Source organism: Rhopalosiphum padi, chromosome 4 (genome assembly GCF_020882245.1).
Source record: "Rhopalosiphum padi isolate XX-2018 chromosome 4, ASM2088224v1, whole genome shotgun sequence".
Lineage (NCBI taxonomy): Eukaryota > Metazoa > Arthropoda > Insecta > Hemiptera > Aphididae > Rhopalosiphum > Rhopalosiphum padi.
In genome coordinates, this window is record NC_083600.1 from 35,508,893 (window position 1) to 35,653,071 (window position 144,179).

The 144,179-nt window shown below is 27.3% G+C and overlaps 2 protein-coding genes across 12 annotated transcripts; one reads left to right on the plus strand and one right to left on the minus strand.

Moving 5' to 3' along the window:
• Positions 1–3,316: 3,316 nt before the first annotated feature.
• On the plus strand, positions 3,317–8,191 carry LOC132928276 (uncharacterized). Of its 5 annotated transcripts, none has more exons than XM_060992834.1 (9): positions 3,320–3,630; positions 3,690–3,873; positions 3,943–4,130; positions 4,246–4,455; positions 4,538–4,612; positions 4,684–4,822; positions 7,142–7,671; positions 7,738–7,903; positions 8,003–8,191. In XM_060992834.1, exons 2-9 carry the CDS (start codon positions 3,768–3,770, stop codon positions 8,110–8,112), a joined length of 1,524 nt encoding a protein of 507 aa, XP_060848817.1. In that variant the 5' UTR covers positions 3,320–3,630; positions 3,690–3,767; the 3' UTR covers positions 8,113–8,191. The 5 variants fall into 5 exon arrangements, with proteins under 5 accessions (XP_060848818.1, XP_060848817.1, XP_060848816.1 ...); XM_060992833.1 differs by having other exon boundaries at positions 3,320–3,587; XM_060992832.1 differs by having other exon boundaries at positions 3,320–3,547.
• A 2,863-nt stretch (positions 8,192–11,054) lies between these two features.
• LOC132929743 (muscarinic acetylcholine receptor M3-like) lies at positions 11,055–95,464 on the minus strand. 7 transcript variants are annotated; one of them, XM_060995300.1, is made up of 7 exons: positions 94,805–95,464; positions 71,872–71,927; positions 38,330–38,360; positions 22,147–22,301; positions 20,393–20,583; positions 18,643–18,956; positions 11,055–14,213 (listed from the first exon to the last, which is right to left on the minus strand). In XM_060995300.1, exons 6-7 carry the CDS (start codon positions 18,947–18,949, stop codon positions 12,169–12,171), a joined length of 2,352 nt encoding a protein of 783 aa, XP_060851283.1. In that variant the 5' UTR covers positions 18,950–18,956; positions 20,393–20,583; positions 22,147–22,301; positions 38,330–38,360; positions 71,872–71,927; positions 94,805–95,464; the 3' UTR covers positions 11,055–12,168. The 7 variants fall into 7 exon arrangements, with proteins under 7 accessions (XP_060851283.1, XP_060851281.1, XP_060851280.1 ...); XM_060995298.1 differs by having other exon boundaries at positions 38,283–38,360; XM_060995297.1 differs by having other exon boundaries at positions 38,274–38,360.
• Positions 95,465–144,179: the final 48,715 nt, after the last annotated feature.

The window sequence follows — 144,179 nt, forward strand, 5'->3', positions numbered from 1 at the left end:
TACTTAGTAAAATGAAAATAGAATGTTTAGAAATGTATTAAAATATTACTAACTAAAAAAATATAATAATTAATAAATTTATTATATATTTTTAAATTTAAGTATAAAATATCAAAATAACTCCCAAGTTTTTTAAATTCTTGTGATTTTATAATTATTTGATATTGTGATATTGTTGTTGGATATATTTGAATAACAATAGCTAGGTATTTGGTTTATAAATATTAATATGCAAGTTGGATCAAATGATTAATTAAAATTTAATATTGAGTGAAAGTAATTACTTACTATACTTAAAAAGTATATAAATATGATGATCCTTATTTTCTTAGATATTTTTTTTAAACTTCTATGGAGTTAATAATATTTAAGTTGGTAAAAAATAATGATTATAAATTAAAATTATTAGAAATGTGTAGTTATTTTTTTTAAATAATTTATTTTGTTATTATTAGTTTTCTAAAAAATTAGCAGGTATTTTTTTTAATGAAATAAATATAGTTTAATAGTTAGTTCAATAATTGCTAAATTAATAGTCGATTATATTTTATATTTGAGTCACTAGCAGGTTACTATTGTTATACATTGAGATTATAGACATTTATACAGTAAGATAGGAAAAAAATTCAATTAACATTTTGAAACATGCAAAATGAAATTTTTTGTATATTAGGAATTAGAGGACAATTTTTTCATTACCTACTATTTATTTTGTTATAACTTTAGTGTATTTTATGTTATGTTTTAGGAATATATTATGTATAATGTATAAAGCATAAACATTATTTACTACATTTTGTTAAACTTTAGGTATATATATTATATACATTTAAAATTGTTTTCTTACTGTTCTAATATTAAAGCCAACACCAGCCTATTTATAAGACGTATATGTATAGATTTCACACTGAGAACTTGAGAAATTTGGTCTTAATTATTATAATATATCAAGAGTAGAGTTGATGGATTAGGATGATTATGATCTTAAAGATTTTAAAAAAAGACATGCAACTTTTTTTTAAACATTTTTTTTTAGATTAAGTTTTTAAAATCTAAGATTTAAAAAAAATAACACGCTACAATACAATAATTATTTATTCACGAGAGAACGTATACGGCAATATAACCGACTATACTCTTTCCAGCGAGAGAACGCGCCGCAAACCGACCAAAATCAGTTTTTCTGCGCCTTCCCCAATGATACCCAGCCATAAGCGTACCAGTTTTGATAGCAGAAGGGATTAGGTTAAAAGGGGTTGCGTAGAATCGGCGCGTTCTCTCACTGGGCAGACTATATTTCTGATAGCGAACGACTCGTTTCGGTTTGAGACTGTTTAGTGGAGGAGGACGCTCGTGCGGGAAAAACAACGAGTTTCGGTCAGCCACCGTATGCGTTCTATTGTGGTACGGAGTATAGCCAAATTTAAAATAAAATATTATACAACTTAATTTTAAGTTATGATAACAACTTCTACGTTATATCAAAGGGGTTTATTGTTTGGCCGGCAATACGCCTAAGTGCACAACTAAAATAATTAATATTTAAGTAATAAACACACGTTCCCAACATTTCTAACCCTAATAATGTATCACAAATCACGATTATATTATATAAAATTTAGAAGCCGGATTTAATATACAATAAAAATCAAAAAATATGCAGATTTATTTTATAAACATGCAAAATAATTAATAAATTATGTATATGATTTTGAATAAAAATATTAGCCTGTACCAAGTAAGAGCGCACCGTTTTGGCGCATCCAAATGAATCGAGGAGCGACGTTGTTACTTGTTAGTCTGCCGTGTTCGCCGCCGCCGTGAATACAGGTTTTCGTGCGTCGCGTGGTACGCTCTTATTTAGTACTGTCGTACACTTTACATTTTTACAGACAAGGATAGGGACACAATTTAAATATATGTATAAAAAAGTTTATTAAAAAAAAATGCAAAATAACATTTTTTAATTACAAAGTGTAAGTATAAATGTGTTATACAATATGTATTATTTATATTAAATTATTATTAAGGCCTATGGGCTATGGGACAACTACGAGTACCAGCAGTATGAAGTGATAAAAATCGATTTTAAGTTTTCGAATGGAAAATTTCTACGATTATCTCAAAGCATAAAAGTCAAATGAAATATTTATCAGTGAATAATGAGATTTTGATAGTTGTCGTTTTTATTATGTTCTGTTTAGATCTAGCGAAATCTATTACTGGTCAAATTTACCACTAGAAAATTTTTTTTCGTCATTAATTGATAAATTATTGATGTAAATTATAACGGGTTATTTACGATTAACAGTAGATATTTATTTGTACAGACGTAAATACGATTATTTTAACGAATAAAAATAGAATAATAATGATTATTATTAGTCGTAGAATATACAATTATCTACAAATATGCAAAAAAAGAAATTAACTATAGAATATACACATAACAAAACGTCGATACTCGATATTTATAATCAAAAGTATTCTACCTAGGTGAATTGTAGAAGAATATGTATTTGCATATAAATCCAGGCCCTACATTAATAATATAAATTATAACTTATTATTATTAGTAGGTAATTAAAATTTTTAGATGCTTTCAAAAAATATTTAAATAAAAAGCGCTTTAAAAATGAGTAAAATTAGGTACTCGAAAGGTAGAATTTTTTGTGCGTTGCATTATATTCGTCCAATGTAGGTATTACATAATATCAAACCGGTTTTCATTCTTTGTCATAAAAAAATAAATGATGCCATCATGAACGCGAGAACGTGGATGACCGGACCACATTATTGTAAATAAAATATAAATATATATTTAATACTATAAAAACGGAAAAATTCATGCAAGTTCTACGCTCCGCTGATAAATGTAAAAATTACAGCATGTATTATACTTACTTTTTCCAATAATTCGGTATGAAATTGAATTGTAATTCTCTTAACAGGTAGTAAAAACGGTTAAACACGCTAAGGCCCTACGTTGTTTGGCAGTACTTGTCAGTACTCAGTAGTCATTCATCGACTGATTCAGCCTCAGTGACTTATTAAGTACCAAAATATAATGACGTGATTCGTGAAACTGGTTTGAACCATAACCATTGCACTTTGGAATTTGGTCTTTCAGTGCAAGTCGCTTTCCTCACGAGCCTATTTTTTTTTTTTAACTGAATGTCAGCATGGGTAACAGTAGCATTTCTCTAAACAGTCATACAAACCTTTCGACACTGTATTTCTCACTTCAAATTTTTTAATCATTTTTTAATTTTTTTTGTTATCACCCGTTCGCTCGTAAACTCGTTAAATGAAAGTGAATAAGTGATAACAACGAATGTTAAAGATTTAAAATTTTCCTTCCTTACGATAATATTATTATTTGTTGTATAATATTTAAAATATATTGTATTACTTAATAATTGTTAATTTATTTTACTCATTATGTTGGATAATTTACAATGATATTTTTTTAACAATGATTTCTTATTAGTTGCAACCTGAGAATCCAAGTCCAAAATTCGTTGAGTTAATTTACAGATTTCAATTCGTCAGTTTATTATTATAATTATAGAGTTATACAGATCGTTGTTAGTTTAAATCTCTGAAACTGTGTATTTAGATTTCAAGATTGTTTGTTTTGCGTGTTATCATATTCAATCAATTATGTACATTTTAATTTATTTTAATAGGTAGCAAGATTCCACTTTATTAGTTACCAATAGGTAAATAGAGTACATTGAGTACAACGCTATTTCGATAACTTAACTATGGATGATTTCTTGCGAATGGTGACTTCAGATTTTGAACGTATAGCATCTAGCACTGGGTTTCGATTCAATCAATATAGTGGATCGGTAGACTGGGAATATTTAGGTAAATTTCATATGATATATATAATATAACATTGTTTTAAACATCTTTTTTGTGAATTGACCTGTGTAGAAGAATTTGTCATTAATGATATAGTTGATAAAGCCGATGTAAAGAGTTTGTCAATGCTTGTAGCCAGTGTTCTTGGTTACAATATTGAGAAAATGAGTGTGTCAAAAAAAATATTTCGTCTTTCACAATTGATAATAGACTTTTTGTTGCATTACAAAAAACATTCGACTTTTAAGTTCAATGACAAAGTATGTATGCTATGCAGACTTAATTTTAAGAAGATTGGTATTAATAACTATTATTGAGTTATTAAAATATGATTCTTAATACTTATAAATACTAAATAAAAACTTAATTATTTAGGTAGATTCAATGGCACTTTGTGAGTTGTGTGGAAAGATGTTCATGGATATTTCTTATTTGAAATATCATTGTTTCCGTCGACATAAACTCAATTCATGCACTTTTACAAGTTTGCCCGAAAATGAAGATGTTGATAGTTTAAAATTAGAAATCCTTCAACTTCAAACTCAATTGAAAGAAATTACATCAACTTTTGAGAATAAATTAAAAGTAAAGTACATTTTGAAATTGCACCTATTCGTTTTAGGTATATGTTTATTTAAGATTGAAGTAATGCATTTTATAATTTCAGAATACTAAAATGTACATCGATGAACATGATCTAAATAACTGTTATTCTGTTCATAAAAATAAATTATCATATCATGTAAGTTACTTATAAGGTTTATAAAATTGGAATATTGAGTCAATAATATTAAATTTGAATTTTATATTTAGTTAATACCTCAACCGGGTGATAACCCTATGCAGATACAAGAAATGTATTGGAAACAAAAATATGAAAGTTTAGAAGAAAATTATAATAGTCTTAAAAATGAATATGAAAAAAGTCAAAATTCTACTAAATCTAAAATTAGTAATTATTCAATTTTTTTAAATTTTATGTATACTTGTTAAATTTGTTTTTCACTATAGTTTTGCTTGTTTCAATCAAAACTATATTTTAGTATGTAGGATATTTGAGATAATGTAGCATATGAAAATTAACCTAAATTGATAGATTGCTTTCTTGAGTGGCGTAACTGGGAAAAAATCTAGGGGGGCAATGTATAATGAATGTAATATATTTATTATTATCAAAACCCTGACACCCCTCCCACAACGGTTAAAATATATACCTTAAGCTTTCAAAAAATTTTCAGGGGGGCAAGTGCCCCCACTTGCCCCTCCACAATTACACCACTGGCTTTCTTTGTATAATATGTTGATACATATTTTTAGATACAGATAATTAGTATAAAATTAAACCATAGGGTTATAAGTGTATCCTTGTATCCTATAATTAATTAATTAATTAATTTTTAAGCAAGTTACGAGCATTTTAAAGTTTTAATATTTTACATAACTATAACTCACTTAAAAATTAAAATATCAATAAAAGCCTTAAAGATGCCCTAGATAATATTATTACCTTTAAGTTTGATAATAGGTAAATTGACTCTAATATTAAAGCTAACAGTATAAAATTGAATCTGCTGAATGCAAATTTACTGTGTCTTACATTTGTAAGACAGAGACAACACATGTGGGTGTGACATCCTCTTAATTATGAAATAGCTAAAGAAAAAGTATAGGGTAAATTATATTTATCGAGCATATGTGTAGAGCGTGATCTTAAATGCGGAGCAGCTGACAAAATATAAAATACAGCTTTAACATTTATCTGATTATAATTGCTATTTTATTTACGGTATCCAATGGCCACTCTTATAAATTAAATAATAAGTGTTTTTCACAAGCCAATAAATCACTATGTGAGCTCCTCTTTAAAATGAAAATTTTGAAAAATTATCTATTAGTTGATTTATAAACTATTTACCTGCCAAATTTTAACTTCATAGGTCAAGTAGTTATTGAGATTTCATTTTTAGTTAGTAAATTCCCGTTACAACGAATACCAATATAACGAAAAATCCCGTTATAACGAAAGTCATAGAAGTCCCCTGCTGAAAAGTAGAGCTTAAAAAGAGCTTATTCGAATTTTCGTTAAAACAAAATTTCTGTTATAACGGAAAAAAAATTTGGTCCCCTGGAGTTTGTTGTAACGGGATTTTACTGTATATATATTATATATAGATTTCAAAAACTATAAAACCAATCAAAAATATAATTGCAAACCACTTTTGAACCGCGACTTTGGTCTTTGCTTTGAAAGCTTATAATTTATATCCTATGCCTAAATACTAAACTAAATGTACCTATTTATAATTTTTTTATGTACAAATAATGTAACCCACATTAATATTAGTTTTTACCTACATTTGTGTTATAATAGATTTTATTTTAAATAATTGTAGTTTGTTATTAGAACAAATGCTGTTTGAAAACAGGTGACTATTACAGTCTATATAATCTATAATGTCATCAAACATAATGAAAATATCAGTCATTTTAACATAAAATCAGTGTCTAAATTATATAAATTATATATATTGAATTGCATATAATAACTGTATAATTGGTTACTAGTGTTCATTAAATATTTTATCGATGTAATTATATACCTTCTTGTATGCTAAAATTAATCATATAAAACATATTATTAAATTTTAAATCTAAACAGTTAAAAATCACCGATTTTTATCACTTGGTAAATTGCAATAGGTATTATTAATTGTAAACTAATTTTAAGTAAAATAATAAGTATTTTTAAGTTATACCTATTTAATTATTAATAATTTTAATTATGAACATAATATTTATGTTTAAATTAATTAATTGATGATACAATGGCTGTCATTTAAAAAATATAACTATAATTTATTTAATTTGGCTGTCGTTATAGATGATACTGACTGTAATTTAAAAAGTATAACTAATTTATTTAATTAACTGATCATTTTATACATGCATCTTATTTCAACAAATTATACTTACAAGTAATGGTTAAGTACTTAAGTCTAAGTTTTAAATAATTCATATTTTAATTATATTTATATATATATTAATTTTATAATTTTAATATATTTTATTATTTTAAGTATAATTCAATACTGATCAATATTTAATATTTTTGACGATAGGGAAAAGGGTGACTTCTGGACCCACTTCATGATGGCTATAGTCTTGCCACTTCTGCCAAAAAGGCCAGAGACGTTTATGAATTATAAATTTATAATTATAATGATATGGTATAATCTAATTATTACATCCAAAATCTAAAATTATGTTTCAGTTTTAGATCATAAATATCAACAGTGTGATTTTTATAAGTCTGAAAAATCCTCAAAATATACACAGACAAATATTTTAATTGAAAATTCAACACCAGTGTGTTCTCCAGAACGACCACCTCGGACAATTGACGCTATACCTATGAATGAGTATAAAGGAATCTGTAATATGGATACTCCAGAAATAGATCAAACAAATTCAGATTGTAATCGATGTAATGGTGATTTAAGTTCAGACAAAGATTTTTACGAGTTAAAGAAACTAAGACTGGAAGCGCGTATGAATATTGATGACAACAATGTTTGTGAAAATTTATCAGAGCCTTTATTGTCTTCTGACTTTGTTGACAGTATAAAAATTGTATTGGTACTTGGTCAGACTCGAGTAAATGAATTATTTAAAAATGCTTCTTTAATGGATTTAATAAAATTTGAAATTAAAGATTTAGTTAACAGAAAGTTGGAAGAGTATTATAGGTTTATGGATGGAATGGATGAGAGTGTAGAACAGGATAATTGTTCACATGAAATGGTATTGATAACTTTTATTACATAATAAAATATTTATGTAATTAATTATTTTTGTTTTCATCAAAAGTTTGAAAATCAAGAGTCTTCTGAAGCTTCCATTTGTGAAGACAATAAAAAAGAACAACAAAGTTTTCTTGAAGTTGATATTAATACGACTTCAGTTAAAAAGAATAAAACAGTTATGTCAAAATTAAAAAAGAAAGCATTGCGCCTAAGCAGTATATTTTCTCCAAGTAATTTATTTATATTTACTATTTCTATAAATAATTTGTATAATAGTAAAATGTAAACATGTATTATATAATATGCATAATATTTTATTAATTTGTTAGGTACAAAAACTAAAATAATAGAAGTACAACCATCCACTAAACAAGACCCTGAAATTTCTCAATCAACTGAACAATTTAATAATGATAATAGTAATGCATTACTTACTTAATGATATGTATGCATTATTATCATAATTGTAAAAAATAATACAATCATGAATCAATAAAATATTTTAAGAAAATCGTTTATATTATGTATTTTTTTTTTTCCAAAAATAAACAATTATATTTTTTGTTATCTAAAGTTTTAGACAACTTTTTTTTTAAAATTTTTATTCATTCAATTAATGTAACTGGTTACAATCAGAAAAATTGCTTACTTTTTGCAAATTTTTGTGATAAAATAAAATAAACTATAATGTTTTGAATAATGTTAATACTACAATATAGTATTTTCTTATAATGACAATTTTAAGGTTTCTATTTTTTTAAATTATATTAATCAGAATATTTTATAACAATGCTGGTTTAAAAATGTATGTAGATTGTTAGTAATAGTCTTAAAAATGAAAAAAAAATCAATACAAAAGTTACATTTTTTTAATTCCTTGAAGTATGAAATGAACTTTGTGCTTGAAAAGCAATGTTTTCGAAAAAAAATGTCCTTTGCATTCGAATCTGTTCCGTAATAATGACCAGCACCGGATCTAGGGGGGGAGCGATCCGGGGACCATACTCTCAGGCGCTGATTATAGATAATCAATCCTCATGGCACTCATAGACCTTACGTATATATTATATTATAGTATAAGGTCTATGATGGCACTACATAATCATTATAATCATAACTAATTCATAAATCATAATTTATTTATTTACTATTGGTTACTTCTTAATAATGATTTATTTTTAATCGTGAGTACGTTATGATTATAGTACGCTTAATACGAATTTATTATACATAATATCATTGATTATAAATACTAGTATTTATAATCAATGATAATATATATTATACATGTATAAATTATACATACCATGTAGACAATTAGACATGCAGTTCTGTATTCACTTCCGCTATACACAGAGATTCAAGTGGTTGAAATGTATTGGAGTATAGGACGTATTAATTGTATTATATTCATAAATAGTGGGAGAAACTATAAATAGTAATTCATTATGTAAAGCTGTATTACGACTATGCAGGACAGGTAGCCAAGAAGGTAACTGAATATTTTTGAATTGATTGAATAAAGGTCGACTTCATTGTAGCTAGTAGTAGTAGAGTACTTGCAAATAAATTAAAATATCTATAATAATTATTTTCATTACTTGTTTTAATACATCGCTCCTATCCAGATTACAGAAAAACACAAACATAATAAAAATGTTAACATTATCATGTTGCCAAAAATGTCAAGCTGTAGAAAGTAAAATTCGTTGAATGTGAACATTGTGAACTAAATACGTTTTATGTAGGTAATGGTTATAATTCCTACTAAAATACAGGCATTTATACCTATAGAGATTAGAAATATATTTTATAATACAATTTACTGTTGGGTGTTTGTTACTTTGCTAGTATGATTCTACGCATCTGACACCCTGGACCCAACCACTGATTTTAATTGAAGCACAGGTTTAAAAAAAACATCCTTCTTAACTTTACGTTATTTAAAATAACAGAGTGATTCAAATATAAGGATAGAATTTTTGCGTAAAACAGTCATATTTAGACCATAATAATATTATTATAAGTATTATTATTAGTATATCTGTATAACTTTAAAATATATTTGTTTACCTCTTTTAAATATGTTATATACCAGGTTTACTTATTAGTTAATAAAGTAATATGGTTTTTTTTATTACTACACTGTAAGTTACTCCTCACTTTTATTTTTTACTGCACATTTGCCATTTGGTATTTGTTGTGGTATATAAATTTGTTTCATGAGAAAAATGATTTTAAACAGAAGTAATTAAAATGTTTTTTCTTATGTAGGTTTATTTTTAATTTATCCAAGAACTAAAAAATGATGTAACTTTGTTTAAAAAGCTATCCTAATTTTAAACAGGTATGCGGTTAATTGAGTATGAATTTCATAAATTTTATCCTGTCGCGAACAATGAAAGTTGTACTAAAAAATAAATAGGTAACTAAAGAAATAATTTTAAAATTCCATTTATAAAGTTGTTAATTTACACACTGTTTTTCGCGTAAAGTTTTAAATTAGAAACAGTTAATGTGCATTTATTTATAATGTCTTATCATTATTCATTGATTATACATGGTTTTATATTATAAACTACCTTTTATTTTATTTTTGTGCAATTATTCATTGTTTACTTTAGTTTACCTTTAGCACTATACGATATGTCGATACGACGATACACCATATGGCCGATGTCCGAATATCTTAAATTACATTATAAATATTCGCATAATACGGAACATAGCGACAAAAGTTATGGAGGTAACTATTAACTTAAGACTTAAGTCTTAAAACTAAGTTATATAAGTTAAGTACTACTTATAATTATAAAATCATCGTAACTTGTATATTATTTGTTTTCAATAAGTTTAAAAGTGCCAACGACTTATTATTTAAATTTTAATTTGTTAGTAAATTTTCCGATAAATTTCATATTGCATATTGTTGGCTTTGAAATTCTGATTGATGTGTGTATAAAATACAAATCTTTAACACCAAATTTCAGTCTTGACTCATATGGCATTGATATGGAAATTTCATCCTCATTAATGTATGCTATCGAACTATTGTACTGAATTAAAGTAGTTGTACCTAAATAATATTATCTTCTGTTTACATAATAATGTGTAGATTTATTGTTTCAGCATTCATCAATTATGATATGGACTGAACGTAAATACGTAATACATGTTATAGAAACAAGACTAAACTAAATTCTAAGTAGGTTCTTATTAATGTATATTATATAAATTGTGTATGCGATAGAATTTCACAATTTTTAATTTTACAATTGGTATTAAGTAATAAGTACCAAAACCGCAATAAAAATTGTTCCTGTTAAGAATATCTGAATATTATATAGATTTATAGGTCAATGAAAGACAACACAGTTGTTATAAATTAAAAATCCCTATTGTTTATTGTAATAAATATGAATAACTAATTTATTTGACGTTACACACAACTATATTAATAAATATTAATATAATATATATAATTATATTATTATCTATACAATGGCTAAAATAAACTAATTACACGATAATTATATGTAAAATACAGCTGATTTGTTTCTAAAATCTAGTGAAAACGAATTCCATTTACAGATTAGGGCTCATTTAATCCGTGAACCGGATTCGTTTTTGATAAGCTTTACAATAATCAAACGAAATATTAATCTACAATGGTAAATATTGTCGCAATGATTCTAATAATTATAAATATCACATTGTTTTATTATACCTTATGTCTTATGTTTTATGTTATAAACTTATATAACTTATAATATACACGAAACAATAGATTTAAGAATAATTAAACATTTTAAAGTACAGTTTTGATGTTACCCTGTTCAAAAACACATAATATTATATTATGAATAATATTTATTTACACGAATAAATCTTTAAGTCATTAATAAAAAGGTCTATAAAAATCTAAGCTAAACTGAATGTGTACTACACATATTTTTATAGTTATTTATTGATTAACGTAAAATAAGCCAATAAATTATGGTGGTTTTTTTCTTTTTTTCTTTTTTTTTTTTTCAAGACACTATAAGAGTATATTTACAACATTTCTATAATCATGTATATAATAATATATAATATATATGTATATATATATTACAGTATATTAATAAATAAAATTATGATTATTGTAAGAATACATGCCGTGTGCTCCCACGAGGTTTATTGGGTTCCCGAAGACTTAGGAGATGTTCATCGACTGACGAAAGTATCGTTTTGATAAAATTATATTATAATGTATACTAAAACTGTTCGGGCTAAAGCGTTAACCGCTTTACCAAACCGACTTTAACAGTCCAGAATATTTCGGTGATCGCGCGTACCCAGGAACACCATTACACATATTATTATAATATTGGCGAGGCGAAACGGAAAACCGAACGGCGGCGCACACTTGGGTCCGGAAACAATAATCATCGTTTTCAGGAACAGGAACGTCGCGGGAACACGCGCGCGGGTGTGTCTCGGCCGACGTCGCGGCCTATGATATATGAAAGTCGCCCTTCATCAGCCTGGTGAGCGTCTTCTTGAACTGGTGATTGGCCAGCGCGTAGCAGAACGGGTTTATCGGGCTGTTGGCGTAGCACAAGAAGTACGAGAACAGGAACAGCCGCTCGTTGGTGCACGGCGGGTTGGAGCAGAAGCCCTCGATGAGCGCCAGTATGTGGTACGGTGTCCAGCAGGCCACGAACGCGCCCAGTATGAACGATATGGTGCGGAACGCCTTCCGGGCCCTGTTCTCGGACTTGGACTTTTGGCGTCCCGACACCTTTGGCCGTTTCACCTTCAGACGCTTGCCGATGGTCCGGACGAAGTCGCCGCGAGAACTGCCCTCGCGCTTTTCCCCGCCGCCGCCACCACCGCCACCGCCACCGCCGCCTCCGCCGCTCTTGGTCGTCTCGGACGACGACTTTTCGCCGGTACCGGTGCCGGCCGCGTCGCCGTCGTCACCGTAATCGTCGCCGTAGTCGTCGTCGTCGTCGTTACCGGCACCGCGGCCGTTGCGTCCGGCCACCACCACGGTCGTGGTGCACGTAGCCGACGCGGAACCGCGTTGGCGGCCGTCAACCACGACTGCCGTGTTTACCTTGGCCACGACGGCGCCGCCCGACTGGCTCATCTGCTGGGCCGCGGCCGCCCGGATGAGTGCGGCCTGCAGCAGCGACGACGAGGCCGCGGCACCGTGGGCCGGAGAACACTGGGCCGAAGACATGGTCTCGTTCATCGAACTAGTGCTGTTGGTCGGACTCTCGAACGTCGGCGACCCGATGACGATCGAACTGTCGTCCATGAAGTGCAGCTCACTCGTGTCCATGCCGACGAGCGCGTCCACCCGGCTGTCGGGCGGCGAAGGCGTGTCGGGCGGCGTCCGGGGCCGCGCTCCCGTCAGCCCGCCGCCGCAACTGACGACGGCCGTGTTGGAATACGACCGGACGATCGGTTGATTACCGCGGTTGCTGCTGCTGTTGTTGTTGTTGTTGTTGTTGGTACCGGACGCACCGGAGTAAGGTATGAGATTGTCGGACGGCGACAGGTGTATGCCGCTGTTGGACCGCTGCACGAGCGCCGACTGGACGATCAGTTCGGCCACCGATTTTTTGCGCGGCCAGTTGATCTGCTGCTGCTGTTTCTCGCCCGTCGTGCTCTCCTCGTCCGACTCGAACGCGGGACTGCTCGACCGCTCCTTGTCCACCACCACCACGGCCGTAGAGTTGCGGTCGTCCGGGCCCGCGTTCTTGCAACCCGCCGCCCCGTTGTCGTCGAAACCGGTCGCCGACCTGTTGCCCCCGGCCGCCCGCTGCAGTTGTTGCTGTTGCTGCTGTTGGTTTTGATGGTGTTGCTGTAGTTGCTGTTGTTGGTTTTGATGGTGTTGCTGTTGCTGTTGCTGTTGCTGCTGCTGCTGTTGCTGTTGCTGCTGCTGCTGCTGGTGGTGGTGCTGTTGCTGCTGTTGCTGCGGTTTGTCCTGCACGAGCAGAGTGCTTTGAGTCTTGGACATGCCGATGCCGGCCGCGTGACCGGCCATACCGGACACGGTGCCCGCACTCAGCGCCACCATCGACTGCATCTTGCGCTGTTTGGCTTCGCTCTTCTTTTGCATCTCGTACGCCACCTTGTAGATGCCGCCGTACAGCACGAACAGCACGATGAGCGTGGTCCAGAAGTAGCCGATGATCAGCGCCGTGTTGAACACGGGATCCTTGAGGAACTGCACGGCGCACTGGCCCGGCAACAGGTCCCGGTAACCGACAAAGTGTTCCCAGCCGAATATGCTGGTGAAGAACAACAGCGCCGGGATGATCCACGTGAGCACCACCATCCACATGACCTTGTCCTTGGTCCGCCAGCCCCGGTACCGGGCGGCGATCTTCACGGAACAGAACCGGTCGACCGTGATCAGCAGCACCGTGTACTGCGACACCAGGCACACGGTGTAGTCGACCGACAGCCACAGGTCGCACAGCAACGGCCCCAGGTCCCAGTAGCCCTGCAGTATGTACACGCAGTAAAACGGCATCGACACCGTACCTGTACGCGGTAAACAGACAAAACACTGATTTATAGTTACGGTTGAATTATAATTTAATACACACGGTAATCAGGCGGTGGACCGTTCGTCTCAACGTATGGTAGATATATATAAATATAACGTATATTATATTTTTTTATTTATTATTAGACATTAATTAGATGTTTTTTATACCGGAAATGTCGGTTTGCCGGGGAATACCTGTTTAGACGATGTTTTGATAGTAACTATTACGATTTACAACACTATTATTATCTGTTTTCGGTTATTTGTTATTGTTTTATGTAACATTTAGAAAATGACGATTCTAAACAAAATCTCAACTGATTATTTGATTAGTTACCTGCGTTAACAACCCATACGGAGAAAGACGTTAATCTATTATTTTCATTTTTCGGTTTTTTTTTGGATATCTGCTATCGTTATTTTTCTTTATTCTCAACGAAGACGGAATTAACTCTACTCTGCCAAAATTGTGGTAAATAAAATCAATTATAAAGTCCTTGTATTGTGTTTACCAGCGAACAAGGGCGTAGGTATCTAGAGTTACGTCCATTTTTAATTGGAAATTACCAACAAAATTATTTTTCGGTAAGTTTATTATATTTTTCCAAAGAAAAAGATGTAACTTGAGTTACGTTAAAACTTTAAACTGCTCTTCTGAAAAACGATAAAAATCGAGTTACGTTATTCTTCGTAGGACGAAGTATTGAGTTATAGACTTCTTTTTAAGAATCAATAAATATTATTGTGATGGTTAATAAATAATAAAGTAATCTAATAGCTTAGGTATGTTGATCGTTTTGAAAGCTAGTGTTGTATGGCGTATTGTTTAAGATAAAATATAGGTACATTATTAGTATGTTGGATAAAAAGTATTTTAAAATTGGCAGTCTTAGTGTTTTTTTTTTATCTTTTTAATGAGTTTAATGTCGATGTCTTTGTTTGGGATTTTATAAACTGTTATGTTTAATAATATTATGATCTTTAACAAAAGATCAAGTGATTTAAAATTTGTCAAGACATTCGATTGGCTTACGAAATTGCATGCTCTTGGTAATCCTTTGCAGAATATGCTGGAGGATGTGTTGCTTTTTTATTTTAAATGTTTTATAACAATTATATAATTTAAACACACTGTACCAAACGTTTACACTTTATTTTGTACATAATCTCTTTAATAATATGTGTTGTTCAAAGTTCATAATAATTAGTAAATAAAGACGGCAGAGTATTAAAGAGTAAATAAAGTACCTATATAATATTAAATATACCTTTAATAATTTCATGGGTAATAAAACACGAAATTGTGGGTACTTAATCATTATGTTTTAGTCGTTACTCATAAAACACATTTCCGAAGCGTGTATATAATACTATAATCTATTCAAATATTAACCTATTTGTTTAATATTGCTGTTGAAAATAATAACGATATACACTGGATTGGATTTAAATATTTGTCACTCCGATATTTAGTTCAATCATTAAATTTGTCAAAATAAATTAAAAAAAATATCGATGGAGTGTGTGTAAAACGAAATAAGAAAGTATTGTTAACGTTTTGTTTAATAAAATAAAATATAAAGGATCAATGAAATTTTTGTGGTGGTGTGATTATAGAAAATTTGTGAGAAATTTTACGTTTGATTGCTCTCTATTAAATTTTAATCCACTCACTGTTATAAAAATACGAACATTCCCTATATTGCTCGCAAGATAGCAAAATATTAGTTGCTAGAATTTATGATAATGTACCAGCATTTATATTTTTGAATTGCTAATGTTATTAATAAGTTCACGTTTATTAGGAAACATTTATTTTTTTCAACCTTGAATTTTATAAAAAAAAATATGTATAATATTTTAAACATTTTGATACGATTACTTGCAAGGATACATTTTTATATTCCGTGTGAGCCGTGAGGCATGCCAATTTATTGTCATTATACTATAGTTATTTTCACGTTAGCACGTGAAAAAAGGTAAATTATTGCGCTGATAACGGGTTTTTAGGAGTTATGTGTATATTGCAGTTGTATATTATTTTGTGTTTTTGCATGTGATTTTTTTTCAACTCACTATATCAATATTTTCTGATCTGAGTTTCTTGAATTATAAAAGGTACCTACTATAATTATTATACATACGCCGAACGGAGTACTTATTAATTATAGTAGGTATTAACGAAAAAAAAAGCAAATTTAAATTATGGTAAAACACTATATACAGTAGGTAGTAAGTTTGTTTGACAAAATATGTACGAAGCTTACCTTTAAAATAAAGTCAACTTATTTATTTTGCTAAAATATAGAATACGTAATTTTTTAATAACACATATTTTATATTAATTGACGATAATTTATGTAGGTAGGTACGCATGTTATATATGTGCTAGAATAATTCTAATAATTCTAAACTAAGTCAATTATGGTTGACTAGTAGGTACAAAAAAATTGTCTGAACAATATTTTATCCATTTATCTTCACCAAATTTATTTTTCAACCACCACAAATGAAATAGAATTTTGTAAGGTTTTCTTTTGTTATTATAATTTCAATTAGATCCTTATATTTTTTTTATATGTCCTTTTATTTATGAACAATAATAAACTTCACCAAGGTTGTCCAAATTTGATCACATTTACATTTTAGTGCATGTGATAACACTGATAACAATCATATTTTATGCAAGTGATAAAATGTCATAGTATATACTTTGAACGCAGGTCAAGGTGAACAAGAGTCAAAATAGAAAGAAAAGTTAATAGTATTTATTTCAATGGTCCCAAAGGAAAAAGCGACTATTGGGACTATGTATGATAAACATTTTATATAGTCTCGTGTTCCGATTCCATGATGCTTTGACACGCGTCGCTTGTACCTGTAATTGTTTCCGAGCCCTCGATGAGTATAAAAGATTTGGATGTATAGCAATATGTATGTCCATTGAAAGATTTCGAACAATATTTTGACACGCGATCAATAGTAATGAAAGTAATTTCATATAACAATCGATCGCAACCGAAAACGTGAAGTCGGAAGCAATTAGTGATTTGTTGGAGTAGGACTTTGGTGAAAGTAATTTTTTTTCCAAACACACAAGCTTTTACCGTTTACATTAAGTACGTTTACAATTAACATGTATAAGTGTCAGATTTTGTTTTACGCGTTGTTCTTTAATGGCTGCTGAACAAAATAATGTGAGATTAGATCAAATGAAAATAAGCGTTTTACTTTTTCTTGAATAATATATTATTTTGCGGAAATTAATTTACTCCAGTTAAGTTATCCAATTAATTTTTTTTTCAAATGTAATCTAATAAAAATGAATTATTTTAATGTTTAGTATTCTTCTTTTTAAACGCGAATGGTCATGAATCACAAATTTTGGTTTACAATAAATTATTAACTTATCACAACAGTTTAAGGTTCAGTAAATTAATTAATGATTTTGACTAAAATAACCGGAATAAAAATATACTTTTTACAATGGTTTAAAAGTTTTAAATTTTTTTTCAGGGTAGATTTTCGATATCAGTTTCAAAACATCGTGAAAGTTTATTATAAGTAAGAAATCTCGTATACAAACTACCACACATTTGTCCATTGGTAATGTATATTTATTTAAATTATTTTATATGCAATTAATAAATAGTGTTTGATGATCAAAAAAATCAAAATCTTAAAAAAATATTGTTTGGCTAGTCGAGAAAATAACACGAAAAGGGGGTCAGTTGAAAATAAAGAAATTCGCGTTTTATTTTATTTTATATCGTTATCATCATGCTGAACGGTTTTCGCTAATTGCTAATAGAACAAATAAACATTAGTGACCAGAGATAAGTCCTATTTCAAATAAAATCTAAAAACAGAACACCGTATAATACTCGTACTAGGTATTATGTATGTCTACATCGACACACATCTCACTCAATAAAGCCGAGCGATTTGCCCATTGAAACGTGTTTGAGAGAAAGGGAATAGAATCGTCGCACGTATTCATCACTGCAGCTGCAGTATATATAATAATATGTACACTTATTACACACGCCTCGCCTTTGCGACGCGATAATATAGGTAAGTTCACTCTCTCCAAATGTAATGTAAACCGTTAGATGAAATCACCGCGTCCCGATTGACACAGTGCAATAACGAGCATGTCACAATCGTACACACGGATATTTGCACTCCCTATACCGCGAAGTAAGATTTTCACAGTCCACACTAGCAGTTACGAGATTTTGGGGCTATTGTTATCCTAGTATTGTAGTATCATCGTCATACGGCAGAGTTGAGGTTAGGTATATTAGTTCTCAATGTCTGCTGTAAATTTTCCCGTAGCCGTGTCGGGCGACGGGCGGGGGGGGGGGTTCTCGTATCATTAATCGTTGACGCGTTTTCGGATTTTTCAGAGCCCACGCTTACCGATTAACATGTCCGTGGCGGCCAGCGATGCGATGAAGTAGTTGCTCGGCTGACGGATAGTCCGGTCCACGATAAACGAAACCAGAACCAGTATGTTGCCGGTGATGGTGAGGACCATGCACACGCCGATGACCAGCACGATGAGGACCTTCTGCCAGGACTCGAACGGCGACAGGACCGGCGTTAGGTCCGCATGCGACACCACCGCTGTGGTCCAGTTAGTGCCAGACACCGATCCCGGAGCGCCGCCGGCAGTGCTGTTGCCGACGGCCACCGCGACCGAACTGTTGACGACAGTTTGATCCATCTGCGAACTGACGTATCGCAGAAATACCTTAGTTATTAATTAAATACAAGTAGTATAAATTATTTATATACGGGTGTATTCCAGATCTAAAAATTGTTATATCCAATCATGACATTTAGCACTTATATTTATATTTCATATAAAACGATATACCTATACCTATAAGTTTTCAAAATATCAATTGTCATATTATTGACTAGCTCTGCGTGAAGTATAGTATTGTACTTGAATTTCGCGACTTTTAAAAAAAATAATAATAGAATCGTATTAAGAATGAAGACGGATAATGAAAAATTTCATAAAATAATCGAATAAAAATTGAAAAAAAGAATTTATTTAACTTATATATTTAGTTTGACTGTAAAAGTAAAATACGACAATAGAAAAAATGCGCGGAATCTGTGATTGATAAATCATACAATTACGAAACGACGATGACATTAATTTCGAGTCAAAAGACAGCTCTGCAGTTCTTTATAAAACTTTAAATATAAGGTAGAATCGTAATATTTCCTGATTTCCAGTTATTAAATCAATATGGATATTTTTGAAAACGTCGACAACGTCATTGAAGTATTTTGTTTTAGATTTACTTAAATTTAAAATAATAAAATATTATTTTTCTTTTACTTTTCCTGTTACTTAAAAATTCAGACTAATTTATGTAAATATTTTAAGGATTGAATTATTAATTTATATTAGGTATTCAAATGGTTATGAAGTTTTGCCGTATAGGTAATATTTATACATAGTAGGCGGAATGATAAACACGATGAGATAGACACACTGTATAATTATTATTTATATATTATACATATAAGTTGGGCACTGGTTCGTGAGTTTAACGAAAGAGTTTTCTAAATTAAACTAAAATGCGTATTTTATTATTATTAGATGATATTGTTCCGAGCGTCCATGACGAGAAACTTTTCAGTAATACCACCGCGCGAATAGTCGTGTTTCATTTACCACGACCACCCCTCAAAGTTTTCTGTCGTTTTCATTATATTTTATGAATAATAATAATTATTACTATAAATATATACGTTAAAGGAATAATTAATTATTATTATATTCATCGAAATTTACAATTTATTTAGAAAAGTGGTCTACAGTATTGCGCATCTATATAGAAACCCAAGTAACAGCAGCAGCGCGGGTACGACAGATTTCTTTTTTCAAGCCCACCTGACGTTTTGTCTTATTTTGATCATTATTTTTCTTCGGTAACAAAAATAATATAATTGTGATTATATTAATTACAAATTATAAATTCGTATATCAAAACAAATTCATATTATAATATGTATTAATATGCATATTGTTAAATAACGAGCCCCTATTTATAGTAATATATAAATGAAATAATATCAAATAAATAATACTAATAAATATATTATTATTATATACAAGTATAAACTATTTAAAATAATATTACTTTACCTAAAATCGTATTCAATCGCATTCAGCTTTAGTATTGCATTAAAACTATAGACATGGCAGAATTGCACTGTTCCTTGTATGTTCTTATTTTATTCTTGTACTGCACTCGATCATATCACAATGCACATTTAATAGAGTGAAAATCGTTGACGTTTGAATTTCACATCCTTAACGGCTACGTGTGAGATATCCTGTAAGCAGTAATCAACGTATATATATATATATATATATATGTTTGAATACAAAGGAAAGTTCGTTAAATGAATAATTTTAGAACAAAAGCTCGTACAAGTAAAATTATGGGTATACTATGATAGCATAATGGCCGTGATGAAATAAGCAAAACATGGATATTGTAAATTGGGCAATTATTTAACTACAGTTTTTTACGTTTGAACGGATAAATATAAATAAATATCATATTAAAACCGATCAGATGGATAATGAATTTATCGAGTAGTACTAAAAAAAAATGTTGGTTTTATAAATATTTTTTTCACTTCAAACTTTAAAGTGGATTTATAATACTATTTTTATCGCAATAAAAACATGTATGAATTGTTATTGATTTTGTACCTATACGATATTCGTTCAATCATATATCTGTATATATTTTATAAGCTCCGGGGACACGTCGGAACTAAATTATTCCAGTTGCCGGACCTGTCATAGCCAATAAAATATGTCCTAAACGGTTTCCGTTATTTGTGACGGTCGCCGCGAACAGATGGATACATGTACGCCAGTCATTTAAAAAAAAATGTGTGTGCTTCACTACCTACACTACGTCACCACACTCCAAACAGAGTTTCCAATTATATATGTATATACAATACAACAACCACCACGTGTTACATATTAGTATTATTATAGTGTGGTATGTGTGTGCGTGCTCGTGGAATTGTTTTATATTATTTATTGTTCGTGATACTAGAATTTAAATATTGTGTAAAATAAAAATGAATTCTGAATGCGTGACGGTGAATATGAAAACGATATTGTTGATCAATGCCCAGCAAAAGTAAACATCTGATGTATAATGGGCCAAATTTTTTTTCCAATTCCCGAAGGCCGCTCACTATCTGTGGTTGAAAGCAGCCGCGTCTGTCGTCTATCATGGCCTTAAATATTTTATTCTTTTGAACAATCCAATTCTAGGGAGTTTCAGTCACAGCTAAATAAAAAGGTCAACGCACGTCAAACTGTTGGCGTAACAATGAAAAAGCTATCACCCTGGCGCCAATATTCACACATACACACACACACACACACACACACACACACACACACACACACACACACACACACACACACACACACACACACACACACACACACACACACACACACACACACACACACACACACACACACACACGCACACACGCACACACACACGCACACATATACTGGTAAATCATTAGGGGGAGATCGGCATAAAGAATCGGACTTCGGTGATCTTTATGAATTTTGTATTCGGCCCGATCGCCACACAAAAATCGTGGCCGCAATATAATATAGGAATATTGAGATTGAGAGATTTTCATTCAAACATCAGCCTGATATGCGGCGTGATATACAATAATATCCGGTTGAAAATCTTGGCAACCCAGGGGGAGGAAATACTCATCTCTGTGTATTGCCGACGATAACAACCCACGTTGAATAATAATAACGATGACAACAGTAATAAATCATATATTATAGTATTCCGATCCCGACGGTCTATTGTCGGCCGGATATTATGTTCATACTTAGTAGCCTCGGTTTTCCACGATGGACACGATTCAGGCCTGGTCAGGTTGTATGGCAGCAGTGTTGGTCGCAGCATTTCTCCGAAAACGAATGTCGTCGGTTCCCGCACCGACGTGACGACCACTGCTCCTCATCGGTTTGATTTGATACCCAGCTGTTTATGGAAATAAGAAATTTTAATAGTTGTATCAGTATATTGCTATTTTGTATAGAGGTGGCGGGGGGGGGGGGATTTCGCAGATTCTTTTAAAATTATAACTATAGTTTGGTCGATGGCCGCAATGCAAGCTGTTTCAAAACGAAATGCAAGCGGTTGAAACATCATCTATTCTATCTCAGACGGGAAAATTATTATAGTATAATATTATAATATTACGTCAGTGAACTTCCTAGGTATATATGTGTATTATTCTGCACGACTGACCCGAGAGTCATTGAGTTCTAAAACGAAACCCAACTCAATTTTTACTAAAAACGACATTCGATATTCAGTAAAACGGATATTGCAACATATAATCATAAAAATATATAATATGCATGGTTTAATACATTAATATACGTATATCATATTAAATGCAGTATAGTGCCGTTTGAAGTTTTTTGTTGGTATTTATTATTGAGTTTAGTGTAGGTTAATACACTATTGATACGATAGATAGATTATATAACACAAGTAGGTATCATCTAAATATCGTTAATAAGTACGAAATAATATTTAAAGTTTTAATATTTTTCAATCCATTTTAAAATATTTGTTAATACCCAACTCATTTTATTATATTTTTTGTACATTATAATTTTATTCTATAGTGAAATTAGTTATCGTTATTTTTTGTTGGGTTGTTTAGTTTTTAAATTTATTTGTATATTCATTTTTTTAGGTTTGATTTAGTTTTCAATATTAATTTATGTAAATTGTTATAAAATCATTTATTATTATTTTTTTTTAGAAATTCAGAATTCTTATTAGAGACAATTAGAACTATGATGATTTTTTATTTAAATTTTTTTATAAAACTAATATAAAAATAAATATTAATTATATTATACTATAATATATACTTAATAATATTTCACTATTAGTATATTGTTAATATCTGTATATCTGTATTCAATTATACATTGTAGTATACAACATTATAACACACCAGTAAATATAAGACTCAGGTAATATAAATAATTTTAAAGTTAACTTTTTATAACAATTTAAGTAAGTAATTAAGTAATTTATAAGACTTAAATGTATTTAAATTTACCCACGCTTTAATAACAAAATCTGATATTATTGAAACAAATGAACTAGGTTTAGTTCAAAATAACGCGGCTAATGTTTTTGTTGTAAGGGAAAAGTTATAATAGTATTATTCGAATTTTATAAGTTTCCACTGTTTCCAGTACAATGCATTTTTTAGTAATTGATCCACGCAATTTTTGGTCCATAAAAAATAAATACGTTTTTAAATTGATACACAAATTAAAATATTAAATCTTATTATAAAATACTAAGGGTATTTATGTCATTATGCACAACTTTTGTTGATAGGTACTGATTTAAGGTAATATAAAATAGGTGTCAACTTTATTATAACGCCAATAAATCTGGGTCGAAAACCCAGTTGTCATCTTGACTTATTTTATGTTTATAAATTGTATTCATGCCTGAGTTGTTTAGTTAAATTTTAATTTTACGTTCTAGTTACTATTATACAATGAGGATCTATGTATATGTTTTTATCAATTATGCTATGGAATTAAAAATAATCAAAATACCTCTATGTAAATTATGTTGTTTTAAAAAATTACAATATAGGTTGTATTTTTTATTATCAAGTAAAACGGATGAATGATTTTTTAGTTACAGTTTATTTTTTTATAATTAGTACGTTACATTAGTTATTTGTAATGTTTAGCGAATGGATTTACCAGAATTTGCATATTTGAAAAAACATCATATCATAGTAAGTTAAAAACATTTTTATAATAGAAATAAGTGAAGTTTTGAAAAATGTTATGATTTTTTGGTTTGAATATAAAATTGTTTTATGAATATAGGTAATAATATAATAAAGGTTAATGAATTCAAATAGGTTCATATTTTATAAGTAAATTTTTTTATTTGTTTGTTTTTTTAAAATGTATACATACGAAAAATAATTTTATTTTTATTATTTATCACATTTAAATTGAGTCATTTACGTTATTGTTTTTTAATAAATTGTTAAAAATTTATTATAGTAATATTTTGTAGACATATTATTTCTACTTTATTTTTATTATTATTTTTAAATTCAATATTTATAACAAATATTTTATACAAAATAGTATGCTTTCTTAATTCATAAAATAATAAATACTCAATATTTTTAACGAAACTCAAACTTAAGTAAACACTTAATAGTCAGTCAATCAATCATGTTTAGCCGTATTTTTTTATTTGTATTGTGCATTTCATGATACATGGTATAGTCTTATTTACACCACCTGCTTACATTTTAAATGTATAGATAATTTTTAAGTGTTTTAAAATCCCATACGAAAAATGACAAATGAGTAATTATAAACGAGTAGTTATTATTACACAATTTGAAACTATGTTTATAAGTTTAGTAAATATTTTTTTTTTTTGAAACGAAATCGGAGAAAAAATGTTGTGTGAGAGTTGCGTGGCTTTACTATCATGGTATATTCATATTATCATTTTCAATGCGTGTTTATTACATTTTAATATATTGTACCTTATTCTTTGCGAGGAATCTAGTACGTAAGATAAATACGAATGTTGCAATTGAGTAACATTGTTAACAAAATTGTTATACCATACTTTAAACGTGAATACTGCTTTAGAATATGTCATTTTAAAAGTTTAAAACGAATTTTTAAATATAGGTATATACATTTTTTCCTCTTTAGTTTCGTTTTAATTGTTTAGGCTAATGGCGTGTTACTTTATATTTATTTATGTTTAATATTCTTTTTGTGTAGGTACCTATACCTTTATGTACACCGTATATTAATAATGTATTATACGAGAATGTTTAGTGGTTTGTCATCTACAGTGTGAGCTATACATAGCGGTTTTCTTTTCTTCTATTTTTTTCCATCTGAATACGTCTTTCCACGGGGCTCTCAGTTGAGTCGATGGTGTCAATAAAGATAATAAATTCCTAACAGTTTAGAGTATGGGGTTAGAAAGGAAAAAAAACGGTAAATTGAGTCTTGAATTAAATATGAATCCCACTCTCGGTGTTTGTTCGCCGGGCATTGATGTTTAATAGCTTTTGGTTTTGTTTGTACACAGACGTGTCTATGTGCGTAGTAGGTAGGAATTGTTGGTTGACAGGATATGCTAAAAGATAATAATAATAACTAATTATTAATTCATAGTGTTCTAAAACCACATATTCATATTTCTTTAATTTAAGACCATCACTTTTCTGCTTGTTTGTAAATATTTTATGCGTTTTTATTAGGTAAATGACGAGAACTGGTAAAAATGTATTGAATTTATTATACGATGTACCTATTTGTTTTAAATATTTTTTTTGTATTCGTGTTTGGATACTTACGGGCCAGGGACCAGGGTTTTAACACATTTAAAAAAGACATATTTAGACAGCATTTATTTGCATTTATTTGGTTTACCACGTATTAAATAAACTGATCTGCATGCTTAAAAATTATTTTCCGACGAGTTTGATTAAAAATAACAAAATTGCATTTCGTATTTACGTATAGGCGGTAGTGTATACGAAATTATATGTATATTTTTAACAAGACATTTTAATAAACCATTAGATAATTATTGTAAGATATTTTTTACTTAATTAACTATATTTAATGGTGTTTAATCTCAAAAATAGTAATTCAGAAGTGAAAATGTTTTACTTTTTTTTTTTACTGTGGCTTTGTATATAATTTATGTTGCGTGTTTCAGCACTAAACAATACAATACTGTGAAACAAAGTATTAAAAAGTATAATTTTAATTACCTATTATTAAATATGGTAAGAGAATTTATTAAAAAAATAAATACATTTTACAAGATTAGGTTAACCAATTTAGTATGTAACAAGTTGATATAAAAAAATGTAAATTAAATTTAAAATTTAGTGAATATTTACAATATATGCCAAAGTACAATATGCAAATTTCAAAGAATAAATATACAATAATTAAAAATGTATATTAAAATATAAACATAATTCATATTTTATGAGAGTAATAATTGGCAGAAATATTAACAAAAAGGGGTGATGTCATTTAACGACAAAATCCTACTTTACTAACAGGAAATTATTAATTATTTAGGTTAATTTTTAAGAGATTACAGCACAAATTGCCTTTTAGATGCCATACTGGTTTTTTTTTATACCTAATATTACTGTTGAGATTCTATTTCACATTAATATGTTTTGGCGAGATCGTAATTTTCTATGAAAATGTATAGAAAATAGTATTTATATTTGATATATTTTAGATTCTGAACGGAGTGATGAATGTATTGATTCTACGATGTGTTTTTTTTTTGTATCTGTCATCACGTTTTGGAGTAGTAATAGTGGTTTGATTTTTATCTTCAGCCCCTTTTTGAAAAGGAAAATTAATCTAGTTGGTATTTTGGGGGTCAAAAGTAAAAAACTTCCAGTAGTTTTCAAAAGCGTCAGGAAAAATACCGAAAAAGTAACGGAAAAATGAGAATCGATTTTTTGATTTTGCTATAACTCAAAAAAAAAAAACCATTATAAATACTTGAAATTTTCATCAATTGTAGGTGAATAAGTAACTGCATACCATGGAAAAATAGAATTATTAAGAACTTTTTAAAATAAAGTTATTTATTAACCTTTTAGCTTATATTTAACTTGCTAATAACCTTATTTAACATTTTGTGTATAAATGACTTAATGATATATATACATAGAATTAATATTAAAAAATGATTGATGTTTCATGTTATGTTGATATGTAAGTTGGCGGGTATATGTTACAAAGTTTTAGTGTTCTATACGAATACTCAAAAAAATTCATAAAACATACTTAATGATTTATAGAAAAAATATTCCTTACTTATTCGTCTATTTAAATTAATATTTTTTAATTTTATTTAATGGATTTAATCTTTTTCGATCAATGTATTAACAATTAGCTGAATGTTATTAAAAAGCTTTTGTTTATTAAATAAATAAATGTATTATTTTGGCAATGTTATGATGTTATGAATATATCTATCATCTAGGTGGTAGATTCAAAGTAGTGCGAACAAACAATTATTTTTTGATGACACAAGCACGTATCGGGGTTTTAATACAGGCGGGGTAGAGGGAGGGCACTGATAAAAATAATGAATACTACAAAAGAGACAAAGCTAGACGTGTACTTGAAAATACATTTTTATGTGGCTGAAATGTTTTATGATTATATCGCGAGGACAATACCACCATGTCATAGTAATGTGCTGTCCAAATTGTTCAGTCAATTCAATTAATAACTATAATAATGCCCTCATACTAACATCCACTTAAAACATAGGAAAACTAAAAACACTAAATTATGTGCTTAACTCAAAAAATGTAATTGTCATTAGTTAAATACTTGATTTGAGATTTATTAGATTATAAATTATTATTTGTTAGTAGGTACAAAATTTATCATTTATGACAAAAGATTGAACAGTTTGAGGGAGTTTATCACCGTTGCTACTACGATAGCAATACAAAATACTGTGGACTGAGTATTATCATAAAACCGTGTGACATAATTATTTACTGTTATTTTACTTCACATTTGCCGCGTCACGCGGATAAAACTGACATTTTATTTTCATAGACATATTAATATTAATAATACAAATATATTTAATTGTTTTATAAGACACAATAGGTATCAAAGTATTATTGCATTATTTTTTAAATTGATTTTTTTACACAGCGATAGGAAGTAAAACAATATATATTATAGTTACTGTATTACACGTTTGATGGTAATACTCATTCTTCAGATTCGTGGGTAATAATATACAGATGTAATTAAAATATGTGAGTTCATAAAAATTTCAAAAATAATAAGATTTTACTTATCAGGTATGTCGACGTTATAATGTCTGTTGGACAAAATAAATTGGATACAGCCCTAGAACCTTCAGCTCAATATGCACTCGTTTATACAATGTGTATTATAAGTGTGTAAATATGTGTGTATTGTGAACTTTTAAACTTTTTATTTAAGAATTGTGGGAACTTCACTATACAATTTAATATGCGTATACAGGTACTATTAAATTACTGAGCTGAGGTGAAAAAAACTGTGTGCACAATTTTCATGAAAACTACTTTTCTCTTATACCACGTATATGTTTATCATACTATTCGTGAACATTAATTTTTTACAATATCGTTTTCATCAAGTATTAATTTTGAACGTTGTTCAATTACCTATGAAAATGATTTTATAAATATTTCACATGTTTCAGTTTGAACAATTTTTACAAAAAATTGAATTTTAAGATTTATTAATTTAAATTTGGTATTATGAACTGGATTAAAAAATGTTTTAATACTTAGTTCAGTGAAGAAAGTGTACATATTTTGGAATCAATTGGTTTTAAGATTTATTTTTACATTACCTATTTATTTATTGTTTTAATACAATATTATTATGTTATATTTTATTTGTATTAATATTGTGAATTAATGATACAAATATATAATTACTTAATCAACGTTCCCATTATTTTATTACAAATGTAAAAAAGTCAATTAAAATACATTTATATTTAATTGTTAAATAAATAATCAATAATACCTACTTATTAATATTTTTTGAACTGTTTAAAACCTAATTTGTAAATAGGTTAGGTTATAGAAAGTGAATGTCATTTTTAGTTTGAAAATTTAACATTTTACGATGGATCGTGTTACTAAATAATAATCAACACCCAAGTAAAAAAATTACGAAATTTACATGACGTATTTGAATTACATTTACGGTTGGATAATGACAACTGATTTTATTTGCATCGTTCTATTATATATTAATTAAGTATTTAATTAGGCAATGTTAGGAATAATTAAACATACATTTATTTTTGTATTCTTATATTTTTATGTTTTGATATTACTAATTTGTTTAATTGTCGATTAAATTACGTTATAGGTATCATAATACAATGGAATAAACTTAATTATAGATAGATAGAAACATTTTAAATTTAGTCATGAATCTAAAAAATAGATATCTAGCTGATTAGAATTTTTGGTATTAATTGATTGGTCTTAATATTTATAATTTGATATTTTTTTAACATAAATAATATTAATATCCTTTAAGAGTAAAGAAAAATTAACTTTTGGTTAGTATATTTATGGACTTATAATAAATTGTAAATATTTTAGAATTAATAAAACAATAAAATATTACGAATATAAGCTTAATTATTAAATTATATTTATAAATATTATTATTTATCAAAACGTATATACTTTTCGGTCCAATATGAAAGGAAAACAAATAAAAATATATATTTTTTAAAAGTATTATTGTATGTTTGACATCAATATAAAAAAACGGTGCTTACCATTTATTGTATTTTATATTACCTACGCTATAAATATAAACATATTGAAACAATGTGTTATTTAAGAATTATTATAAATACCTAATATTATTGTATTACTTATAGTACATAATTGTAAAATAATGCAAACCTTTCTTTTCAAAGGTTTAATGTGAAAATAGGACGAAACGTTAGAACTGTTGAGTGTAGCCGATAATGTTAATAAATAATTTATATTAATCTTTTGGTATTCTAAAAACGCCCTTTAAACTACCTTAATATGCACGGTTAAAATAATTTAAAGTACCATTCAATTACAATGCTAGGCATATATAATATAGTCATAGATAAATAATTCATTGATGGATTACACGATTTCGTTATGTAATGGTGAAGTTTTCGTATATAAATTACTTAAAAAATAAAAACTAGTGGACTAACTGAAATTAAAGAATTTAAATTTAATGGTCTGGAGGAAATCAATTAAATACTTGTACTTAGTTAAAATAATTTTTGACATTCGTGCATTCATGATTTAAGTACGAGTAAAATATAATACAATTAGTTCGTATTTTAAATTTTAATTTGATGGTCACGGGGTTTTTTTATACGTGTTTGTGTGTGTGTTTTTTTTTATCTCAAATAAATGATGTTGTAACAATATTTTATGCACCACGTAACGAGCCGAAAATACTATTGCAGCGATTGATCACTATCTACTGTTTAGTTGGTATTCCTTTACGGAGGTGCCAGAAATAAAAAGATTTTTCATTTTAGAATGGCGCGTAATAGTTTTTTTTGTCGAGTAGTATATGTCTTCTTTTACGGTATGATGTACATATATTATTATTTTACATCATTTTATATGTATATTTTATCTCGAAAAATATTAAAAAATGCAAAGTTTTTTTCACACAATGTTATACATTTTATTTTTTTATAATGTTTTCAAAAATATTATTTTCATATATCATATTGCAACGATATTATAATTTTAGTCGTTATTGCACGTATATTATATCGGTGTGCTGTGGTCCATAATACACCTTCGTCACAGTGAATTTGCAAAGTCTATGTTTGTGTGAAGGTGTGAATGCGTACGTTTATTTTTGGTTTGTAATAGCATATTGTTTTTTGAGGAGGGTGATGACCTAAAGTTTATGGAAAACGAACAGTGCTCAAGGATCCAGTTACGTTTACAAAAATGTGTTTCTCTATCTATCAGGTGACTACATTTTCTTCAAATGTTGTCTGTATTGCATAAAGATAACATGTACCCTAAATCTAATATTTTGTACTCGTCGCTTGTATTGAACTTTGGATGGAAAAATGGAAATATATTGGTGATAAATTCGACGAATAAAAATGATATAATCAAAACAGAAATATTTGACCCGTCCTTGTTTGTCATAATATTTTACCAAAGGGTACGGGAAAACCACAAACAGTTGGATTTCACGACGCAGTACATCGCATTTTTATTCTATAAAATATACGAAATAGACGAGGGTGTTGGTTCACGTGGTATTATCGACGAAAAACCCGAATTGTTGTGCTTATGATTTAGTAACAGTTTGTCGTATACGTCCGCTGTTGGCAGACGGTGGCCAATAAACATGGGCACCTCCAATATATTATGAGCTTTTTGAAAGATATTAACCCTATGGCTAACCCTATGGGCTGCTTCATTGTTTTTTTTTATGCTGAAAACGTCCGCACACTTTTATACGGACGATCACTTGGATTCGTGTTGGATAATATAAATATTACGCACTAGTCGGATCGGGGAAAAAATGACGCGCAAATTAGACATGTCGCCGCGCGAAGAATATCTATAGGGATACCTGCAAAAATATATATCGATAGTGTTTGCTTTGCTTTCCCTACTCTTATTATAATTTCTTGTTCAACATAAGATCTCGTCAACTAATATTGTCGATCGGACAGCTGAGTGCGCATCATTATACATATGCGCCGTACGTGTATATCACGTAAAATGCTTATTATTGCACACCATTATTATAATATTGTATTTAATAAGTTTATTATGTATTTTTTGAGTATGCCATCGAGCCGCGGCTGTGTCGAACGATTTTTCAATCACGTCACAACATAATAAATGCGGATCATCATTTTCTATTTTGGTGTATGTATATAATCCGTATTTATTACCAATGATTTATCTGTTTAATTTTTATTGTTTCTATCGCACTTTTTTATCGCTACAAACTATTAATATTTTGTAACGACCTTAATTTGTTGGAATCTGAATCCATTTATTAAAACAAGGCTAAGCCTGTAAAAATTATAAATACATAAAATATATAATATAAGCTTTCTTACCACGTACAGCTGCAGCCATATAGACAGAAGTTTATGGTACGACTCTAACACATTATGCACGTGCCGTTAAATCGTTAAATTCTAATTTATAAAAAGAAGATTTTTTCTAGAACTCTCTAATTAATATTACCGTTTTCCTCTGGCGCGTGTGTTGCCGCAAAGCACTACAAGTTACAACTACATTTAATTATTATACTCAGTTCACATAGTCACTCTATACTAATACGAAATAGTTTGTCACAAAAGTCGTCACATATTGTGAATTATGATATATATATTATGTACGAATAAGCGTGTACTTGCGATTTTCTCACATGTGCACTCTTACGGTCGTATTTGCATTCTCGACAAAATGATGATTTTACAAAATCTCACGAGACACGAATTATATTATATGATTTGAATAATATAATGATTAGAGAATAAACTTGTACAAATTTAAAAAAAAAACTATTTTATTTAATGGTACATATATTGTATATTTTATCTATTGCCTAATTATTATTTACGACGTGATATTGGAAATATATTTTGACATTTTCAATTAAATTTGCTCGAATGAAACAGAACAATATTATATTGTTACGCGTTAAGTGTTATATATTGTTATTATTTTTTTTTCATAACGACTTGTGAATTATTCAATCTTCAAAGAAGAAAAGCCATTAAGCTATACTTTTACCATAAATGATAAGCAAAAAAAAGCCAATAAAAAGTCCACTGAAAAAAGTTTGAACTAATGGGGAAAAAATCTAGTTTCCAATAATAATCAACTTATTACCATTACTTACTATATAAATCAATTAAAAATGTATACAGTAGTAATTAACTTATTTTGTTGCAATTAAAAATAAATTGAAATTAAGTTTAAATAAAAACCGTATCATTTTCGTATAGTAATTTATTTATAATTTAATACTGTGCTACTATATATTTTTCACTTTAGTTTCCCTTTCAGATGTTTATATGAGTAGCGTATACGGCGTATATATTATAAAGAAAAATGAGTTTTTTTAGTTTTATTGTGTACCTAATATACTAATATTCAATAAAGATACTAAATGTTCGTACAGTGTATTACATAATAATGAAAAGGTCAAAAGGTAAAATTAATTTTTTTGCATATTATCTTTTCCACGAAATTATATTGATTAAATTAAAATATACCGAGGAACACGTGCACAGAATGAATGTGAAGTTAAATATTGTTTTCTCAAACTTCTGGTAGCTGTAGACGAAGTGACTTTACTTCTTTTAAAAACAATTATGGCATATTGTTCCTATATTAATATTTAAATTAAGGATAATATATACACTAATATAATACCATTGAGTATATATAGTACTATATATACTCAATGATAATACACAGCAAGGGGCTTGATGTTTTAACTGAATTTAATCATATACAAATAATAAGTTTTATTATTATTAGCAAAATTATTTACTAAATTATTTTTTTAAATTTCATAAAATCCGCACGCCACCTGCCCATTTTGTGAATACTGAATAATAATAAATAATAATACACGATTATTTCGTTGTATTTTATGAAAACGCGGTACCTTATTTTATCGTTGTATCATAATACTAATGGAGACGTCGATTATTCTATTGTACGCGCTCAAGTAAATACAATATTGCTCTTACAATATAATATGTTATCAATTATCATTCATGGTGGTATTGAGTTGTGATGTAACGGGCATCATATCATTTTGTATCCATTGTGCTAAGAAAATATCTGCAATTGATATAATACCAGAAGAGGTGTTTGACGAAAATAAAAGGAAAGTTTCAGAAATGATATCAAAAGAAAATAATTTGAATAGACTTTATTTATTTATTTATTTTTTATCTTATGGCAGATTTGCCGCACATTTACAGAATGCAATTTAATGTTTGACAAGAATATTTGTAACACAATTATAATTCGACCTCGTACAGTTGTGTACATAATACTTATACATTTCAATCGAAATAGAAAAATATCTTGCTGGGAACGGATTCTTCACTTATGAAAAATAAACAAACGATAGAATGTATGTATTTTAAACTTTCAGGAAATTTATAAATTAATATAATGAATTAATAATGAATAATGATAATTAATGATGTATTAATAACGAATGCACAAAGCATTTTAAAAAATATTATAGGTTTCAATATAATATTTAAGTACAGTTTATGAAACAAAAAAAATTAAATTAAATTAATTTCAATTGAACGATAATATAGTGTAATATAACAATATTTATTATTTTTCATAGAAATACTACTGCGTTAATTCTGATAGAAATAAATAATAATTTTTTGTGTTTGAGTTAAAATTCAATAACCATAATAGCTGGTATAACAATTAATGCGAAACGACTTGTATGCTGCACTCAAAGGATATGCCGCTAAGTAAACACGCACGTCGAACTTATTTGTTTTTGAACAATCATAGATGAGCTGTATGTATATAGTGTATAGTATACTATTTATTTATGTGTGGTACCATTTAAGTGTACAATATTAGTACCACACTGGCTGTATTATATACTAGTGGAGTATAAGAGTAGGATGTGACGAGTGAATCGTTTCCCTTCCTTTTGAAGTTTAGTTTTAGATTTTGTATGCATGTACAATCTTATCTATAGTAGTACTAATATTATTCAATTAAACTAACTAAAAAAAAATGAATATTACTATAGGTTGGGTTAAGTTGGGTTCAGTGGAATCCCACCTCTGCTCCTTACATACTATCAAATATTTCAGATTTTAAGCGAAGTTTAGAATGTACTGGTTAAACTTTTACAGCAATTGAACGTTGTGCTTTTATGTATGTAACTATATCGTGAGCCATGTACCAAAGCCAATTATAAAAAATAATTAATAAAACTCAGAATTCTATTTATCTATCAATATTATTTTACCGAATTTTTGATATTAATTACTAATACAAATTTATTTATATGTTACATCGGAAAAACAATAAAAAAAAAAACAATATTTCGTTTAACTATTTCGTTTTAGAACGAGAGTGAGGTCAAATCTTAGTCAGAAGGTTTTAAGGTCTCATTTCTAGTAATGCCACTGATTCTGAGGAAGAATTGCCTAACGTACCGCAATTTACATGGGACGTATACATTATGAGCAATCAGACACCAGTGTACCGCCTTCTTAGTCCATAGAGAAATATAATTACTTTGATATACTAACTGATAAACGCTTTAGTGTGTGTGTGTGTATGTAGGCATGTATTTGAATCAAGTCGACTCATCGTAACTTATTAAATAAGTACAGCTAACGATCCAAAACGAGCAAAACGTTTGATTCTTAATTGAGCACACATTACTCGTAATGAATCTGACATAGAAATTTCATTCACTCAAGCTGATTTTGTATATTTTACCGGTGTAGTAAGTAATTATTTACGCCATTGATTATGACAAATTATTCGCTTAACGTTAGAATTTCAAATTATTTCAATCCTAAATTTTTCGTACAGGTGCCGTGTAGAAAGCTTAACTACTTAGGATTTTAATTCATCGTTGTTTCTTGGCGAGTACCTAACGGGCAAGATTAGACGTGCGAATTAATAAATCGTTGACGTTTTCTCATACAAGTTGTGTTTTCAGTATTAGTACACGTTTTTAATAAAATGTATTATGTTTGATCAATATGTTTATAAAGTAGTCAAAAAAATTGAATTAAAAAGTTATTTTATATAATGTATAATATAATATAATGTTGCTTATTAAATTTTTTAACAGTCTACTATGTATATATTTATTATATGAAATCAAATTATTGTGTACTGTATTTTAAGCAAAAATTTCTATTATTACTTTTATTTGTAAGCAGAGTTTCAGTTATCTACCCCTTCATACAACTTTTTAAAATGGTAAAAAGGTTTTTTTTAAACGTTCAAACTTGGTAACATACTTAATACAAGAAGTGTCTGATGTAAAACGAATAGAATACCATTTTAAACTACCGGTAGTTCGTAAATGTATTTTACTTCAAATGTATTTCCATGTTCATATAATAATAGCATTTAATAATTTTCTATGCAGTTTTATTGTATTGCAAGTCGTTAGCTTTTCAGGGAATAATAATACCATTGAATCTGAGTACTGATCAACTGATTGTAGTATAATTTGGTACGTAAAAACAATTGGAATACGATTTCTAAATATCAATCTATATTGTATAGTTAATTTTTTAAACTACATACAAAGAAAAACCTCATAAACACAAATCGAACTAAAATAACATACTCGTCGAGAACTCAAGGTATCTATTTGTTAGTAATAATTTTAGTATTATAACATTTGTGTAGCTATCATTATAAAAACGTAAATCAATATTTTTTCCTAATACAGAATGATAATAATATGTTTTTAAATTGTAACCAAATAATATGTGTATAAGGTATATAATATATATTTATATGTAAATATTATGTGGGCTTGATATTCAAAGAAATTTAATGTAATGTAAACCATTACGAAATTCTTTATATTTATAATACCATGTCAACGGTATATAATTAATATTATTCTAACCTTATATTGTTGGGTTATTATTATTTTTGCTTAATTTAACTAAATATCGAGTACATAGAAATTGTATCATATTTTTAAACTGATTATATATTTATATGACTATTAAATATTATGTTGATAATATAATGTCATTCAAATTTCAATAAAATTCCTAAGTATTGACGTTAACAGTTTTAATTTGTTAATATTTGTTTTCAGACCCAATATCTTGCTAGTATTATTTTAAAAGATTATCCTAATTTTCAATATTATAAAATTATGATCAATGTTTATTTAGGTTTTTGTTTATAATGTGAATTATACGAATTATTGTGTAAGATATTCAACTATATTATCCTAAAGATTTCAAACTTTAATTCATTTAAAAGTGGTGGTTTTTTTTATGGAATATGTATTATATACGAAAAAATAATTCAATTTATAATATTAAAAGCTTTTGTTCATATAATACTATATTTTTATGATGTATTTTTTCATATTGATTTATTTTTAATTAGTACAACTGATGATTCTACGTTTAATGTGTAATAATAATACATTTATTTGAGTAATTTTATTAGCTCTAATTAGATAATTTATCTACATTCCATACTGAAAAATGTGTAGTTTTGTAACCTAAAACATATTGGTTAACTAATAACTATTTAATTATTTATGAATTATTATTATTTTAATATTTTTAATTGTCACTGAAATATTTTATTGTTTTTAAAATTTAATATTATCTATGATAGTTAATATTCATTTGTTATATATGTCGTACGTCACATCAATCACTCATTTTTTTTATAATTCTTAAGGTTTTCTGTATAAATGTTAAGACCTATCGTATAAATAAGTACAAGTGAAAATTGATCGATTACATCAAAAACAGAGTTTAATATGCTTAAATAGGTACACAACACAATGTAATATGTATTTATTATTTTAATTTTTAACGGGATTTAGCAGTTGATGCAGAAAATTAAATAATAAACCTAACCAAATAATGGATAATAAATTATACATATAGCGAATTTCTATTATTATTTCCAAAAATTATTTTTTCTCTAGTTTTAATTATATTTTTGTTAAAAATTTTTTTCATTGTACAAAATCATTTATTATTTTAAATTATTAATATTTTGAAATAGAATAACTGACATGTTTATGATTTTTTTTTTTAAAAAGTCATTGATTTATGCCTTTATCAATTTATGAGTTTTGTTTTATTATTATCTGAAGTTACCTCCCTAAAAATAAACACTTGTAAATAGCTTACAGGTACTAGCTGTTTATGAAAAAAAATATGACGTTTTTATTGCTTAACTTAACACTTCTTTTGACGTTGAAGAAGGTTAAGCTAATTTATAAATATAAAACAATAAAATTAATATTAAATCATTAGTTATTAATGAATGACAATACAAAGCATTCTATGAAATGTTTTTACAAGTTACATTGATTGTAGAAACGTAAAAAATATATTTGCCGGTTTGTAATATTTACAATATGCTGATAATCAGTTTTATAGAAATGTTTGAATTTGTTTTTGTTATAGTAAAATATTGAAATTATTACTATTGGTTAAAATATTTTTAATTGATCAATTTGTAATTTATCTTTAGCTAATTATTTCATAATGAATCGTAAATTTATTTATAGAAAGATCTTATAAAAATAAAAAATATATTTTTACTAGCCATACTACGAAGAATTCATTCGTTGAAACAAATTGACTGAATGTGTTATTACTGTTATCCATAACATGACAATTCTTCCATTTCTGAAAAAATAAAATAATAATAATATTATTACATATTTATTATATACCTTGATATATTTAACGTATATTAACGCATTTTAAATTTATTTGTTGTATTGGATTAATCATTTTGATTATATTAAATCAGTTCAAAATTGTATGTATTCATTATTCAATGATACTATCATTGAGGTTATTTTAATTATACTTATTCTAGAATAGTATAAATGCTTCAAAAACTCAATTTCATGATCATAAATATAAAGAACTTTGGTATATAATGTACAATTTATTATTACTGCGAAAATTATTAAGCTGTACAATTTTCCTAATATTTAGTGTTTATTTGGATTAATTTTTAAAGTTCGATGAAAATTTTGTGGTTTGATATTTTAAAGTAAAACTAAATGGCATAGTAAATAAATCATACCGTTATTATGCATTTCAAACGTTAAGGGTCATTTAATGTTTATTAAGTGAACACTTTATTTTATTTTTCATTATCATTTTATTGAGTGTATGAGTCCACAGCCATTTATCAATGTACATCATTGTGCGTTCACTAAATGACCCGGAAGTGCTTTTACATACATGTTTAAAATAATATTACCCGCGCCAGTTCCATTAAACTACCGACGAAAGTTTACTAAATTCCAAACTTTCATTCAAAGGATTTCTCGATTAGGTACCTGTATATTTATAGGTTGGCCTTGAATTAATTTACGATTCATTTATAAACAATACATTATACAAACATTTATAAATATATATGTATATTATATAAACATAATATAGTTGTTGATATAATTATACTAAAATCTATATTATAAAGCGTTATTGAAACGTTGTTTTATACCATCGTACCAAATGTAGTCACACGAGAACCGCACGTGTGTAGATATTGTAAGTATATGTATTCGAGACGTGTAACCAAACAATGTTATTGGCAATTTTCCAGGACAGACTTATGATATAGGAGTGGCTTACATCCGGCACCACATGGAGGATGTATTGTAGTTTATACAGTTATGGTTTTTGTGTTACCTATATGTTCTATATGCTCTATAACGGCTTAGTGTTTTAAATTTTGGCAATTGTAGAAGTCCACACAAATAAAATATACTATTAAGTATTATTTTACCAATGGTATTACGTATATGGCTATGCTATACGAACGTAAAATTGTGTAGGTATAGAAAAACGCATAAAGAATGTTGATTAACTGATCTATTAGTGAATAGATCTCGTACATAATTTTTGAATTAATTAAATTAAAATTAAATTATTTATCGATTTTTATTTAAAATGTATACATACAATTATATAGAACATTTATGTATAATAATATACTGACGATTAAAAATAGTTTTTAGATCAACTTTCTGAATAGCTTGTTTCTGAATAGCCTAATTTCACATAATAGTATGCTGAATTCAAAAGACATTTTTTATATTTCTTAGCTTTTGAATTCAAAAATATGTTGTATTCCACATGTTATTTATTTCGTTGAGTTCAAATATAAGTTACAATTATAGTATAGTTTCAATTATAAGTTTATAATATATTGTTTATTTGGTTACCTTTAATAGTTATTTAGTACTATCTAATATAGTTGGTAGTTATACAGTTTTATAAAAATTATTATTATATTTTACATAACTATGATTTTAGTATCACATTACAAATAAAATCATTTTTCAGATAATGAATTGATTTATAGTGTTGACATTCATTAAAATATAAATGATAAGAAATGTGAAATAGAATTACAAAATTAACGTAAATAAAAAATAAATCTTGAGTATAAGTCGACAATAAATCTGATAATTAAGACCAAATATAAGAGGTCTTAGAATGTATAATTAGTGGTTCATTTGATTTATTAAGTTAAAAGTTCAATTTTTTTCTTGTGAATAAACTTGTGTTAATTATAAATAAAGCTTATAAATATGTGAAACTGTATTATTTAGTTACTTCTCGAATTTAATATTATTTTTTAAATTTGTAAAAACTAATTTATTCGTATAAATACTCGATATCTAATATTGCTATTAAATGGTATTAATATATTATTTTAAGAAGATCCTTTAATATATTATTATTTTAACTCAAATTTAAAATCATACCAAGATTTATTAATATGATAAGTTATAATTAGAGTATTGAAGTTATTGAATAGGCATGTTAATTTTAGATGCTAAAATTCATTGCTAATTGAGCTTAAAATTTATTTTATTTAACTTTAACAGTTTATTTAAATATAATATTGTTTTAATTGCATTGATTAAATTTATAATTTAAAATTATATTATATAATATCGGGAATTTATCTATTTTAGTAAAATTGTAGCTGCTTTTAATCATTATTTTTGTATTATTTTATAAATACAAATTATATAATATTATAAAACAAAAATTAAGTAAATGTTATGAGTATAAATATATCATATACTATTTAAAATATTTATAATAAATATTTCTACAGCGAGACATTTGCGTTTATGTCGTTAAAATCAAAACTTCTTCTTTAATAAACAATATTATCAATTATCGTTAATTGCAAAACAGTTATATTAAGCTTAATGAAAATTTGTTACTTTAAATTTAGTCCCATCTATATAATCATACATAGGGCACTACGCACATTGAGTGTCATAGTATCTGTCGTCGACAGTCACGTTGCAGATTATACACCATATTTGTACCAATATTTAAGACGAAATAAACTGTATAAATCAGTCAAAACACAAACTTTTATCGATACATCGCTACATTAAGATGTATTTTTTTAAAACTGATTTGAACTGCTTGACTGTTTAACAAACAAAATAGAGGTGTAAAAATAACTGTAACTGCATTACATAGATTACAAATTACAACGTTATTGATACATAATTTTATTAAATATAAATTTATTTTTTATGAAATGTATAAGAGTGTCTCGCGATCTTGGACTTGTCGTTTATACCTTACATTATACTCTCCATATTAAAATGTCAATAATTTCTAATTTTTTATCAAGAAGTTAATTATTTCAAACGCATGTGCAACTTAAAAAAAAAAATAACAATAGATTGTTGTGTAGGTTTATAGTGCTACGCAGTTACAGGTTATTCACGCAGCATAATATATCTTTCGTTAAGTATCGTTTCGTTCGCTGCACTACTATTATAGTATACGAACGGACTGAAACACAACTCTGTGTGATTACACTGAGTCTTCATCGCCATCGTTATAGTCTCTATCTTTCTCTCTTTATTTCCCGCGGACGGCCTGGGGAAAAAGTGTTTTGGTCACAGTCGTTGCTATGACTACTACACATTGTTGTATATACACCGTCGGTTGTTGTACCACCCGGCACGGCATATACCCCCGCCACGACATAGGATCCTTGATAAAAATCCGCTTGTCCGGGAGCCTCTTTCACCTCTCCACCGAAACGGCCTTGGCAGAAATTTAACCTTGACTTTGTTCATCGTGTGTTTGCACAGCTAAGTTTGTTTTTATTTGTTTATTCCTTTTTTTTTATTTTACGTTAAGTATTTCTAACCCCGACTCAGACACGTCGACCCCCGCTAGTTCTATTGTCCGAACGGCCGTTCGTTTTGAAACACGAGAATTAATACGTCTGATGTTTACGCGAACCACGTCGAATTACTTATTATAACGTTTACCTCGCGTCATTCGATTAAATTAAATAGTAATTATAATATTATTTAGGTGACGACGTTTATGAAACTGACAACCTAACAATATCGCTTCGTTCAGTATAAACACAAACTTGAAACTTTATATTGAAAACAACTTCGTCATTATATTTTATTTTTAACAGCCGAATTTTGTTTGGTATATTGAAAATAATTTTAGCGTGCTGTTGATAAATAATAGTGAAATGTATTAAAATATTGCATCCCAGGGATACGATATTTTTATAGATGCTGCATAAAATATATCCGCATAAATGGGCAATAATTTTGATGATGAAAATAAGTAATGGCTTGTTATAATGTAAGTTACATATGGAAATTTACAAACCTTATAGCTTATGGGTCGGTAAATACAAACTTTTCAGACACTTAATTTACATAGCATAGGTGTGGACATTTTGCCGGCAGTGTGTTTAAATATAATTATGCACTACAAGCATTGAGTAATTTATGACTATAAATTAGCGTCGCTACATATTCTATGTAAATTGCAACTGAACATTTTTCCACCATTCAATGGAAATTTCAATACGGGTAATATAATTTTAGGAGTACTGGTAATACTAGGTAATAAATATAATTTATATGTAGTATAAAATGAGAATTATGACTTTTATACCGTTTTTAAATAAATAAAATGTAAAATAAATGTTGGATTATATTTAATTGGATATCTAAAACTTCACAAACAAGTACTCAGTTTACAATATTGTCAAATAATATAGTTCGTTCATTAATTTATATTTATTTTATTTTGGAACTAAATTTATATTGTGAGTGAAACAATTTAAAAATATAAATTAAACTTACAAGTTATGTGAAGAAAAACTCAAACATCTGAGTCCACTGTAACTAGAAAATATAAAAGAAAACCACCTTTTGGAGAAGAGATGTTCGTATCTTTAATTAAATTAGACTATTATAAAGTACACACTTCTTGGACAGTTTGACCAGGTTCAAGGTTTCAGTAACATAGTTATTTATATGCAAACATTAATACCAGCCACAGTTGTAGTCAATAACTTTTCGTCGTATATTATTTGAAACGAGAACCCCTATAAACCCTTATAAATCCAAATTATTTAATTATATTGCTTCTATAGGGCTATTATAATTTTGAAGTGATATAATATATTATACTGTATAACAAATTATTTTTAGGATATAGGAAAAAAAATATTAAGCTTTACATATTATAATCATTATATTTTTTTATTACTAAAAAGACGCATTTTGAGAGTAATATATTATAGTATTTTAATAATAAAACTATGTTTATTCATGTGTATAATCTTGTTTGCTATGTTTGCTTCCAATATAAACGATGAGAAATTATACTTGATGGATTAACGTAATTCAAAATATTACCAATCGTTATATAAAAAACAATTTATAAAAAGCTCATTGTAAAACCAATTATACTTTTATTATCCTGTTCAAAATCTTAAGTTTTTACATGTAAGCGAATGCATTCATTGTACGGAAAATAAAATGATTTAATATTTTTGAACGATATTTGATTAGCAATCTTGGTGTATATTATTATTATTATTTATCATATTTAAAATGTATTCTTATCATTATCACACACTCATTGTATTCAAGATAATAATATTAACTTATACAATATTCACATTTTCAAAAATTATTTTTAAACGTTAAAACTGCGTCTTGTTTATTCATATTATACTCGTACATAAAATAAATTGTATCCTTTGACACGATGATGCACCCATAGGTATACATCGTATAAGGGTTACTACATAATGCTATTATATATCTAATATGTTCGTGGTATATTAGTCCATTAGTTTTTGTTCTACTCTTATGCCTGCGTTCTCATATTCATACAGTCGGACACTCTTTTCTATGGAATCCAGGTTTTCTTTTGTTGTGTTATTTTGGGGTAATACGTAAGAATTGTACCTACTATTTTTTTTTTTTTTTTTTTGATTTCACATTACAATAGAACATAGTAATTAAAAAATAGCAACCATTGTTCCGCAAGAACATAGTTATTATGCGTCGTATAAAGTAATACGTTGTTTTTCACCGACAGTGGTTGGAATAAGTATAAAAAAAATAGTAGCAGGGAAGAGGCACCTGTGAATCCAGTCTTAGGAGATAATAAAACGTACCGCCGACATTAGCGCCCATTAAACTTTATTTGACAGATTTAACAAGCTATTCCACCAATCGAAGACCAAAAAATAAAAAAAATATTTTCTGTATTATTGATATAAAATCATGGGGTTTTTATAACTTTTATTTCTGTTTTAGACTCGAACTTTATACAATTGTATTCATTTAAGTGTGTAAAATATAATAACAGAAAAATGCTATGTTAACTTTAATTGCACAGAGTAACAATTATATCACTATAAAAAAAAAAAAAAAATGTTCTCCGATTTCCGAGTCTTCTGATTCACCAGCAAAAACACTAGCAATAATTTTCAAAGAAGCTCGAGGAAAATTTAATTTAATTGAGATTTACATTCAAATTTATCATTAAAATACCAAGTGATGACTACAAAATATATGACTTCATGTATAAAGTTTCATTGAATAAAATTAGTTTTTCGGCTCAATTTTTCCAACGTTTTAATCGGCCGACTGAACATTTTTCACTAGTTCATAAATTCACCGGAAATGTCTTATAATTTTTATTGTAACTAGGTTTCAAAAGCACAAAATCGAGTCAAACGAAAGGCAATATAGATACTATTTAGGTTTAATACAAATATTGGATTATTTTTATTTAAATGTTAAATACATACAATTTTTATCGTTCAATGGTATGAATGACACAAAAAAATGTCTGTTTTTTCTTATTTTTAAATTATAATTTTAACTATAATTGCAAGAAAATTTAAGAGAAACATTGTAGTATGTTTTCAAGTCTTAGGGTATAAAATTCAAAATTTAAAAAAAATTTTCCTACGAAAACTTTAAACGTTTATTAAAAAAATGTCTCTGTATTTTAGATATTTTTATTTGCTGTTATAATATCTTAAAACAAATTTTATATACAATTTTTAACACTTATAAAAATATTTATATATCAATAAAGTTAAAAGTAAACACTATAGCAAGGTAAAACAAAATGAATAATTTGAAAGGTGAACATTTCAAATGTCATGCATAGCTCAGAAGAATCCAAAATATTTTGTAAATTATATTATAAGTATCTAAACAATTTTAATGTTAATATTTGATAAATTTCAATTCCCCATTGTTGTTTGTTATTTTTAAGATTTAGAAAAATAAAAGCAAAGGTTATAAACGTTCTTTTATATACTTTAATTATTATTATTTTATATGACCATTGTTATTGTCCAACTATTATTGCGTAGTCAACTGATTTTTATTTTTACTAATAAATACATTTCGCAACATTTTCAGGTATAAGCTCCTTGACACCATAAGTTTCATTTAATATTTCTAAAACCCATGTTTGATAGCTAACCTAACATTACGTGAGCTAAATTTCAGTATAGATTTTCAAGCGAATAAAATTTATTTAACTATATATTTATGGTTATGAAATATGAACAAAATATCTTTAAATTTTTATCATAAGCTAAAATGTAAACGTAATATAGATTTTAAAATAGTACGAAATAGTTCTAAAATATAATCTTTTTCACCATTACTATAAGTTTTAATAGACGTTGGTCATAATTCCTGCATCATGGATTACGAAGTGCAAGTATATATACACCGTGGCGACACGTTAAAAATATACTCAATACCCTGACAGTGAAAAAAAACCAAATCTTTACAGTTATTAAATTTATTCTCACAACAACAACAAAATTATAATTTTCGATTATTATCAAAAATATTGAACCCGTTTCTACTTTTGACTCCGCGATGTACCAGTAATTAAACTATATTCGATTCTATACTAGCAGAAACGACATTCCAAGTGTGAGTTTGAAGCGTTTTCCTGTTTCGAAACAACACGGGTAAGCCTGAGACAAAAAAAAAAAAGGCTCAGAAATTAAAGAGTGTATTATAAAAGTCGTGTAGGAATGTACGATATTCCGAGGACGGGGTTGAGCTACAACAGCGGACAAGATTTTCGTATACTTTACTGTTTCCGCGGTCACTATAACAACGCAGGCACAGGTACACGATATTATCACACATAAACACAATGTGTTTTCCGGCGCGGTCGGTGAAATTAATCGGACGGACAACAATAATAATATCGCCGCCGAGGATAACGAACGGCATGTCGAGGCCGTCTAATATTTAAATTGACGTCGGACCGGGAATTCGCGTGGTTTTCGACGGCCGTCGCGGTAACGATGCGCCATCCACCGCCGCCGTCGCGGCCTTTGCCGGTCGAGGAGCCGACGGAGGCGGTGGCGGCGCCGCCGGCCGACCCGGGGGGGGGGTGCAGTGGGCGCACGATTTTCGGGGCCGATAATAATGTTATTTTTATTACTATTGCCATTGTACGGGCAAAACGATTTACGGAAAGCCTACTCGGGCCGGTTTGTGCGAGTGAATAATTTACACGTTTTCGCCGCGCATCCGTCTCGGCTGGTCGGTGGACGGTGTGCGGGCGACGGTTGTGCGGACGGGTCGGTCAGGAGGACGCGTGCGGGCGAGCCGGCGGCGGCGGCGGTGGTGGTGGCGGCTCGCAGGTCGCGTACCGGGTGCGGAGCGCGGTGTCGGCGTGAGGGTCGAGCTTCGGTCGCGTACGCGAATCGCGCCATAAAAAGCGGGCGGACGACCGTGTTGAAATATTCACAACGTCGCGGTCGGCGAATGCAACCCCTCACTCGCACCGCTCGCTCACCCTGTATTTTCCAGAGCGCTCGTCGTCGCCGAATGGCGTAATTAATTCGATTACACCGGTGCCGCGTGTCTTCAGCATATTTCCGTACCGTCTATATAATGATAATATTAATAATAATAATAATAATAATAATAATAATAATAATAATGTTATTGTGCCGACCGCTGCGCACCGTAATGGTTATGCGATTTGATATTATTATATACACGGTATATCAATTGGTAGGTAATATAATGCATAATATATAGGAGGGGTTGACGTTGTAATAATGTAGATGCGTATTACGTTTTACTCGCGGTGTAAAAATTATTTTAGCAATAATAATTACCATCGACGTTTGTTGAATTTTCAGATTTACATATTTTTTACGTATATACTAAACTGTTTAATTTTAACTATTATAATATTACTTATTTTTCTTATTTTCTTGCGATTCAAAAACGAATGACCGTAGATACTTAAAATAATAATCGTCACCAAATGTTTATATCATCATTTTATATACATCATGGTTTGATTTTGAAAAATATTCGGGTTTCGACCAAATTGGATATTTAAACGAAACATAATTATTTTAATTATTTAATATTTTGTTCAGAAATATTATTCTTGGTGACTTGAAACTTTTCGTATATAATGATGTTTAATAATTAATTATTAATAATATAATAAATTCAATTTTTTTGAGAAAAATTTTATCATTCTTCTAATAGTAAAATAAATTGCTTTAATAGCAATATCGTTAAATATACTTTGAAATATAAGCTGACAAACCGTCTTTGCTTTGAATCGTTTTACGTATGATTTATCATTGAATTTAAATTGAACACACACATAACAAGTGACTTACTCAATGACGAAGTACACTTGACAGTCGATACTTACTGTACAGAGTAGTTGCCTACTTTAACTTTTTTTTTCGTTGTTTTTCACTGGCGAAAAGACTTGGTGATACTTAAGATACTTTCATATACCATATCATTAAACCTCGTCCACATCTATGAGATGGGGTGGGTGAATGGTGGTAATGGTGCTATATCCATCGTTTTCAAGCGTTTGCGCAGTGTCACGGTTGGTTAGGTGGTCTCAGGTTTCCACTACCATCAAGATATACAATACGTGTGTGTTTATGTACACATATATTATTGAAATCAACCGCGCAGTTACAATTGTTTATATACTTCTATCTGAACCGTTGTAACAACAGCGATAAGCTCTCGCGCAGTCCGATGTAATCAATCGGATTAAATAGCAAATCGTATCAATTTCGTAGTCTTATTAATATTTTCCATAGACTCGAAAATCCTAAATTATCTGTTATGAGGGATTTAGCCTCTCATAATAACAACAAAATATAAGACGGAACAATAACTTTGAATTTGGAAATCAAATAAGGTGAGGTAACCTATATTTAAGAAGGATTTTGGTAAGTGGCACTAAGTCTTTCTATGCCACCACTATGCATCCAAATTTCACACGTCGTCGTGACCTATAATTGAGTGGCTTATTTTTGCAAGCGACTGACGTCTGGGAACGTCATACTATGTATAAATTATTTCGTTGTACGTTCGCGCATTTATACGATGAAGTCCGCGATAAAGATGTGTTGTTATTGTATAATATCCAACAATAACGTGTTGTACTATCATTGTTGTTACTATTATTGTATAATTATGATACGCGAATTTGCTTTATGTTTACAGTAGTGGAATCATGCGGGTATGATATCTATCTAGTGTTTTAAAGATGCATTTCTAGACATGGCTGCGTTCAGTAGTGCAACCAAGGGGAGTTAAGCGGTTGTAACCCGTCCCGAAATTTCTCCGAGGTCTAGTATAATAACCTATGTACTTTTCTTATGTATATTGTATATATATTGTAATAATGTTGTAACCCCTCCCAAAAATTTTCCTTGTTGTTGTGCCACTGGCTGCGTTGTATATAATATTAACTGATTTTATAATACGAACACTTATATATATATATAATTTATATGTTTAGTAAAAATACAATTTAATTTGACTACATTTCGAATGGTTATTATATTTTAGGATTTTAGAAACAAGATATGGTATTTACATTTTATGAATAAGGATAAGCTATTTATTAGCGCTAAAACGTATAAAGGATATAAATACGTGAAAAAAGCAAAATTTCCTATTCAAGTGCGATGAAAGTGAGATTAGTATTTTATTTATTTTGTTCTAATATTATTTTATAAACACGTGTAAATATATTTCAAAATATATTTTGTTATAAATTATATACAATTATCGCTCCGATCAGAATCTAATATTATTATTTAAATTAAAACCATATTAAATATAAAATTATAGTATTGTTTAATATTAAATACATTTATGTAATTACATAATAATATGTAGAATTTAATTTTTTAATTTTTGTCTATGTTTAAAATTTGTTATAAGATTTACTTTAAATTAAAAACTTTACTACAAAAATGATTAGAAACATAATATTAAATAAAAATAGAAAAGTAACATCGATATTTGTATATGATTAAATTAAAAAAAATACACAATTATAAAACACAGCAAAGTCACTTTGCTATATAGTATTAATACATCGTCATTACGCAGGCCACTGTAATTAATGCATTTAATATGAATTCAGTGATAAATTAATGTATACTAAAAACGATTCTGAATAAAAATGGAGTGTGTTAGCTTCTACTTTGAAGAATATTTTATAATATATTTATAATGCTATTAGCAATTTAATTATCTATTATTAATAGGGCAGGTTGAATTAATTTAACTTATATTAACTTAGAAGTCAGTATTGACTTATTGTACAATAAGACGGTGTATTGTGCAAATAGGTCTAAATTAAACAATTTCAAATGTCTTTAAACATCACGAAAGTAAGTGCCAAAATACAAATAATATAGTGTCTTTAAAATGTTAATATACTAGGTTTATACGTTTAATAATATTTGGGGTTTTTCAGTATTCGTATTTTCACCTTAACATATATCATATATATGCATAATACTCCTCTATATATTAAGTCTTATTAACTATTTGAATAATCTATAAACAAATAAATGAACTTTTATACATAAAATTTCATAAATATGTATAATCCCTAAGGGGCTATTTTGGTTTTTTTAAGTAACATAAAAAAAACCAATTATTTTGTTTCATTCAAGTTTAGACAATTACAAAAACTGAAAATTTTTTAAAATTGTATTAAATGTGGGATTTTTACTACAATATAATAATAATATTCTTAAAACTTGCAATTCGAAAATATTTGTAATAAAAATTGTAATAATGAAGACAAAAACGGCGAGATGGCCCGAATAAGAATTTATATTTTTGTGATGTATAAATTACAGCTGTAATAGAAATAAAAACAAATAAAATTCGTATGGTCATAATATTTTATGATCGTTAGAAATAGAAATGCATGGTATTTCATTTAAAGTAAATGTTAAAAATGCATTCCATCCACACCATTTTTATGAATTGTTTATATGCTAACAATAATAATAAATAATAATAATACACAGAAAGTTTTAATATAATTTAACTATTTAAGACTAGATAATGATTTATAATAAATAATTTTGAAACACTCAATGGTTGAAAAAAAAATAATGATACAAATTATAGTTTAATGATGTAGATTGTATAGTGTTATTATTATTAATAATAATATAATAACACAATTTAATTAATTTTGTTAAATAATAACAGTTTACTGTATTACGTTAACATAATTTGAAAGGATTAATTTATAAAATGTGTGAAAAAAATATGTTCTAACCTTTTCTCATAGTTTTGGGCCAACTTAACATGTAAATTAAGGCTTATAATAATTAGGTAGGGTCAGTATAATATTTTTCTTCCTCTATTTTTCAAACACCGAGCTCGTTAATATTTTTTGGTATAATAAGGAATCATTGTGTTGTGATGATGCTTTAATTATGAAAATATGCTTATTGAACAGTGAACGCTTTTATGGGACCCAGTATGTTATAACACCTATTATATGGTTATTTAATATTTAAATGTTATATTAATAAAAGTATTTATCATTCTTTATTTTCTGTAATAAATTGATTTTAAAAGAGAATTTTTACATAATTGTATTTTTTTTTTTTTTAAATTCTGTAAATATGATTCTATCATGTTCATTATTTTCTTTAAACTATACAATGCTATTATATAATGTTTTATAAATTAAAATCATATCAAAATTCAATCAACTTATCGTTCAATAATGCTTACATATCCTCTTAATCTAATCTATGAATACAATATAGAAAATTGTATGAACAGTGAATGCAATAGTTGTCCTTAAATAAAAGTATTATTTACAGTTAAAGTGATATGTTTATTTCACCAAGTACCTAAGGTTGGTCAATAGCCGTGAATAGTAGAATGGAAAATTTGGTACATATTAGAAAGGGATTATTTGAAGTAGGGTGAATTGTCTTACGCAGTACCATTTTGAAAAGCCTATTAGAGGTTTTAGGAATTAATTTTCTATCTAATGAAGAAATAATTATTTAGTAGGATTAGAGAAATTAGATCTAGGCCGTGTAAGTTTAAAGCGTAGTATTTTATGATAAACATAATTTACTTTAAAATGATCATCATTCTTATCTTAATAATAATAAGAATAGCTGAAAAATATTTTTTTTTTAAGTTCAAATTTTTTTAGGTCTATGAAATCTACGATAAATATACCTATACTAAGTTAATAGTTTTAATACATTTTTTTTTGAAAAGCTTAATAGTTTTTAAACATCATAAATCTTTAAAATATTAGTTTTATGGAAATTTTGTTTAATTAATTCAAGTACATGATAAATAGTTTTTTTCGTGACGTCATAATATGTTACTATAATAATATAGTAATAATTCAATATTGGATTGAAATAATTCAATCCACGCATTAGATAAATCTTATCATGGTTATCAATTTTCATTAGCTTTATTGTGAATATGGATCATTTTTTTTAAAAACGTCTGAAGAGTAATTTGACTTACAACAAAAGGTGTAAATTTTCTTGATATTTTTAGAGTAAAAAAAATATAATTGGTATGTTAACATAAATACATTTAGAACATTATTACATATTTTATTAGGAGTTTCTCTTTAAATCGATAAAAAACGAAGAGCTTATCTATCTAGCTGTTATGCGTATATTGTATAATGCGCACCACATTTATAAATTTAAAATTGTAAATTTAGTATTTATCGCACAGCAATGTACCCATTGATTTTTAAATGTAATGGACTACTATTTGCTTGTTTAGTAGTCAATCATTGGAGTCAAATTTTTAACAAATAAATAAGTGGCAAAAGTTATCCTTAGCGCATGTCTGGTTTATTACAATTTGTATTGTAATCATGATTTTGTTATTTAAAATTGAAATATATTACAATTAATATAATAATTATGATTTTTGAGAAACGGGAAAATTGATGCATGACATTGTTGTAGCTAAATTGCCTATTTAGATCGCCGTGTTAGCATAAATGTATTCGAGAACTGGAACTGTTTTGATTTAAAACAATTTGTTCTCAGGGTTAGATAATACCGTACTATAAGAAATTTTTATAATTTTTTAATCAGAAATTGAGTTCATTAAGAAATATTTCAGAAGTTATATATCATTAATATTTTATTTATATTATCTCTAAAAAAACATAATTATACAGATTAATATTTTTTAAAGTTTATTTCGTAATTTTTCAATTTTAAGCACTGTAAGATTTTTAGAAATATACGAAAGAGTCAGATTTATGTTGTATTATAATTATTATAGTAACAGTTTTGACACGGGTATACAGTGCACATAATATAAATGATATTTTTATTAATGATTCATTTTACCAAATTATCTGATCTACTATATAATATTTATCATTTATTTATTCTAAATAGAATTAGAAACAAGAATTTCAATTAAATTTGAAACAGAAAAAGACTAAAGAAATCTGTATAAAATATACCTGTTTAAGTTTCGGTTTCTGAGAATAAATTATAAAACAACCTGGTCCGTTTTTACTTCACATATTTTCAAAAAGTTTTGGTCCAATGCTCGAAATTCGCGATTAAATGATTGACAGTTCTGCGTTCAACTACACATATTACATTCTATAAATTAAATGAGATTTTAAACAACGATAGACGTATTTTTTTATAAATTAAATGGACGAGTGATATTAGGGGACAAAACTTTACCTGGTGTGTGATAATTATTAAATATGTTTTTATTATTCAAACATTGTTCAAAATTTCCACTTATTGTACTTTTCTTTTTTCTTTGTTGTAACTATTTATTTTGGGTTAAATTCATAAAATTTAAAATGTTCGTTGTTGTGTTTATTTAAATTTCATATCATACCACTCGGACTTTTAAATCACAAGATTAATGATTTGTATACTTAACAATTGTTGGATGTTTCATAGCATACTATTTAAAATAATATATCAGTCTTTGTTATAATGAAAAAGTTTTAGATTGTAATAGTGTGGAATGATGGATATTAGATTTATTATCATATATTTTATATTCGTTTGTAATATTACTTTCCTGAAACACGATTAAATTTTTTAAAGGAGTTAAATAATTACATGTTTTAGTTTATTTGATATATAAAATAATATACTATTAAATGTTATTTCTTAGATGTTTTAAAATAATGTATGAAGTTGCAATTTTAAGGTATATACATACTAAGATACAAAAAAAAAATATAAAAATGTACCCATATCAAGTTGAAATGAAAAAAGCTGAATTATTACTTTTTTTATTAGATAGAATAAATCTTTATTTCCTTTTTTAATAACTTTTTTAATGATTATATTTGATTATATTGTTGATCGCTTTGTTAGTTACTTTACTAGGTAATTATGAAAAAAAATATTTGTGTATAATACGCAAATATTTACGTGAATATGTATAAATAAATAAGAAAAAAGTTGTTAAAGCGTTTTTTGCTGAATTATAACGTAACCTTATCTGATATTTCGTACTAGATACAATTAATTTATAAAGTAGGTATATATAAAAATCAACCTAATAGTATAGATGTTTTATTTTTTTTTATAAAATGTGTAATGTGAATATTATGATACACAATATTATTATATATTGTATTAATATTAAAAATATTTATTGTATAAAACTTATTAGTAATATTCTTTAAACATTATATTTCCCACGGGGGTAGGATTCGCTTATTCAGCATACTTATTTTACTGATCCTCTAAAAAAATACGATAAATCGAATTATGATGACAGCAGAAAAATAGTTGTGTTTAAAACAAAAATTGTTGCTTATGACCGAAATACGGGTCAAAAGTTCAACGAATGTGTTTATTTTTCTTATTCAGGTGTATGTCAGTCAAATTTATCTAAACATGAACATGATAATAAACACACTCATGCATTTTAACGGTATACATAAAACTTCCGGAAAGTAATATGTATGAAAAATGTCCTATAACTTTGTTATCCAATTTTCAGTATCATTAAACTGTACTTCAGCCAGCATACTATTTTGGATAAGTATAATCAAACATTTGAGTACATTCTTTTCAGTTTCAGGTTTATTTTGCCTACAATTTAATAAATTGTATCAAAGGAGTAGACAATGTATATGAAATATGATGTGTCCTCATGTTTAAAAATTTACTGTGTAACCCTGAGGTTTGATATCTATTAGTTTTATATTCCTTAAATATCATATAATATATCTTATATTTATCTTAAATATGACATTTATCCTAAAAGTACATTTTTAGTTATAAAAATATAGTTATGTTCGTTTTATATAAGTCAGTTGGTATTTAATACACATTTTTAACTTTTTAAATTTCATTATTTAATATAACAATTAATAATTTATACGTATGCATATTTTATTTTAATATACTAAATAATATATTTATTTTAATGTTTTATTTTTAATCTATAAATTGATCTAGTTATAATAATTTATTTTAATTCATTAGTTTTTGTTGGAAATTGGTTTTAAAAGACAATATTCTACAGCTTTATCCAGTATTTATATTTATTCTTAAGTCTAGACTAAAAATATCAATTTATTTAAATTGTCTGGTTAGGTTAGTGTAGTATTTAATATTTTTTGTTTATACTTCAATACAACTTTTTTTTTTACTGTAATTAACCAAATTGATTTATACCGTTATTACGTTTTATTATTGTCTTTGCCAGCTGATAAAATATAAACTTGCTTCAATAAAGTCATTTGGGATTTAAGCGCTGCGGTAGATAAAGAAGTTTTATTTCTATCTCTTAAAATATTAATAATGATACGTTTTAATTTCGTTTCAATGAATAACGTTTTACATATAAATTTTAGTAAATTTTGTCAATGTTATTAGGATAGTTTTATATAAAAATTATAAATCACTTGCATAGTCTACATTTTTGTATGAAAATTAATTCAATTGTTAATTGTGTTATTTTTTAAAACAATAATTACACTATATGAATTATAGTTTTCCGTACTGATATTCTATTGTATCTGTTAAAAATTTTAATTTAATTTTACAAATAAAACATCACATTTTTTAGTTTACCTATTTACAAAAAAAGTTAATTAAAATTGTTATCTGTCATAAAATCATACACGGGATGTATTAGTAATTTGATATGTTTGTGTAACAAACATTACATTTTATTTGGAGGGGGTGTCATCTGGGAATTGTAAAACAAATCCAGTGATGTAAAATGGTTATAGCTAGCAATAAAATACAATGCGTTTACTTAAATGATATTTTTGTGCTTGATTACAGAAAAGAAGATATAAAAATACATTCAAAGGTTATCTCGTTAGTACGAACACTAAGACAAATTCGATTTAATATCGGAAACGAGAAACGATAGGTGATAAATGTATAGTATAGTTTATACTGGGTTAGTATATATTTACTACCATATAGTATATTTATGATACATTTTTATCAGGCACTTACAATATCAATATGATATGTACTTAATAAACATTTTAAATTATATTAAATGCATATTTTTATGTAGGCGCATTTTAAATAAATATAAATACAATTTACTATCATTTATTGGAAAATATTACATTTTCATATTTTAAAAACAATTTAATATTGAATTCATGCAGCATGTCCATAACATTTGCCACGAGTGAGAAATTCTTCGTTTAATTTTAACCAATAAGGGCTATTAGTTTTCATACGAAATTATTTGAAGTTAAAAATATATAAATGATTATCAAGAAGTTAATGAGCTATTGAAAAAGACTTCACCATCATTCTAAGGATTCTAATTGTAATATTACATATTATTGTTTTGATTATAATAAAACTAAAATTATTTGAAGTATTATTGGAATATTAAAAAATTTGATATTTGTTAGCCAGTGACTTTTATCATTTGATCATCATTAGAAATAATTCGTTTCCATTTAAATAAACGTAGAAAAATCTTAAATATATAAATGTACTGTAAATAAAATTTACGAAACGCTAGCGGTATGGAATTAGTATGAAGATGAATGCCGAAGAATTTCGATTTTTTCCACCTGACTTAAAAGTTAAAAGTGTAGTATTGTCATCATTAATAAAAATCATTACGTCCGATTCAAGAAGTCAGTGCTGATTTGTACACCACGGTACACAAGAACATAACGACTCAACCATGAAATATGTCTTCCTGGAAGAAATATCCGTTAGTGGAAAAAAAAATTTATAGATTTTTAAATATCTTACGGTTCATTACGTGTTTCGACTACTATTGCGATTTATTTTATCTGCACCTATACGGTTTTACCTCAAACTAACATCGCATAGATATATTTATATAATGTCAATGCGTATTTTGACGTGGATTCTAATTCAATTTTGAATATAATATTTATTTGATTCTGTATTTAAAATATAATTTTTATACTTATTTTTTCAAAAAAATTTGTTGGTATTAATATTTTGATAGCTATAACCTATAATATTTTGTTACAACTAAATACATCTGTATAGTATCTAGAAATTCACCAAAAATAATATTTAAGTATATTAATCTCAATCCACAATCATGTGTTTTTTTGTGGAAGAGCTGACAATCACGTTAGAAGTGTTAGATTTAGCTGATAAATCGGAGAAATATGTTTTACTGAGGTCCTTAAATAGATGTGAGTCAAATTACAAAACTTTTGTTAATCATATAGATAAAAAAAACTGGGTAACATGATTTCGTTTAGTACACAATAGCATTTTTGTTTTCACAAAGTTTGTTAAGTATAGTATCTTACGACGAGCTATAAAGGAAAACATTAAAAAACAAAACACACACAAGTTATAATATTATAAATATATACATAAACAGTGTTTGAAAAAATAACTTATTAAAAATTTGGTGTTATTTTTTGGTATTACGTACTACAGCCCAAACAGCGATCGGTAGTCCTGAAGTAAAACAACGTTCAAAGTGGCTAATATCGTGAAAACAATAAAATCCACGAATACGGGAATTTTAAATCATTATTACTAATAAATTGTTTTTAAGAATTTCGCATAGTATACCTATTGAATTATTATAATAATATGATACCCACAATAATAACATTATTGATTATGGTCGTTTGCCTAAACGTAGACGTACATGACTTATACGACTATGGTCTAAAACCACTCGCGAATTTATGAGCTGCGTTTATGATCATTATTCGTTATTATTTACTAACGTGTTCATTTCATTGCGAAACGCTTGCTACTATAATATATTATATTTAAATGCGAAAATTCACGCAGAGAGAATTGTCGAATCGCGATGTGGGTTTTCTTCAAATCTCGTTTGCGCGATACAGAATCATCCTGTGGCATCTGCCCGAGCGCTTTTAGCTTTTCCGAGTAAAGGTCCTCGTGGTTTCCATCACCCGCGATGGTTGCACAATATTATAACGACGACGTTTCTGATGCGATTCCTTATGAGTTTCCTGAGAATGTTCTAATGGGCAGTGTGGTAATTTAATAACTGGTATTTATATTGCATTTAAATGCTTTTGCATATTATTGCATATCATTTTAACGGTAAGTCAAAGAAACAGCTAGTTCATATCAAAATGTATTCCTTAACCTTTCGATTCTTCAATAATATATAAAATTGTACTCAGCATAATGTCATATGGTATTTTGGGTTTTGGGAGCAAAATAAAATTTAGGATTTCATTTGTTTTTAATGCATATTTGATATTTTTTTAAATTATGACATCATTACTAATAACTGAAACAATTAAGTAGATAAAGGATATCATAGTTTGTTTGTCTTTTGGTTAAAAAAACGTAAAATTTTCCGCTATCCGAAGAAATGATATTTTTAATGATCTATCTTTATTGTTTATTGATATAAATTTATAAGTTTTGTTTAAATGTTGAAGTGGATAATTGTATTTAATATGGAGGAAAGCCATTGGGCGGGTTTAGGACTATATTATTATGATATAGCCAGCACCGCCGACAGCTAGCCGGCCGGTAGTCCGTCGTTGTTGATAAACCGTCGCCTGTCCGATTTCCGTTTTTCACCCGTTTATAAGGCACGCCGCGTAGTCATATAACAATAATAATATGTGGTATATTACACAACCGAACTTTGTTTTTTTTTTTTTTTTTTTGGTAGCCTTACTCATTTTTTTCCCCACTACATTTCCAGCAGTGGCACATGTGTTCTAAACGCTGGCCCGGGTTATAGAGGGGTAACTACTATAATTCTAGTGTGTGTTTGTGTGTGAGTGTAGTTTGCAGTCACGTCACTACGATAAAACCTTCCACACGCGTGTGAACGAGCTGTGTGTGTGCGCGCGTACAAAAATAAAAGTATGATTCGGGTCACGGTAGAAGTGGCCGAGTGATATTTTGAATTCGAAACGAGATTTTTTATTTATATCTACGACGTAGGTGTATATATATGGATATGTTTTGGCAAATATTTACGAAACTGTAGGAAAACGTTTGAACGTCGAAACGTTTATAGGTAGGTACGTGTCGAACATTACGTCGAACCTACCTACTGCCGTAATATAAATGCCGTTGTTAAGTTTATTTTTTTCACCTCTCCGTGGACGTTGTCGGATTCGTGTAACAACACGCGTCAGCCAATTATAACTTGATTTGACGAGTTGTCTACTGTAATAACCTCCCGAATCCGATTATAACGATGTACCTAGTACCTACTGCGATTTCGAGTGATTTTCTTGAAACGCGTTATAGAAATTCAATTGTTTATCATTGAAATACTCCGTCTATAATCAAATGTTTAATATAATTATATAAATATGGACCTGATAATTCAACAAACCGAAGAAAATAAAATATTCTATCTATTTAATAAATTGTTGATTGGATAGTTTAAAAGAAATTGAAAAAAAGTAGTACAATATTTTTGTAAATGTTTTTAGAACGTAATATTCATAAAATAAATGTGTATATTTTTTTACATTTTCCGATTTATTTTTTGATTTGTTTAGTTTGGAAATGTTTTATAATTTACAAAAATTCATAACTTATTGGTCTTAAGGTTTTGGTTTATTATTATTACCGATGGAAAATTAATAGGAAAATTTAGTTAAATATTTGTATTTGTAATTAAAAAAATATATGTTATAGATTATTAGAGGATTTGTTTTTTTTGTCTGTGGTAAGAGAAAGATTGAAAACATTATATCTTTACTATTAATAAATAATAATACATTATATATATATATATATTTGTTTAAAACCACTTTTTTGATTTTCAAAATAATGGTTTTTATATTGTGAAAAGCTATATAATATTGTTATGTAGATTATACATGGTTAGTAATAATATTATTATATACGCGTCAAATACATGTTTAATCTATAGGAAATTTCAAATTATAATGCAATAATGAAAACACATTTTCCTTTAGATGGATATTATGTTTGCGGTCATACTAGGGGTTTCAATTAAAATCCTTTTGAAAGTGTTCAAACAAGTTTATTATCAAAATGGTTTGATAAGAATATTGTTCCTTGTTTTAGTAGCTGTGTGATGCAATAATATTAGAATGTTGTCGAAATGCACTTGTGGTTCATTTTATCTTTTTTATAACGAAGTCGAATAAGCAAAAAAAAAAAATCGTAATATGGAGGAATTTGATAAATAGAATTACGTATTCATTAACAACGAAGGTCATAGTTTTTAAAAATATTTCGTTAAACAGAACATTTCGTAAAAAGGAAGTTCGTTATATGGAAGTTTCACTGTCTTTTATTTTATGCAGCACCCTATCAAGGGTATAGAACGTCATTATTGGTTACTATTATATTGTATGTATGTATACTGCGTTTATATTTTAGATGTATGCTTTGGCCACTACTGTGCATATATTGTATTATGTATTATGTAATGATTTTGTATAATTGTATTGTCATTATTGTAAAATAAACTTAGGTGGAAATAATACTTTAGTAGTTACTGTCTCAGTTATGATACAACTTGAAAAAAATATATTTTTATGTATTTATTAAAAACCCTAAATGTATATTGACTATTAAATTACAGTTATTTCTTGATGATAAATTTGATTTAAACTTGAGAAACATGAAATAAATCTGTCTTAATTTTATTGCACTTTCATTGGTTGAATTATTTTTGTTAATGCCTCGTACATGTATTAAATTTGACGTGTACTGTGTAGGTACTAGTTATTCGAAAATTATTTGAAACATTAGTTTTCATAACATTCTTTAATATAATAGTCTTTTTATTTATTTAATTAAATAATAATAAAAAACTGTGTGTGTGTGTGTGTGTATTTGAAAAATAAAGGTACTCTTAAGAATGTCTGTCAGAATTTCGAGAAAAAAATATGAAATAATATATAATAATAAAATAATAATAATAATAATAATAATAATATGATATTAAAAAGGAGAATTGTAGGTATTTCTTTTTTGATTTAAAAAAATCAAGTTTCGGAGTTATTTTTATTATGTACTTGGTTTACGTAAAGTATTATATTGTGGTCCTAAAACCATTGGAGTAGTTATCCTTATTGATCGTAGAAAATAAAAACGAAAATATTTGTTTGAATCCACCGTGTTTGTTAAACGACAAAGGAGCCAGTGTTTTTACTTGATAACGTAGATTTGTTTTATTTTGTTTTATTATAATCCCGTATTATACGTAAAATTGTCATGGTGGCTTTGGTTTGTGTTTACACTCGGAAATACATCGATTGTTCGAGTCTCGACAATATCAAATGTCGGAATATTTATTATTTAGCTTCAAAAAGCATGAACAATGCACATAATAATAATCATATAAAGTAAAATATATGTAGGTATATAAGACTATATCGTTTGACAATTTTTAGGGTATACTGGAAAAATATTGCATTTTCTCCGTTTATAACTCAAGAAATTTAATTAATTCCGTTTATCAAAACTGCCGGTTTAAAAGTAATCATCTCGTAAAACATTGAAAACTCTTGGCGGTGGGACAACAATAAATTAAAGATAACATTAATCTCTTTTTGGCTGCTTTGTTCACTATACGTTGATGTTTTTTATTCATAATTTTTATCTAAAAAAAAAAAAAAAATTAAGGTACATAATGGATTAAAATATTGTTATTAAGCTTGGCTTACGGCATCATTCTTCAGTGACGAATTTCTCCTAAGAAAAGCTCGTTAAACGAATAGTTTAATATATGGACAGGTATTAATTTTAGTAAGAATAAAAAATATTTAATTTGTATTTTCTTTTTAATAGCCGGGTCATAAAAGTTGTAATCGTATATTTTGAATTATTAAAATAAGTTAAAATATTTATGCATTTCATTGGCTCAAGAAATTGTTAAAAAATAAGGTTAAGCTTAGAGCGTTCTATTTTATTGGGTTTTATTTAAAATGCGTACGTACATTATTTAACGACTGGCGATTGTTTTTACATCTAGACACGCTATTACAAAACATTTTTGTTGTTTCAGAATTCTGAAAAAGTCAATTATTCATATTGATTTTAATTTGACATTCAGTGCACTGCAGTGTGTGGTAAAAATAATTGTATTTTTGAAAATACTGAGTAAATTAAAATTTTAAAAATAATAAGAGATCTGTAAAATAATGCGAAGTAAACAAATATTTATATAATGTATATTATAGATACCAGATACACGTATAATATAACATGTTATAATACAGAATTGTGTTGAATTGTTTTTCCAGTCATAATAATATAATATTATTATTGGTTTGGTAAAAAAATATCAGTTGTAACTCGAGTTTTTTTTTAATACTTATCGCTGGTAAATGTTATTATCTAGAATTTTATTTTAACCGATTCTATGCATTATTCACACGATTACCATACCTCCGAATAATATTGATTCGATCGGTTTCATTTCATTTAAATTTACTGTCGACTACAAAAATCGTTTTTCTGTAATATATAACAGTGTGTATGGCTTAAAAAACGGAAAGTGGACATTTGAACGGAAAAACGTCACGCTGTAGACTCAAGTATATGTATGTTTAATTCACCGGTTAATTCCCTAAACGGGGACGAGTTTTTTCTCTCTCATTTAAAATGCCTCCGGCTCTCACTGTTCCAATGTTTATTGTTGGCACACACCATTTAGAGGCTAACTTAACGGAACTTACTTACCCTATATAATATCTGAAAACGGCTATCGTAATTTTAACTAAACACGTTTTGTTTTACTGAGAAGTCTTTGAATAAATGACTGAGGTCCAATTAAAATGTGGTCCATTGAGTCGTAATAATGAATAATAAAGCTAAAAATTTGACTTTTAAAAACAAAAAAAAATACATAATTATGTACGAAAAATTATTTGTCTATGTCTTAATTAAAAATAACAATAGTATACATAATAAATATACGCATTTATTAATTAAATTTACCAATTACAAAACATTTTATTATGAAACGGTCATGAGTGTTACGAGAATTAATCACTATTTACTATATTATTTAGTATTTAATAATAGAGAATGAAGAACATAATTAATTGTAAATGATGAGGACCTATATGATATCATGCCTAAAAGTTTATTAGTATAAGATATTAGGATTTTGGGTAGATACTTTTTATAAATGTTAAGAGCTTATTCACTAAACTTTAGCATTTTTATCTCTACGGTATTGGAAAGTCAAAAGCTTTTAGTACATTAATGAAATTAATGATTATTATAATAGGATATACAATTCTAATTAAAATGTTCGTGTATCAATTATTTTTAAATAGTGTGGCTTAACATATTAAATTACGCAGATCATTTTATTTATCGCTCAAGATTCTATTATAAATGTACTAATTTTTTTTCACAGATAATTTCACACTTTATTATTTCTAATTTATTAGCATTTTTAATCTTAAGCAAAAAAAAATCTTCTTTCATTAGGCTTCATTTCGCGTTTGAATATTCAAGCCACGAAGAACATACATTCCCAAAGATTATTAACTTAGAACACTCGTTAAGGTTGTGGAAAGCGGATGGCCTTGTCTGAAGATACACTACCGTGTATAATAAACACGTGTATCTACGGTAATTACCTCACATCTAAGTTATAATATTCATTATATTATTCCCTTTGGTATATCTACGTCATAAAACATATTATAAGAAACCCGAGTATTGTATAGAAACAATGGGCTTTATGTTTTATACAATTAGACAATAGTGTTAATTTAAAAAAAAAAATTTAATGCATTGCCTAGTGTTTTAATGATTTGAATAAAAATTATGATAAGGACAAATTTTCCCGAAAAAAAATACTGTGATTATAAATACGATGTTAAATTTTACATAGGTACTTACATTTATAAGTACAGTATTATAATTTGTAATAGTATTATTACATAATATTATAGTATTATATAACAAACAACGGACTTGTTTTAAAATTAGGTAAAAATGTTAAAAGTAAAAGGTGATAAACTATATACGAATCCTATGTATGTAAAAATAATAAATTATTTTACGCATAATCTATGTGAAATAAAAAAATAGAAAAAATAATAGTATCTATTTTAACGTAAATGTTGACAAGAGATTTATTTTGCCATTGTATTTTTCTATGTTCTTGTTTGTATAATATTATATACAGTAAATTTTCATTAGCTAACCAAAAAGATAATTTTACGTGGGAAAGTCTCGCAGTAAACATTTGTATTTGATTTAATATCATAATAAATCAAATGTTAGCTTATAGTTTATACGATTGTCAGTACTTTGGATTGGCTAATTGAAAAATGTATAAGTTATTTATATGTTCTATGTGATATACATAATAATTAGTTACGACTAGTTATGAAAAATAATTGTTGTATGTAAATTCTGACATTTAATTAATTAGGAAATATTTAAGTTTTAGAAATATTTATATGTTTAATACGTTAACATATGACACAAAAGAAGAGGCGTTGTACACAATAATATGCCAAGCATCATGTCTTATAACTTAGCTTATTACTGTATAAAAGGATTCATATGTAGCTTTTTTTTTCATATTCTCAAAATATATACTCATATAATAGTTGTATGTTAACTACATTAAATGTAAAAGTTTCTAATCTTCATTATAATTTAGGACATGTTGAATATAGTCCAGGCATACAGTTTTCCTTTATAATAATTAATAGTAAAATGTAATTTTTACGACTGATTGCCTAAGTTTAGATAACGTAATGTATATAAATATGCTGTTATATAATAAAAGTCAATATATTTCCAAAAAAATGTGACTTATAGAAAAATATCAAAGTATATCATTTTACAAAAACTATGTCATACAAATGCTTTTAAATGAACTTTGTAATCGAAAATAATCTGTTTTCCAAATCAAAAGTAAAAAAAAAACAAATAGAAAATATAGAAAACATTTCAAAGCGATATGTTGAAAATATATACTATTTATTATAAGTGAAGCAAATAATTAAGTAATCAATAGTTAAATACATAATTTATTACTGTTTACTATGCTTATTTGTATAATGCTGTCACGCTGAGTATAATCATGATACGTTTTTTAATTTAAATTATGTATTCATATTTATATTATTTTACTTAAGTTATAGAGATAGAGTTAAGACATATTTTTTTAATAGTTATTTTTATTAAAAGATATCAAAATATGAACTCTTTCGTATTTCATACAATAAATTTCAAGTCGTACAAAATTCTATTTTGGACATGTATGTATTATAATTTATAATATTATATTTTGCTATTTGTACCTATGTTATTATTTTATATTGATTGAATTCTAACTATACTATTATTATAGTGATTATAGTGATTAGTTAAGTATTATTGAACTTTTAATTACCCAGTTAGTAATATTTTGTGAAGTTATATTATAAGTCTGATTATTTTTACATTTTAAATAATCATTTATAAAATTAATTTTAATCCCGTAACTATTGATATTTTATCAATAGTCGTTGTTAAAATACTTTGATCAAAACAATCGTTTAATCGAATCGATTTTTCTTTATAGTTTTGTAATTTTCTTGTCTTTTTTATTTCTTAAGAGTTAGGGGTATAATTTGGTACAATTTTATAGTTTAGGTATTCAATATCCATTGTCATGCAGATGTGATTTGGAATTAAATCTGATAAAATCTATTTTCTGTTTAAAATTCTTGAATGTGAATAATACAATTACATCCTGTACAATACGAACAATAATCGCGATAATAATAATAATAATAATAATAATAATAATAATAATAGTATTAATAATTTAAACTATACCGTCTAGTAACGTAACATTTTATTATATAGGTACGTTTTTTCCCCTCGAGTTTCGTTTTCCTACGATAAAATGGGTGTTAAAAATGTATTTTATTTTGTTTGGCTCGAGTAGTATTATTCGAGAATATTCAGTTGTCTTCCTTGGCGTTGTTGGTGTTGCAGCTTGTGGTGGTGATGAAGGGTGGTGGTATTCAGAGCTTAAGTACGTGTCTTATGAAAAGAAGAACGGTGTACAAAAGGCACCACACAAAGTGCCGGGCTCTTCTTTTGTACGCCACGCGATATCGATTGAGCATATACATATACATATATAGGTAATATATATATATATTATATATACACAACTTCCCGAGGGTATTACAATCGAGTTTTAGGCATAGACATGTGTTGGAAATACATGGCAGCGTACACGCACATAGAATTATCCGTGGATTGTCGTGTTGAAAAAATAATAATAATTAAAACGATAGTAAAAACAGCGGAAACAACAACAACAACAACAACAACAACAACAACAAGTAACAACATCAACAACAACAATAACAACAACTACTAGAACCAACAACGACTTCGACTTTACACGAGTTTGGTCTCGTGAAGTATAACAGAAGTCTCGATCGTTTCCCGCGGCGGCTGGAGTATTCGACGATAGTTTCTTTTCGGAGGAGATTGTGGATCGGCCCGGACATCCGGTCGGAAGGAAACGGCGTGACGGTAATTAACAGACTGCATAATATGCGCTCCGTTCAGCAGAGCCGAGGCAATAATTGCGTATGCTCCCCTTCCACAAACCGACATGCACAGCGGAACCGGGGGGACAATAATTATGTTTGCGCGGAGTGCGAAAAAAAATAAACAACGGGTGCTAAACAGTATTCGTCGTGTTCGTCGGACGATGAGGTGGTGATACGGGAAGAGGAGGAAATCGGAGCGCGCGCTATTTGGCGGCCCCGAGAATTCGTGCGGAAATTTTGCGAGAGTCGAGTTTATTTCCTGACATCTGTGAATTCTCTGCCTCTCTGTAACACATACACACATATACAGACTAACACACAGGCACATTCTCTCTCTTTCTCACTGTTTTTCCATAGCTCCGTCGCACTCGGCCCCAGTTGCCGGAACCACGTGTTCCGTGCCGCCACAAAGTGTAATATTCGATTAACCATAGGTACGTACATTATTATTAAGCATATTATTATATGCGCCAACCGTCTCAGCCCTAACCCGATCACCGTCGTCAGCCACATTGGATCGAGTTTGTCGCACCGCCGCCATTGCCAATGCAGAATCAACTGTATAAGTACTTTATCAGCTATACGTATTTTATATTATTATTATTATTATTATTATTACTGCGTCCTTTGTTCGAACAACAATAATAATATAATATATAGGTATGTGCGGCTTATCGCTAACCGAGTTTGTAACATACAACCATGTACACCTATGGGTGTTGGCCGGGAAACGGTCGGAGCAGGGTTCTTACGACGACGACGACGATAATAACAGATATTAATATGTAGGTATGTGTAATATACATTGGTATAAATATGTTTAACATATTCAGGGATACATTTAATGTGGTTTTATACGTTTTGCAACAATTAAAACTTATCTTAAAAGTAAAATAGGCTAGTCACAGACACGGCTCCAGAGGCATTCTCAGGATTTTTTTATTGAGTGGGGGGGGGATATGAAAATGTATTAAAAAGTGAGCCATAGAGACTAGGCCACTACACTTCCTTTCTTATATAAAAACAACATAACATACATTAAGTTATGAGTTATAACATATTATATTTTTGATGAAAAATAGAATTTACAAAATTATATGCATTTTTCTTGATTTTACAAGGTCTGTAACCGTACGTTATCATTGGTTTGTAATCTTGTTATCTGTATACGAATCAAGATGTCACCTTGATACGAATATTGTGAACAATGATAATGAATCAAAACAATGTTTTGATTATATTTATTTATTTGATTATTATCACTAGATATAAATTAAACAGGAATCTCTACATTACCTAAAAAAAATCCATAAAGGGTTTAACTTTCCCCCCCTCGTGAGAACGCCCATGGACAGCACTAATTTGTTCATAAGCTAAAAATTTCAATAATATCAAAGTATTGATGACTGTCTTAAATGTTCGGTATATGAAGGTTAAAAAAAATGTGTTGTTTTAATTTATGGGAATTGACAATAAAGCAATAAATTAAAAGATGAATTTGTTGAGCATAACTCATTTAATTTTTATGCTAATATTTTATATGTATAGATAATAACGTTTTGCTGTTTTCTATTGTAAATGTATATATTATTAAAATAAAGATCAGAGAGAAAGAATGAAGATCGTAAAAATTTTAATTGGTTATTATACTGATTTATGGGGATAATTTGACTTAATCTAATTTTATGCTCTATAATTGAAGTACCAATTTTGATTCTTTAGCTTAATTGTTTAATTGGGAAAAATTATAAACTGACTTAAGTATACGAACTCATTGTTTAGGTAAATAATATTTTCTTATGTGATGAGGCTAAATAGTTTATGATAATATAAAATTTACAATTTAACATTTTCATATTGAAATTTAAATTTATCAATGTGTAGATACGTTTATTACGTTTATTTATGATAGTCAAAATAAATTAATTCAACAATAGGAGTGAAGAGTGAATAATATTTTATTATATCCTGTAAGTAATAAGTATAATACATAAACTGATACCTAATACAATTATTATAATGTATCATTATTATTTAATTTGTGTTTCATTTTCACGAAACTGAAGTTGAATACAATTAATCTTATTATTTAGTTACGATATAGTGTACTTCTCTGTCGTGATTAGAAGCTACTGTAAAATTGATTAAAATTTGTCTAAAGACTTCCACTTACTCAGGTGAAATGATTATGTTGTTAGAGAAGCCATTAATGTATTTTAAAATTAGAATCGAATATTTAATATGTTATTACATACATTTTTTATTACTTATTGATTATTATTATAAATAAATAAGTAATACAAATACTAATTATTTTAAACAGTATGTTATTGTACAGTTGTATCAATCGTAGTTATTTATTATTTATTAATATTCTTAAAAAGTAGGAAAAATAAAAACTTATGTGTCGCATAATTTAGTCAATATATAGTTATATTATAGTTATCTATTTGAGAAATAATAATGCGTATTTGACATTTTTTATTTATATATTTACAACAATAATTCCAATTCTTATAAAATATTCATACATTGTCGTTATTATAATTCATATTGTGGCGCGTGTTAGCAAGTCTCATAAATATTCAGTTTTCAGATTTTTGATTGGCTGTAAAATAAAATATACACCAAATATTTTGTTTTTAAGAAATATAATCGAATGCAATTAAAATTGTTCGAGATTTGCAGTGTAAGATGAAATCTGTGTCTTATGGCCAAGAACAGGACTATTTTTTTTTATGTGAATACAGTGTGATGTATAGACGTTGTACGCGTTTTGGATACGACGAACGGGTAAGAATAATAATGATGCCGTAGCCGAAAGTGTTTATTATATAGACATCGTGGCTTCGGAGAAAAATGTAGGATTAGATAATGAGGTGTTCCGAGCAGAGGGAAGAAAAATAAATGCACGCCCGTAGTTTTGGTGTAATCCGAGGATTAAGGTGGGGAAACATGGACCATCGACTGCCAAGATGCCAATAAAAACGAGTAGGTAGTAAAAAAAAATAAATAAAATAATTTCGGGAAGAGAGAAAATGTATAAAATAGAACGCCATAGAAAATATACAAAGGGTCAGTAATAATAATAACAACAACAATATATCATATTCTAAAATCTCCAGGCGATTCACTCGTTGTGCGTTTTTTTGCGTGTCAAAACAGCGTATTATTCAAATTCATCCCTATAAGAAAAAAAACCGGTGTTTCCGAATTGGTTCCCACGTTTAAAAATATCAGAATTAGTTTCCAATATTTTTATGATAATAATATTATCGTTTGAATTGGTGGTGAGGTTCCGTTGAGTTTGGCAATAACTCGTATCCATTACGTATAAACATTTTTCAGTTGAAAGACATTTTCAAAAACAGTTTGAACAGTTTTCATATTACAAACTTCAGACACAAGTGACAGACGCAGAAATGAAGAATACGTTATAAACAAGAAATGGTTAAAAAAAAAACGTCACTACAAATATCGATGTTTTTAAGATATTTTAAATTTCATGGTTTTAATTCGACAAGTGAGAGAGAGAATAAAGTGTTCAGAGTCTGCGAATAAAATACCAAAGACGGTGTTATTATTCGAAACCGATTCAAACGTATCATACAATTCTTAATTCTTTTAAATAAGTACTGAATGCCAATAGGGATGACGTTTCGATACCAATTCGATGCAAAAAAAAAAGCTACTTCCTTCACATTATTATTCGTCGTTCTTGTCTGTTTCCGCGTCGACGAACCATCGTTCAACAATTCAATCAATCATATAACACAATTTATTATTATAATATTATTATTCTAGTATTCTACACTTTACGCAGCGGAAATGACGTAAGGCGAACGCACGACGAAACGTAAACGTTCGACGTAAACGCCTTTTAGAGTAAAATATTATATATATATATAAGTACCTATGCGTTATTCGTGCTATGAGTGTGTTGATTCACCGCCGTCATTGTCGTCGTCTTCATTATAACAACGCATAATAATAATAATAATATTATTATTATCTTGTGATTTATGAACAACACCCCGCGAGTCCAAATTCATAACGCGTTTACTCGTTACGCACACAACACAATACGAGCGCTCGCTGTTTAGGTCGTCACGTTCTTACCTATAATACGCACGTGTATTATATACCTACTGAATTATTCTACTTCAGGGCATAGTAACTGTGATATTTTGTGAACATCATAAACATTGTGATATAATAAACCAGACAGTTATTTTACGTCGTCGTTACATGCGTCATGCGCACATATATTTTATTTTCTTGTGGCATATCGTCGCATGTGTCTCGACTTAACACATATTTAAACTTAGTCGTCCGACATAGAAAAACCTACTGAATATGCTTTGAAAAACATATTATCACAGCCGATTCCACCGGGCATTGGATTAGCAACGCATATTATTTTAAGTATAACCAAAACGTCCAAAACTTAAATATAATTAATAACTTTTAAAGTTACCTATATCTATAGTATTGTTGATAATATTAGATAATTATATTATCCTATATACTATATAGTAATGTCATCAATCTGTTTGCTTTTGAAGTTCAAAATTACACGTAGGCACGAGTTATTAGCAAATTATTAGTAGTAATTTATATCTGTTACAGAACAAAGAACATTAGCTTCGAGTACTTTTGTTTTCAAGATAGAAAAATATCATAAAAATAAACACAGTAAGTGAAAAAATAAATTAAAACTTAGTAAATTATAAATTAAGCTATTTCAGTTCACTTTAAGTATGAATAAATTTACCAGTACCTTTGAAAATAATCGAATCCAAAAAAATCTGGACTTAATATTTCTTCATTCAATACTTTTTAGTAAAAGTACTTAATATTTTCTCGATTCAATGGAATATATTTTGTATTATTAACAGTTTAGTTTTTATGATATTTTTGATTTAATATTGTTTGAAAATGATTTGATATCCGATTTGTAAACATTAAAATAAAATTTATGTATACATCTGAATCACAATATTATTTGAACGGTGATTTAGATAAATAATATTTTTTATATATATTCAAGTGCGAGCAAATAGAGGAATAATGTTTTACACACATGTATGAAAAATCGATATTTGTTTTTAGGTTTAATATATAGTGTTGATTTAATCTACAAAATGTATAGAAATTATATTTCATACCCTCACGTTATATGTGTTATGGCCGGAAAATGCCAACCTTACTGATATAGTTACTATACTATAAGAGATAATGTTGCTGTTCATTACCATACTCAATGAACCGTTTTATGTTGGCTGAGCATGTTGCAAGAGAACTGTGAAAGGAAGGGAGGACAAGCATTGGGGGTAAATGTAGGTATGTGAAATCAATACGACTGACCAAGTTCGACCTTGTTAACCGCAGTTTCCGTGTTAAAATGTTAACTTTAAGCAAATGAGTTTGATTTATCATGAGAAAAAGCAATCCATGAGCTTACATGCACAAAGTCCATTACTTAAAATAATGTACATACTTATGTCATATAAAGTACTGCCCAAAATTGATTTTGAAATTTATATTGGTTTATATCTATAACAAAAAAAAAAAAAATGAAAAATATTACGTAAGTATAATCACGAAAGTATGTGGTACTATGTTTTATGGTTAACTTATTTCCTGTTATAGCTATTATAATTTAACAATAAGTTTAATTTAAATAAGTAGTTTCAAATATTGTTTATAATATTAAAAAATACAGAATGTTTGTAAATTATAACATTAATAATTGTATCTACACCAAATCGTTCAATTGAAAAAAATGTTAATAAGAATTATGTATAGTAGAAAAATGAATCGCTTGGGGTTTAAAAATAAAAAAATTAAGTAGTTGCTTTTCTAATTATTGAAGAAAACAAAAATGTTTTAAGAAAAACTGATGACAAAATTGATTTTCTTGTTTTATTTTAATATTTATTTATTAGCTTTCTCTATACCTAATATGATTTTCAAAATACTTCTTACTGATGACCAAACAATCTAAAAATCTAATTTCACATATTATTTTGAATTGAAATTTTCAAATATCGACGAAAGTATTTATTTAAAGGAAGAATAAAGAGTTTAGTTGTTTTGTTGTAATTAATTATAAAAAATTTTTTGAAACTCGAAGTCTTTTATTATACATTACTATTTGCAATGATATTTTTTTAATTGATTAATTTTAACTATTGCCTATTTATATTGTATTACTAATAGTAAAATAACCTATTATAATAGCATTATAAATATTAAATATTAAATATACATAGAAATATGAGCTGAGTCTCCACTCAGAAACGTTACTCGTATATAATTATTTATCGATGAATTATAATTATAAACATACATTACAGTGTACTAATCAATGACGAGGTTAGTATAACATTACTTTATTGTGTAGCTAAATTTTGTGAACCTATTTTCGCATTTTTTTAAATCTTATTTTACTAAATCATTTACAACTGAATAAATATAATTATAAGATCTATTGATATTATTCAATACACCTTAATTCTAATAAATAATTAAAAGCCACACAAGTACTTTAAAATAATTTGAATGTAGGAAATTATTTTCTGTATACCAATTTAATTTTTAATTTTTTTATGATCTCGGCTATCCTAGCTATTACTGACTGATAGTAATCAGTAAAAACCATGAATAAATTAAATTATTTTTAAATCATAATAATTAAATTACATAGTATTGCAGTATATAAATATTACATACACAATACACCTGTTTAATAATGCAGTTTTTTGTATATCAAAATTGTCTGAAGTACTCAAGTGCAGCATGTTGAAGTTTAAATATAGATATACCTATTTGTTAACTTCAGACGAGAAAATGGCGTTTCATTAGAATATATTTCAATAATTAGTATTATATATTTAGTACCTAAATTAAAATATGCTCAACTCATTACAATTTTATTGACTATATTATAGAAACACTTGTTAACATTTTGTATACCTACGTTTGTAAAGTATTTTTGATACGTTAATTGGTGAATGCGTGAATAGTAAATTTAACCAATCATAACACACATTAATGTTCGTTAATTTATCAAAGTGGCTTATTCAATTCTCGTATAATTTTAAATACAAACTGAATTAAGTGAAATTATTACTGCAAAATAACGTTATAGGTAATCAGTGTGTTTAGTTCAATTTCTGAAAAATAAAACTCAACACAAAAAGCAAACATAGTTAGTAACGCTAAAACAAGGATTTTATTTATGAATATGATATTATTTTATATCTAATAAAGCGTTAAAAACAGTGTTCTTTGGATTTAAATGATAAGAACCAACATATTGTATGTGTATCGTACCAGTAAGCTTGGGATTTGTATGTGTAATAAAACATTTGAGCAATGAGATAAAATTTAGTTATGTTTATTTTTTTAAATGTATTTATTCAAGTTTTGAAATATTATACAGGGTATCCCATGAGAATTTTCTAATTTAAAAAGTTTGATATAATTATCCCCTTGTTTTATATTAGGTAGTACATTTTTGGAGAAAATTCTATGTAGAGAATATTAAAAAAATAAAATTAGAAGAATTTCTAGTTTTTATATATACAATAATTATATAAAGTGGAAAATAAATTTAAGTACAATTTATATCCAATAACCTTAAACGATTTTAATACATTAATATCGTGTGAGAAAAATATGGTTTGAACATTTTAAACGCACAGATAATTCAATTATAAAACTCGTGGTCTCTCACTGATAATATTATTATAAATTAATCAGTACAAACGCACATGGATATATTCGTGTTTTGATTTATTTATGAAATGTCTGTAATTTATAGCAGTCCATTTTCTTACTAAATGTTTAATATACAACGATTTCTAGAACATACCCATCCTATAAGTCTATATATTATGAATATATATTATATTAATAACCACTTTGGTGCCATAATGTACTCTCTTCGTCCTAACCTAACCGATACCAGAATTTATGTGTGTTCGCCATTTGTTTGAAATTGTACGTGCCCGAAGGTCATATTTACTGCTAAGGGCTGAAGCGTGATATTTAGCTTAGTTGTTAGTTATAGCTATCGTGGAAAATAGGACTACAAGTAAATAGATAAAAATGTTCATTATGTTATGAAAATCTTGATAGAAAATAATACCTATACTACTGTTATTGAGTTATATGTATTGATAAACTAGATTTATTATGATACTATTATACTATAATGTATTGAACTATTATTAATTTTTATGTATTATATCATGTACATTTTTATTAATAACTTGTTTAAATATTTTTAATTATTTACTTAAAAAAAAATTTTTAACTTTAAAAAATCATTAAAAGTTGCATAAAGCTCTTATTTTTATTATTAAATATTGATTAAAATATCGAATATCGAATAGGTAGTTAGTTTTCATCTCTAAATTTTTATAATTAATAAATAAATTTTATATTTATACATATTAAATCAAAAATTAATAATTGAACTCAAACATTTGTAATCTAAGATATTTATCAAGTTAATCAATTATTATGCTATTATGACTAGTTAATAGTTATACATTTATAACACACGTCGAATTGTATCCAATTGTTAATGTCTAGCCATTTCATAGTTTCATAGAGTATATATATTATTACAGTTATAAAAAGGTAAGGGCTTATTTGAAATGTGCTTATAATGGTCATTACAAAGAACATGAAAATATTTCATTGATTTATTTTTATAGAGTACATAGCCTATATAGATTATATAGTATATATTTTTAAAATTATAACATTTCTGTAGTATGTGAGCATAATATAAATTATATTGCTCTCATTACTTTATTTTATATTATTTTAACTTGTAACTGAATCACTTTTTTATATTGTGTAGTTTATTTTATTTTCTTAAGAATATACACTCAAGATATAGTAATATAGAGTTAAAGTTTTGTTCTGTTTTATTTAAAATTTTAACATGTCTAATTATAAATTCACTTATAAAACACGGGTTCAAAATAAAAACAAAGTCTGATGGTATTTACTATTTAAATTTAAATTTCGACAATAACATTTAAAGAACATTTGTTGACATTTAAAATACAAATTGAGCTACACATTTTTTTATTGAATTATTTATTAGTCAAATATTTGTCGTTTGATAAAAAAAAGAAGAAAAAATATTAATATATATATTATATATTATACTTAACATTTAAGGAGTATTAATGTTCAAGAGTAAATTATTTGATAAATATTAACACTTTTTCCACTGAAATTTAAAAAAATTGAAAATGTACTTGTTACTCGCTGATTTCATATATTAGTAAAGCATTTACTTAACTATTTTTTGAAAATTATTGGACTTTAAATGAGGTAAATATACATTTTGATACGCAAAAAAAAGATGAAAAAATGTTTTTAGATAAATAAGTTCAACATTTGTGAAATTCTCTTGGAAAAAAACTTTATAACAAATGTAGGTTAAAAAAAAGTTACTGCCTGGAACTTGTCGCAACTATGTTTCATTAAATTTATTTCTAAAAATAGTTTCCAAAATCAACGTATTTGTGAGAATTAATTTAATACTTTTTTTTGTTTATGATTATATTTAATTTTCTAACAATTTAAATGTACTTAAACTATTTTAAAAATATTTTTAGAAAAAAATTATAAATTGATGAACATTTTAACTATAAGTTGTCTAATAGACTTATATATTTCATATTAATTTATATTAATATTTGTATTTTCGATCATATTATTAGACGCTTTTCATGTATGTAATACATATTATTTTATAATGCTTAAATAATAATAAAACTATACTGAAACATGTATGGGTTGAAATTAAAGTTAGTGAATTTTATGTAATAAAAAATAACATAAAATAATTAAAATACATAGTATTACGTGACTTTAGTAGTTAAGTACTTAATGTATGTTAATATGTAATAAAAAATAAACAAATCAACGATTTTCTTAACTAGATTACTATAAGTACTTGAAGTTTTAATAAGTATATTCTCAAAGGTTAGTTTATATAGCGCATTAAAACATGTAATTAGTAAAATATAAAATATATTTAACTTCTGAGGATACAATATAAAATATGAATTCTAATTTACATAAGTATCAAATAATTATATAAATGGAATATATTTAGAATTTTTAGCTTTATATATATTTAAAAACTTAATAAACTTAATTTTAGATTCTGAGTGGAGGGATGAATGTATTGATTTTATTAGGATGTGTTTTTTTTTGTGGATGGGTAAATGATAAATTGTCGATAAAATGCTTCAATTTTTAAAAATAGGGGTGGTTTTGGATATAAAATTTGGATCTTGATTGTATTTTAAAGAGGTCAAATTTAAAAATTCATAATATTTATTTTTATAATTCTAAAAAACAGACAAAAAATTAAGAATAAATGAGTATTATTATGCAAATTCAATTTTCGACAACATTGATTTTTTTTAAGTAACTTGAAATTTAACTTGAAATCAAATAACTGTAGAAATAGGTACTTGAAATTTTCAATATGTTTTTACGTTATAATTTTAAATTTTTATTAACTTTTTTGGAGTTATTTTATAATTTATAAGCATAAGAAATTTACAATTTTTTTTCTATAAATTTCGAAAAAAAAAAATTATAAATATTATTTGCTAGATAAAAATTCTTGAAAATTTAATTCAAGATCTCACCAAAGTTAATTTTATATCTGTATAGAAATATTTTAATATACAATCATTTTTTTTTTTACATGCAATTGAAATTAGCATTTTGACAAATTTCGCTAAAAACGAAAACAATTGCAAACTTTTTTGCAGTTATAAATTCATAAAAACTTTTGTTTTTGTACCTAAGTTTTGAAAATGGTATACAAGATTCTTCATAAATAGTTCATACTTAAACCACAAAATAAAAAAATAAAAATATATAAAGATTATTTTTTTTATAGACAATTTAAGTTCCAATTGATGAAATTTTTTATTTAAACGATAAATGTAATAACGATAAGTTGATTATTTTTTTATAATTTAAAAACATTATTCGTGGGACCATAAGTTTGTATGTATATCATTATGAATTTTATTATACACAATATCATTTATAGATACTTTAATAAATCAATTTTTATTGTTTTACAATATTTATAGAGAAAGATGTTATTGAGTTTTGTGTTATATAAGTTGATATAATAAAGTATAAATATATATTATTATAGTAATTAAATATTAATAATATAATAAATGCAATCATTTTTGATATAATTATTTCAAGCTAATTACAATACTGAAAATAAAATAAACAATTTTTATAGCTATATTAAAAAAACATATCACTTGGTTCAAAATCATTTTTTGTACACAATGATAAATTATTGAATTCAAATTTAACACACCTATAATAGTGATCCTATCGATACCTTATACACAGCAGAGTTTACATGCCCACTTAACTACATTTTGAATTTTTAACCAGTCTATAAAATCAACTTGTTTTTTGCATATAATACAAATAATTAAGATTTAAGTTTTTAATGTGACCAACCAATATTTTTTGTTATTTTCTGCAGAATATTTACCAAATGATTAAATAAATAGCTCATACTTAATTAATACTTTTTATACTTACTAGATAAATAACTTAAACTATTCATTATTTTAAGGTTTATTCGTATTTTATATGGTTTATCAATAATAATATAAAAAACAATTTTTATACAATATAAGTTTTTTTTCAATTAAAAGTAATTTTTAATATTTTTGTTTTGAAGAAATAATCTAATGAGTTAAGTATAAATTAGGGTTTTACGCCGTTAAAAATTTTAATGTAAAATAAGCAATGGGTAATGTATTAGATATTATAATATACGTAATAATATAAGAAAATGTGTAACCTTTAATGACATTCAAGTATATATTGTTTTCTCAAAAATGATTTGAGAAGTATCATAACTTTATTCTGAATTTTTTTCTTTCAATTTCAGTAACCTAAGAAAATATAAAATATTCAGGAACACGTATTCATGAACTTAATGATATATATTTTTTTTTTTACATACCTCATATTGATATTTAACCATATAATGATGACATGGCTTATATCATTGATGGTTTAATATTTCCAAATTTAGTAATAAATATAAATATTGGACAAGTATATTAAACGACGATACACATTATAATGGTGCACCAAAGTGGATCATTTTTAAACTTGTATCATCGAACTTTTGCTGACTTTTCTTGGGCATAATCTATGTAACGTTGAGACGTTTGCCAACTAAAAGTTTTATAATTTCTTATCTGCGTATTTTAATTTTAATTGACAGTATGATTTATTTGAAAATGAATTATTTTAGTCACGTTGAACGATCATTAAAACTTGCAATAAAATGGTTTTTTCTCGTATATTTGTAATAATGAAAAATGATAAAGAATTTTATTTTGTTATTAAAAACCTATCTCGTGTTAATTCAGTCAATTCCATGTAAATAATATAAATTATGTAATAATTAATTAAAAACTGTAGATTATTATAGGTGTATACTGTATATACTAGCTATATATACTACCTATACACATATATATTTGTCATTTTAAAACTCTAGGATTATAAATATTATCGATATATACTATTAATCATTATCATGTGCCATTCTATCAAATAGTGCTGTTTGATTTTAAATACTTCAAAAAGAAATAATAATATCAATGATATTAAACATTAAATAATATATTTTTGTATATTTTATGTAATTTTTATGATGATGAATTTTTATTTTAAATGTTATAACACAATATTTAAAAAGCACTTGATCAAAGATAATAATATTTTAAGCATACAATTAAAGTGTATGCACAATTATGATTGATATTTTTTATATTTAGTGTTTAAGTGAAATTATTATATACAACAATTAGCAGTAAGTAATTAAATTTAAATGCGAAATTTACCGATTTAAATACAATATTCATTAGGAATTTAAAGTGTACATTCCGTCAATTTATAATATGAGTGATAATTTTTTTTAAATTCTTTATTTTTAAAGGTTTCTATACAAATTAATATATTTATAAGTTTATAATAAATATTATCATAAACATACAGTTATAAATAATTATTATTACGACATAACATGTCCCAATAATGCAATATTAATGCGTTCTTGTGAAAAATCCAAAAACTTTATCATAATATTATGTTGCCATTCAGAACTGAATAAAAATTGTTTAAATATTTTGTAAATGGTTACATTATAAAATAACAAGTTTTAAAAATGTATTTATTTTAAATTAAATCAACGCGTAGATAGTAGTATTTTTTTCGTTAACAGGTGTAAATGATAAAAATTTAAACGTATGTGTCTTAAGTTCTAACATCAGATATTAAGTTGGTAAAAAATTCTAGAATATTACTGAGAATTCTGACCTAGTTTTGCTACGAATATTTTCTAGAGCTTTATTCCTCTCAGCCCGACTTAAGTTTCTTTTTTATCTATGGTTTCTTATCTGTTTTTGAGCCCTACGGGATCATTTTTACTTTATACGAGAAAGGGAAATTTGAAACTTCACCATACGCGTAATTGCCAAAGTTCACGAGACATGAAAATATTCAGGGAGTTGTCCAGAATTATTTATAATGGTATTCATTTTTAAATTGTGTAGTATAGTAATAATTACCTATATACAAAAATGTATATAATTAAAAATTCTGTGTGCATGTCAACAATTGGTTTTGAATTGATCTGTGCTATTGAAAAGAGGTTTTTTTAAAACACATTTTTGAAACAGTATAAATGATTTAAAAGTAAAATAAAAATTGCACCTCCAAGAAAGTATTAGAAACAACGCTTCACCTTTTTTTTTTTTTACATAATATTAAATATTTTTCAGTAATGAATTATCATTTTTTGGGTAATTTAAGCTTTACTAAATTTTTTTTTTTACAATTGTTTACGATATTAATATTGACGAGTAAACTCCAATGAATAATTCGATTTCCATTCAATATATTTTTAAACTGAGGATAAAACAATTTTATAGCTACAAATTATACTTATATAACACTATATTTTTCGTTTGAATTTATTTTGTAAAATATTTATTACACTATTATAAATGCTATTTGTGTATTTATTTGTTGTAACTGAGATATTACTGTCATTATTTTGTATCTGGAGCTGTTGATGATGTTCATGACGACGGTGTCATTAAATACATATACAAGAGCGCAACAGAGTGATTTGGTATTCTCAGTGTCTTATATAATGTACGGACTTGGTGGTAAAACAACTTATGGTACCATAGAATTTCCGAATAAATTATTTTGCAATAGTTCGTGCATTCAAACTATACTGACAGGTATACCGATTTGTTTCCTTGTGCCATAATACATAGGCACCACACTCCTAATGATGGAACGTATTATTAGACATCGCGAAATCCATTAATAATAATATAATAAAAGCTTATAATCACGCTGAAATAGAATTAGTGTAAGTTGTTAGAACCGTAGTCTGTTAAGTTTTTGTTCTTGGTATACGTATACAGTCTATGTTGTATAAGTTAACTAATATTTAAATTGGATTATTTTACCTACGTAACCCACTTGTTAATCACTGAAAGCTTTCTTCTTCATTCAAGTGGGCCGAATTACGAATTGCTCTTAACGCTTTCGTTTGAATAACTTTAATTTCCAAACAAATTATATGTTGAAATATATGCATACCTATATCTATTTGGTTATAATTTACCAATGTTTTTAAACACACATAAACATTAAACAATTTAAACATATGAAACATATTCGTATTTTTTATTTAAAAATAGTAATAATAATAATAATGTAATACTTTTGTTTATATTATAGGTACATAAAAAATATTATGTATTTTCAAAATGCATATATATATAGTTTGAAATAATCAACAGACAATAACTTACTATTGTTTGCGAAAATACAATTCAATTTCGCCGTACAGAAAATAAATCATTTATAACGCTCGAATAAATGTGCGTTTTTGTTTTTATTTTTTTATTTTATTTTTTGTTTTTCGTTTTTTTATTATTTCACCGCAGTTGACGATTGCAACGTGTCTAACCACAAACCGTATGAATGGTTGAAAATTAATTTCGATTGTCGTCGAGAAAACAGTTTGCTGAGAATTTTAATTTGTATTCCAGAGAAAAGCTGCTTTTTTATTGCGGTCGCGTTTTAAATACGGTTCGATTTGGAATATATTATTTACAATTTACATCCAAACCACTTGAACATCCGACGAATTGCTTTTTTACGGACATACTATTCCGCGTGTATACAATGTTACATATACAGATTCGAGAACATTATTCACGTACATTGCAGCAGCTGCGTTTTTATGAAATCGGATTTGACGACGTGTATGCACTAATAATACAACCTATAGGATTTGCACTAATCATTTTTTTTTTTTTTTTATAATAATATGTCGGTACGATGTATAATATTATGTGACGAAAATATAAATTAAAAATATTTCAACCATTTGATATCATTAACGACAATCACGGGCATCGTGATTATTACTATTATTGTTATTAATTTTTTGCGTCTACATTTTTTATATAAGCTTTGTACGGAGCAACTGTGTGTATATATTATAAAATAATACGCGCGCTCCAGAAACAAAGCGGTAAATCGATAAAGCGAGTGTCCAATAACGCTACAACGATTCCTACTTATTCTGTGATGAATAATTTTGATCAGTTACATCAAAGCAGTGGCCGTCGGCACCACAATATTGTTATTATTATTCCGACGCCGTGGTAGGTTCTACACGGGGCCGCAGGGCGTTATGTGCGCATTCGTTTATTCAGGTATTATACACTTCGCGATACTTTGCGGCGGCGCGACGTAAAAATACTTCGGAAAATTAATGAAAATTTTAAAAGCGAATAAAGAGATAATAAAAACTCGCAGGTACCGCGTATGGACGTTTTGAATGAGAAGTCGGAGAAAGGAAAATCGAACTTTTTGTATTTTCGACTGCGATCCTGGTCGGGTTATAATAGACCGCAAAATATGTATATTACCACGGGCACGTTTAATTTCTTTATCCCACTTTACCATATAAAAAAATCCATGTAATGGAATCGAGTTTTGAATAAGCCTTACACTATAAACAGTTTTATAAACGTATGATAAAAAAAAAAAAAAAAACCGTCGTCTAAGGTAGGTAATTTTTTATAACACACGTCGTTTATTAAAACGTAGAACTGCAAAAATACGTATTATTAAGGTTCGTCTTCATTTTCATTTATTTGATGTAGAAGTTAGTATTTGTGACATGCCGGTGTACTACTGTTTGAATACGAGTTCACCGATTTAATTATGTCAAATTTGATATGATAATATAGCTGGCGTCTGGCTTATGGGTATGATAATAATAATTATTATTGGTGGTATTCTGCGACAGACTCATGAATAATTACGCACAGAAACTTGACTGAACCGAACCAATGTCTTACTTTAAAAACTTCTACATACATAGAATAATAATTTAAATGTATCTTAATTGATTTCGTAAAGACAGTAGTTGGTTAATGGTTTATTTGATTCAGCACCGAACGCTATAACTAATAGCGTACAAATGGTTAATGATTTTTATCGTAATATTTAAATATAATATGTTACGGGGAGCGAAACAAGTAAAATATAAATATTGAAAAAAAAAAATGGGTAGCAAACAAGACGTTACGGAGCAAAAGAATAAGCAAATCTAATTGTTGACTGTCATATACACTACGTAATGCGTTTGTAGTTGCACGATTTGTTTTTTTTGCCATACAAATTTCTTTTATTCCTGAGTCGTAGTATCTTTGTACCGCCGTCATTCGCATGTCTCCGAGGATGCGTGTACTTCTTTATAATGCCGGACACGTCTTTGTCGAATACGAAAATGCGGTTGAGAAAGTTGGTCAAAAGAAGAAGTAATAGAAGCAGAAGAAAATGAAAAAAAAAAAGTATATCTACAACGTGTAATCCAAGATTCCATTGGTCTAACGTATATGTGAAGTGTTTACTCGATGTTCGCGTACTCCTAAAAATATAATTCTTCAACACAATTCTGTCATTTAAACGTTTATACCATGGTTGTATTATTTATAGGTTTTCATAATGTTGTAAGCAAAGTTAACAAGTAAACGTTACCCCTTTCTATCAAACTATATGTTTTCGTACGTCACATGCCTATATTATTTAAATCTTTTATAAATTACGAATACGTCAGTTTCAATAACATTTGTATTTTAAATATTTATTGGAACAGCAACCTTATTCTAATCTATTATTTATTTATACACGTTAAACTGTGATGACTGATGACTGGTTGTTTGTTTTTACTAAGTTAAGAATATTACATCAACTCAAACTACATCAAAATTTAAAACTATAATGCCTAATACTTATATAATATTATATGACGTCTTGCTTGATATTATCTTATATTTAAATATATTTAATATTGTTTTACGACATAATAAAATAATTTTACTCTTAATATTATATATAAATATTGTTTTACTCTCAGGTTCAACGATAATCATTAATTATGAATGTAAAACTTCTTCTGGGGATCGTTATACCATATCTTAATATTTTAGTATTGTACAAACATTTAATGCTGTATTACCCTTTTCGAGGAAAAATATAATAGTTACTAAACATAATTAATCTAATTTGGAAATATGATTCTTCTAGTTATCCATATTTCTATTGAGATATTTCATAATTTTTTTATTATTATTTTATTGTATATATTTGGGATCATTATTGGAATTCAAAGTTGTTGAGTTATGATATACCTTCTTTTTAAATAAATTGAAGAACTTTTTTTTTTCATTATCCTACGTAGTAGAATGCATTGAATAAATTAAAATAGATTTGATTTTAAGTTATTTATTGCATTTTAAGGTAATATCAGGCATTTTTATCTTTTATAAAAATGTATCATTTAAAAATATTAATTGTCTTAATATATTGTATATTAAGAAATACTTTGCAGTCTTCTATCTTCTTTAGTTAAAAAACAAAATATTATTTTCAATTATTGTTGTAATTTTTTTATCATCACATAAAAAAATCATTATTTTAAGTCCATTCAAATTTTATATTTCTATAGCAAGTTATGATTATGTTATAATTACGTTTTGTCGATAAAATAACATAATTCTATTGAATTATAAATAATATGTAACAGGGTTTCTTTTTAAAAACAAAGTTGACGTAAGTATTGAAAATTGTGGATGATGTATTTTTATTCCGCTTTCCAAGCGTAAATTAATAAATATTATATAATCAAATTATTACAGTGTAACATTTAAACCATTGTTCGATACAGGGTATTATTAATGGTGGAAATATAAAGTAATAATAATTTAACTACTTTAAGTGAAGCAATTGTTATTCAATTCTTTATTTTAGATTTTCAATAAGCCGAAAAACTACGAAAACAGGTGTAGACTTTGTCTCATTTAGTTCTTGTTTAGTCTACACTGGTGTTATTATATGTTTACATCGGGAGTTTTTATGGGTCGCATTATGTTCGAATGGTGCCGAGTCGCGTTTTATTTTATTTTTATTTTCGGTAGAGAAAACCGCCACGGTGTTCGGAAACGGAAAAGTTTCTGAAATCGTTATTGCCTTTGAATAAAAGAAAACAGCACCGCTACTCGCCGCATTATTCGGCGCTCTACGAAACAAATACACAGTGACGGACCGCGGTGACGCAAATGTAATTTCATTCGAGTAAAATCCTTTGTCTAATTACCGGTCGTGATCGGCGCGGCGTTCCAAACCATAGTTCCACTCCCGAGGCGACTCGTCTGAGATAACGGTCTCCATGCAAAGTATGAAAGTATAGAGATTTCGCTTAAAATGTTAATTGATAACGATAGGCACTATGTTAACGGCTAGCTGCGGCGTTGAGCCCAGATGATAAGGTTTATTTTTATTTGTCAATAATACAAATTGTTTTATGGTATAACAGTATACAATTTTGCATTATAATATAATATCATGATACATAATAATATGTACCTAGTAAAGTATTTGTGTTCATCTATAATCGTTTACAAACAAATAATTCGTATTCAGTCGTCTCCTACTGAAATATTATATTCTACGAACTACTGAATTCCGAATTACACACATTTATTGTTTATATAATAATTATTTATTGACTCATAATATGTATTATGTATTTTATATTATTGTTCATAACTATCGATGACATATTATTATATTTATCCAGACTCATATTTTATTAACATTTTTCTCTCTAATCATAATTAGTCAAATACTAATTTATTATAAAACTGACTATGAATAATTAAATATGTTTTATATTTATTTATATGAGTTCATTAATTATACATTTTATGTTAAACGGATGGGTAAGAATAATTTGCTATTTAGATATAACAGCCGAAGTATTGTCATTGGTCAGATCTCTTCACTTGTATATATTATATTAAAGCCACTTAATTATAATACTACACTTAGATTTAAAAAACTTTATAAAAACATTTATATGAAACATGATGTAATTTATCTAACTATGTTGAATTCATGATATTTTTTAAATTTTGTTGTTTAATTTATCTAGACATTTTTATTATTCAAGAGATGAACAATTTTTTCAAAATTAAAATAAAATATATATTTAGATCAAACTATCGAAACATAATATTTTTAATCTATAATTATGACTAATTGACAAGTTATTTGTAGAATAATAATAATACTTATAATATTTATTTGACGTGAGGAATTATTGGTAACGAGGATTGTCGAAAGGAAATAAAATGCTAAAAATTAATGATAGGTTAAAGATCCAGCCACTAAGTTGGCACCCGTATAATACACGCTATAATGATGAATACACATTAATAACTATAATACAGGTAGTACCCCGTAAAAGCGTGATCAGCACTTATCGTGAATGGGTGGGTTGATTTATGGAATAAATGGGCCACCAAAATTCTAGATTAGAGTTTGTCAGTTAATTATAATATTATTAGGATATGGGAAGTCGATCAAAATTTATTTTGTCATTAATCATTATCATATAACATTGGATCTACTTTTAAGTTGGATTGGCAGTTAACCGGATTTTAGGCAGTTACATATCTTGTACATGGTACATCTTGTTAAATGTTTTTTAATCAGTACGGTCAAAATAATTTTACAAACACATTAAATATAACTGGGTATAGTCTCCATATTTTGCCTAATTACTGTGAATAAACTTTCCTGAACAATCCAAGGAAATCTTTGTGCTTCTAAAGATATTATTATACAAATTTAACTCAGCTAAGGAAAATTTAATTATTTCTAATAAATCTGGACTTCGGTACATACAAGGCTAAAGTAGACGCGATAACGTTAATTTAAGCGGATGACTACAATTATTTTTCGTATTATTAATATATTATAATATTATAAGTGCATTATAGTAATCATTTTTATTTTTCACTTGATTTGATTTGTATTCGTTTTAAGAATATAAATCAAGTTATTATGAAATACAAGAATCTACCATAAAAGAAAATAATTTAAAGATTAGATAAATTATTTTCAGATCCTGTGACCTGTAAATGGAATTTGGAACCACGATTAATTAAATTTTCATTGAATGGTTTAATGGGTACTTCTAGAGTACATTATGTGAATAATACCAAAAATCAGACAGATGACACAAATTTAATTCATAATTTATGATCTTTAAATAATTGAAATATGAAATGGGTTCGTATTTTTTTATCTTCTTTAAAAACTAAATTATGAATTTGTTCTTAATGTCCAATATTACTTATTATTATTTGAATTTAAAGTATACCTAAAAAATATGATAATAAAAAACATAATACCCTTTATTTCCTGAAATATAAAAATATTTTAGTTATCAGAACGATATGTTGTTATTTTTGTATTAATTTTGTCTTTGTTTTCAAACGAACGAAGGAACCAAAATATTTGCTAAATTTATTTTATATAATATGTAATATAAATAGTGAATACGTAATATATAAAAGTTTGTTTCTTCTACAGTGCGCATGTTACTACAAAATCCCGCGTTTTTGTTCTATCTAACAAATATTAAGTATTGATTAATAATTAAATTTTATATTTAATAACCTGGCTTAAAATAATATTCATATAGAATTTACATATAAGGATGTAACAGATTTGTAACTTAAACTATATTTATTAAATGTATTATAAACGTATCTAGAACAATATTTATTTTATTTAAACTGTACAATTATTTGTAAGATGTAAGAACAAGAACTATTTTTCTTATAAACATTACATAAATATTTTTCATGTACAGTTATGTTATTTTTTTTTTTATCTTTTTTTTCTGAGTATATTTTTATTAAGTATATTACAAAAGGTACCCTAGATAATAATAATATATTTGTACAGTTTAATATATGTATACAAATAAAAATTGTTTTAGGACATTATGTTGTTAAAAAAATAAATACGTAGAATGAATAACATTGATAACAGAAAGAACATGACGTTTTTATGTGTTTTTATTTATTATTGACTACCTATTACAAAATCCCGAATTCTATTTTAAATTAAAACAAAAAAAACTTTGGATTCTAAGTTTATAAATAATACTTACAATTTAATAAGAACTAATTATTTATATCAAGAAATACTTTAGAACAAAGCATTTTATGTATTATAATCCTAAAAAAGAAACCGACTAATCAGTCGACAATATGACTGGGACGAATTATTAATGTTTTTTAAGTTAAACGTTTTTAGTATATAATACATTAAAAATAATCGACAATAATAAATTGTAAGAACAAAAATTCCTTTGTATCCACGCTGTTATCAGTTAAATAATTATTATATTATACTTTAATTATCGTCGTAGTGATTTTTTTAAATTTATAAATCCTCTTTTGAATTGAACACTGCGCTCTATCGAACCATATACACATTTATATTTCCGTGAATACATTTCGGCGTGGAACAATCATTTTTCCCAAGAAAATGTTGCCGTTGGCAATTTTAATTATAACAAAATACAATTTAGATTCGCCATGACGCCGGTGGCACGACTGGCACGTCTACTAAATACTATTGCTATACACCGCAGAAGAGTGAATTATTTGATTTTTCTACGAATGTTTCTTTACCTAACGATACCGCCCGAAAGTCAATCAGTGTAGTGCGCGAGCGATTATTTAATTCGTACAAATAATATTAATAATTTAACGATATTGCGAATACTGCAGTAGGTATATGTCGCACAATGATGTTCTCATCATATATGTGCGACGGATTAGTTTCGACAGGCGGACAAAAATGTATTCGCAAATATAATATATTGTGATTTTATATTATATTACTGTATTATTGCATTCGACGCGGGCGATTATCGTTTTCGTATGTGTTATCTGTCTCGTGTGTGCGTACAAATTCTACTCGCGGATTTGAAGGAACACGTCATGATAAATAATAATAATATATATCATCAAAACGGGGCACTATGAAATTGCGTTTGGAAATAAAAACACACCGCCGATGACGAAAGGGGAAAGGAAGAAAAAAAAGTAATAATAAAATATTATATGGGAAAGAGAAAAATAAAGATATTGATTAGTGTACGTGTGTGGTTCGCGAGCGAGCGAGCGCGCGCGTGTGTGTGTGCGCGACCGTGTGACCGTCAACCGACCGCCGCCGCCGTGGCCGAGGATAACGCGCGCGTGCAGGTCGCGTCGCATTACGGCGGCGCGGCGTATCGCGTGACGCGAACACGTACGGCCGACGCGGACATCGCGACTGAAAAGTCACGGCGGACGACGGACGACGTCGAGAGAGACGAGTCAGTCAGAGACCGAATTATACGCGTATTTAATACATTATATGGCACCGCAACGTTACACACGCCGAGTGGACGGTATACCGGTCGATTGGGGGTGGGGGCGTTCGTATCACGAATGCGCGCGCGTGTGTGTGTGTGTGTGTGTGTGTGCGTGTGTGTGCACATTCGTGTGGTGGGTGTGTCGGCGGGTGTGTGGGTGTGCGGAGTTTGCGGTGCTGCGGATCCGGGGATGATTTTGACGGAACGACAGCCGGTCGGTCGGCGTGTGACGTCTGTCGGGAAAACGGTCGCACCACTGCCGTCGCATCCATCGCCCACAATCGTCCCCTCTTTTCCCCCTCCCCCCCGAGAGGTCTCGCTAAAAACCGGTGAAATTAAACTCACCTATATATATATTCTATTCTATACGGTTTTGCGGCGATGTTATAACTGCACGACTGCGCGGCGGCGGCGGCGGCGGCGGCGGCGGCGGCGGCGGCGGCGGCGGCGGCGGCGGCGGCGGTAGTAAATTCGCTTGGCCGAGCTAATGAAGTGCAATAATTGGAGGACGTCCGGCTCCGGGACAGCGCACTGCCGGATTTACGCGCGAATCCGTCCGCACAGAGCCGTTTCTTTACGCGGGAGTCGTCGAATTTCTGGACGAATTTAATTTCCCGAAAGCTAATACTAATGACGCGGTGCAGTACAGTCTATATATATATATATAATATCATATTATTACGGACAAACCATCACGGGACTACCTATTATACGCGTATTATATAATATATATCGAATAACGTCGTTTGTTCGAAAGCCGTTCCCGCGCGCCGGTGAAAACGTCCGTTATACACTAAGATTCAGCGCACGTCTCTTATCGGGGTGGCAGAAACTTTTTAAGTATTGCTAATGAGCATGTTCGATTTTTTTCAAATTGTAGCCCCCACCCTGTTCTTCTTTTTGTCGAACTGATCGAGCACACGAACGGACGCTATATGAGTTTGTACTCAGCTGTCGTTGCATGTGTGTATATATACCACTTGTACCTGGTTTGAACTCGGAGAGACCTCCATTGTGCGTGTTTTTTTTTTTTTTTTATAATAAGTCGACGGTTATTTTCGATTTATTTAACCGTCCAAGCGAGCACAGCGATAGAGTCCGACCATCACCCCGCCGAAACGCCGTAGGCGCGTCAAAAAAACTTTTCCGATAAAAATTGTTTTTTGTTTGTATATTTGCCTAGCGTGTGTTTTCATAAGAGGTCAGCGGGTATTATTTTTTATTCAAATTGACCGCGATCAACTACGAGCAATCTCTGTTTTTATAGTAGAATTTATAAATGGTGATACGTCATACAAAAATTAAATTAAAACCGAATATACACAGCGATTTACCATTAATTGAACCCCAATGTATATATGTTAGTTGTGCATTTCTTAATAGTACATTTTTTGGAATTTTAAATTATGATAACTAAATACTTAGATTTATTATTATTATTAATAATGTTGAATACATCAGGTAAAAATCGTTTCAATTTAAAATTTGAAATAAAAAGTTTTAAAAAAAAGCATATGATTAACGGAAAAAGTTGATTCATTGTAAAAAAAAATATTTGAATCATCAAAATATATTTAAAATACATTTAAATAATTGAAAATATAATGGTACTCGAGTATTATACTTAAAAATACCAAAAATAGTTATTAAATAAGTACATGATTGAAGAGAAGTGGGGGTGAGCATGTTTGGTAAATCATACTGTTGTTAGTTATAGTATACAAATTATGTCATTGAAATGTAATCACAATAGCGTTGTATAACTTAAATGTACACGAGATTGTGTTCAATAGGTATTGTTTACAGAATGTAGTTATAATTTGAATAGCACAATATTCTTTGATTAACATATACTGAGTGATATATTATATATATAATACAATAAATACTCGTTATTTAAAAAAAAACTAAAAGTAGAAAAAAATTGGAGTATAAAATACGCTGGTACACTACTCTGTAAATTTTATTAAATATTTTTAAGTAATAAACTACTTATCCAAAATCCGATTTTTATGAATTGAAATACTTCAAATAATATTCTACTTCTGAATATGAAATAAGAAATGCATTTTGTTATTCAAAAGAGTATATGATATAAAATATTATATCGATATAAAATGATGAGTGTCTTATTTTAAACAGATCATTTCGTATAATATAAAAAATAATTAATTTAAAACGTACGATAGTGACCAAGTCATTCACATTAATCTATTTTAAACTTGGAGTTTGAGAGGTATAGATGATTGAAGATTATTTAGGACCGCGAAGTCACCCACACCTGTGAGTGTAAACAAGAAAAATAATTGTATTTATCCCCTAAAATAATAATAATAATAATAATAATGATATTTAACTCGAATGGTTTGTCATTTTGAAAACGCTGAGAATATCTGGTCTATTTGTTCGAGTGTTGTATATGATAAATAAAATGCGTTCGAAGTGTCATCGTGATTGGACCGACGACAGTATTATACGGTCGTAATTCGAACCTCGAAGTTTTTCCTACACACTGTACGTGCGTATACAACCCCAATATACATGTGTTACTGTGGTGGTAGTGTTGGTTCAGGTGGTTACCGACTACCGAAGTGAACGTGATGGAGTTCCAGTAAATAACGATGTATAGCATATAGTATAATCGGACGCTGCGTACAGTCACCAACCACTACGCTCAATATATTATGTTTATATTATGTATTTGTAGAGAGTTGCGTGCGCTCGCGCGTGTGTATCGCCGTGTGCGGTATCGCCAATTTATTTCTATATTATGCTGAAAAAGGGATGGGTTTTATTTTTTTTTTTTGCGATATACGACGGACACTTAATTAAAAACGCGCGGACATTTTGCGTTCGAAAGGATTAAAAAGTTTATTTTATAATATCGTACATTCGGTTTTTACGAAACGGACAACTAAAAATGACGTATAAGTTTTTTTTACTAGTTTTGATTTTGTGTTGTTGTTTTTTTTTTTGTTCACTGAAAAGTAATAAAATCCTGAAACCTAAAGGTTGCATGGTATAACAAGTTCAAGACGTCAAATGATATGTATATAGTACATATTACGTTCAGCGTAAAAACTCAAAATATATAAATGAGAAAAAAAAATTGAAACCCATAAAATAAAAAGTTATACCTATGGTTTTTTCTTGAAACTTCTAGTTCGAGTATATTACGTTTTTAGATCGACGTATTTTACATTTTATGAAAATCGAGGGAATTCTTTGATTATATCTAAGTATACATATTTCGATTAGGTATATCAATAACGTAAATGATTTCACATTAAAACATTCCAAAGAATATTTATTTTTGCTAAACATTATTGATACCTTGTAAGCAATTTAAATTGTCAGTTTTACTTGAAATTTTTATAATAATATGTTTGTAATTAATTTAAAAATGTATATTATGTAATAATCTTCTACTTATTTTTATCATTTTATGATTACTTACTTATGTATATAAAATATAAAAATAAAGAAAATATATTTACGTTTTACACGTATAAAATAATATTATATAAAATAACAATTAGAATGCAATAGTAATAATAATATAATTATGTACCTATTTTGCCTATACAATACGCCGTATTAAATAATAAACAAGTATTATTTTAAAGCATTGACACTTCCTAGGCAATTCTATAATATTTTTAACTCACGAGTTATACATTATTTTAAGTGCACTAATGTGGCCTTGATTATTTTTATTTTGTTGATGAATTATTATTAGTATTGTTTTCTAAGGAAATTTCTTATATGAAGTTTTTTTAAATTGTAGTATAAGCTTAGATTAAATTGACAACATTTATATAGTTATTTCAATGTTTTGAGTAAAATATTTTAAAATTATTTCAATAAAAATAAGTTATTTTACTTTTATAAAGTACAATTATAAAGTTGATTTTATGGGTATATTTTTGAATACGTGTTATAAAATAATGTTATTTCCAATTGTATCTATTTATTTAAAAGCAGCCTTAACTATTATAATATTTACTTGGATAATTGATTTAAAAAAAAAGATAATTATACAAATTTTTCATTGAATAACAAATATTTAAATTTTTATATTTATCTAAACTACTTCTTATATTTAATTAAATCGAAAAATGTATACTTAATATTTTCAATAGTTTATTAAAAAAGACCAAGTTAATTATTATAATATTTTTTCTTGACGAACTGGAGTAATCACTAAGTACGATGATAGTGCAATTAGAGTAATAGCATTTTGTTCAATTCAAGCTTAATTAAGATGGACTACTTGTAACTTTAATAAAATAAATGCTATAAAGAGTTATTTCATGGTGGTTTTAATTGCTGTAATAAATATTATTAATGTAGTTTAATTTGAAAAATAATAGTTTACCTGTTATAGTACGTTACGTTAAAAAAATATTCACTATATATTTTATAATATAAAGTTATAAATATAATTATTTTTGCCAATTATTATCGGTTAATCGAAATACATTGAATATCTCACATATATATATACATAATCAACTTGAAAATGATTATATTAATATTCAAAATTTAATTTTGCTATATTATACAACACGTACATTTCAATATGTGATAGGTATATTGACGTTTAAAATCTAATGTAGAAATAAAATTAAATGAGATCAAAATCCTATGTGATTGATATGTTTAAGGGTCTTTTGCATATCATTAAATATTTTCAAAATTGATATTATAATATGCGAGTATCGTGAAAAATAAAAAAAACCTTATAATTAAAGCTAAATATTATTACTATTTCTTAAAAATTACAAATTAATTATGTTAATTATATAAGTTTTATTTGAGAATTTTTAATTTGATAGCTTTTGGGAAAAACTAATTTAGGATATTTTCTGTTTGAATAACTATATAATAATAATGGTGATTACGAGAAATAAAATATAACTTAATTCAAAATAATGCATTGAATATTGAATATATATAATAAATGTTTATAAAAGTATAGTTTCTACAACCATTAAACATCAATAAATCCAACGGACCGTTGTCGCTTCTGTAGTTTTTGTCTGTATGGTTAATAGAGTCATATATCTACTTATTTTTGTATTAATTATAGTTCGATTAAAACGCCTTTTATAAAAACCTTTTATTATTAAGGATATCGCCCGGTCTATGCTCGCAAAAAGTTTTCTACAGTGGTAGAAGAGGTACCGATATGTGTTTAACAAACCGATTGATTTTATATGTTTCGATGTGATGACGAAACAATAATAGGTATAATATAATATTGTGCATGATTTTTTCGACCTTATCGTAACTGCCATCTGCGGGTGACGTGCATAACAAAGTATTTCGATGTCAAAATCGTGTAAACGTCTCTCTAATAGTCTAATAGTAGAGATTCTGTTAAATGCTCATGGGCATATTAATGTTAAAATTCGTACCTGTGGACGATAATAATTAGTCGCTGTGACGAATAGAATACAAATAAATACAGTGAGGAGTGTGTGCGTGCGTGTGTATACAGACTTACCCAAAACTGTCGAGCGAATCTGAACCGATTTCCGGAGACGAGACGACGGATGGCGTTGTTTATGCGATACGCGTATTAAAAGAACGGACCATTTTAAAGCAGTCGATGGAAGGTTGTGGTGGGGGGGACTGGGCTGTTCGTCGAAACAATATAAAATGTGTCGGAATAAAAAAAATGATAATATAAAAAACCGTTAGCGATCTAAAAAGAAAACGGAACAAAATAAAAAAAAAAAATAAAATAAAAAAAATTCTAAAAAAAACGTTTTGCGATTACGGGAACGCGACTGCGGCGGTGGTGGCAGCGGGTGAAAATGACTCTTCTCCGAGACCGCATGCAACAGAGTCCGTGCGGAATGTTCGCCGCGAAACGTCGCGGTGAGAGAGCGATTCGCGGGGACAGGAGCAATGAGCAGCGCCGCAGTCGCCGCATGGAAACCGTTTCCGAGTCGCCGGCGGCGTATTCGAAGGCGCGCGCGCGTTTCCTCTCTCGCCCGCGCACGTGTGGCAGTGCGTGTGTACGTGTACGTGTAGGTGAGTGTAGGCGCGTGTTGGTGTGTCGGCGTGTGTACGTGTAGTGTGAGCGAGTGCGAGCGGTGGCCAGGGGGGTTGCGCGACGTGACGGAGTTACGTGTGGATATGACCGCCGCGAACAAGGCGACCGCAAAACCGTAGTAGTTGGCCGGCGGAGAAATAGAAAAAAAATAAAATAAAATTATAGATAATATAAATTATGTACATATATTATCATTGCCGTTAGGGGACGCAGTTTCACGCTGAAGCTCTTCGGAGGGGTTTGATATCGCATAATGTAGACAATTTTGACGAAATCTGAAGTAAAATTCGAGACGATTCGATAATTACGCATTGAAATGCAAATCCAAAGTATTTTACGAATGGTTCCGTGACATCAAAATATTGTGATTAGAGAACACGAGAACATTTAAAATTCAAATGTCATCTATTAGGTATATATTATGTTGACGTACATTGACTATTATACTGATTCCGCCACTCATTACATGCTTACAGAATTAAAAGAGAATAACGTTTTTGAGAAAATTACGTCGTATTTGTCTTGCAACATATTTAGTATTTATTTTACGATTCAAAGCACACGACAAACTTTTTTAAAACTGTTATCTATTGGTGTGTGTATTTGCACTAAAAAACGTGGTAAAATACGCCGCGTTATGACAAACATCTAACGTTATTAGGTAATGAAAGATAAAATAAAAAAGTGTGATTATAAACTATTGTGTGTTTGCAATATATATTTTCAAATTAGTACAATATTGTTATTATTATAAAATACTATAATTGCGGTGATCTCTGAGACTACATTCTGTGATCCGAGTGCTCGATTTAAAATATTTCATACTCAGTGGGCAGTGGCAGATCTAAGATTTTTATTTTTGGAGGGGGGGCCCAAATTTTTTTATATTATTATATGTTCATATCGTATAACTTTGTAAACATAATATTTAGGATTTAATTTTGGCTTTACATTACACACATAGTAAAGGGAGAGCTACCCCACTTGAACCGGTCACTGTTTACACTATTTAATCATTTTGGGAAATTTGAAAATTGTTTTTTTGTGTGTATGGTTTAATGTAAAAATAATGTTAATCCGTTTGAAATGCCAACTCAATTTGTTAAAAAGTTTTGTTTCATTTATAATTAAACGTCGATGTACCGCAATTATACGTATAATATGATATACCTATATCGTACACGAATTAACTGCAACACATCGTTGCACACCACTGCCGACAAAAAATCAGACACTCGTTGTTCACCATCGCGCACTTCCAACTAAATTATATTATACCCGAAAGTAAAGTATAGCCTTCAGGTACAGACGTATTAGATATGTGTAGGTAGGTAGGTTTGCACTTAAGCCATATCGTCGTGTATAATTTATTATTTCGACTTTTAATTGGGTGAATTTTTCCCCTCGAGTTTTATAGCCGAAATTCCCTAAACATTAATATAAAAAGCTCTCCGACGATAAACGCGTAGGTATTGTAGGTGGATAGGTAATACGCACCACTGATAATATTATTACCATGCAGTATTAAATAAAAATATGTTTGGAACGATAATATCCTTATACGGTGGCCGACTTTTGGTATCTCAAATTTCTCCTTCATACGCCATAAAACTTAATTGCAGGTTTTTGATACCTCGAAATTTTTAATAATTCGAATTTTATTTTTCCTCCTTGAACTTTAAATTACCAACAATCCTCTATATAATATAATGATTTGTAATAAAATCATAAATTTTTGTTTAGTCAACCAAAAGCGACGTAATGAGGTATGAATGAGAAATTATCGATCTCTTTTTCAGGAAACTGTGGCTCAGAGGAAGATGGATATAGGTGATAGAAAAAAAAATAATGCCAGCATGGGGATACGTGGAAAGAGTGTTGATTGCAAATAGAGGGAGAGGTGGGTCTTTCCCTGAATATAGAAAGTGTTCGCGAGTAACCGATGGCGGAAGATAGATAGAGGAATATACCACTAGTCATTTAGTATTATGACATGATGGACAACTAAAAACCGTTGACCTTTTTTTTTTTTTACTACCGAAAGTGCAAATTAATATAAAATGGATCTTTTTTATTTTATAACACTATCAATTTTCCATGAATTTAAAGCAGAATACCACGTGTTATTATAATATTTGCGGATTATTTCAAAAACAATGTATTATATATTTTATTCTTAGTATTGTGCTTAGTTTATAAAGGATTTAATTTTTGTGTCAAAATAAAATATTTGATGAGATCGAAATGAAAACTTACACATTTCTATTCACCTTATTTAATGTGTATCTAATGATTAATAAATAGTAATAGTTAATACGATATTTAGGGTTGAAAATTGAAAATGCCCATTGCTGTGTTTTGAAAAAATCAAGAACAACGGTTATTAAGTTTTGATCAAACACAAATTATTCGTATTTTTCTGCCATCCAGTGGTTAAGATAACCCTTAAAGTGTAATTCTACTGCATGTATTAAATCTCGAGGGAGATGATTGCTCATTACCGGAATTAATGCTGCTCTTTTTGTTTGTATTGATAAACTAACAAAGGTCTTTAAAGCAAGAAATACGTGTCTCAACAAGCTTTAATGGATTTGTACACGATTATAGACAATAAACGCAACATAACATGGAATATAGTCGCATACGTAAACAGTGTGGCACAACAATGGGTGAGATTAACATTTTCATAGTGTATTTAGAAGAATTAAAGCATTAGTCGGCAGGATGTTCACTATATTATAGTAAGACGTGATGTGCATAAATTCAATGAAGAAATAATACGCCACGCAAGTGTAATGTTGTTCACTAACTTGGGTAGGTATCGCATTATATTTTATATGGCTCTCGCGTCGGACGAAAGTGGTTAAAAATCTGGGCGGAAAATTACTGTGACCGCGTGAGCGTGGGTGTCAACCGATCATACCGCTTCGATTTCTATATGTAATAGGCGATTCGTGATATCGATTTTAAATGTAATTATTAATCTTCGAACAAGGGTTGTAAGCGAGGAAGGTTAATATCGTGCTGGCGGACGTTTTTCGGCAATTTCATCGTTGGTGGATTTTCCTATACGCTTATACAGAAACCATCGAGAAAATCGAAAAATTACCTCTTCAAAAAACACACATACTTGATTTACGATCATCAAAGGCCAAAGGAATTATATATACATTTTTCGATCATTCAGCATACCCAAAAAATTTTACATAAAAATATAGAAAAAAACCATCACTGTAAAAGTGTAAAACTAATACAAAGCTTACGGGCTTCTTAGAATCTAAAATGTGAATTGAATTTTATATAATAATATACGATAAAGAATTTATATTGGGTAGGTATGGTAATTTACTTTATAAATGTTATGGTAATATAATAACAACATACATGTATTAAGCGTTATAACACTGTCTAGTAACCAAATAATTAAAAAATATTAAAATATTATTTATAACTAAAATGATTAATATTATAGCTAATTATAAATGTGTTGAAAACTTAAAAACTGTACAAAGAAACATAAAAATATCAAAAATACAAATGCACTACTTTTATTTGTAGAGACTTAACACTTTTTGTTATTACCTACGTATTATATAATTAACTATAAACAATGAAATTTTTTAAATGTCAAGTTATTTTTGTGATGTTAGTACCTATTCGGAAACAAGTAAATTATTATTGGAAATATATGTTTTTAAAAATATTGGTTATCATATTTTTACTATTTTTTTTTGAAAATAATAACTAATTAATTGATACATGTATAACAATATATACGCCGAACTTCAACAATATAGCAAATATTTATTCAACTTAAATGTTTGAAATTGATAATTTTTATAAAATTAATATAATATTATACAAGATACCAGTAACATAAGCACTATAATGTTTTGATATACAAAATAAATATTGGTATTTTATACAATATGTAGTTTATTATCAGTAATATTTATTTTTTTTTTAAATTAGTCAAATTCACTTAAACAATATACAATTTTTTTTTAAAATGAGTAAATTTTTATATTAGGATTAATATTATAATAATATCTATTTGTATTTTGTTCAAAGCAAAAACTTATGTGTATATTTGTCATGATTTAAACTAACTATTTTGCATAGAAATAAAAAAAAAAATTTAAACAGGAAATTATTTTATTTTTATTTTTTCAATCTGCAAAAATAATCTCACTTTAAATGTATCAAAGTACTGATTATTTTACATAATATATTTATTAATTGTGCTATTTTATTTGTTTATACATATATATTTACCCAGAACCTTTTTTAAAATTTTCATAGTTAAGTCAAATCTTATATTTCTACCCACATTTGTATGGATATTTATTAAATATTTCAATAAAATATGTAGATTCGAGTTGAAACTTGGATATATTTGGGATACAGTGTGTGTGGTAAGAACTAAAGGAGTAACCCTGAACTTTATTAAGTTAATAATTGGGAACATTTGATTTATAATTGTCATAATTCACGGAATGTCTCAGCTTACAGTATTAAAATTTCATAATGTCATGTCATATCACTAACTTCTGAATTTATAAAATAAATGTAGCTATAAATTATTTGGAAATGCTTTCACTTCATTTGATCACTGAGAGCATTCACGACAAATCCGTGGTGTATGACATTCCCTACCTTATCATCAACCATCTTAAATTATCACCGAAACACGCCATCCTATTGTTTTATTTTAAATATTAAAAATGCATTATTGATCATAACAAAAAAGTATTATACTCCAAAAATTCAATGATAAACTTCTAAAACTATAGGTACAGCTTAGTATAATTTATGTACTTTATATACGACTATGTTTTATATACCTACTTCCAAAAAAAAAAAAAACAACTTTTTAATGATTGTGAATAGTTTCAATAATGATTTCAACTTGACGATAGCATTAAATCATATTATGGCACACGCAATTTTAATTGAGTGAAAAACTTAAAAAAAAGGAAATATTAATTTGACTCGTGAATTAAAAAAAAAAAAATAATACTATCAAACTTAACTTTCAAACTGTTCATTGATAAAAACATCGGTCTCACAAAAATTGTATTTATATTTTTATGTCTTTGCTAAAAATGCATTAGTTTTGATTTTACCAATTGAACATATTAATCATCAAACGACTTTATTTTTCGGCTTTAAGTAAAAAAAAAAACATTGGTCAAGCGCTAAGTTACATTGAAATGTATTATACTATTTATACTTCTTATTTCACGAATTTTTGACGAGAAAATGATGATTAATACGGCATACCGAGCTCAAATAGTTTATATACATATATACTTTTATGTTCTAAATATATAAATTATATTTGAGCTGAGCCAATAACGTAATTATTAAATTTTAATAAATGAATATATGTATTGCAAATATAACACATTACCAGTTTATTACATTAATTCAAATATCTTATTGATTTATTTATATTTTACTTGTTAAGCCAAAATGTAAGTTCAAGTAATTTCATTGATTTAGTTTTGTGAACTTATATCGGTGATACACCTGTTTAAAAAAACTTAATATATTATAGTTGTATTAATAAATATATTTATGATTTTCTCTTCTACTTATATTTTAGTTTATCGAAACACGATAGTAAATATTGTATGACATAAAAGATATCACACAAAAGGAAAATCCTCTTTTGATCATTAAAACGCAGTATATATTTTAGAGGATATAAAATGGTTTTGGTAAAAAGTATTCTAAATATAATGGTTTTAAAATGTTTGCATGTTCAACACTACATAATATTATGTAAAATATAATGTAAATTTTTGCTTTTAATAAAATGTAATATCCTAGTAAAAATATAAGTTAAATCATATTTTTTTTTTCTGGAAAAATAATAATTTAAGGAATAAAAACATTTCAATGTATAATGATTCTAGTAGAATTATATTTATAGTAACTTTGAGCAGAAATTAATTCAAGAGTGTAATATTATAAAATTACCATATGCATAATTTGTTTTTAAAGCTGTGAAATAAATTACAAAATCACAATATAAATTATAATATTATGTCATATTATAATAATTAATAGATAGTTTAAATGACAGTTTTGCAATATTTGCAATTGGAAGAATCTATTTAAAATTGTATATCATTATGAAATAATAAGACCATTTCTGGATATCAAAAGAATTTCATATTCAAAAAAAAGATATTAATTGTATAAATTAAGATTATGTAAATCCAATGCAAATACTAATGTATGCTAATAATCACGTTGTAGTTGATACCAAAATAATAATAAACAAAAAATTATGTATCAAAATAATTTTTTAGACCCGTAATCTCAGTATACCTGCTTTAATTACTAAAAAATATTCCAAAATCATAATTTAATATATTATTATTTTCATTCATAGCATAGCTAAAATATAATTTTTCGCTTTAGGTACATTTTATGGTTTTATTATACTCTTTTTAGGTATCGGATTTTAAATTAAAATCCATTACATAATATTGATGTTGTATCTTTTAGCTTTATAGCATAAGTTATTAGTTTATCAAATATAATAATTATATCTAATCGAATGATACACGAATATATCAGAGTATTGGAATATTGTCCCGTTATTCCAGCTATTACTGGACTTATAGTAGTTAGATCGTATTCTGACCTTACTACCATTTTAGAGGAAATTGAAAATGGGAATCGCTATCGCTTGGAATTTGTATATTATATTAATAATTGTATGATTTCCTTATGAAATATTCAAACCCCTTGTGATATTAGTCTAATTATTTATAATAACTCAGGCATTCCAATATAATTTGTGATGATTTTTGTTATTATAATGTTTTATAAATTGATTGATTTTTTTTATTCATTTTATATTAATTTATTACTCAGTACATAATATTAAACTTGACAAAACTACTATATTATTTGGATATGCTAATCTCCGATAACTGTAGATTAATTTTAGTTTTTACGATAAAATGTAATTTATTTTTAAATATATCGTTAGTTGTTATATTTATATAATATTATTAATTATAAATACATATAACATTTAACACACGATAATAAACTAACAACTGCTAAAAATTTTTTTAGTAAAATATATTTTCATTGTAAACGTAAAGTATCAATAGAATATTCACAAATCTTGACGATTGAAATTTAAAACGTTAGATTGAACAAATCAAAAATAAAAAGACCACTCTAAAATTAGTTTTAACTTATATTTTGAAATGTTCATGCGGCCATGTGGGTTAGAAAAAAATTACACACTGTTTGATGATTTCCATGTGTATAACACGCATAATATTATCAATCCATTTTGGTATATGTACTATCTAATCTACGGGGTACTTGTGCGAACTTAAAGCGAATAGAAAATGCTACAAACAAGCGGCAATATTATCGAAAGATAAGATATTTACGGACTACATTTTTAACGTTTGGGTCGAAACTGGTAGCGTGCTAGAGGAGTGAGTGCGCGTGTTAAAAATGGCTGTGGTCTCTAATGCATTTTGAATTTCTCTACGCGTAGGTACCCAAATCTGTTATCCGCTTACACTGTACGTCCCCGTCTCATCATGCATCATGTATATCTATACAGTATCGTTTAACTGTGCGATGCTCGAAATAGATTCTGCGAGGTATCGGGAAGATTTTTCCCGGCATATGTATTTTTCATCAACCGATATGGTAGAATAGGATGGGAATCGAATATAAAAAAATATAGACATCGCAGTTGCTGTACAATTTGTGGCATAGGTATGTAAAACCAACGTTTGTATTAAAACCGAAGTTGCAATTTTGAAGTATGATGAACTCGAGACTACTCACAAATAATTTATATAAAGTAAAATTACGTTTTTCAAGGAACAAATATTATTATATGAATTACACAGTTTAATATTATTAAAACACAAATATGAAAATATACCCAGTATTAAGATTATTTTATATATTTTTTTTTTTTTGTATTATATTATGAAATTATATTTATCCATTGAAATATTTTTATTAAATGTCTTTCATTGTTGTTAAGTATATTAGATTTTCATTTGTGGAGAAAAAAGTTATCCATTTAATATAATCAAATATTTTTCAATAATTTAAGATAGCTAGTAGTTAAATCTTATTACTATTCAATGGTGTACTGATTAAAAACAGATTTAATTTATGATTACAGTAGTTAAAAGAAATAAATTGAGTTAAAAAATGTAGTTGGAAAAAAATAATAGTAACAAATAACAATATTTTTCATTTGATTTATCTTTCATTTATCAAATTAATTTTCAAATCAATAGTTGTATAAAAGTAATAGATGTAGTACTTAATATAAATAAGTAATAACGACGTCAAAAATATGGTGAATATTTTATTGATAGTTTAATTTCTTTTCATTCACCGTTAAAGAAAAAAACATTTTATTATAATGGAATAATTCGCAAATTCGCAAGATTTATATATATTTTTATATTCTATTTTAATATTATTAATTAAATAAGTAAGCCAAAGTATATCTAAAAAAGCATGATACGGTTATTTAAAAATAATCATCAACATATTAAGCTTCAATGAACTATACACATATTATATTATTTTTTATTACTGTGAAATGAATCGTTCAATTTAAACCAAATATCATAATATTATAAGCTGTTATTATTTTCTTATTTTTAGGTCATAAATATAATTATATTAATTAAATAAAACTTAATTTTAAAATACATACAATAATATATATGTATATACATATCAATATTCAATAGCTTTTTCACTGCATAATATATCCTTATAACTGATTGTATTCATTTTTCTAGTTACAATATTATTTGAACACATATGTTGAAACATTTTTTAGTTTTAAAATATTTTATGGTCGCATTTTTTGAATATTAAAAGCAAAAGTTCTAAGATGTCGTCAGATCTAACTAGAGCCAAAAGTTTTCAGAAAGTTTTTTATTAAAGAATACTGTGCAACAGTTTGACAGAAATTTTTATACTAACTAAAATAAATGAAAGTTTTGTAAATTTTATTTTATAAAATCATTGGTTATAAATAAAATCTATTAAAATAAATTAATGTTTAAACTATTTTAATATAATACAACGTCATCGATGAATTGAAATAGGCTACATCGTAAAATAATTAAAGCTATACAAAGTTATTATTATAAATGTTGGTTAGATAGGTGTATTTACTATTTACACAGAGCAGTATTTAAAATTTTTCAAAGTATCAAGTTGTTTGATAATATATAAGTTAATTACGTGAGATTTATTTTAAAAGCTAAAAGTGTACACAAAAGCATTTTTAAGTGATTTTAGACAATAATATGCATTTAGCTTAATAAGTAATAATATAGAACATAATAGCATTTTAAATTAACTTAAGATAAAATTAACTATTTTTAGGTTCTGAGCTGAGCAATAAATGTATTAATTTTACAATGTTTTTTTTTTTTGTATCTGATATAAATTTTTGGAACAGTAAAAATAGTTTGATTTAAATTTTGGATGATTTCTAGTACTTAGCAAATTAGATTAAGCTGATAATTTGAGGATACATAAGTTAAAGATTCTGAGTACTTTTCTTAATAATCGAAGAAAAAAGAAAAGTTTTCGCGGTAAATCAATTTTGATAAAAGATAACATTTATTTCTATATTTTGTTACTTCATATTATAACTTACAAGCGAATATCCTTAAGAAAAAAAATTGAAATGTTCACTAAGTTTATCATCATTTTATATGCATAATACAGTTAAAAAATATTTTTATTGATTTATGGACAACTGAAATGTTCGACTTTTTCAATTTTTTTTTTCTATAAATATAAATGAAAAATGTTTTTGCTTTGTCAAAAACCTTGGAAATATAATGCAGGGTTTTTTATAAGTTGATAATATTAATATATATATAACAAAAAAAGTTTAGAATAAATCCACAATATTTCTTATAAGTATTTCATATTGGAACTAAAAAATCTAAGAAATAATTTTTTTAATTTATTTATTTATTCATTGAAACGACCTTATCAGTTTTTGTCAATGTTTTATCAATTGGGAGGAATAGTGTGTCTAGCATACACTACTACACCTTTTTCTAAGAAGATAATTTTTCACGTGTGTGGACGTCACTCCTAGTAGAATGGGTCCGGTGGTGGTAGGTCTAGTAATTGGAAGAATGGAGGAGAAATACGAATTAATATTTTTTACACTGTACTGAGATTTGAACTGATGACTATGTGCGTCATGGTCAGCTGAGTGACTATTGCACTTAACTGCCTCACATAGATATATATAATCTAAATTAATTTTATAAGCATTTTAATTTTAAAATAGGACAAAATTACTTATTTAAACGATGAATCATTATGACGTTCATTATTTTCTTATAATTTAAAAACATTATTCACGGGGACTTTAAACTCGTATGAAAAATATGAATTTTACTTTATACGATGAAATTTTCGAAAAAAGTAGATTAATTTTAAGATATTATCTACTTATATCATGAAATTATATTCACACCCTTTTACGGATCTGTGTTATTGGCTTAAAAGTAAATAATAATTATTTAATATGGTATACTTACATAAAATATTTAAATATTAATAATATAATAATAAATGAAATGCTCTCGGAGAAAAATAAATCAACCAATCGTAATACTATAATAGTAAAATAAATGACTTTCATAGCTGTATAAAAAAAACATATAATTTATTATAAAATATACTTAGGTAGCAATGTTTAAGCTAACAAATCGGGTCCACGCAGAGTCGTTTTTCGTAAACCTGCAATGATATATCATTGAATTAAAATTTAACACATCCATTACAGCTAGTGACCCACTCGATAACTAATGCACAGCAAAACGATACCCACTTGCCCACCGTTTTTTAACATAATATGTTTCAGTTGAACTGTACAGCGTTTTTATTTATACAATTGTCAATTTGGTTGAAAGTGCATTGACTGCCATTACGTGTATCAGTAGTAAAAGTATGAAGTATAGGTAACTGTTATTAGAAATGGATCATTGAAAATAATGAAAAAGGATTTTAAGGTTTTCGACCATTTATTTTTACTATAGTCACATAACGCGTTATCCCGTTGCACTAAGAGAGAAACTCTACACGAGGGAAGAAATACGTTAATAACGAGAAGGCAACCGGAAGCGTAAAGGGGTAACGGTGAAAATGGATTGCTGGGAAATCAATTCGCATTATTATGAACGTTACAATAGAAAGGCACAATGCCGCATGTTTCTTTGAAATACTACATTTGAAATCTGTTGAACCGAATAACCAGATTTAGAAGAGACTTTATTGATCATATTGTGATAATGAAATTTTAATTTAATTTGTTTAATTTACTTAGTTAAATATTGATTCAATGAAAATAAAAGTCTAAAACAAGAATAATGTGATAGTAAAATATTTAAGAATTAACTACTTTGGGTATAAAAATTAATTTTTAATTTTTTACAGTACGAAATGTAATATATTTTTTTTTTTTATCAACAACAACAACAGTATTAAAATATGTTTATAGTAATATTGGCTGCGGTATCGGTTAAGTTTCGACTAAACGTGCAGTATAAATGAATGACATTTTTTTGTTATACTTTATTTCTTATGTTATAAAATATTACTTTATTCTTGTAAAATGTTGTTATATTACATTATTGCGGATTGGATGATTTATTTTGGAACCAACAACTATAAAAATCATTTATTCTTAACGGCAGGATACATATTTTAATACTGTTATACAATTTCCGGTTTAATACGTTTTAATTTTAAACTTTCGCCCGACCATTCATAGGCAACGTGCAAGTGATGTTTACGATGCATAAAGTACAAACTATTATATACCTTCAAAACACGTGAATGAATATAGATCAAAGATACAGCTACAAAGTATACATCATTGATGTCTTAAGGTTGACAAACAAATTTCCGTTTTATACTCATACGTCTTCGAGATCTCCAGGGAAAACGCAAAGAAACCGAAAACGACAATTGAAGGGGGCACAAAATTAATTATAGTCCTTCGGGAATATAGAAAAACACGATCTCTCGCAAGCAGTCTAAATCAAACGGTATTACATCATGATTTTAATTTTAATGAACTGTGATCAGTATAGAAATGCATTGTGTGAAAAACAAAGTATTCAACAAAATATCTACTTTAATAGTGTAATATTTTGTTTATTATTGTATTGTATGCATTTTTTTAAATACAAATAAATATTATACTATCAATTTAATTTTTCTTAACAACATTTATAAAGTTTATTTACTGATTGTAAGTTGTGCCAAGTCATTTTATTTCAAGTTGTATTATTATGTTTATGATGATCTGTATTATAGTTGGCCAATAACAAGTGAAGGTATACATTTTGTCGAATAAGAACATTTTAGAAGTCCATAAAGCGTTTTCAACCCTCATAAATTCAGTGACAATTTTGGACCATTGTACGTAGATCTATTTAGAAGGCTTTATAAGACATCGTTGTAAATCGTTATAAATTGCTTTCATATAAAATATCAACCGTTCACCTCACGTATAAGCTTCAGAATGTTTGTAACTGATGATATCTTAAGGAACAACAAAATACATAGAAATACATAGAATAGAAACATAGTTTAGTTTTGAACCATTATTTAAAAATACATTGGTAGGTAACTTTAAAACATTTAATATATTATAGTCGTTTGTAAAAAACTTTGAATGACAAATAGTAAAATGATATACAATTTTAAAAGGAATTTTTAAACAAATAACAATCAAAATCAAATCGTAAAATATTTTTCATTGATTAAGTAAGATATCATATTAATAATTTTGTAATTATATAAAATATAAAATTAATATCAGAAATGAAATTAGTTTAAATTTGTAATAAATATTTGAAAAAAACTACACAAATTCGATATATATATATTTATAATAAATTATTGTTTAAACTAAAAATTTAGCCTGTGGGTTGTATAGTTTAACGAAAGTTGAAACAGCTTGATGTTTCGTGAATAGAATTAAAACACAAATAAATATTTGCAACTTTCGCCATTGTTTGAAAAATTGAAATACATGTGAGATTTTGTTTTCTCGTGAGTCTAATTCTGCCATAACTTTACTATCAGAATAAAAATTCGGGATATTCCGTAATAGAACTTTTATTTTTCTTTCAGCAAAATAGAGAGAAAAAATTCAAAGAAATAGCATAAAAGTAATTTGTGATTCGATTATTTCGCGTTAGATTGCATAATTTGAAAACTCCGTTGTTCGTAGCTTGAAAGTGAGAAGAGTTGGTCGTAAATTTAGTACACAGTTAAGTAGATGTTAAGTTCCGGCATGATGTTGAGAGAAATGGTTTTCTATTGGTCTGGTTAAATATTTATCAGTTAAATGTGTGGTTGGGGTGGTTGATACATTAAATCTGATGTTGTATGCAATGAAATGTATACATTCACCCGATAACCGATGTTGCCTTTCTTAAGTTTTGTTGTTACTCTGACCATACCTGTTATCGAACCTAACCAATAGCGCTAAAAATTGCTGGTTCCGTTGGAATGTTCATTCTGATGGTGCGATGCGACGCACTGACTGTTGAAATTTATCATTTTATTTTCGTATTTAGGTAATTTAGCTATGGTCGGTGCGATCACCAACGATTTGAGTGGACGAGTATCGATTTTAATTGTGGATAATCATTTTTGTTACAGACGGTTCATATTTGAGACGTGTAGTTGTGTGGTTATATTTTGTTATCCGATTGGTGGTGAGTTTCCCCTAAGGGTTGGCCGGTCAGTTTCGATGGCCGTCAATGTTCTGGAAAACCGAGATAACTTTGTGTTTTGGTAGTTCTCAAAAGATTCGTTCTTGTTGAGACATACTGTTATATTTACACCGTTTAAAGTGTTAGTAAAACATAACGACGAACACGGTGAATAGAATTTAATAACAAAAATATTTTAAATTAAAAAGTAAAGTATTCTGTTACACAATATTATTGATTTATTTAAGAAGTTCAATTTCGTATTCAATTAATTTATTTCAATAGTCTCATGCAATTTTACCTGAAAAAAAATTGAAAAAAAAATAATTTATTATGTGTTATTGTGAAATTTTTACGTTTTTATTTAACACACAAAGTTCGATGGTTGGTTTCTTTTGGTCATAATATATTCATGTAACTTTGTTTTATTTTTTATGTTTATTGCCTCTTTATTATTGTTTCCATGCCTATATTCAGCTCTTATCGGGAATTCATTTCAAAATGTTCATACTGGTGGCAGTTTTATTTCGTATTGAATATGAAATAATATGTCGATAAGGACTCTGATTTATATTTGATGCATGAATGTACTGGGGAAACGGAAATATCAATGTTATATGACAATACTCAATAGACTCGTCTTATAGTTAGGATGACGACGATGACTTTTGTTCAATTTAAATTGACAATAATCTTGTTATTTATATCAAAGTATAAACGTGAATTGGTCATTTAGACATATAAATATATGTTTGTCTTAGAAACATAACATAAGTTAATAAATTACAAACATTTTTAACACAATTATTTTACTGTAATTATTTATTGGTAAAAACTATTTTAAAATAATTGCACAGTTTGGTTAAATTGTATTTTATGATTGAATTTTAATCCTTAAATAATATTAAGATATTTAGATATATTTTTACATTATTATTAAAAATAGTCAGTGTATAAAAATAAATATATTTAATATATTTGTTTTAATAGTTTAACATATTATAATTTATAACCAACTGGTATGCTGCAACAACTTTGAATTAATATACTATGTTTATTAGGTAACATAGGCTTATACTATTTTTGATGAGATGTTATCGTACTTTAAATTAATTATATAAACATACGTGTTGAATACTGTTATTGTAAAATATTAAACACTCAAAGTAATAAGTTGTATTTGTATTATACTATAGTTATGGTAATAATCATTAATAACACGCTAATATATACATTTTGAAAATCAATTCTAGAATCTGAATGGAGAGATGAACGTATTGATTTTATATCGATGAGGGTGTATGTTTTTTTTGTATATGTATTATCTATACAATAAGTAGTCAACAAAATCCTTCAATTTTAAATATTTAGTGTGGCTTTCAATAACAAATTGCATATACCCATAGTTTGTTCTCGACATTTTAAATTTCCAGTATTTTTCAAGTTCATCGGTGAAACAAAAAAAAAAGGGAAATTTTTATTTAAATCCAGTTTTTAATAAAATCCATTTTGTTTTTATAATGTAACTCAAAAACGAATAGCTGTAAAAACTTGATTTTTCACCGAATGCTTCAACGATTATAACCTATAATATATTATATGATAATATTTTCAATTTCTTTTTCAGTTTTATTTCTATAAATGCGGATAAAAAATTTTTCACATTTTTAAATTATATGATTATTATATTTTTATAATGTATAAATGAAACACACGATTCAAAACTCGGTCTACCTTGAGAATTTTCGCACTAATAAAAATGTTTCATGCTCAATTTATCAATAGTAGTTACTGGAACTGTGTATCGACTACATTTTAGTAAACTCCGGCAGATACCTAAAAGTTACGGATGCGGATAACGTCTGGACGTGTTTCGAGTGTCTCGACGATGGTGAAAGTTTGATAAAAACAATTCAAAGAACCAAAACCACAAAAAAGCTTAAAACTCAGATTGGTGACTTAAAAAAATTAGTGAAAAAATTTACGAAACTCAGTGGTCAGTAATTTAATTAAACACATTATAATATCGTTTTAATAATGCGCGATAAATTCAGGGAGTTATCACATACGTATATAATACTATCATATATTATACTAAGTATACATATTCCGTTTACCAATTCTCCGAGTTCTATCAAGAATATGCGCCTCTCCCCCAATAATAGCTCGTTTTTTGTGTTTTATTCTCCGTAGACACCGCGTGATCGTCTTAGCTGACTGATTTGCGACGCCATCCGCGTGGAAAAATTGACTGACTAGAGACCATGATTTCCGAGTAACTTATTTCTTATACCTTTCCACGGAACCACATATTTTGAAAAATACTGGGCATTTGTAATGTTGATCTCTCAAGTACAAACTAAATCCGATTTCTATTCAAAATCATTCACCTCAAAGTTAAAATTCTAAGCATTTTTTCTACTACTTATACTGTGTATACATACAAAAAAAAAACACATAATGTAAAATCAATATTGTATTCATTGATCCGCAAAGAATCTAAAAATATATTTTAGATGGTATACATTATGTAGTGATTTATTATAGCTATATCAAATTTCGTATAAAAACACATAACTACATTTGGTGTTAAGAGGAGATGCGAATATGAAAGTGTCCAACTGGATTCTGAATTATTAGTGGTTTTTTTAAAAAAAAATATAACATTCATAAAGGTAGCATTTTTATTTCAATATTTTGGAAGTTAAAACTTGTTAACACTGTAATTATTTAAAAGTTAGTAATGAATATTTTTTTTTTTTAACTTTTGGTGTTTAATGCTTGAGAAACCCATCGTTATGTTCTAATTTTATAAATAACAATCGTAGGCGAAATAAAAAAATAAAAATGTTAAATTATCATATTAAATAAAATTTTGAATCATAAAAATATTTTTCAACTTTAGAATTAGAGTAACAGTGGACATCTTTATCATAATCGTCGCTTTATAATTTATATGATTAACAATGTACTAATAGAAAAAAAAATATATTTTTTTAAATAATTTCTCATAGTAATATTCTTCATTGTTGTTAAATTGTAACTCAAATTTACCACCAATTTTTACAGTAGTCTATCAATTTATACTGTATCTTATCAAAAAGTTTTTTGAAATTTAGTTGGGGCTAACAAAGAATACAATATTTACTTAATATTTAGTTTTGAATCATCTAGTTCTATATAAAAAAATGTATACAAATATGTTTTTGAAATGATTTACGTAAAATAGTAAAATAAACATTAAATATTTAATCATGATATTTAGGTTAGGTAGGTATTGAAATATTTAAACTTTAATTTAAAAAAGTTTCATACATTTAATAAAATAATTGAAATAGTTTAAGCATTAACAAATTTTAATTTATGTTATATAAATTCGTTGTTTAATATATTATTAAATATTACTTTTACAGCCCACGTAACATTACGTTTAATAACATGAACATTTCCTTTAATCGTGTACAAGGCATACGATTTTAATTCATAGATTGTAATAATCCTTGTAAAGAACTTTGACACATAGATTAAAACCAACTTTATAAAAATCATTATTTATATTTTCATCATAAACTCAACACCAATAATCTACCATAACTAACGATATCTAAAAAATTAATAAAAATAATTCACAATAGTAATATCTGCCATTACTTATTGTCATAAAATTATTATTCGATATAAATAATAACATATTTAATTATTTTCGTATACCTATTAAAGTTTCTAACAAGAATCTACCATCAAAGTTGAAGATTGAACCATGTTCCAATAGATAAAGACGGTCACATCACCTCATCCAACAACTGAAACAAAATCTACAGACTTGGTACACAGCTAAATTTATAATTAAAATAATTTTCCATGTTATCATATTATATCATATTAATAATCGTCTGTATTACATCAAGTTTCTCTAAATTAAATTTTTAATAGGATCACTTTGTTATTTTCAGTAAGAAAAGTATAAAGAAAATATAATATTAACAATGATCTATTGACGTATTATGATAAATTTTAGTGTAAAAAGCACATTATAATTTTATAACTTTCAATTATTTTATAATTTAAGATAAAATAAGATCAAACGAATTATGACAATGGCTGATAAACTAAACATTATAAGACATAGCTAATTAATAATATTTTAAAATAATTTAATTTTTTCTTTGAATTTTGAGTCTTATGCACGATTTTTAGCACTTGAATATCTATTGAGATAATCAATTTTAACACAATAACTTGACTTTATAGTTCATTATGAATTCATATTGTGTTACTGAAAATAATTAAATAAACTTTGAAATTCATTTAATATTAAATTATAAAACAATTAAAATTGCATTCTTAAATGCATTATTCACCAGTATATAGGTCCAATTTCAAATCCAAGGTTATGAATTTTAATGGTGCAAATAGCGACTTAAAGATATATTATCTCCCTTGTCGTTATTTCAAAAAGAATAATGATAAAGTTATTTTAATTAAAAAAAAATTCACTGTCGCGTCGTTAGATAAAACCATGTACAAAGCTTAAGTGCACATATCCCTCGTGTTTCCCTCCCCGTTGATGTTCTAATAAATTATTTTTAATTAGTCCGATAAGGTTGGTTAAAAAACAACCGAAAGGTTCTCTTTTTTCCACCAAAAAAAAATATTGACCCTAAATCCTTTGCGATGAAACGGGCTTTTAAAAACAAAAACCAAAACCATATCTACCACAAACCGAGAGGTGCGGATAAAATTCGCTTTGATGGACGTAACTGAGTTCCATTGTGGTTTGTAGAGGTATCACCTTTGTCCAAACGAGAATGAGGGGTGAAAGAGTCCAAACACAAACTAAAATGCCTAAACAGTCGGTAGAAAATACTAGTCACGACCTTCTCTATTGTTCTACTGTTCCACAGATTCCATCGATGGTGGTTTTTGGGCGGGTTATAATATAATAATATCCACCAAGTTTTCTCCGTCCACATCGTATTTGGAACCAAAGTATTAATTCATTGCATACCACTGTGGCACTGTCTACTGGTACCTCCGGACCGCCCATCCCGTCATCATCCATACTACTCCCTTTACGATTACGTGTCAACCCTTTAAATTAATTACATTTTAAACGTTGTATGATGGAACGAAAGTTTGCCAAATAACCTCGGGTGAAGATAAAGTCACAGACACACCACTCGTGAACCTGTTAATGAACACCCTCCAGGATTTACGTTTTCAGATTTAAAAGTTATTAATGAATAATTTATAAAATACGAATTTCCAAAAAAAACAAAAATGAATTACGATTTCGGGATCCAAATGCTTTTAATCAACTATATGCATCACGCTGTGGGGTCCGAAGTTGGATAGGTCGTTTGTCTTCTGCCGGACTGCATAACAGTGGGTGTAGGTTCCATACTTCCACCCGGTGATTTAGCTACACCCTTGGAATGTAAATCCCTATAAAAATAGGTACATGTAAATATTATACGAAAATAAATAATGTAAAGTGTTTACCCCTTTAAATTCTAGTCCATTAATCCAGATGTTGTCTTGTGTAGTTTGAAAAATAATGGATTTGCGAACATCTACTTTAACCTAATATGTAATCAGTTCGTTCATGTTCATAATATTAAAAACGACATTGGTTTCCTAATATTCAAATATAATTATGATTCCGTTCGATATATATACATGATAATATCATTGATTAAAATGAATATTTAATCATGTATATTCATGTCTAATTAAAAAAAATAAACGTAAGATAGGTACCTACTTGTTTATTCTGTTTTCAAAACGAGGAGCTTGATTATCTAAAATTCTAAAAGCTTTTTACAGTGCACGTAATATACAGATAACTGCGTAAATATAAAAATATTTATAAGTTAAAAAAAAAATTCATTTAAATATTATTGTTACACAAAATTTAAAGTTTTGGTTAGTTAGTACGCGTTAGTAAGACTGAGACAATACCATTTTCGGGTGGTACGAAGTCCTTGTGATCTACAAAGAATTATTTATCACATTTTATAATTACTTAGGATATCGAAAATATAGTTTAGAACTTTTAAATATTATTTTAAACTTAGTGTAGGAGATATGAACTATAATATTTTTAAACACTTGCTTAAATACACACGGATACTTTGTAATACAACAGTTATTTATACACCCATAAACCATATGTAATCTAATAATAACAAATTTTTAGTTTCATTTTCTTGAACTGGACATCTAAACAGAATAAGAGAATTATGGCACACGGTAACTCAGATAACTACTTAAAGTCTAACATCATATAAAATCCAATTATTGTTTAATACACAGACGAGTATTACATTAATATTTTAAAAATACAAAATTAAAACAAAAACTATTATTAGATATTATACATCGTGACTATTATAAGACTAATAATAATTGTATACATATATCATGTATAACTATATAAAATGGTTCTTGAACTAAATTGGTGATTAGTTTAATGCAAAATATTCATTGTTTCAAAAATAGTAAATTTGTTTTTTAATATTATTTTCAGTCATTAAAAATTATATTTTTACTATTTGTTATAGTTATAATTTTTGAAGTTTTGACTATTTTTTGAAGACAACATATTACTAATTTGATATTAAAAAGTAGAATATTATTCAGAATATTTAAACATAAAAATTCAAATTTTGGAAGAGTATTTAACTATAGTTATAAATATAAAGTTTTAATGAGAAGAGTAGTGTATCCACAGGTTGTGAGATATTCCCTTCTCTCTTCTCATCAATATTTTAAATACTTTTATAATAGACTCGCATTAACTACTGGTTAAAAATTCAATTTTTATAAATCGAATCCCGAAGAATATTATGGCTTATAATAAATAATTAAAAATATATGTTGTTATCATTAAAAAAGTAAAAACTTTAAAAATATATTATCTGTTTCAAAACATTTTTAATGATATAAGATAATAAAAATAAAAAATAAAAAATGTTATCAGTTTTCGAAATACCTGATGAGTATTCTTCGATAAAAGAATTACCGGGTTTATAAATTCAATTTTTTCATTGTTTTCACTTATAATTTATTGTTATTCTATATCTAAAAAAACAATAAAAACAAGAATGTCCATTAAATATTCTGTGTATTCAATTTTATAATGTTTTTTCACCAATAAAAAAATCATTGCATCTGAAGAATTTTCAAATAAATCGAATACTGTTATAAAATTGGATGTTTCATATAATATAATAAGCCATTTTGTTAATAAAAAGTCAAAATGAATTTAAAAATTATTTTTGGCACTATGTTGTTAAATATATAGACATAGTGTTAAAATTAAATGTTGACAGTTATAATATGCCATTCTCAAATGTTTTAGTGGTAGTATGATGAAACTAAACTATAACTAATCAATAAATATGTACGTTAATCTATAATAAACATGTACTAATTAATATTTACAGTTAAGTTAGATTTGACAGTTATATAGTTAAGCTTTTAAAGTTTACGATAGGAAAATGGAAAAAAATATGTTCAATAATATAATATAATATTTTATAAGAATTAGATAAATCGGAAATATTGCATGTACGTAAAACTTATATTTACTCTTTTGTGTATTTTACGTAATTTCTAGTTTAAACATCAGTAGTAATATTTGCAAGGAAAATAATAATATTTAGTTGTATCATAATACAACTTAAAATTATTGTAAAAATAATAAAAGTTACTACAAAAACTAAATTATTAGATCAAAAGTTTAATTTAATGGTACATAGCTTAATATATTTTAATTTTCGTGTTGTTAATAAGCTACTGTACTATAAATGCAGTTAAAACATTTTTATAACTATATTGTTAAATATACTCACAATATTCACATGTATATATGTTTGTACACATAATATTAAATATTTATATCGATGTTTACACCTAAATTCCGCTTGTTTTTTTTAAAAATAAAAATAAAACTGTCATAGTTAAATTATTTTCCATTGTGGTTTTAAAACGTAATATTATTATACTGATCGTATTATTTTAATAAATTAATAAATTATTACAAGAAAAAAAGTATTCGTTAGCCACACAGACGCGTTAAAAAAAACTTGTAAAATATACACACACGTAGGTACACATTGAATATACTATTATAAAAATGAATACGCTTAACAAGATATTTTTATATGTATTATTATTTACTAGGTTAGAGGTAATAATACTACGTCGTCTTGAATTTGTGGCAAATGATTGAGGGACCTTTTCATTCCTTATCTTTAGGGTTTCTAAGACGACGTTGCCCGTCGTGTATTCATCTACAGTTTCGACATTACGTCCGCGATTATATTATTATTATTGTATCTCGCGCGCCCGAAATTTTACTTACAACCATCAGATAAAATACTTATCATAAATGTCTCCTTTATTCGACTACCGTTATCTACTGGTAACAAATGTTGATATTATGGGCTATAATCAAAAATGCTATTTTAAAAGTCTACCAAGAGAAAATGCATCAACAGTGAAAAGCAAACGAGTAGGCGTAGACGTACTTGTTGTTCTTAATATTCGCGCTCGATGTTGTGAATATCTTTTTGTGTTGTTTCATACACTATAAGAATACAATTGTACGAATCAAAAGAATATTACATAATATGTCGGTAAAAGAATCTACAAGTATTAAAAATTATGATTTATTTGTAATTCGCGTTATATAATGTTTTGGAAAACAGTAGATAGGTATTAAAAATGCGCTATTTGTATAATGTATCTCTTTTTAGTCTTAGTTTATATTAATCTTATTGTCTAGCGTAATTTATGCAATGGTTGGAATACGAAGAAGTTGAAGTAAACAACGCTGACTTATTTATTACCTAGCAATTTTTTTTTTCTTGACGAATATTTATGTTCTACTTAAACAGTTGAACCGTTTAATAGTAAATGAAATATTGAGAAATATAATCTAAAAATTATAACAGGATGGCGCACGAGGATTTATGATTTTTGAGTAATTTTTACGCCGCTTAAAGTTTATAATTTTTTTATGGTGTTTAATACTGTTTACTTCCGACCGGCAACTACTTTATTAGTATACGAGGTACCTATTGTATATATGCATACATTGTGATCATTCTATAATTGAAAATGGACTACATTTTTCCGGTTGTACTAAAGACTTATATCAGATATTTAAAAGTTGGAACTGTGTTACGGATCGCACTATCATATGCATTCACTATTTCACTCGTCTCTGTCCTCGGATTATTTTTTTGAAAGTTCCTTAATTTAATTTTATCTCTCTTAGTTTTCATTACACAAAACGTATGTATTAGGGTTGATCAAATTTCACTGATACATGACCGATGTGTTCTCCTATTAAACAGACACATCATGTGTTTGGCCACGGAAAAGAAACACACTCGATTGAACACACTCGATTTACGTTATTTTCCTCGTACGGTACGTTATTTTCTGATTATATACGCTAGTATATTAGTTTGCTTATTCAAACACACCGTGTTTCTTGCAGTCCTTAAATCACCAATATGTTTAGCTCTTCTCGTAAAAATCGTGTAACTGACGTTTTCAACAAAGTTAAATTTACTTACACGTCCAAGCTACGCTTATATATTATAAACTATAAATCTGAAGGTTATTCCGACTATATACCTATACTATGTCTTTTAAACACGAAAGTATTATTTACGTTTCTCTTTTAACGTTATTGTGTTGCTCGATGTATGGCGATAAATGCGCGGGATATTTCCATCATCTACGCTACTCGGCAAGTCGTTTCTGAATTAAATAAAGGTCTAAAAAGCCTTCCGTTATAGGTATATTAACATTATTAGTAAGCATTAGTAAGCACTATACCTATATAGTTTAATGTAAAAATTAAAATAGAAAATAATCCGGAAATGTTAAAAACAACGCAAAAATTATAGAAACCTTGCTGACCGTTATGATGGTTTGCCATGAGAATCGTGTTCTTATTCATTAGCCGATTATTATCGTACGACTGTTGTAGAAAATACGATACAACTGTGTTGCGAGGACACGGCACAGTAAACACTGTGTTATGTTGCGTTTTTGTGTTGTTTCGGGTAAATGACAGTTTATTGACTACGGTTATCAATTTTCACTTGGTAAATTATTGAACCACATAACCACAGCAAAAATGTATTTGGAGAGTAAAAAAAAAAATTACTAACTTTCACAATTTTATATAAATGTATCGATTTGACTTATGCATAGCTATTGAAAAGCTTTTTGGGTATTAAAATAATAAATAAGGTTTATAATATTATTGTATACAATATCGATAATCTAGCGATGAGTACAGTGAACTTCATAGAGGTCCATAGAAGTCACTCAAGACAAGGCTATAGTATAATTGTTAAAATAAAGTAGGATTAACTAAGCTCACCAGCTAACTGAAGTGTAAAGATATGTGTGTATTAATAATAATATTATTATTAGAAATAACGTTTTATTTGCTTCTGTAGTACATAATTAACATTGAAAAATGTATTCTAACAATGTGTATATTTTACTCATCATTATATAAATGCGTGTATGTTAATTGATGTTGGGAAATGGTTGGGTGGTATTTTATCTTAAGAAAGTCAACGAGCTAGCTGCAGACGTTTTTAATAAGAATCGATGCGCGTACTACACGGTATACGACCAGTACCGATTCCGGAGAACGCCCCTCAACCGCGGATTACTAAACCTTACTTTACGAAACCTACGATTACTGCCATGAATTACGATGTTTGGAGAGCCCAGAAGTTAACCAACCTCCATAAACACGTATTATAGGTTGTGAGAACAACTGTACGTGGTCGCTATAGCTTCAAAATCTCGGTGATACGAACCGGACGGGACTTATCGCACGCGAAACGTTCTTGTGTGTGGCCCAAGATAGATTTTCAGCACGTATTTCATATTAAGATATTGTACTATGTAAAGATGATTAACAATCATTTGAAAAACTTAATACATTCAACATTAGTAAATTATAATATAAAATATATTATGTCATTAGATTCTGAAGGGAGTGATGAATGTATTGATTTTACAATGATGTGTGTTTTTTTATTTTTATTTTTTTTTCCATCTGCCATTACGTTTTGGAGTAGTAATAGTGCTTTGATTTTTGACTTCAGCCTCTCTTTGAAAAGGAAATTGAATCTTGGGGAGGTGGTCAAGGTAAAAAATTTCCAGCAGTTTTCAAAAGCGTCAGGAAAAACTCTGAAAAAGTAACGAAAAACAGGAATTTCTACGCATAGCTACTTTTTGACAAAATCTATTTTTTGATTTTGGTGTAACTCAAAAACGAATCATTGTACAATACTTGAAATTTTCACCAAATGTTTATATTAGCGTTATCTATTTACGATTACATTTTCAAAATATTTAGAATTTTTTTTTAGACCATTAAAATGTTTTATTTTTATATTTTTTTTTTTTTTTTTTGAAATACCGATAAAAAAAATTGGCTTTCCAAAAAATCTTTAAAATTGAATACAAGGTTTATTATAAGTTGTTATTATTGTAGTAGAAGAAAATCAAAAATCAATAGTCACAATTATTGTTTATAAACATTCAAAGTTCAAATGTTTACAAAATATGTCAAATCACGAAATGTACAAGGAATTTTGAAGTTGAAAATTCATAAAATGTTTGTGATTTATATCTAAAGTTAAAAAACCCAATACAAGGTTCTCCATAACATTTTTTTTCAAATAATTGTAAAAAAAACTCCAGCGTCAATATAGAAAAAAATTTATGAGCATATGACATTTATTTTGTTACGAAATCGAGTAAAATAACAATATATTACAATTATATTACAATGATACCTGTCATTGCATTCAAATTTAACACATCCACTATAGTGACCTACTCATCTCCATCTCTACTATACAGCAGGGTGATATCCATTTGCCCACCTTTTTTTTTTTATTATTATTAAATTGTCGTTTATTTTTCGAAAACAAAAATTGTTGACAAGCAATACAGTTTTATGTCCACGTGACATTGAATCACGAACTTTTCTGGAATGTCAATTGTCAATACTAATATTATACAGAAACATCCACCCACGCCCATTTCATCCTTCTCAGAACTCTTCAGTACAGTGCCAACTGCCATGAAGATTTTGCGTGCATACAGTTTTCAAAGTAATGCTTGATGAATTCCGTCAAAATTTCAACTTCAAACGCTGATAAAAATAAAAAAAAATGACAATCTATTTTCAGAAAATAATTTTCATGATATTTTGAATCGCTATAAGAATGCTTTACAATTGCATGCTATTAGACTACGGGAAAAAATGTTGTCAAAGTAATTCAAATCAAAAGTTCGGTGGTAGAGAAAAGTTTAAATCTGTATAATGTGACCAATCGGCATTATAGCTAGTGTATTTCATTACACCACTACTGTGTTTTTGCTTTTTCGGTAAATTATAGGTAAATAAATCAAATTTATACGATAAAAAGTAAATATAACTGTATAAGTAAAACAAAATTAGTATACGCATCAATAACGACTAAATACAATTTTAGATAAATCAGCATGAAGTAAAATGGTACTTTAATTAAAAACATACTTAGTTTTAATAAATTGTATTATATACAGCGTCATAACCTAAAAATTAATTAAAATCATTGAATTTGATCGTTCAATTGTTTTTATAATAGTACTGATAAGGTTATTTTTCTTATAGCCGTAGTATTTACTTGATAAAAATAGTAGGTAGGTATTTAAAAATTATTTTATTTGTACCAACAGGTATTAGTATTTATAAAATTAAAAGTTAATATTCAAATAAAAATAACTACAACTGTGCTAAAACTTTGGTTATTAAGACAATAACAGTTTTAAGATTCATGAAATTTTTAATATTTATAATATCATATAGTCTATGAGACAATAACTATATAAGAAATATTAAAAATGCTGTTGGTATCATTTGTATCTATTTTGCAAGCTCATGATTTGTTACAAATATACATTAAGATTTTATTTCTTCAAAAGTGTTTGTAAAGTATTCTCTCATAATCTAATCAAACTGTGTATAACTATTATTGTAAATTCAAAAAACATTTATTTTTATATTTTAGATTGACTACGGGGGTGACTGCTCCCTTCATAACCCCCCCCCCCTCCACACCATCACCATGGCTATCACGGAGACACATTTGTTAGCCCTTACAAAGTCTATTCGGTTTTAAATTATAAATTGTATAATATAAATATAGAATTTGATAATTTATACTAATATTAAAAATCCTATATATTATCTATTATTATAGTATTCTTTAACCGGTATTTTGCATCTCGAATCACGATATGTCTATTTGTGAGTACGTAGCTTCTTTGGTGGTAAATAAAAACGATATGCTTCAAGTCACCTTCCGTTAAAATCAATAAGTGCCCATATTTAAAAAATAATATGATATGTACGATATTAATGTTTATTATTATATATAGTGACGCGTACGTCTCATAAACGTCTTATAAACGTCACGGCGCTTATACAATATCGTCGTGTGCCGTGTGGTACATATATAATGCAAATATTGTTTTATCCAATATCGTGATGTTGTTGTGCGGAACGCGATGCAACTCCGCCGAAACCAACGACCTGCAGAAATATTTCGAGGCCCACGAGTGCGTGTAAAATAATCGAAACGGCGTGGCGTGCGCCCGTATCGGGTCTATATATATACTATCGCCGGCGATGATCTCGTATATTTGCATTAATAATTCACACTTAGATAAAGATAATATTATATTTTATTACATATTTTAATATATTCATACAGGTGAACACTATTATAAGGAAACGCCGTTTCGAGTGCGAATTTTCCTCTCACATTAATAACAGCAATAGTATATACAATAATAAAAGCGCGTGCAGTAGTAATAATAACGATGCAACGCGCATCGGAACGACTCGAACGCCGCCGCGGTTTAATTAATTTTCTCGTTCTTATTCGATCCGGTCTCGTTATTCTGCAAGTAATAACCACGTTAATCAACGCCCTAACAAGACGGTCCCGTCGAAATGTATAACGCGATTCCGACATAAACCGATATAAAAAGCGACTTTTGGAATACGCGTTGCCGTATTCAATGTGACTTTTCCGCGTGAACAAACCGAAGTTTTGGCGAAACTTAAACAATGCCTTCTTAAATATTTCATTATTATACACCGTATAATGGTATTATAAATAAATACGTTTTGTGTGCGCATATACCGTTTTCAGAATATTATTATAGCAGTTGAAATTACATTAATATCATAAAAATTTAATAAATTATTATAATTTATATAATTACTCAGTTTTTATAATTGATTTCACGTATTAGACATGAAAAAAAAACGACTTTACTCGTGCTGAATTCGATAAGTACACTAAAGTGGAAGTAATAAAAATCGAAATTGTAGTGTGTTATTAAGTCAAATTTGAAGACATCGAATCAAGTTTTCAATAAAAAAAAAATCATTCCAAGAGCAGTTTGTTATAGTTTTTATATCATCATACATTATTCATGCATTTATTTTTTCTCATATATTCGTAATAAATACTTATCAAATTTCACAAAATAAACATTGTAATAGGCTTTAAAGAAATTACATACAATTGTATATATTCAAATGCTTTTTTTTCTTTGTGAAAAATGTTAGTTCACATGACTTTAACAATTCTTAATTTTAAAGTGTTAAAAAAAAGTATGTACTCTCATACATGTTAAACAATACATATTTTTCTGAATTTATTATGATACGAAGTTTGGATACCTTAAATAAAATTATTGTTTATTTGTACTTTTTTTTTTTTATATACATTTTTATTACAATAATACATTATCATAGTAATAAACTGAATTATTATAAGTGCCAAAAATTAAATTAATAATAAAACTGAAAAAATGTTCAAAAATTAATAATGTATGAGAATATATAAAAATTTACATTGCGAAGCTCGAAGTAGGCAAAGATATAATATTTTAATTTTATGTTAAAACGGTTTGAGAAACAGATGAAATTCAAGAGAGATGAATTTCACCAACACCCGAAAGTATGAATTTTAAAATTCTAACTAAACAATATTATACTCTAGGGACTTCAACCAAAAACAAGATACTTGGTAATAGCTAACAATTTTAAAACAACAGCTGTAAAATTGATTAAATCACTACCTACATAGTTTTAAACTTGTGTTCACCATAATATCTGGCATACCTAGCTGTCTACTGCCACAGTGAATTACGTGATTTATGTGATAATACAATACTCATTTATTAAAGTACGTTTTTTGAAATACTTTGAAAAGCAGAGAAAATAACAAACTTATTTCCTAAGTTCACTGAATAAAATACTAATGACGTTTTATAGTTGTCAAAATGTTCTTTAGATTCATTGTATAAAATAAGTTGTATACTTGTATATTATATTTGTACATTCACAAAAATTATTTCAATAAGCTATGAATACATACAAATGTATTTATTCCTTGTCATTTGTTAATAGTCATACTGTAATTTTGAATTGCTTCAAATAATCATAATATGAATGTCTGTCAGTTGTTTTATATTTAAAGTGTAATTATTTGATTTACAAGAAAAAAAAGTAATTCATTAATATAAGAGACCTGTGATACATTTTATTTTTATTTTTTGTATATTTAGAAATTTAAAAATTAAAGTATTGTTTCTAACGCATAGCCGTGAAACCATTTTTAGCTTTGCTTATAAACTATAACGTCATGAAAATATCTCAATTTATTATTTGGTAACGTAAAATTCCATCGTGTAAAGTCAGCAAAATTCTTTCTCAAAACATTATTTACTAAACCTACGCGTGTTCATCGTAAATTGTAATATAATATATAATATATAAATATATATTTATTATATTTTGATTATGCTATGGATATTTCTTCGTATTACTCAACTACAGCGTGTAAGCAATTTGTGTTGGTTTCGTGTCAAGTAAATGGAATTATATTTTTCCTACCACTTCCATTGGCGAAGGGCAGGTTTAATATTTAAGCCTAATGAAAATCTAATGATCCACCGCAATGCTGTACATGTATATATTCATATAAACGTATAATATAAAAATATGGCATATTATATTGTATATCATGTACACATTTATTAATTTAAGTATTTTATATTATAGTGTTGTGCTAATGGGTGACTTAGATACTTTTATTAAGTTAACCATCTAATTACGTAATATACACTTAGAAATTCGAGAAATTATGACAACGGATTATATAACAAATTATGATCGACTGAAAAATAGTAAACACTTACCCCTAACCAAACCTAAATATTATTGTGTAAATATGTGCGAAATTAAATATTTCGCAAAACTTGTGTTAATAAAAAATAACTACTTATTGAATTGCAAAAATAATAATTTACATGCGCTGTATTCAACCGCATAATTTTAATAACTTTTATCACCATCCAAGAGTCATTTACATGTATTTCCTAAGTTAATCAAACTATTAAAGGCACTGTGTTATTACAATATCAAAAAAATAATTTATATTTATAGATACATCTAACTGTTTTGGCGGTAAAATAAAAGTAAAAACAGTTTAAAATGAAGTGTTTGGAGTTTCTTAAAAGTTAAAATTTTATGAATTATAAATGTTTTGTGTGTCAATGTTAAAAAATATAATAATAAGCAAAATATCTATCTAAACTTTATAATTTATTCTGCTATATAATTTTGAAATATGACAAAATAAGAATTTATTCTTACAAAAAATAAATCTAAAGTAGAAAATCTATTCGATAGTTAAAACTTATCCTAAAATTGAAGTTTCAGCATCCTTAGGAGCATTTTTCTCGTCTGAATATGTTGATATTAGTAATCCGGTATGTAATATTCATGCATGATAGCTTGAGAAAATACATCAGAAGAATTTCTCTCAACAAAAAAAGCATAAGCAAAACGAGATTGAACCATTGGGATCACACAAATCGCCTTGGGTGCTCTCTTTACTATAATAATCACCTCCGGAATTAATCATTGATTTTTCTAAATTATCTTTTACCACTTGCCGTGTAGCAAATTTTCTCTTTCATTACTAACAAAATCAATTTTAAATTAATCAAAAACATAAAAACTGTATAACACAACCGCTGTTGTTTATTGCATTATTTTAGGTCAGTATCATAAAATACGTTTCTGCAAATTAAGGTTAAAATGTTTTGATTATTATTATTTAACAAAGAAGCAAGACGTAAATAAAATTAAGGTTTCAAGGTTGTTCTTGTGGTTTCAATCAAATTTTGTCTAATTTAAGCTTTACGTGAATGTACGAAACAAGTAATAACTTTTTACAGTGAAAATAAAACATTTCTAACAGTTTTCACTGCATAAAAATAAAAACTGTTATTTTTGTAATTTTCTAACTATTCAGTAAAATATTTAGAATAAAACAAATTTAAAACAGGCCTTTTTTATTATTTTTATTTTTACTGTAAGAATCGTATAATTATGAATATCTATATATCTATAGAAATGATGTCTATAATAATATTTAATTTATGAAAATAGAAAAAAAAAAATAAAAAGTTAAATTAATTATATATATAGTATATACAAATAGGTAATTTTATTTTGTAATACAACCGGCAAGGATTATTTTTATTTCTACCTTAATATTTTAAGATTGATTCTTGATATACATTTTAGACTTCTAACTATATATCGTTGAGAAATTGTGCATCGCTAAGTATTTATGAATTTCAAAGATATTTTAGTTCTATTACGTAAAAAGGTGTATTATTTCATGATGCATGTTTTAATTAAATAGATGCATGATTCAATTATATAAATATTAAGTACCTATATTACATTAAATACTCAATGAGTAATAAAGAATAAAATGTTAATCATAAACATATAAATAACATAAATCTTTTATTTGTTATCAGCTGTATCAATTATAATTATATCGTTTATATTTTTAAAAATACATTTTTGTATTTGATAATTGAATTGCATATTTTTTTGATATCGTGATTGAACAAACGATATAGTTTGTGTCATACAATTTCAATAAGAAGATTTTTAGAAATAACTATTTTCTTGAAGGTTCAATAAATCCAATTTAGTTTTTGATTATAATATTATAGTAATGACGATTGAGTGCAGAAAACAAATTATTGAAACGTAAGGGCTAAGCGTTATTCAAGATTGTTGGATACGGTTTTCAGTCCAGAAAAGATTTATTTATTTGCACTGAGCAACATCTGCCCTTATCGTCTAGAGACAACTTATTTCTCATCCCGTGGGACGAATAAACTTTTAAAAACATCAACTAACAATAATTAAGCATGTCAGAAATACGACCAACATGAAAAATCGGAACGAGTTTTTTACTGTTTGGATAATATATTAAACTTGTCAATGTGCAGACAGCTAATCCAAACAGACACTTAATCGACATTTTAATATTAACCAGACAAAGTGTAAATTATAAAACAAATAAATTTGACATTTTTTTGACACTATAGTGTATGTTAACGATGAGCCGCAGGATATAATAATTACAGTTTCAGTAAAAACTATTATAGAGAAAAACATTTCATGATAAGCCAAAATATAACGATGGAAGTTATTATAATTAATACATGATTAATTTAATTTTAGAATGTTTGTTGTTTCGAAAAACGTATTGTTGCAAACCGTTCCCTTTAGTATCCTTTCAGTTCAGTAAAAAAGCGGTACCCATTTTCGTTGCTGAAAAATCATATTTTTACTAAAATGTAATGGTTTTATTCTCATTCTTTGTTTGTTGAAGTAAAATAATATAATAAATATAATGTTTAATCATTACATTGAGTTTATAATAAACACTCATAACTAAATATATTATATTATATTTCCTAAAGCATTATTTAAAACATGTCATAATCGTTTAATAATAATAAAAAAGTTTTAAATAATTTCCAAAAATGTTAGGTTATGATTAAAAAAAATTACATGAGATAAAAGAGAAAGTTTTTATATGTCTTCAAATACAAAATCTATAGCTATACTTATGTATGTTATTATGTATAATATATATTATACTGTCGTTTTTTTTAGCATTCGAGGAGTATAATAATATATAATATATTAATATGTAATATAATATAATACTGTCTGAGTATTACATTTGTATTATTTACAAAAATACATTCCACTTCTAATATCGACATCACTGAGGAACTTCGCCACATTTGCTATTTGTCCCTTTAGAAAACTTAACATATATCATATGTGACGATTACTTTAAAATATTTTAACTTTAATGAGTGTTAACATCCAAATACGCCCAATAGACTTCAAAATAACCGTAAAACCATTTTGTTTCTGATTTTTGTTTAAAAAAAAATATATTTATTTATACATAAAACGTTAATAAATTACATCACGAATGAAATTACGTCTGTATGAATTCTGTGTGTGTAAAAAACTACCCTTTTGTACAAATTCAACCGAGAGAAGTGCTTAAATGTAAACTTTAACAAATATAATATGAAGGAAGGTGATTTTTAGCAATCAGTGTTTTTAACCGATAAAAAAAGCAAAAGGAATGTCAAAATTACTGTACCAATTTTTTTTTTTTTTTTGAAAACGTTTGAATTTCCTTTAGTCGTTGACATCGGTACATATTAAAATAATTTGTAGACAGTTGTGAGGGTTGAAACAAACCAATACATCATTATTTTTATTAAAAACTTGTGGTGACTGACATTTGTTTCTTTTTTTTCAAATATAAATCCGGATGTACGTTGTACTTTAAATCTCACGTAACAAAATAAATAAAACAATACCCTGAAAATGATTTATTGGTTTAAATAAAAAAAAAAAAATGTGTTTTCACCACCTTTGTAAGAATGTTGACAATTACCTAGAAATGATGTTTTTCTTGAACGTTGGCGATTATGGAAATAATATCAGTTGAACTATTCTATACAATTTAGGTGAGCATACGGCTGTGGTCGGGAACCATTTGTCAATGTGACTATGACAAATATTTAACAGGTCGCTAAGTGTAACTCACATAAAATATGTGAAATAAAAACTATTATTTAATTTCTCTTTCGTTTACTTTTTGTTTGTTTTATAATATAATTGTGATAGAAAATTATGGCAGATAATAACAATAACAAATCATTTAAAACATTTATCTCATAATTTTGTTGACAATTTTTTTCTTATATTTAAATACATAACAATGACAAATAACCGGAGAATTAAATTTTAGAAAAATAAATTTTCAAAACATGATACTGATATTCTCTTAAAAAAACCTTATATATTCCATCAACACTGCAATATAACCAAAGTGACCAATATTACTAATTTCATAACAAACCAACGAGATTGATAATAATAAATATCGACGCTTTTAAAAAACTATTGAACGATTTTAATAATTTTTTTACAATTTTTATTTTATTATAAAATAAACACCTACTGTATACCTAGTACCTACTGTTGAGCTGAATATACGGCCAATTAATATACGTGAAAACTCAAATGTTCACTATCTACGTGATACATCTAATCAAGTGTTATCTAGTAATACAACGACTGAAAAACAAATGATATATTCCCATGGTCAATCATGATATTGTTTTTTGATTACACGAATAATCTAACAAACTGTTTTGCTCATACGTCAGTATCATAACATACTTTGATTGATAACCAGATTTTAATCATGAAAAATATTTTTTATCTTCTGAGGTGATTTGTATAGTTATACCGCCTGACCTACAGTAAGATTCTCGGTCACTAACTATAGCATTGTTCAATCCATCCATCACTTGTGTTAACTGCTTTCTTGGCTATTTATATATACTCCTAAATTGTTCTATTCAATTTTAATCAATATTTTATATTTATAGTTCTTGACAATTTATTATGAAAATCAAGTTTGACATTCAACGAATATGCTATAAATGACTTATAATTAATTAATTCGATTTTTAATTTAATGAATATTCTACGATTATACATATTTATTTAATAATTCATGATTAACATTTGAATTATGAACAAGCTTTTATGCACAGAAAAGTTTTGATTGATTAAAAATTTTACTAATAATATTTGAGTTTTAAGTAAATATTGGCGAGTGAATATAAAAATATTAATCTTTGTAAAGAAATTAATACTACTATGCTAATCAAAATAATTTTTCTGAAACTGTTATAATGAAATAATCCGATAATAAAAAAGTTATTATTTAGTCAATCTACTGCTCCTTGATAGAAGTTATTGATTATTATAAAAACCTGAAAGGCTTATTATTATACATTTGAATTTTTTTCACTTTATTTCGTGGTTTTTTTTTCAACTGTTCACTCATTATTGCAGTTTCAATCGTTCAGCAATGATTTAAATGTTTGTCGACTTTTAAAGTTTTTTCATTAAGGCGCTTTTGAAGCACAATAGACGTTTAGAAGAATGGAAATACACGGGGACTGGAAAAGTTTTAAAAGCTTGAATTGTATGGATTTATCCAGTTTCAATTTCTTTATTATGCATTATTTTAATAATGGATGAAAGAAATTGTACGACACATGTACCTTATTCGCGACAAGTATAAAAAAAGTGTTAAAAATGATCATCTGTTTTGTAAAAAAATACTGTATGTTCCTTAACCATAAAAAATAATAATAATAGTGTCACGCAGCTCAAACACTTTTTAAGTTATGACGTAAAGTTTAGATAAATGAATTTCTCTAACATTCGTTTTAAAAATACATAAAAAAATATACATGTTTTCACAATTATATTAACAATAACGGTACCTAACTAATGACACATTCAAATATTGTGTAGAGAAAACAACAGTGTAATTTATCAATAGTGTTACAATTCGCTGAAATATATTGCAATTGCAAAAATATTCTCAAACAATAGTTGTACAAAGATTTATTTGATAAATTTTTACGGAAATTCATACTGTTTTAATTCTCAACAAACTGATATGTTTTATACAAATATACAATTTTACAATAATTATTAAGTTCTATATAGCTTGGAACGAAAGAAAAAATTAAAAATGATTTTAAATTAAAATAACTAAAAAAAAAACAAACGCAAAGAAGGCAAGACCAAATTTTTATTTTGAAAAATTCTAAAAATAAATAATTAAAATTTATAAAAACGTTAAAGATAAATGTCTAAGTATATGATATTGTTTTTTACGCTAATATTCTAATAGAGTTCATTGACTGAGTTAAAATATGTACTTACGTACAATTTTAGATGCAATAATGCATGATATATACAAACAGTATTATTATGTACCGATAGCGCCGTTTGTCGGTAATTTTTTTTTAGTTACGTGCTATTAAACTATTATATAATTTTACTACCCACATTTAATATTCAAATAGTTAGATTAAAAATAACTAATACATTTTTACATTTTTACTAAATTTGTTTATACATAGTTTTTGATAATTAAAATACAAACTAATTTCATGTATATATGATACACTGAAACTTCCATATAACGAAGTCGAATAAGCAAAAAAAAAAAAAATCGTAATATGGAGGAATTCAAACAAAATTACATTTTATTTAAAAATGAAGGTCATGAGGTAAAATGGAAGTTTGTCATATGGAAGTTTCACTGTATAAAATCGTCTCTAAATATTTAAAAAAATCTTCGTATCGTCTAGGACCACCCTAACCCACACATATGACGCAGAAACATCTATTTGAAAATTGTTTTACAGAAAACGAGTCTTTGATGTATTTGCTTATTTGATATAATATTTTACGGGTAAAACTTATGCAATTATACATATTTAGATTTGTATACTATAGGATTAATATGGAACATCGGATTAATATATCTTGTATAAAATAAAGTTTGTACCTTCCGCAACAGTGTAGAGTTCAGTTTGTCACTCATATTATAAAATATGCTAATACAAATGACGCAATCACGAGACTCCGTCATAATTTAAAAACATGTTCTACACCCACTAGCCGTGTAACCTTTTTCGCTCGGTAAACGTCAGCAGTAATATTGTTATTTTATTTAAATAAATATCTACCCTTAGAATTTAATTAACACTTCTATGAATACACTCATTACCTTTTGTGGTGGTACCACTACGGCATTCCGTTCCGACATGATCCGCTTCCGCGGACTGATTGTATACCGACAGAGATTATTTCTGTTTGAATTATTTACTTCTTGCGGTTGCTTAACTTACCGTTTTATTCTCGGATAGTACGTTTTCTGCATGCATCGTTAGACGGTCTTGCGGTTATTCTCGACTAAACCTTTGCGCCCGTAAACATTGCGACTGGCCGGTTCACGGCGGACGACATAATAATGTTTAGCTAGTACATACAGTTAGTGATCACTTGCCGTAAAGTTCTTAGTATTTGCAAATTGTTTTATTTAATGTCGTTAACATCGGTTGGCCTAACAGCGGTTAGATACTGTACATCAATGACTACAACCACACTCTTCATGACGTGTTATGTACAAATCTATGTATTTTCAAAGATCTTAAAAAAATTAAATTTTTTTTCAATCCAAGTAATATTAAATATTCAGAACAGTTCCATTTAAAATGTATTTAAAAACATAGTTAAACTTCTTGTGAATAAACTAAAATAAAAAAAAAATTCACTTAATATTAAAACACTTGCTATTTCATAATATAATCGTATTATATACAGACAGTTTTCTCTGTGTTTCTTGTTGTTGAAAGAACTTTAATCCGTATTATCCATATAGATCTTTCATACGTTTTTTATTATCGTTGTTCATCATTGCTGTTATTATGATTATTTGATTTAGTTTTAGACTTTTGAGATAACACAGCATAATATTTCATTCAGTAGACCAAATATAATGAATATAATTTCTGCGCATATCCAATGCAGATTTTAAAGTGAAATAACATTTTATAAAATTGAGAGGGAAGAATATTTTAATTTATAGCCTGTGTCACACAAACCAACAATTTGTATTCTCTGTTATTTGTTTTCCTTATGCCGAGTTGCATGAAAAATTGTTTAATTTAATGGTGCAATAAAATTCAATTGACCAATAATTAGACACTAAATCATGTTTAAGCAGGGGCCATTAACTCACTATCGATTAATTAGATATTTAGTGATTTTTCATACGATCCGAAATCAATGAATTTTTTTTTAAAATTCAATTATTAGAAAAAAACTGACGTGCCGTTTCCTTCGGTGCAAAGTGTTTTATACATTTTTTTTTTTTATTTTTTTTTTTTTTTTTTTTTTAGATTCAAAAAGGCAGACCAGTATAAATGTTTAAGCATCTTCTTAATAGTTCTCTTTTTGACGGCGATGACTGGGAAATGAAAATCAAAAAATAAGTCATCGTATATTATAGATTAATAGATATGCTGAAAAATTTGAAAAATATAATATATATATATATATTTCTGATTAGTTATCTAAAAATCTACGAGTTACGTGACCGGCCTCGTAAGTATATTTTTCCGTTTGTTTTCGAATCTTATTTATGGCATTTTTGATATTACTTATTATTAAATTTCGCGTAAAAGTTTTTTTCTTCCGCTTTCTCTTGATAGATCGGAATAATAATATGAGTAAAAAAAAAAAATTGTTCTCAGGAGTCCGCGTGATAGTGACGGACGGCCGTGATGGCGGTGGCGGCGCGGTGACGTGGTGGGTGATTAGGGTCGGGTGAAAATATTAAAAACGTGATCGGATTTCAAAAACGCCTTATTGTCGTGTCGAATTGTTGATAATATTTTGATTACACACATGTACGCACATATAATGTATACGTATATATAAAAGTACATTGTAGAGCACCGTTTAGTATTCGGCCGTTATTTGAATTGACACGGCACGACGGTGCCGCCGGATGATATCGACCTTTGAAACGGCAATGTAATAGAGTATTATAATACCCGCATAGTGCGCGCACCTGCACTGCCGCAGAGGTGTTTAGAAAACGGTATCGACGAACCTAAATTCCATAACCACCTGCCTCCGTGCGTGGCATAGATTATGTGCGTCGATATATATTTTTCTATTATGTACACATGGGTATATATTATATATATAAAAAAAGAAAACATTCAATATTTTTATGATATTATATTATATCACACTTACGGTCTGCACCTCCGACCGACACCACCACTCCATTGTATTCCAGTCGTCGTCTTGCGGCAGTGACGGAATTCCAACAACACTATCATCATCCGCCCGTCAGCTAACTTTTCGCAGATGCGGTCGAATATTCAACACGAATAATCCGCTATAATACTCTGTCGTACGTTACATTATTGTGACATAATATTTTACAACATTTGTTACCCACGGTAAACTATATTATTTTACCTCTCTCTCTCTCTCTCACTGTCTCTGTTTCATAATCCCATTACACACTTCGGATATAAATGATATGTAAAATCAATTAAACGCATTTCCAGAACAAAAACAAAAAAAAAATCATATTTTCAACTTACGACTATCGATAAAATATTCAATAGTAGGTATGGTCACGACAAACAACGCTGCGCTACTGTAAATATTTCCAATGATCTATAAGAACTTTGTTTATATTGTTTATAAACAATATAAAATATGGATTTTAAAACTTACTTTTTTCGTACAACCGTATAATTGTTGTAGGTTTTCTTAAAGAAACACGAGTGAATGACATAACAAATAATATAAACGATGTTATTGTTTTATCGTTGATTTAATAATATTATGATCGGTTTGAGACTAAATAAGGAACAATAACTATTCATGAAAATATTAAGATTATGATATTATTGATGTTTACTGAGAGTCTAAAATAATTTACAATAGTTACACATCCAACCTTTGATAATGTACAAGTTCAAAGTAAAAACTAATTTTACCGTGACGCATAAGTACACACAAAGAACATGCATTTCTTTATTCTCAGTACCTATTTGGTTTATTATGTATAGAATATTTTTGTTAAAGACGAAACAAACAAAATAGTGTTACTTATACTAAAACATGATAATATACTATGTAATTTTATTTATTTTGCATACTTTTAGTGTTTTATGGTAATTAAGTTACCATAAAACTTCATCAGTATCTTATACAAAGTATAAATTAATGAATAATGAAACAAAAAACTAAACGATAGTGTCTATAAATACATGTTCCTTATAATAAAATATTTCTCGATTTTGAAGTTTTATAGAAAATATTTGTTGAGTTACGATAGAGTTAGATACATTATTTCAACTTTATAACTAAACACAATTTTAATTAATTATTATTTAAATTTATAGTTAAAATAAAACATAACATTTTGTTGATATAATTTTGTTAAATTCAAAATATTTTCATATTAATTGTTTGGGTGTTTGTGTTTCTTTCTATCGTTAAATTTATTCAGCTTTCAGTCTTAAGATTCTAAAGTTAAATATCTAACTTCAGTTTTTAATTAATTGTATGTATTAACGTTTATTATTCGTTTATAATTATTTAAAATGTTCACGATTTAATTTTACCGTTTTAAAATGCAAACGAAATTTAATTTAATACAAATTATTATTAACTTGTAATTAATAAGAATAATGTACAAAAATTAATTTTTCAAAATGTTTTCACCACATTATTAATTGAATTATCTATAAAATCGATTTATGATAATCTTGTACAAAAAAAAAATGTATATAGGTATAATCGTTTAGTACAATGTTTTTTTTTTTATTATTGAAAACTGAATTATTCAGAAAACAGCCACAATTTTAAATATATTGATAAATAATAATTACAATTATAAATATCATGTTGCTTTTAAACTCAAAGATGATGTGTTTATTAAAATATGATTTACTTTGATCGTCGATTATACATAATAATTTAGAAATAATATATTTTACATTGTAATACCTATCTTCAAATTATGTTTAAACGTGGTTAATAAACTCCATATTAAATAATATTATTATAACTTATTATAACATCGTTATTTACTGATGTTTTATATATTTCCTGTAAAAAATTCTGACTTATAATTATTAAAAATCCACTCCCATTACAAAGCTGTTTACTTGTTTCTTGTTTTTATTTTGCAGTAAGCCCAAAGCATTTTAAAACTTTCTATTCAATATAATATTGTTTCTAACACTAAGTACTTCATAGAAAAAAAATATAATATAAAATGAAATAGCACAGAAAAAACAAACAAGATGGAGACATTTTTGTTTATAGCAAAGTATTCATATTCATGTTCTTTAGCTGACAAGTTGTTTTCAATTGTTTTGGCTTTCTAACTCCACTGAAGCGCAGATTTTCCCCTCAAACAGAAATTCATAAAGTCTGATGATTACGAAGTGCTAGTCAAAGTTCATTTTAAAAAGGGGGAAAATATATTTAAAATAGGTGCTGTTCCTCTAGACTCTAGAGGGTTGTTCATTTTTTATTAATTTCTGTTTTACACTTAACTAACCAAACTATCATCGTGATAGTTTTCACATTGGTCCTGTGATTGTTTACTTTTCCATAGATACGATATTATCACTTATTTTTACTAATATAGTTTATGTATTTATCTAAAAATGTATCAAATATATTATTATTTATATACATTTTTTTATTATTATTTAAAAGGACGTTATAATATTATATACTCACATATTAGTTGTTTTAGTCTTACTAATAACGTAGTTTTAAATTTTATGATCGGAATATACTATCTATTTACTCTATTATTATTAATAATCCATTATTCAATTACAAGTTATAAGTGTGTACGACTATTTTTTTAAATTATCATAAGTATAACGTATTTTAAAATATACATATCAAAAAAATCCTATGTTAAATCGTCGACAATAATTTTACTGTTACACTGTTTAATGGGTAACTATACATTAATTTTAAAAAATAACACAATAAATTGATTATTCTAACAGTTAAGTTTACAATATTATGCATTGAATTATTAAAATGGAGACAACACATGCAGATAAATGTCACCTTAATAATATTATCACATACTTATCTAAATTATTTTGTACTGTAGAAAAATAAAAAAAAAAAAACAAGGTACGATGGAAGTAGACAATACACCGTCACAGTAACCTTCCCGAAAAACAACCCTTTTGAGAATTGATATATACAGTATATGATTTTTCCTCCAAACACCTACAGAATAAATAAAACTAATACATTGGTGTTAATCCCATGCTATAGTTTCAGTCAAGTATTATGAAAGGGGGAAAGTAGGTAACCGTTCTGTTATACAGTAGTCGAGTGAATTTCGTCACAAAGTCATTAAGTAAGTCACTGTAATGTATGTGTTAAGTTTGAATTCAATAGTAAATTATTGCATACAAAAAAGCAATTCCGAGCAAAGACGGTCCTATATTATTTAGTATGCTGTATGATTTTTTTTTTTATATTGCTATTAATGTAATTCATTTTATTTTTAGTTTTATAGCAAGTACTAGGCTGATTTAGCTTTGGTATATAAAAAAATTACATTTATCATATCACTAATATTTAATTATTTTAATAGTATATATTATTTAAATCATATATTATTCTTTTTCACTATTGAGTCAATACAACAAATTTCTGGAAGTACACTAATTTTTTAACTCTAGTATAATTAAAACTTATTAGGAACCAAATATTATATTTTATATTTTTTTAAAGTTTGATTTTTATTAATCTTCTTTGGATGTAATTCTATTTGGCCGGAACCTCTATAGAAGTACTATACAATACTATTACAACAAAATATATTCCAAGCACACAACCTTCGTACTACGATTTATGGCCGTCCGGCGTCCATGTACACGAGAAAGTATCAATATTGCATAACCTAAGCGCCGTCTTAGAATATGTATCGTTTGCATGTCGAACGCTGAGGCACGACAGACAGTTTTTAAATTGTCATTCGAGTTCTACTGTTTTTTTTTTTCATTTATTTAAACCATTTGTCTCTTTCAGGCGTTTTCGACAAACCGTAGCCAACAAGCACCTGCTCACATTTCTACAACAACTCCATTTAAACATTACACGATAAGCTATCAGTAATTTCGGAAAGCACTTTAATAGTTTTGTCTCAAAGTTCGACATATACGTATAGTGGTGATATTGAAGTCGAAAAAATATGCCCATCAAAAATCTACGACGATCATTAAAAATTCACTACAGCATATTTATTTAAAATATTTTTTACGACAATAAACTACATTAGGTTTACTAATTATCACAAAATAAATCAAATAATCTGTTGATAGAAAAATATTTGACCGTGGATTTTTTAATACTGCATCATTCCGGACATGACATTATTTTATAATTTTATTAATATGTTACTCGCGGGTGCGTCAGTTCTCGATTCGTAGCTTATCAATCGACTCCTCGCTCGCGCGGTTTGCGTCCACAACACGACTATTAAGACCAACAAAAAAAGAAACGAGAAATCTATAATGCCTATAGGCTATAGTCGACATACTTCAAACGCGCACGTTTCTGTCACTAATACCCACAATAATAGTGATGCCTACAAGTTTACGTGTGACGAAACACGATTCGGTCAGAAAAATGGATCGCGCCGTCCAAAGGGAAGACGCTCTTGAGGATTTAAAAGCCGTCCGTCGCACGTATTAAGAAACGCGTACGTGTGCGAGCGTGTGCGCGCGTGTATGATGTATATAATATAATATATAATCTATGATAAAATCCGTATACATGGGAATGTGTTGGGTTCAGTGATATGTGCGTTCACGGAGGTAGTGAAATGATGGGTTGGTTTTTATTGGGGGGGAGGGGTGGGGAGGTTACGGGGCCGAGGTAGGTATACGTATATAATATGGTGGTGTCTAGGGATTATATACCTTTCGCGACAGTTTCATTTGTTGCCGTAAATATCTCATTTATTTTTTTCCTCTCCTACCCTCCCATCGCGACGCGTCATACATCACAACCCTCTCCCACCCCGTTTCCCGTCCACCCGACCATATACTTACGCGTGCGCAATGATACATATATAATACATATTATATTAACGCACGTTCAGACGGCGACTCGGCTGTAAGAACGCGTCAGACTCGATCCGACAATTTAATGATAGGACCGCGGGTTTAGTGGTTAGGTTAGGTCACATTCGTACCTTGTGCATATCACGTTATACAACTGCTGTACAGGGGACGCGTCACGGTTGAGTTAATACAAATTAAATTCCTATAATATATATAATTTCAGTTTAATTATACTCATTGTTTTTAAATATATATTATTTTAAAAAAATAAAAACTTACGGAACTCTCTTTTATCATAACGTACAAGATGTCATATTTCTATCTGGTTATCACGAATAACGTTTCCTCAATGTGCGAAAATTCTTTCAGATCAGAACATAATATACAATATACATTATATGCAAAAGCAAGATATAGGTAAAAATATATATCGTTACATAATATACATACAGAAATATATATCGTGAAAAAACGAACGTACGTTAAAACGTCTTGTTTGAGAAAACAATAAACGTTTCAATTTTGTAAATTGCTGTATAATATTCTGCAATCAATTTTATTGTCGATCAAATTACGTACATGTCAAAAAAAAAAATGATGAAGTCTTTTTCATACCACGAAAAACGTTTTTATTTTATTCCATCTATCGATTTAGCATTTAAAATGCTTTACTGAAAAAAAATCATCATTGAAAACTTACAATATTGTATATAGACCTTCATTTGGATCAGATAAATACAACAGTTATGTTATATACTGTATTATGTATTTGAGATGTATAATTTTATTTAACATATAAAACTGTTATTTTTTTTTAAAATTATTTCTTTTTCACACATGAAATTATTTTAAAATATATAAAATACAAATAATCTATGAATGGGCAATTGTTGTTTCAGAATAAATCCTATTTTTAAAATAAAAACTAACATTTAAAAAATATATACTTACATTAATAATATTTAGCTATTAATTAATACAACTTTAATTATATCAATATAAACATATTATTTAAAAGAAATATAAAGTTATTGATTAAGAAATAATAAGGTTCTATATAAATTAATAGTTTTAATATTACCTTATTGGTTAAATACTTTATATATTTTATTATAAAACTTCATTATTTTTAAGATCAATTTTCATATATCTATAAAAAAAATAGTACTCAAATATTTTATAAGCAATTGAAAACAAAAATTATTACCTTTTAAACTAAGTAAAAATATAAAACCATGCACTCTAAGTCCTTTTTAATTGCTAATAGCTTAGATCTTATAGTATATTTGTTAGAAGTTAAATACATCCCATAAACTATTTTTGTAGTATAGAATATTTTAATGCATATAAAAATTACAATTAATGATCACAATTTATTATTTAATCATCCGCTATAATTCATAAAAATATGCACATTTAATTTCAAAGAAAAACCAAGAAATATAATTTTTTTTTCAGCAACAAATATTATAAACTTTGAAAGTTGTACTCATTTTTAAAACATGATTTAGACAAGTAAGTAAGACATTAATACAGTTAACATTTTATGCAAATGATAGTTTCTTTCTAAATTTACTTTGCTCCATTAATCAATTTTAATCTAACTTATTAATATCACTAGACACTTCTAAGTGTATATAAATGAAGAACTATACTAAAGACATTATTTTAATAGCTGTAAAAACTAAAAAGTGATTATATTAAAATAAAATATTTAATTAATTAATATCACCGTCTTAAATTTAATATTTTTTCCATTTTTATTTATTTTGTTTTGAAATTGGAGTATTATATAAAATTATCAAAGATTTTTTTAAATAAAATGCACAATTTTTATTTTACTGGATTGCAATTTTGAGGTGAAAGAAAAAAAATCTAATAATAAAAACAGAATACAAGCGTTCCAAAATATAGTACTTCGATAACTTTCTAATATTCAAGCTCAACCATATATCCCCAACTTAACTCTACATAATTTTTTTTAGTATGAAAACTATTGATGAAGAAATATTTATACTTTATACGCATTTCATAAGAAACTTAAAACTCTTCCAAACGCCCTTATAAAAGAATAAGGATCTTTCCGTTCTAAGGATTACTACCAACAAATCTTCTGTTCCATTTAAAAAGGAAGTGGAATCTTGACCTATTACAAATATTATAACATTCATTCGCATAAATTTTTAATAAAATAAATTCAATCAATTCTAACCAATAATTGAAAAAAAATTATTCAAGTGAATTGTCGCTAATAGTGAATAATATAATATTGTATGTGATATAACACATAATGTTAAGAACAACATATTTTTTTAGATAATCACAAATTATTAAAAACAGTATATTATTTTGATTGAAAACTAAAACTTACTATGCAATACATTAACTCATTAAAAATATAATTATAAATTATTATAATTTTAAATACTATAATCATATATTTTTTTTGTAGCTATGTAATATCTATTAAGTCAATTTTTACTTTAGCAATAAGTTGGTTTATATAAAAAAAAATAATGGTTTGCAGTAAGCGATGAATATTATGAATATATTAACAGTTTTAAATACTGTGAAGTAAATTTAAAGTTCTCGAAAAAACTGTCATGACATCTACGGAAAAAAATATTACGTTTTTAGTGCAATACAATTATTATTATTCAGAATAATTTCAAAGCAATTTCATCTTAGAATTAATGAAAAAACAAATAAGCGGATTTAAATTAATTTAAATAAAAAAAAAAAATTAAAACTGTCATTATTAATATAACTGCATTTTGAAGGTAAAATAATATTAAAGAGAATATTAATTTTTGCTACCTTAATTCAATTGATAGTTTATTATATTATGAATAGTCCTACTAATGGAAAAAATAAAATTGTATTCTACTAAAAATGTTTATATTGTATCACATTTTTTAATGAAATAGAAATAAATACTTATAAATAAAACGAAATTATATAATCTTTGTATTCTGTATGATAGTTATAAAATATAAAATAATATATTATTTTTATAAGTATAGTTTAATCCTTAATTTTATTTACTTGTTACACTCTAAAAAGCTAGTAAACCTTTCAACTTCACCAAGATTTGCTTTAACTTTTAGTGTTTAAATTATTTATCAATATTTGCATGTAACACATTAAATATGTGTATATCATAAACATTATAAACTAGATGACTTTGATGTTTCAAAGTTTTTAAAAAGAAAATAAATGATTCCGAATTTTGAATAAGAACACCAGAACAGTGTCAAACAGTTTCAGTATATTATATTAAGTTTTAGTTCATTGAAAACGCATATTATTTTGATTAACCGCCTGGTAACAACAAATATACAGCAAAACAATGAAAGCTGTTTTTAATCGTTTTTATAATAGTTAATAATAAAAATAAAACTAATTTTTTTCGGCACAGACATTTTTTAGATACATAATTATTATTTCGTTTTAATTGTTATGTTCAACTAAGACTTGGAAAACTAACAGTCACCGATGCACCTCAATAAAATAAGTTCATCACCAAAACTAAATTATTTCACTTCCGAGGAAGTTTTATTGGTTGTTAGTGACTTGGTACTCATTAAACACGCTTCGCGTACGACATCAAGTGAGTAAAATTATATTTAGACTACCGTTGTTGATGGAACTTATTGTTATTGTTGTTGTTGTTTTTTTTTTTAAATTATTAGGTACGTCCAAAATTAATTCGCGTGTTTCAAAACAATTAAATAGTTGATAGTATCGCCGTATTTGTATCTACTCGGCTGATTTTTACTATAGCAGGTATAGGACTAAACTTATCGGTTGCAGGGTTTAACCTGCGTTAATACGAATATGTGTATAAAAATAATATTGAACATAATACATTTTCACTGCGTATTTTCCCAACAAACGGTTTAATTTTTTTATATGAAATTATCTGTAGACTATTTGAGAAAGTCAATAGAAATAATAATATATTATAGTATATAAGAAAATAATTTACTAATACTATTTTAAATCTGTTTACGTTTTAATTTTATATATCCCATACTATAATAGGACTTTATTATTATTATTATTTTTTTTTTAATTAACCATTATTTTTAATAGAAAATACGAATTAAAAAAAAAAGCAATTTTAATTTTTATAACTCTCAATAAAACTATAAGTTTATTAAATTAGATTTGGAATATAATAATTAATTTAATTGTATCGGTATCACTAAAAAATTGCAAACGGTTTGTTTGTGTTAAAATGTGATTGGAGTTTAAGTGACTAAAATTATTATTAAATAATAAAATAGGAAAAATGATTTAAATACAAAGTGAGTTCCTCATAGGATTTTTTTATAGCTATTTAAAAATACAAAAGATACATAAACGCAGTTTTTAGAAGCATATGAATTTTAAGTTTTCATAAGATTCATAAAAATCACGGAAATGTGCAAATCATTTTATTACTGTTAACAATTTATAAAATATTCAATTTTTATAGCTTTGACTTAAGTTTAGTACTAAGTTACTTATATATAATTTCATATTGAAACATAAAAATATATAAGCAAATTTATTTTTATTTTCAGATATTAGAAGTTTAAATTTGTATAAAACAACATATTTAAACTTAGAATAATTATGTTGGTTAAATTTCACTACAAACACATAATTTGTAAGAACTTTTACGTACTTATCGTTATAAATTTTACTAAATGCCATGATATTTTCAATTCATTAAATTAATTTTATAGTATTGCCTATTTATACCACGAAACTAATCACACCATTGTAGTTATATTAATTCAAATGTTAAGTACAATAATATATGATATTAATATAGATTATGTAATAATTTAATTATTAATATATCATAAAGTGTTTTCAGGCTAATAAACTATTTTCACAAAGAATCGTTTTTAGATGTAATTATTAATAAATTAATAGAGATTTAATTATATATACATATAATGATTTAGAGCGGTTACCCCCTTTCAACATTTTTT

What these genes read in the sequence shown, in the direction of transcription:
- LOC132928276 (XM_060992830.1), top strand. Translation starts at nt 3,768, where the DNA reads ATGGATGATTTCTTGCGAATGGTGACTTCAGATTTTGAACGTATAGCA. An exon ending in CTTTTAAGTTCAATGACAAA is followed by an intron (nt 4,131 to 4,245) that starts GTATGTATGCTA and finishes TTAATTATTTAG; the next exon opens with GTAGATTCAATGGCACTTTG. An exon ending in ATAATTGTTCACATGAAATG is followed by an intron (nt 7,672 to 7,737) that starts GTATTGATAACT and finishes TTTCATCAAAAG; the next exon opens with TTTGAAAATCAAGAGTCTTC.
- LOC132929743 (XM_060995302.1), bottom strand. Translation starts at nt 18,949, where the DNA reads ATGGATCAAACTGTCGTCAACAGTTCGGTCGCGGTGGCCGTCGGCAAC. An exon ending in CGCCACGGACATGTTAATCG is followed by an intron (nt 14,214 to 18,642) that starts GTAAGCGTGGGC and finishes TACCGCGTACAG; the next exon opens with GTACGGTGTCGATGCCGTTT.